The sequence below is a fragment of the Vipera ursinii genome (assembly GCF_947247035.1).
Source record: "Vipera ursinii genome assembly, chromosome: Z".
Lineage (NCBI taxonomy): Eukaryota > Metazoa > Chordata > Lepidosauria > Squamata > Viperidae > Vipera > Vipera ursinii.
The window spans coordinates 15,698,961-15,843,139 of NC_139517.1; the positions used below are offsets into that span (position 1 = coordinate 15,698,961).

General features: G+C 43.3%; 5 protein-coding genes across 10 annotated transcripts; 1 reads left to right on the forward strand and 4 right to left on the reverse strand.

The window, feature by feature from the left end:
* Nucleotides 1-8,951: 8,951 nt before the first annotated feature.
* Nucleotides 8,952-28,749, reverse strand: TMC4 (transmembrane channel like 4; the record flags this gene model as incomplete). Its single annotated transcript, XM_083379185.1, has 14 exons — nt 28,581-28,749; nt 25,502-25,721; nt 24,455-24,603; nt 24,201-24,362; nt 20,584-20,669; nt 20,344-20,489; nt 18,349-18,496; nt 16,597-16,770; nt 14,815-14,978; nt 13,320-13,446; nt 12,587-12,684; nt 11,622-11,808; nt 10,108-10,238; nt 8,952-9,111 (listed from the first exon to the last, which is right to left on the reverse strand). Exons 1-14 carry the CDS (start codon nt 28,630-28,632, stop codon nt 8,952-8,954), a joined length of 2,004 nt encoding a protein of 667 aa, XP_083235311.1. The 5' UTR covers nt 28,633-28,749.
* Nucleotides 28,683-56,259, reverse strand: LOC310650300 (lysophospholipid acyltransferase 7-like; the record flags this gene model as incomplete). Of its 5 annotated transcripts, none has more annotated exons than XM_083379168.1 (9): nt 28,683-28,790; nt 36,081-36,276; nt 39,708-39,890; nt 42,081-42,441; nt 44,333-44,489; nt 44,587-44,713; nt 46,937-47,066; nt 48,038-48,118; nt 56,037-56,259. In XM_083379168.1, the coding sequence occupies 9 exons, from the start codon at nt 56,257-56,259 to the stop codon at nt 28,782-28,784; spliced, it is 1,467 nt and encodes a 488-aa protein (XP_083235294.1). In that variant the 3' UTR covers nt 28,683-28,781. The 5 variants fall into 5 exon arrangements, with proteins under 5 accessions (XP_083235294.1, XP_083235291.1, XP_083235290.1 ...); XM_083379165.1 differs by lacking the exon at nt 28,683-28,790 and adding an exon at nt 34,377-34,819; XM_083379164.1 differs by lacking the exon at nt 28,683-28,790 and adding an exon at nt 34,377-34,819 and having other exon boundaries at nt 36,075-36,276.
* A 6,670-nt stretch (nt 56,260-62,929) lies between these two features.
* On the reverse strand, nt 62,930-81,049 carry LOC310650304 (lysophospholipid acyltransferase 7-like). 2 transcript variants are annotated; one of them, XR_014494347.1, is made up of 9 exons: nt 80,669-81,049; nt 76,700-76,780; nt 75,617-75,746; nt 72,555-72,681; nt 72,307-72,463; nt 70,672-71,032; nt 67,051-67,233; nt 65,450-65,916; nt 62,930-63,204 (listed from the first exon to the last, which is right to left on the reverse strand). XR_014494347.1 is itself a non-coding variant. In XM_083379177.1 (8 exons), the coding sequence occupies exons 2-8, from the start codon at nt 76,773-76,775 to the stop codon at nt 65,532-65,534; spliced, it is 1,419 nt and encodes a 472-aa protein (XP_083235303.1). In that variant the 5' UTR covers nt 76,776-76,780; nt 80,669-81,049; the 3' UTR covers nt 63,232-65,531. The 2 variants fall into 2 exon arrangements, 1 of the variants encoding a protein (XP_083235303.1); XM_083379177.1 differs by lacking the exon at nt 62,930-63,204 and having other exon boundaries at nt 63,232-65,916.
* A 2,894-nt stretch (nt 81,050-83,943) lies between these two features.
* Nucleotides 83,944-89,146, forward strand: TSEN34 (tRNA splicing endonuclease subunit 34; the record flags this gene model as incomplete). Its single annotated transcript, XM_083376787.1, has 4 exons — nt 83,944-84,195; nt 85,625-85,796; nt 87,743-87,997; nt 88,959-89,146. The coding sequence occupies exons 1-4, from the start codon at nt 83,947-83,949 to the stop codon at nt 89,144-89,146; spliced, it is 864 nt and encodes a 287-aa protein (XP_083232913.1). The 5' UTR covers nt 83,944-83,946.
* A 1,515-nt stretch (nt 89,147-90,661) lies between these two features.
* On the reverse strand, nt 90,662-96,526 carry GRWD1 (glutamate rich WD repeat containing 1; the record flags this gene model as incomplete). Its single annotated transcript, XM_083376786.1, has 7 exons — nt 90,662-90,977; nt 92,439-92,636; nt 93,263-93,405; nt 93,500-93,713; nt 93,815-93,977; nt 94,646-94,763; nt 96,301-96,526. The coding sequence occupies 7 exons, from the start codon at nt 96,524-96,526 to the stop codon at nt 90,666-90,668; spliced, it is 1,374 nt and encodes a 457-aa protein (XP_083232912.1). The 3' UTR covers nt 90,662-90,665.
* Nucleotides 96,527-144,179: the final 47,653 nt, after the last annotated feature.

The following is a 144,179-nucleotide window of genomic DNA, read 5'->3' on the forward strand; positions in this document are numbered from 1 at the left end:
CTGCTCGAATAGATATGTTTTTAAGTCGCGCCGGAAGGAGCGAAGGTCGGGGGCCATCCGGAGCTCAACCGGCAAGCGGTTCCATAGGACTGGCGCGCCCACAGAGAACGCCCTCCCCCTGGGGGCCACCAATCGGCATTCTTTGATCGGAGGCACCCTGAGGAGGCCCTCTCTGTGGGAGCGTACTGGGCGGAGGGAAGTTGACGCCGGTCTCAGGTGTTGCCGTAGGTAATCCGGACCCATGCCATGTAGGGCTTTGTAAGTCATTACTAACACCTTGAATCTCACCCGGAGGGCAACCGGCAGCCAATGCAGCTCGCGGAGCAAAGGTGGAGTATCGGGGAAACTCCCAGCACAACCCGCGCGGCTGCATTTTGCACCAGTTGGAGCCTCCGAGTGGACTTCAAGGGCAGCCCCATGTAGAGAGCATTACAGTAGTCTAGACGAGAAGTCACGAGCGCATGAGTGACTGTACGCAAGGCATCCCGGTCTAGATAGGGTCGCAACTGGCGCACCAGGCGAACCTGGGCAAAGGCCCCCCTAGTCACAGCTCCGATATGCTCTTCTAAAGAGAGCTGTGAATCTAGAAGGACCCCCAAGTTGCGCGCCCTATCTACGGGGGGTAATAGCTCACCCCCCCATGGCCAAAGATGGAATAATCGGAATTTCCCGGGATGCCGGCACGAACAGCCACTCAGTTAGATTAGTGTCACTTGCAAGCACTGTGCAGAAGGGAAGACTGACTGGACATCAGTAACTCTTCAGTGCACAGTTGGACTACTGCAATGCATTCTACAGGGGCTGACTTAGCCTACAGCAGTCCTTTTAAATGAAGTGTTTCCCAACCGTAGCCATTTTAAGATGTGTGAATTTCAGCTCCCAGAATACCCTAGCCATTTTAAGATGAATGGGCTTCCATTCTCAGAATTCCCCAGTCAGCATTACTGGCTGGGATATTCTGGGAATTGAAGTCCACGTTGCTTTAAATGGCTAGGGTTGGGAAACATCACTTTAATGGTGATAGAAGTAAAGGAAATGTCTTCAAAATTTAATATTGAAAGAGAAATTTAAAATTGAATTTGCTGCAGTGGACAAACAAGCTTACAATGGCTGGGAAACAGGAAAAGATAGCATAAAGGCAGGATGTAAGATAAATATGTAGGCAAAAATTAGCTGGGTCTTATAGTGGGGGGAAAAAGGGGACGCGGTGGCTCAGTGGGTTAGGACGCTGAGCTCGATCAGATGGTCGGCAGTTTGGCGGGTCGAATCCCGAGTGCCACGTAACAGAGTGAGCGCCTGTTACTCGTCCCAGCTTCTGCCAACCTAGCAGTTCAAAAGCATGTAAAAATGCAAGTAGAAAAATAGGGACCACTACGGTGGGAAGGTAACAGCGTTCCGTGCGCCTTTGGCATCTAGTCATGCCGGCCACATGACCATGGAGACATCCTCAGACAAGCGCTGGCTCTTCGGCTTTGAAACGGAGATGAGCACCGGCCCCTAGAGTCAGAAACGACTAGCACGCATGTGCGGGGGAACTTTTACCTTTACCTTTTTAGAGTGGGAAAGAAAGAAGACAAGCTATAAAAACATCTATAAGAGGAAATGGCTAGCCAGGAAAACTTAACTAAACTGAAAAACAGGAAAGAACCTATTGTTCTAAGGGGCCCAAAACTCCAAACCAACAATTGAATATGTCTAATATTTTATATTATTAATGTACATGTGATGTATGATTTAGTATGTAGCAGGAAATAGGTAGGCGGTCGGAAAGAGTGTAACCTCATAGTACCTCATCCAATGGGGAAAGAGGAGGGATGTGGCAGCCTGGACAGGGTTGTATAAAAAAGGGAATATTTTGGGTTGAAACTTTGGAGAGAACCAAGCTTTGATAGCTTCTCTCCCCGCTTATTGCAATAAACGAAACAAAAGGCCTTCACTGCGTCTTGACTGGTTATTGGTCAGGCGAGCTTGCCTCTGGTCACGAAGGCAAGTGGCCAGGAGCACATAACAATGGCAAAAGCCCGTTTGGTGTAACGCTTAAAGGTGCTGGCCTAGAAATCAGGAGACAGTGAGTTCTAGTTCTGCCTTAGGCATGAAAAACCATCTGGGTGACTTTGGGCCAGGTACAACCTCAGCCCAACTCACTTCAGAGGGTTGTTCTGAGGAAAATAGGAACAGGAAGAAGTATTAGATGTGTTCATGGCCTTGAGTTACTTATAAAGAAACACAGGTGAAATTTTTTAAAAATCTTAAAAACTCAATAAGCTTTTGTCAACCATGGAACATCTGTGGCCCAGGTCCCTAATTGGTCACCAATACATTTCCAGAGGCAGTTTAGAGTTTTAATACTGCTTTCTCTAGTGGAATTGACCCATCTAGCGCATATTTCTGGGCAAAAAAATTGTTAGTGGTCCAGAGCATATAAATTTTACTTTTATGTTCTACCCCTGATTTTATAGAATAGCATTCCTCTCGAGACTAGGCTAGTACCTTTCCAGAAATTGAGGAAAACACCTCTTCCAAAGACCATCCGGAGAATGATGGGCCTGTATCAGCGAGGGTATCGTTTTGCTGAATTTATTTATTTATTTTATTATATTTATATACCGCCCTTTCCCGAAGGACTCAGGGCGGTTTACAGGGTGATTAAAAAACCAAAATACAAAAGTTAAAAACAAGTTTAAAAAAATTATATTTGTCCCTGCATAAATAAAACCCCAATTAAAATAAGATTAATCCTCAGCCTGGGCCAGAGAGCAAGAGCCAGGTCTTCAGGCCCCGGCGGAATGAACGGAGGTCGGGGGCAGTCCTCAGCTCCACTGGCAGCTGGTTCCAAAGGGCAGGCGCCCCCACTGAGAAGGCCCTATCCCTGGGTGTTACCCGCCGGCAATCTCTTACCGGTGGCACCCTGAGAAGACCCTCCCTGTGGGAGCGCACTGGACGAAGGGAACTTGATGCCGGCAGCAGGTGTTCCCTCAGATATCCCGGACCCAAGCCATTTGGGCTTTATAGGTCATCACCAGCACCTTGAATCTCACCCGGAGGGCAATCGGAAGCCAATGCAGCTTGTGGAGTAGAGGTGTTACATGGGAGTATCGGGAAACCCCCATCACAACTCGCGCGGTCGCATTCTGCACCAGCTGAAGCCTCCAAGTGGTCCTCAAGGGCAGCCCCATGTAGAGAGCGTTGCAATAGTCTAAACGGGAGGTCACGAGCGCATGAGTGACTGTGCGTAGGGCATCTTGGTCCAGATAGGGTCGCAACTGGCGCACCAGGTGAACCTGGGCAAAAGCCCCCCTGGTCACGACTCCTATATGGTCTTCAAAACTGAGTCGTGAATCCAGGAGGACACCCAAGTTGCGAGCCCTATGAACGGGGAGGTAACACCTCACCCCCCATCGTTAGAAATGGAATAGTCTGGTTGACCCGAGATGCCGATATGGGTTTTATGTTCCGTTTTTTACCATTTTCCCGGTGTTAACGAGCAGAAGGCCATGTTGATCACTGTTATACGCAAATACAATCCAGACAACTGCAAGACTGAGCAAAGATTTGGCTTTCTCTATTTGCTGTTGGCTAATAGTCCTCTGCAATTTTGTAGCTCAAAATTTAGGTATTTATGGCCGCTATATCAAAAGAGAATACTGTAGCTTGAAATGTATTACTGGATGCATAGTGTTTTGCAGCACTGTAGTAGAAATATGTTTATTTCAGCCAATCAGCCTCATGCTATAGAATAACATGACTTTAAAAATTTAAATAGTATTTAAATCATGTACTACAGTGCTTGGATCAACTTTAAATATTTGAAGTTTATGTTTAAGCATAAGAAAGAAACACAGCTAATTCAAATCAGTGGCCTTTTTAGCCAAGCATTCTTCCCTCCACATCTGACCAACACTGACTGCTTACAGGTGGGTGCTCAACTTACAACCATTTGTTTAGTGACCATTCAGAGTTATAACAGCACTGACAGAAATGACGTACAACCAATGCTTGCACTTACAATCAGCATTCACACGGTCACATGATTAAAATTGGTGCAGTTGACAATTCTCATGTATCTATGACACTTGCAGCTTCCTGGGGTCCGGTGATCACCATTTGCAACCTTCCCAGCCGGCTTCTAGCAAGCAAAGTAAATTGGGTTGCTTAACAAGCATCTAATTAACTTAACATCTGCAAGTGATTTGCTTAACAACCATGGCAAAAAACGTTGTAAAAATTGGGTGTGATTCACTTTAACAATTGCCTGGCTTCACAACAGACGTTCTGGGCTCAGCTGTAGTCATAAATTGAGGACTACCTGTTTTAGAGTCATTCTGGCATGATTTAGTAATCCTTAATCTATACAGTACTGCAAACAAGTCTATAATTGTCCATCCATTATTGTTGGGGGATACAAAAGTTAAAGATACTAATCTGTCCCAAGTCACATAGTGAAACCACGACAAACTGGAACAATCACCCTCCAGGAACAATTTAATTCAACGTAGATACTTGGATATAAATCCTTTGTTGGACTTTCTTTCATAACAATGCGTGGTCTACAAATAGCAGGAGCTTTCTAGTTTTATGGATTGGCAACAATTTAAAGAATAATTTATTCAGTACTCCGTTATTTTACCACCAGATTTTGATTTACAGTATATGGTAATGCATTTTTAAAAGACTCATGTATAAACCCATCCATGAATAAGCTAATTGTGAAAATTAAAACAAACAAAAATGTCAAAGGATTGGCTTATGTACAGGTGCCACATTTTTCGTAGTACCGTATTTTGTTTAAAAAATTGAGGATTGGTTATCCATAAATCGGCTTATATGTGAGTATACTGTATATGGCATCTTTTAATCGGTGACAGTTTTTCTTCCTCAGTCTAATTCCTGATGAAATTATTAATTTTACTTGAATCATACAAAGGATCATTTTAAGGGGTTCCAGTCTTGAGAATAGCAACCGCACTTAGACTTATATACCGCTTTACAGACCTCTCTAAGCAGCTTACAGAATAAGCATATTGCCCCAATAATTTGGATCCTCATTTTACTGATTTCGGAAGGATGGAAGGCTGAGTCTACCTGGAGCTGGTGAGAATCAAACTGCCAAACTGCAGGCAGCCAGCAGTCAGCAGAAGTAGCCTGCAGTACTGCATTCTAACCACTGTGCCACCATGGCTCAAGAGTGCTTGCTCTAGTGCAGGGCTTTTCAACCAGTGGTACGGGTACCACCTGTGGTACATTGGCATCTGGCAGGTGGTACGCAAACATCCTAGAAAAGTGGTAGCAGGGGAGGGGAACAAGCTGAACCAGTGGCAGCACCGCCCAAGCCTGAGTGAGAAACGGCAGGAGCTGCAGGGCTGTCAGGGCTCAGCGGAAGCACCAGGATCAGCGCCAGGCTCCAGCTGGAGCTCGGCGCTGATCCTGGTGTTTCTGCTGAGCCCAGAAGAAGCACTGATCATCTGGAATGTTGCAGCATCTCCAGGGTCTTGTGATTTACATTCAGATGCTTGGCAACTGATTCATATTTATGATGGTCACCGTGTCCCAGGGTCATGTGAAGTGACCAAAACCTGCTGCAACCACCCAGCAGACGGGGGAAATAAAAACCAAACACCCTCCCCACCCCACCCCCGTTGCCAATCCTCAACAGAAATGCTGCCAACAATGAAAGCCTCGGACAGGAGGAAGAGTGCCGCCGGGCGGGCAGGCAGGTGTCTTGCTCGGCTGTGGCTTGGGGGGCACTTTTTTCAGTGCCATTGTAACTTCGAACAGTCAGTAAGCGAACTGTTGTAAGTCGAGGATTACCTGTACTTCACTTTTTTTCTTTCTTTTTTTTTGGGGGGGGGGGTCATCTAGTTTTTGACACCTTGCTAGGCGACTGGTGGTACTCGGATGTTGCCATATCCTAAAAGTGGTACAGTGGGTGAAAAGGTTGAAAAGCCCTGCTGTAGTGGTCTTCTTTCTAATTATTCAGCTGATTTGATCCAACTCGCTCCTGAGTCCAGACAAAGTTAAGCAGCTGCTAATTCATTAGAGCTAAATGGACATATAATATAATTTCTCCGTATTTAATCGTTTTTCCCTTCTGTTTTGTTAAAAATTATAACTGAGCAACAATTTACAGAGGATCGTGGAGGCCACCGTAGTACATTGCTGCAGTGCAATTTAAAAGCTAGAACATCAAAGTTATTGATTGATTTATTTATTCAACTTATATGCTGCCCGTCTAGCATTATCTTGAAGTATTGCTGATTAAGATGACAAAGGTGTATTCTGGTAGACATTTCTTGTCTTTCACTGGCTCAGTTCTGAAATCCGTTTCACGAGGAAGAACTTGTCCTGACCCTCCTGAGAGAAAGGGAACATTGAAAGCAATGAAGTCTCTCTCACAATTCGAGAGTGGATGAAGCAGCTAAGAGTACATAGACAACCACAGAGATATGGATGAGCCTGAGGTGTGTGGGGGGGAAGGGGGCTTCCCCTTTCTGAGGTATACCCACCTGGGTTTGAGTGGGGCATCAGCCACAGCCTAGGGTAGAGGGGCAAGATGGCAATTGTCATCCATGAAACTCATAACACAGGGGTCTTCAAACTTGGCCCTTTTGTGACTTGTGGACTTCAACTCCCAGAATTCCTCAGCCAGCGTGCCTGGCTGAGGAATTCTGGGAGTTGAAGTCCACAAGTGATAAAAAGGGCCAAGTTTGAAGACCCCCCTGCTCTAACAGATGCAGATAATTGAATTTCGGAACCTAAGACTGAAGTTGTTCTACCAGCTTCTGCTATTTGCTGCTCCGCTCCTTGTGGAGCTGGTGTGGTGGGTAAAGCATCAGGCTACAAACTGTTAGGACTGCTAGAAACTAAAGACTATGAGTCCTCATCCCACTTTAGGGACAAAGTCAGCTGCGCAACCCTGACTCGGTCATTCTCTCTCAAACCTAGGAAGGAAACAATGGTAAACCACTTCTGAAATCTTGCCAAGAAAACTGCAGGGACTTATCAAAGGGTCAACACTTACCTACGGCAACACCTGCGGCCGGCGTCAACCTCCCTCCGTCCAGTGCGCTCCCACAGAGAGGGCCTCCTCAGGGTGCCTCCGATCAAGGAATGTCGATTGGTGGCCCCCAGGGGGAGGGCGTTCTCTGTGGGCGCGCCAGACCTTTGGAACCACTTGCCGGTTGAGCTCCGAACGGCCCCCGACCTTCGCTCCTTTCGGCGTGATCTCAAAACTTTTCTTTTTGAACAAGCTGGCCTGGTCTGATGGGTTGGGGTTGGGTTTTATAATCGTTTTTAACTTTTAATATGTATTAATTTATTACGGGCATTGTAGTTTAATTACTTTTTAATTTTTGTATCCTGGTTTTTATTATGTATTGCCCTGTTCACCGCCCTGAGTCCTTCGGGAGAAGGGCGGTATACAAATTAAATTATTAAATTAAATTAAATTAAACACTGACTCGAAGGCAGAAAAAAAAAGCATGAGCAAACCAAAGCTTTGTAGAATAGCATGCTGCACCAACCAGATTATTTTAACCAGGGCTTTTTTTATGTCATAGAACACCCAGAACGGAGTTCCGGCACCTATTTTGGATGGAACCTTGTAGGGTAGGCAAGGCGGGTTGTATGACATGTGTGAGCTCTGGCACCTTTTTCTTTTACAAAAAAAGCACTGATTTTAACTAATTCAGCAAACAATTTTAAAAAGTCCCAGTGTAGTGTCATGTATGAATTTAGCATTCTTTCCTCCATCCCACCATTTCATTGAAAAAAAAATAGTTTTTAAGTACAGGAAGCTTTGAAGAGAATAGAGCTGGAAGGGAGGTCTTCTAACCCAAACCCCTGTTCATGCAGGAGATCCTATACCATTTCAGACAAGTGGCTGTCTAGTCTCTTCTTAAAAATCTCCACTGACAAAGCACCCACAACCTCTGAAGGCAAGTTGTTGCATTGGTTAATTGTTCTCACTGTTAAGAAGTTTCTCCTTAATTCCAGGTTGCTTCTCTCCTTGATTAGTTTCCATCCATTTATTTCTTGTCCTGCCTTCTGGTGCTTTGGAAAATAAGTTGATCCCCCTCCTCTTTGTGGCAGCCCCTCAAATACTGGAATACTGTTCTCATGTCACCCCCTAGTCCTTCTTTACTCTAGACTGGCCATATCCAAATCCTAGAACCGTTCTTCATATGTTTTAGTCTCCAAGCCTTTAATCATCTTAGTTGCTCTTCTCTGCACCTTTTTCAAAGTCCCAACATCTTTTTTGGAATGCGGTGACCAAAACTGTATGCAGTATTCCAGGTGTGGTGTTGCTGAGGTTTTATAAAGTGGTACTAATATTTCATGTGACTTTGATTCTGGAAGCATGTCTTTAAGAAGATAGGTAATTTCCCTAGCTCGCTAATATGGTTTCCTCTAATTGGCTTCCGTAGTCTCACAAGATAGGAACTAAGCCTGCACAGAGTTAATATTAGAATTTTTTTTAAGGCAAAATGAGGCAAAATGACTACTAATCCCAGAAACTCTAAACACAAATTTCTGCTTGATAATATTTGAAGTCCTTTCCAACAATTGTTATAATATAAGAGAATCAACTTTGCATCCGCAGAACCATGATAAATATATCATTTGCCCTCTCCCCATCTTTTCTGCCTGCCCGTTGCCCATCTTGAGCTATCCAGTCCTGGAGTCAATTTTTCACCATCTCATACCCACTTTTGGATTGCTTTTAATTCGCTACTCACGAGACGGAGCTGTCCTTTGAGAGCTTTGATCCTGGAACTGTACGAGTTGGCCAGGGCCTTGAGGTAGAACATGAAGACGCTAGAAGAAAGGATGGGGAGAGAGAGAGAGAGAAAATAATAATTATGATATTATTCCAGATGGTACAATCCTTAGGATGTGAGACTACTTTTCTTCCCATGCCCCGTTCTCCAGACTCCTGTAGAAGCCACAATTACTCACCTCAGAAGCAGAAACAAGGGCGCAGAAAAGGCGAGTGAGCCCACAAATCGTAAGAAGTCTTGGGCACCAGCAGGTAACTCTGACACAGCCTTGCTGACCACATTCCACATGGTGGATTGGTTACGGAACGGGCCACATGCTTTTGAAGGTGGCAGTCTGTAGGGAAAATTGGGAGTGAGATGGTAGCTAGCAGGGAACGGAATTAAAAACATATTTTATTTACTTAAATATAATACTCTTGCTCACTTTGCTCACTCATCAAAGCATAACATAGTTGGCTTGTTTTTGAATCAAAAGTGATCTGTGAATAGCAATACCAATAGCTCTTAGACGTATATACTGCACCACAATGCTTTACAGCCCTCTTTAAGAGGTTTACAAATATTGCCCCACAACAATCTGGGTCCTCATTTTACCAATCTCGAAAGGATGCAAGGCTGAGTCAACCTTGAACCGGGGAGAATCAAATTGCTGGCAGTCGGCAGAATTAGCCTATAATACTGCATTCTAACCACTGCGCTGCCATGGCACATTGGTTATTGGAGTGTAAACCATAGCTTAAGGCTTAAGGTAAAGGTTCCCCCGCACATGTGTGCTAGTCGTTTCCAACTCTAGGGGCCGGTGCTCATCTCCATTTCAAAGCCAAAGAGCCAGCACTTGTCCGAGGACGTCTTTGTGGTCATGACTAGACACCAAAGGCGCACGGAACGCTGTTACCTTCCCACCGTAGTGGTCCCTATTTTTCTACTTGCATTTTTACGTGCTTTTGAACTGCTAGGTGGGCAGAAGCTGGGACGAGTAACAGGCGCTCACTCTGTTACGCGGCACTCGGGATTCGACCCGCCAAACTGCCGACCTTCTGATCGAGCTCAGCGTCCTAACCCACTGAGCCACCGCGTCCCTTGCTTAAGGCTTACTCTTGGCCTAAAGGTAGCCAAATCGGGTTTATTGTGTAAACTATAGTTGAGCAGCATTGGCTTAGCAACACTTTTAATATTCTACTTTTACAGATGTTGTCAACGTTGTTACACTGTGGAGTATATAGATTCCCTGTGATGTCCCAAGATGAAAATCAACAAAATCAACAAAATCAACAAAAATATTTATTGGAGTTTGCTCCCTGTTAAGATTATAGGGCACTCTTATACTTACACAAATATGCTATATAGGGCTGGGACACAGGATATCATGAGTCCCAGGAGCAGAATTAAAAGGAAAAAAGCGTTGGAACTTGAAGCACGAAATGTGCGTTCAGCTGGACGGCAGTTGGCATAAAGGGTGAGCTAGAAGAAGGGAGAAAAAAAAACCCCAATCAAAACTCTAGAGCAGCATTTCTCAAACTCAGCAACTTTACAATGTGTCGACTTCACCTTCCCAATTCTGGGGAATTCTGGGAGATGAAGTCCCTATATCTTAAAAGTTGCTGAGGTTGACAAACACTGCACTGGAGTCTAGAATCATGTCCAATTTTTGTTGTTGAAAATGTTCCCAATTTCTTCGAAACCATCTGCTGTCCTTTTATTCACTATTTCCATAAAACTGGGACTGGATCAAAATTATTTTTTTATTTATATTTTTAGAAATGTATGCTCAAAATGGTTTTTAAAATTGTTCTTGCTGTTTTCCTTTTAAGCCATTTTTCAAATGCCTGTGAGATTAGATCCTTGCAATGAAGGTGCTCCATCTTGGTATTCTGTTATTTCTGGCTATTTGTGGACAATGGTCTGTGGCAGTGTTTCTCAACCTTGCCAGCCTGAAGATGTGTGGTCCCTCAGCTCCCAGAACTGAGGATGGGAACATAGGATGAAGGCAGGGAAGGGAGAGGTATATTCAAGACTTGCTAAATGGATATCAGCCCTTCATGGTAGACCAGGCAAGAACACCAAAGTTATGAATGCTAATTCCACTTTTATTATAAGGTTACAGTAGAATCTTGCATGTCTGAATGTGGCTCTCCTCTTCCTGCCTTTACCCTAAGAACTAGGGAACGACAAGAGACATTTCAAATTACATTTCTGTCCCACGCTCTTGTTTCTCTTATCTGACTATGGTCTTGGCTGTGGCTCTTCCTCCTGTTATTATAATTTCTTCAAGCTTTCAATCCAGCAATCCCATCAACACTTGCCCCAAGTCCCTGTCAACAAACAAAGGTTTCCTTGAAGACAGAAAACAATTTGAAAGCCACTATTCTGGATTTTCCCATAGCAATCAACCAAGACCCCATCCATTGCCCCTTCTCTGCTCCACCTTGTAATTACACTTAGGAGTTGTTGTAGAACAGTGGTGGCGAACCTATGGCACGCGTGCCAGGGGCGGCACTCAGAGCCCTCTCTGTGAGCACGCGTGCCGTTGCCCCAGCAAGGTTCGCCAGCGCAGCGAGCATGTGGCGTTTGGATGCAACAGGGCAGGAAGTGAGCGAACAAGCGGCGTTGCTCCCTCCCGGGGATGCCCTAGAGATGGCGAGGGGCTGGCCCCGGCCATGGTCACCCAGTCTGCCATGACCACTGCAGCCATGCCCACCCAGTGAGTCACGGGCCCCCCCCCACTCCCCCTGAGGGCACCACAATGCTGATGCAGCCTGGCACTTTGCTATAAATAAGTGGGTTTGGGGTTGCAGTTTGGGCACTTGGTCTCTAAAAGGTTCGCCATCACTGTTGTAGAATCACCTTTTTCATGTAGAAGATAGCAGTATATTTGATGGTGTTGAGCACTGGCAGAAGAGGGCAGAAAAGGGCTCCAGTCCAGCATAAGGTTTGCCCATATACCAAGTCCAAAATGTTGTCAGGCACCATGAACTCCTGTTCTCCCCACCACTTGAGTAAGAGGCAGGAGGGCCAATATGTCACCAGCATCCTAGAAAAGGAAAGAAAGGGACAGAAGGTACGGATTTTGTGGCGACTCCTGACTTTCAGGTGAAGTCCCGACTTAGCCAGATGTTGTTCCAGCCATTCATTTTTTCCTTTATACCAGGTAGTCCCCGACTTACAACCTACCTGGACCAAGGGAGTTGTTCCGATGCTTGCGCCCCATCCAGCAGTCACATGACTACACGGTCAGCAATAGGGGCCCATGAAGAGTCCCACGCTTAAGGAAAGTAACCAAACTATGGGTGGTCCTCTAATTTTTGACCATAATGGAGCCTGCCTCTTACGGTCACAAGTTATGAAGGTCGTAAAGCAGTCACTTCAGATTAACCCAGTTTTTGTTGTCGTTAGCTGCGAAGTCGTGTCCGACCCATCGCAACCACGTGGACAACGTTCCTCCAGGCCCTTCCTGTCCTCTACCATCTTCATCCCAATTTTATTTCCTTTTATTGTAGAGATCATTAAATGAAGGTTGCAGTCACGGGCCGGTTTTGTTGAAAACCGAAAGCAAATGCAGATTTTTGGCAAGAAAATGTAGTCACGGGACGCTGCAAACAGCCGTAAATGCGGGCTGGTTGCCAAGCACCCAAAATGCAGTCATGTGGCCGCAGGGTTTCCGGTTGTTGTAATGTCAGAGCCAGGTCATAAATACCCCTGGAGTGGTCTTTGTAACTTCGAACAGCTGCTAAACGACTGGTGACAAGGTGAGGAACACCTGTAGTCATCCCCTCCACCATCAATAGACATGACACAACTTAATGACTTACTTTCTGGGGAACTCCACCAACAGTATCACAAGCAGTGTGATCACCAAGTCAAAGATCATCAGCTTGTACATTTCCTGCCCCACCGAAGTCTCCCAGCACTGGAGGGACAGATAAGTTTTTTTTAGTTTCTTCCTATACCGAATTGCCCATAAAAAGTTGCATTCCTCATTTGCCCATATTCTAGAGAGCTATAACTCTTTCAAATAGCCCAGGAATTAATTTCAAATTAAATTTTATTTCTTGTTAGGAGAATGAAGGAATCTGTGTTACATCTGTTCATTCATTTTGGGTTTAGGTGTAGGATTAGGATTAAATTATGGGGCAGGTTTAGATTTAGGGTTAAGATTAGATTTCTTTGGCCTAGATTTTGTATTATTGTAAAGTAACCTTGCTGCAGCTCAGAAGCCACTGAAATCGATGGGACTCAAATTAGTCATACCTAAACATATTTAAATGTGTAATTTAACTTCCATTAATTACAACAGCTATATTCCAAATATGCCCAGATCTGGCTTCAAGCAGGCAACTGCTGTGTTTCATTTTCTGAATTTTAGGAAATGAGACTCTAGATGACACCATCCTACTTTTTGTGATTCCTCCACAAAAAGATCTTTCCAATCTTTTTTCCCCACAGGAAATCATTTGAGAAAAAATATTAAATAACAGCACAGTTTGTTTTGACTGGGAATTCTAAACAGTTCTACCCCCCGCATAAAACCACTATTTCCCTTACCGGGTGAAGATGGTTATTATAACCACAGTAGCGGCACTTGGAATTCTGTGGGTCCCCATTACAGGTGATCTGCCCCCACAGTGTAACAAGGACCACAATTAGGCTAGCAAAACGCAGAACGACATTCCTGTCAAAAGAGAAGGGACCTGTCAGGTTGCCTAATAACCAAGACAGAAGGGGGAAGAAAATCACGTGGTCTGTTAAGAGCAGCTGGATCTGTAGAGATCCACAAAGGATGCGGTTGGAAATAGCTATGGAAATAGACATAGTTTAATATTTGCACCTCAGCCTGCATCAAAAGGTACAAATTAGAACAATCAATGGAAGATGCCAACCATATACATCGCATCCTTGGACCCAGTTCTCAGACTCTCCACAATGTGCAAAGTGGAAAATATTGATTAGATATGCTCTCTAACTTCTAAATTTCAGGGTCCTTCAAAACTGCAGGATGCACTGCTCTAAAAAAGCAACTGTTTACTTAACATCACACTTAATCTATAAATAATAAATAAATAGCAAATAATAACACCCACAGCTACTACAATAGACTTCTAGTGCCCACACAGTGCTAAGATTCCATACTTCCAAGCGGACTGCAGAGCAACCTCTGTGGCAACCACACAATAGTGTGTCTTCTCTGAAGCCTAAGGACTACCATACATTTAATCTAGTCTAGTCTATTTATAACCTACAACTAGAGAACCACCAGTGCCCCTTAAAATACTGCTTAATCACAAGTCCCAGATGTCCTCAACCCAACAATAGCATTGATCAGGGATGCTTAGATTTGTGCTCACAACTAGAAAACTATTAGTCCTTCACCCTGCTAAAGAAATGAGGGCAGGTTTCCAACTATTTCCAAAGGGGAATTGATAATGGCATTATGAAAAATAATTCCATTCTGGAACTTCTTAAAATATGATGGATCTGTCTGGTCCTGCCTATCGCTCAAAACAGAGTGCCACATCTACCTTGATGGGAAAGGAACTTGCTCCTTTGCATACACTGGCTAAACATGAAGTCAATTTAAAAAATCTCTTTCCAGATTTTAGTGTCTTCCTTCCTTTTAGCCCTTGACTGTTAGATTCCCCTGTTTCTTTATCCTTCTCATCTTTGCTATGAAAGCAAGCATCAATAGTTTTTCTTTCTCTAGGCAGGCCCTTGAACTCAAATGGGTTTACCTTGATAGATTTTTTGTATTGGCATTCATCTCCTTGAATCCTTCTTCTACTTGATATCTTCCCATCTGGTATGTCCACAGTGGACCAATTAAAAATGTAAAGAAAGCACCAGTCTTACTCCCCACCCCCTCGTAGCAGGGGTCACCAAACATGGCAACTTTAAGACTTGTGGACTTCAATTCCCAGAATTCCTCAGCCAATACGGTTCGCTGAGGAATTCTAGGATTTGAAGTCCACAAGTCTTAAAGCCGCCACATTTGGAGACCCCTGCTCTATAGTAAACATACTCAGATCTATTTAATTTTTTGTACCTCAGAAGTGTGATTTTTATTTGAAAGCTGAGTGGGTATTTCTCGAGAGGCACAAGGAACTGAAAGATCATTGGGACAAGGAGGTTGGCAGCCGTGATGACAGCAGAGGGGAGATAAGCCACCAGCAGTTGCAGGAAGTACTGACTTTTCTCAGGAGAGTCCGTCTGTACCAAAAAAACAGAGGAATTTATTTGGGCCTGAATGTTGTAGAAAGAAAAATAGTATTGAGTAGGAGCTTTCTTGGCAAATAAGGCCTATGAGATAGAGAACTGGCTTCTTACAGGTAGTCCTTGACTTACAATCATTTTTATGTGACCATTCGAAATTACAACAGCACTGAAAAAGGTGACTTATGACCAGTCCCTGCCATCACAGCACCTCCATGGTCACATTATCCAAATTCGGGCACTTTGCAATCGGCCTGTATTTACAATAATTGCGGCACCTAGGAGTCATGTGGTTGCCATTTGTGACCTTCCCAGAAGGCTTCCAAGAAGCAGTGTCTATGGGGGAAGCCAAATTTGCTTAACGATCCCATGATTCATGGGATATATGATTAAACACTTGTCGGAATATGGTTAAAAGAATAGATAAATCATGGCTATAAAGGGTCCCTACAGTAAGAAGGATAAGATGTATAAATAGTATAGTATTCTTTATAATATATGAAACATAAAAATATTGGGATGGTGTATATGAATGGAAGGTTTGGATATTTAAAGGTAATTGACATTGAGAAAACTGTGAGTGATAAGAATGGTTGGACTATAGAGGGGAGCCTAAGCTTAAATAAGAATCTTGAAAACAGGATATATAGTGACTAAATAAGATGACTTTTATGAATATAATTGAAATATAAGCAGATCAGAAAAGATGTTATATGCTGATGTTACTGTTATTTGTACAAACACAAGAAAAATACTTATATTCAACCTTGTATATATTGAAAGCATTAAGAGCAACATTTGCTTAATGTTGATAAAAGGAGAACACTATTGGAAGAAGAGAAGATCAAAGAAATATATCATTAATTAACAGATTGATTCTGGAACTATGGAAATTAATTATTACTGATTGTTTTTTTAAACATATGAACCCAAACAACACTGTTTACTAAGCACTAGAGGTTGTTATTGTTAAAAATCAATAAAATATTTTTAAAAAAGAAAATGACAATAAAGATTATCTTATCTTAACGTAAGTCCTTAGTCCATAAGGACTCTGCTTGGACTTTGAGCACCATAATTGCTGCTCATACCCAGCCGGAAGTGCTTTTGCGATAATCTAAATGCCTCCACCACAGTATGGGGGACTGGTCACAAAGGGATGGGGCCTTAAGTATTAGGGGAAGCACAACCTCTTAAGGCAGGGGTATCAAACTCAATTTCATTGAGGGCCGCATCAGCATTGTGGTTGCCCTCAAGGGGCCGGGTGGGTATGGCCAGGGTGGGCGTGGCCTACTGGGTGGGCGTGGCTAGAGTGCGTATGGCCTACTGGGTGGGCGTGGCTAGAGTGCATATGGCCTACTGGGTGGGCGTGGCCAGCTCTACATCATTCACATCAAGGGTGCCTATGGGGGCCTGGGCAGGAGTGGGACAGATCTGAGGGTCTCTGGCGGAAGGAGGGTCTCTGGGTCAGGGCCAAGGCAGTGGGGGCCATTCCCTCACTGTTTCCAGGATGGCTTTGCAGGCCACATGAAACCACTTCGCGGGCCAGATCCGGCCCCCGGGCCTTGTGTTTGACATGTCTGTCTTAAGGGGTAACTGAGGGCCACATACTTACTTTTCCCAGCATCTCCTGGGAATGGCTGACGGACAGGTAGATACAGTAAAAGGAGACTCCCAAAAGCACTAAAACCAAAATGTTGATCAGGCTTCGCAGGACATAGAGCCCAATTCGTTGGGATGTGGTCAACATTGCCTGGTGCTTGCGGAAACTGGCTTCTTCCAGGTCCATCTGGAAGTGGGGAGGAAGAGATAAGAAGCATCTGAAGCAGCTCAGAACAAAACACAATCAAAGCAGCTCTGAAAGACAATCTTGAAAGGCTAAACAGATACAGAACACATCTCATCCAGCAGTGTACACCCAGATAAGCAAGGATTGACTCCAAACAACCACCAAATGGAAAAAAAAATACCATATCAAGGAACTACCAAGGAGGAAAACCAGACCTCTACCAAAACTGGCAGGGCATGCTATTGTATACAAAAAAAGAAGCAAACCCCCACACACAGTCACACTGATAATGTTACCTACTGTAGTTGGGTAAGGAAATGTCTCCAAGCAAACAACCAAGCTCAGAGAGCAGCAAGGGCGCCACAAAATTAGCTTTGCCCAAACCCGCATTGGAGAGTTACGTTTGCACATTTCACAGAGCCATTTCTTTGAGCATAGTTTGTTGGTTTGTGACCTTGACCGGTTGTTTTTAAAGCCATGTAGGAACCCAGTCAACTGTAGCTTTCCCAGCAAACTAAAAACTGTCATTACTTTTTTTTTAAAAAAAAATACTATCTTAGTTACATTACCCTGTATTAACATAGCAACCATGTGAGAAATTAAAATCCAGTTAGCAATGCTCCTGCTTATCTCTTTACACCTTCCTGACAAATCAGAAATCCATCCCCTTTGGAAAACAACAAGATTAAAAAGGTTCCCTGTGAGATCCCACATATCATGCAAATGCGTGTATTTTGGGGTGGGGGTGGGGGAAGAACAGTTTCATTGATTGTTGAAAATAATCCGAAAGTTTTGTTTCCCCCTGTATCCAGATGCAGAACTGGGGGCAAAACTACACCCCAGTCCTGTAGTTTCTTAGAGCCGTGGAACAGAAGGTGTGTTTGTGTGTGTGAGAGAAATTTGGTTACAGGTAGTCCTCAACTTAAGACCACAATTGAGCCCAAAATTTCTGTTAACAGTTGTTAAGTGTTGTGCCCTGTTTTACAACCTTTTCTGCCACAACTGTTAAGTGAATCACAGCAGTGGTTAAATAAATCTGGCTTCTCCCGTTGTCTTTGCTTGTCATAAGCCAGTTGGGAGGATTCCAAATGGCAAACACATGATCCAAGGAAGTGCAACTGTCATAAGTACACGCCAGTTGCAAGCATCCAAACTTTGATCGGGTGACCAGGGGGATGCTGCGATAGTGTGAAAAACATCAGGAGTCACTTTTTTTTTGGTGCCGTTGTAACTTTGAACAGTCACTAAACAAATGGTTGTAAGCTGAGGACTACCTGAGTCTTATTACCTTTTTCCTGGCTAGCTTCTAGCAACAGAGAGGGCTGAAAGGTTGCAGAGGTTAAGAAGACAGCCGTTCTTAGGCTATGAATAAATGTTTGGAAAAATAATTCCCATTAGAACTTGGGTCTCAGGAAAAAATAATTCTATCGGACGTCACATTAACTCAGGATAAATGGCAGCACCTCTTTTTTTCCCTTTCTGGCAGGGAAATGGTTGGTCCAACCCATCTGGAGCAAGGCACATTAAAAAAGCCGCTTCACCTGCCACCAGACATCTGGTCTTAGCATCTGTCCTTACCCGTAGCTCATAGCGGATGCTTTTGTGTTTTAACATAACCATGTTATCTTGCATCAGGCTGAAATCCCAGCCAGCAAAGATTTTGTTGCTGTACAATGCAAGGGATGTGTCTTCACTAACCAGGCTTTGTTTCAGACAGACGACTGACCTGAAGATGAACAGAAGACAAGAAATATTTCAACAGGAGTTTCTTAGCAAGTGGATCCATCTGGACTAGAGGCCCCCAACCTTTTAGGCACCGGGGACAAGTTCTGTGGAGAAAGATTTTTCCGCGCCCAGAAAGGGTGTGGTTTTGTGTGCTGCTTGCATCCAGCGGATGGGGCTTCACTTGTTTGTGCGGCCCAGATGCTGGTATGCCGGTCCACAGACCAGGGCTTGGGGACCCCTGATCAAGATGGCTGCTTATTGTGGGGAAAAACAATTCTTAAACGAACAGAATCAACTAAATTGAGATGATATATAGAGATATAAGCCCGCAGGCTGTTAATCTTACTAGAACAATTCCAATAGATTAGGTTTGCTCCATATCTCACTATGCCACTGGAAGAAGTTTTCCTTTCGGGTATCTGGCATTCCCAAAACTGCCCTGTTGTGTAGTGCGTTTCTTGGAAGCAGGAGGCGAGACGAGAGGGTTCAAGCAGGAACATTGCTTTATTGTAGTAACAGGAACAGAACTTGTAACCGAGGCTTCTACGCAGCTACTTATATGGCTGGCCACTAGGCGGCGGCCAATAGGTTTGAAGGAACCTATTCCTGCCCCAGAGCCAACCAATGATCGTCCTGGAGACTGCATGTCTGTGCAGCCAGCGACCGTTACACAGACCACCTGATTAAGCAATCTCAAGCAGCATTCAAAGACAGTGAAAACAGTTTAAGTAATTAGACCCAATACATTACATGCCCCTTCCTCTTGATTTAAGGAAGATTCTTTGCTCCATTTTATTATTTAATTCCTGCCTTTCAGTTTCTGAAGGAAAACAGGCACAGGAAGTTATCTGCAGTCCATCAGCTATATAGGTAGTCCTTGATTTACAATCGTTCATTTAGTGACCGTTCGAAGCACTGAATAAATGACTTATGACCATTTTTCAAATGACTGTTGCAGCATCCTCATGGTTACAAGACCAAAATTTGGATGCTTGGCAACTGATTCATGTTTATGACAGTTGCAATGTCCCAGAGTCATGTGATCACTTTTGCAACTTTCTGAAAACCAAAGTCAATGGGGAAGCCATTCATTGATTGTTGAAAATAATCCGAAAGTTTTGTTTCCCCCTGTATCCAGATGCAGAACTGGGGGCAAAACTACACCCCAGTCCTGTAGTTTCTTAGAGCCGTGGAACAGAAGGTGTGTTTGTGTGTGTGAGAGAAATTTGGTTACAGGTAGTCCTCAACTTAAGACCTAACATAACAGCTATAGAGATTCATTTAACAAGTGTGGCAATACGCACTTAACAACTGTCTCACTTAGCAGCACAAATTTTGGGCTCAGGTGTGGTAGAGGATGACCTGCAGTAACTTGAAATCCCTTAGCTAAAAAGTATGTCTGCTTACATCATCTGTGGCTTATGCATTAGTCTCTCTCACCTTTCTGAGATGTGTAAATACGAGTGCATCCTTTTTAATATTTTTAAATTTATTTTTATCCTGCCTTTATTATTTACACAAATAACTGAAGATGGCGAGCTTATCCAACATACCTTCCTCCTCCTATTTTCCCCATCACAACAACAACATCCCTGTGAGGTGGGGTGGGCTGAGAGGGCGTGATTGGTGCAAAGTCACCCAGCTGACTTTTATGGCTGAGGTGGGACTTGAACTCATGGTCTCCCATTTTCTAGCCTGGAGCCTTAAACGCTAGACCAAACTGGCTCTCATTCTTGAGAGGGAGTCCCTCCAGTGTGTGTTGCTTAATAAATACTGTACTGAACCTTGATTATTTAATTTGGATCCTGCATTTTGATTCCACCTTATAGAGACCGCAACAGTGCTCACCTCTGAACAATCCAGGCCAGGCAGAAGAGCAGGTAGAAAAGTGTCGTGAGGAGATAAGCAAGAGGGATGTCGTAGGCAAAGTTGACAAAGCTGGCAGCCATATTTGGATAATAGCCATAGAACAGGTAGGTTTGTTCTATGAATCCCTGGAGGGAAATAAACATCCACATCATACGTGCTGGTCACTGTAGCTACTTCCCAAGGTACTGGGAATATATCCTTGGGGATATAATTTCTTACCTTGCCTGACAGAAGATCCATAATATAGGAAAAATAGCTGACCAAGCCTTGAGGTACGGGATTGTATTTTTGACATACAGCATTCACTGGAAGGAATTAGAGAGCAAGAATTAGCTTTCCTTCCAACATGCAGGCCTTTGATTTTTGCAAGGGTGGGTCACAGCTCATAACCTAGTCCTGCTCAGGAAATAAAAAATAAAATAAAAATATGGACAAAATACCAGCCGCTCTTAGCACCATTCCTGGAAAAAATGGGTCCACCTTGCTACTTTCAATCGGAAATGCAGGATCTTGGTTGCTGAAATTGCTTTTTCCAACAACTCATCTAAATTCTCCTTCACAGTACATTTGCAGCCTATTCTTCCAACAAGCCTTTTAGTGATGTCATTTAGGTAATGTTAGTCTTTGACCTTAACGGTTTTAGGGTAATTACTCCTTTAGATGGCAATGCACTTCATTTCCTATCTCAAATTGTCTTATAAACCCATCCGAGCTCTTTGAAAAGCAGGGGGTAATTATCTAATTCGCTTCAAAATGTAGTAACTAATGCTTTATTGATTGACTGATCGAAGGAGGGATGTTTTAAACATTTGTGTGCTGTTCCTCAAGATTGAGTTTATTTACTTTCAGATGTGGTAAATGTACATTTCTTATTACTTATACAAGAGCACCCAGTGTAACTGCTCTATGGGTCTTCCCTGGAAGCATCACAAATATATTTTATCGATGAGAGCTCAAATGGCAAGCAGAAATTCAATCAGATTCTCTCTCCTTGAAATGCACTGTGATTAAAGCTATGTCTTATACTGATTAGCCTTTCACAGCCAGTAAATGTTGGGCAGGGTTGGTCTTCAGGGTTTAGTGACCTTGATGTAGACAACAGATTTCTGACATTTTGCCAGCAACTGTGGCTGGCATTTTCAAAAGCAAGGTGGTCTGCTACGCCTGTTGAATTTCCGCCTCCGCCGCAAGGCATAACAGAACCATGGGGTTGGATAAATACCTTGAAGTCCAACCCAAAGCAGGAATCCTCAGATCATCCCAGACAAATGGGCGTTTAATCCTTGTTTGAAAACCTCCAGTGATGGACTCCAAGAGGTAGGCTATTACACGGCTTAATAACTCTCACAGTTAGGAAATTCCTGCCTATTTCAAGTTTGCCTTACTCTCTGTAAAGCTTCCACCCATTAGTTCTTGTTCTAGTTTTAGGTATTACATAGAATAAATCTATATCTTTTTCCCTATGATAGCACTTCAAGTACTGGAAGATTTTACGTGTCTTTTCTTAAGCTTCTTTCTTTAGAGTTCCAACCTCAATTCTTGTAGTTCATCTTAAAATTCAATCTCCAAGACCCTCACTATTTTTGAGAGTGTTCCGTACTTCTTTTTCAGCACTGTGGGCTGCATCAAGAAAGGAATAAGGTGGAGATCATAGGAAGTGATTTAAACATTCAATGCTGCGCTGGTTGTACCATATCTGGAATACTGACCAGTGCAGCATAAAGTGGAACCATCACATCCCATAATTTTTGGCAGCTGCAGCCCACTGCTGGCTCATCTTTAATCCGTGGTCTAGGATGCCCAGATCCAAATAACTTATCCCATACCTGTACATCTGATTTTTCCTACCTAAATGCAGGACCTACAATTTTTGCCACCAAACTGAATTTTGTTACAAAAAGGCTGGATTTTCAAGACTACCAAGACCCTTTCGAAACTTGAGTCCATCCTCTTAGGTGTGTCCAATCCTACCTCAGCTTTGTGCTGAACATCTTTCTGCCCTTTGACTAGGTCCGTGGTGGTGAACCTATGTCACGCGTGCCACAGGTGGCACCCAGAGCCCTCTCCATGGGCACACACACCATCATTCCCAATCCTAGGCCTTCAGTTGGGTTTTATAAAACCTTTTTGCTTTAGGCCTCCGCCGCCGTGTGCAAAAAAAAAAGGGTTCAATCAATCAATTTCAACTTCTCACGGGGGAAAAAAAGTTCTCGCAAAGTTGGAACTGATTGGTTGAACTTTTTAGTCCCACCCAGTCTGCCGTTACCACCGCAGCCACGCCTACCCACTTCAGCCACACCCACCCAATGGGCCACGCCCACCTGGCACCTGACAATACATAAGTGGGTTTTGGGTTGCAATTTGGGCACTCAGTCACTAAAAGGTTCGCCATCACTGGACTAGGTGATTTTTAAAAAATGTCGAAAAGCAGTGGACCTTGTAGGGGGGCATGTTTGATATTATATTTTTTCAGGGTGAGCCATCGAAAGGCCATTCTCGATTGCACTGGCATACTAATAAATCAAATACATTCTACATTGAGGGCTCAAAACCCATGATCTGGTGCCGTGGGTCACTCACTCACCCAAACTACTGTTTGCTTGACTTGTCCAGTTGAGTTGTAGAGCTTCAAAGGCAGCATTTGGAGCAATCACGAATCCCACCACCAGCAAGGAAGCAGCAAAATTCAACAGGACTAAGAAACGCAAGAAGTTGAAATAGGATTGGATCCCTGTTCCAAAATGGCCTTTGGAGACAGAATACAAATAGTCACAAGGCAAGCTCAAACTCCTAAGACATTGTTCTCTCCAAAATAGTCCTTCAGTGCCTTGCCCGTACCTTCAATGTGGTGCAGAGTGCCTCGCCACAACCCAGCAGAGGAGACGGCTATGCTTGCCTGACTCTGGAGACGGCGCAGGGTTTTTGACTTCTCCCTGCGCCAAAGTTGCCAACCACTGAGCTGCTTGACCGCCTCCTTCTGCAGCATCCTTGAAGCAAAGGACGGTTAAATGAGAAGCTAAGATAACTGCAATTAGATACATTACTTACAGTGTGTAGCATTGCTTCCCTTTCCTCCCTCCCCCCCCCATTGTGTCCAACCCCACAGGTTTTATGAAACCTTCCATCAACATGGAAAAATCTAATCCACGGTTAGGGCTCCTAATTGCTTTGAACAAGATATTATTCAATAGGGCTGCATTTCACTTAGAAACAACTGTCCTTTCCTACATCATTTTTCCCCCCCACACCCCAGCTAGGACTACATCCGTGGTGACGAACCTATGGCACACGTGCCACAGGTGGCACGCAGAGTCCTCTCTGTGGGCACGCACGCCGTCACCCCAGTCCTAGGCCTTCAGCTGTTTTTTATAAAACCTTTTTGCTTTAGGCCTCCGCCGCCGTGTGCAAAAAAAAAAGGGTTCAATCAATCAATTTCAACTTCTCACGGGGGAAAAAAAGTTCTCGCAAAGTTGGAACTGATTGGTTGAACTTTTTAGTCCCACCCAGTCTGCCGTTACCACCGCAGCCACGCCTACCCACTTCAGCCACACCCACCCAATGGGCCACGCCCACCTGGCACCTGACAATACATAAGTGGGTTTTGGGTTGCAATTTGGGCACTCAGTCACTAAAAGGTTCGCCATCACTGGACTAGGTGATTTTTAAAAAATGTCGAAAAGCAGTGGACCTTGTAGGGGGGCATGTTTGATATTATATTTTTTCAGGGTGAGCCATCGAAAGGCCATTCTCGATTGCACTGGCATACTAATAAATCAAATACATTCTACATTGAGGGCTCAAAACCCATGATCTGGTGCCGTGGGTCACTCACTCACCCAAACTACTGTTTGCTTGACTTGTCCAGTTGAGTTGTAGAGCTTCAAAGGCAGCATTTGGAGCAATCACGAATCCCACCACCAGCAAGGAAGCAGCAAAATTCAACAGGACTAAGAAACGCAAGAAGTTGAAATAGGATTGGATCCCTGTTCCAAAATGGCCTTTGGAGACAGAATACAAATAGTCACAAGGCAAGCTCAAACTCCTAAGACATTGTTCTCTCCAAAATAGTCCTTCAGTGCCTTGCCCGTACCTTCAATGTGGTGCAGAGTGCCTCGCCACAACCCAGCAGAGGAGACGGCTATGCTTGCCTGACTCTGGAGACGGCGCAGGGTTTTTGACTTCTCCCTGCGCCAAAGTTGCCAACCACTGAGCTGCTTGACCGCCTCCTTCTGCAGCATCCTTGAAGCAAAGGACGGTTAAATGAGAAGCTAAGATAACTGCAATTAGATACATTACTTACAGTGTGTAGCATTGCTTCCCTTTCCTCCCTCCCCCCCCCATTGTGTCCAACCCCACAGGTTTTATGAAACCTTCCATCAACATGGAAAAATCTAATCCACGGTTAGGGCTCCTAATTGCTTTGAACAAGATATTATTCAATAGGGCTGCATTTCACTTAGAAACAACTGTCCTTTCCTACATCATTTTTCCCCCCCACACCCCAGCTAGGACTACATCCGTGGTGACGAACCTATGGCACACGTGCCACAGGTGGCACGCAGAGTCCTCTCTGTGGGCACGCACGCCGTCACCCCAGTCCTAGGCCTTCAGCTGTTTTTTATAAAACCTTTTTGCTTTAGGCCTCTGCTGCCATGTGCAAAAAAAAGGTTAAATCAATCAATCAATTTCAACTTCTCACAGGAAAATAAAAGATCTCGCAAAGTTGGAATTGATTGATTGAACTTTTTAGTCCCACCCAGTTTGCCGTTACCACCGCAGCCACGCCCACCCAAAGGGCCACACCCTCCCAGCAGCCGACAATACATAAGTTGGTTTTAGGTTGCAGTTTGGGCACTCGGTTTCTAAAAGGCTCGCCATCCCTGGACTACATCATTGGATCTCTTCCCAAATGTTCTGGATTCCCAACTGCCTTTGTTCTATTCCACAAGAGTATCCAGAAAAGATGGAGCCCAATTAAGGATGCTTCTCTTGGGAGGGTGCCCTTCAGTCGCAAAGCCCATAATTAGCACTCATTGTGTTCTCTGAGGACATGGAGCTGGGAATGTCATTTTAATTGCACACTTTTCAATGTTCTCCTCCTCAAGAGTCTCTGGGCAAGAATCAAGAGCTTTGCTACCTGAGCTTGCGTTTCTCCTCCAGGCAGAGTGGCATCTCCTTAAGAAGCCTGCTGTCTTCCCCTTCTTCTTCCAGCAATCCATGGGGGTCCTCTGTGGGCACCGATACCCCTTCCCAAGCTGCTTCCCAAGCTGCTGCCTTTTTGCCACGAAAACGTAGTGTCTGATTGCTTGGTAGCTGGAGAAAGAGAGATGGGGAGACCTGGTGGCCCCCATCAGACCCTGCCAACAGGATCCGGAATAAGACATTAGTCCAGAGCAAGTCATCCTGAGCAGTTTATATGCACTCAGAAAGCTGAATATAAACTACAATTGTTTGTTGAAATTGAGATTGATTAAGTGTGCACCTATAGGCTGTTCCACCAAGTTTACATGGCAAGCAGAACCAACATTTATCCTTATGGTTATTACAGGGCATTCACCGTGCTACGTGAGGCACCTTTTAATTGTTGTATCCTTCTATGCTGGCTGGGAGGGACTGGAAGTTGAAGTTTACACCTCTTAAAGTTGCCAAGGTTGAGAAAACCTGTTTGTGTTTCATATGTTTCAAATAACTAACTGGCATATAACTTTAATGCTGTCATGACAAAGAATCCCACACATTGGATCCAATACCAAAGATACTTGTTCTCATCATAGTCTAGATCAGGGATAGGCAACCTTGGCTCTTTTATGACTCCTGGACTTCAACTCCCAGAATTTCTGAGCCAGCATGGCTCAGCTTGGAAACCTCTCCCTTTCCCCTCAGCATGGCTGGCTCAGGAATTCTGGGAGTTGAAGTCCATGAGTCATAAAAGAGCCAAGGTTGTCTACTCCTGGTCTAGATAATAGGAATTCAGGACTTTGAGGCTATTTTCCTGCATAGATGAATATTAAGAACTATGAAAAAGGCCATGAGGTAGATTCACTATTTGGCCTGGCAATATACACTGAACATTATATCAGGAAAATACAAGTATATTGCCTATTGATCTGTGCCCTTTGACATTTTTGTCCATGAAAATTTACTGAAAGTTCTATAAAGTCATAGTGAGCTGCATTTGTTGAGTGCTTTGTTTGCAGCCTATCCTACCATGGAGGAAATCTTGAGACTGTGATAAATTTCCTGTCATTCTCAAAAATGTACAAAACAATCTGATCTTTTAAAGTTCCTGGGTTGATTCAACATAGCCAATATCTCAGGGGCTGCCACAAAGAAGAAGGAGTCAAGCTATTCTCCAAAGTGCCTGAAGGCAGGACAAGAAGCAACGGATGGAAACTAATCAAGGAGAGAAGCAACCTAGAACTAAGGAGAAATTTCCTGACTGTTAGAACAATTAATCAGTGGAGCAACCTGCCTTCAGAAGTGGTGAATGCTCCAACACTGCAAGTTTTTAAGAAGAGACTGGACAGCCATTAGTCTGAAATGGTATACGGTTTCCTGCCTGAGCAGGGGGTTGGACTAGATGACCTCCAAGGTCCCTTCCAACTTTATTATTATTATTATTATTATTATTATTATTATTATTATTATTATTATTATTATTATTTCATCATCATTATCATCATCTACGAATGAGAGCAAATTGAAATATAACTTATTGCTGATTGTCACATTTTCAGAAGTTTAAGGGCTCCAGAACTGTTGGTTAGCTAGATTAATCACTGGTCATTTTTTAAATAAATATGTACAATTACCATAGGAGGCAACATGGTGCCTATGAATAATAAATTGGTATTTCTAAAATGTTATTTTACTTTCAAAACATTAAGTAGAAAGGTGTCCTAGAGTAAAACAAGTTGCCACTCCCTATCTTTATTCACAAAAACATCCTTGAAGTCTAGGTGGGTATCCCAAACATTCTTAAAAAACCAAATAGTTACAGGTGACTGGTTTTTGTCTTGTACATACATAATATCCCTTCCCCATGTTCTGAAGATTGGGGTTGCTTTATTTGTAAGAACACCCACAAAATTCTCTGTTAAATTCAAATACATTCATTGATCAAAAGAGTTAGGCAAACCCAATTCACAGAGAAGCACTTCATTTCCATTTTAAAACGCATTTCACTTGGGAGATCAATTTAAGCAAATCAGATAGAGCCTAAAGCTTATTAAGGCCTTCTTCATAATTATACAGTCACAGAATGACCCAACCAAAGGAATTCATCTCAGGGTAGGCTAGATTGAATGGAGGGAAGTAATCCATCTGATTTAAAAGAAAATTAATATGTCATTTAAATTTCAAATAAATAAATAATAAAATATTCTTCTTCTTTCTCTAGGTGCCACTTTGAATCTCGTGAAGAAACTTGTAAGGCCGCCATTTTTTTTCTTCTCTAAATGCTCCCATTGTTGTTGCTTTTTTTCACTGCCATTTGGATTCCTCTAAGCAGGACTGGAAACTTACAGCCTTAATTCAATAATATTATTGAATAATACGGAATATTTTTTTTCTGTAATTTCCACAGCCTCTTCTAACCGTGGTGTCAAATTATAATACTGTACAGCAAGTGCCAGGCGTAGGCAACCTTGTTTCATTTCTTAATAATGAAATAATGAAAAAAGAAACAAACCTGTAACGTACACCCCAAAGAGAGTGCAAAAAAACAAAAAAACAAAATACCAACTCATCAAAAGATTATTCTGAAACCCTGAAAGGTTTTGTGTCTTGACTTTGTCATCATGCTTTACCATCCTATCCTTGCCCCCTTCTGTTGCAAGTTAAGTGTGGCTGCTGATTACTCAGAGTGTTAAATTTGCCCTTCAGTTATTATAATGTGCTTGGGTATAGCTACACATCCTAGAAAATGTCCAGATAAGAGGGATCAGACATCCGATAGTCAAACTTTCCCAAGCAAGTTTCCCCAGCTTAATAAAAAGTCGCTCCGAAACAATATTTGCATCAGAACTCTTCACATTTTTATCAAAATCAGAGAACAATCACTTCTTAGTATTCTGTCTGCAGACAGCGTAATAATTCAAGATCAGAGGAGGTAGCGTTGCAAATGAAGGAATTTTGCTAAGGAAAAAGAAAATGCTGGAGATTTTTGGTTAACGGCTATCCCCAGATCAAAACGGCAAAAGAACGTGGCCAATTACCTCTTTCGTCTTCTCGGCTCCTTAAACTGCTTTCCATGAAATTTTCTTCCATGTCTGCAAATTATCCAGCCATATCATTCAATGCATTTCTTGTTGTGAACAGACTGAACAAGGAACAAGGAAGTAGAATAGAAGGCTGGGCATGGATTAATGCTTCTTCCAGGCAATATGCCCCAACGTCGTAACCAGGCAACCAATATCTTAAGAGTCCTGCAAACATGCATAGTTATAAAGCTTTCACTTTAATGCATTTCTTTTGAAAAGTATAGCTGCAGCTTCAGAAATGAAAGTATGAACAAGCGTTTGAAGTAGGGATTTTTGGAAATTCAGTTGTCACACGTGGTGTGCAGTTTCAATCTAGCCATCCCTCTTATGAATATATTTTCTTTCTCTTTTTCATGCTGCTCACAATCTTGAGTCCAGAGAGAAACGTTGGGCTGTGGGGATTGTGTGTTAATCAGCCCAGAGGCTTTGATAAGAAAAACATTAAATATCCTTCAAAATATTGCACATATCCTGATATCACCCTATCACCCTATGACCAGCCAGATGGAGAATCAGATAAATTCAGCTTCCTAAAGAAGTGGTTCTGCCAGCTTTCAGGAGAAGAAAGGTTGACGTGAAAAAAGCCAATGCAGTCCTAGGCTACATGAACAGAGGGTTACTACCACTTTATACTACCTTGGTAAGACCACACCTGGAATACTGCATCCAGTTTTGGTCACCGTGATGCCAAAAAGATGTTGATACTCCAGAACAGGGGTAGGCAACCTTGGCTCTTTTATGATTCGTGGACTTCAACTCCCAGAATTCCTGAGCCAGCATAGCATAGCATAGCATAGCATAGCATAGCATAGCATAGCATAGCATAGCATAGCATAGCATAGCACAGCACAGCACAGCACAGCACAGCATAGCTGGCTCAGAAATTCTGGGAGTTGAAGTCCATGAGTCATAAAAGAGCCAAGGTTGCCTACCCCTGCTCTAGAATAAGTGCAGAGAAGAGCAACAAGGATGATTAGGGGAGTGGAGCCTGAAACATAATCATGAACAGTTGCAGGAACTAGGCATGTCTAGCTTAATGAAGAGAAAGGCTTGAGAGTAGTCTTCCAATATTTGAGGGGCTGTCACGGAGAAGAAGTAATAGGAGGAAACTTGTTAAAGAGAGAGACCCATCCTAGAAGGAGAAATTTCCTGTCAGTGAGAACAATTAATCAGTGGAACAGCTTGCCTCCACAAGTTGTAGGTGCTCCATCACTGGGGGTTTTCAAGAAGAAACCAGACAACCATTTATCCGGAATGGTCTCCTGCTTCAGAAGGGGGTCAAACTAGAAAACCCGTAACTGTTAGGATGAAAGATCTGAGAAAGTTGGGCTTGGTCTGCGCAAGACCAAAAATGCAATGAATATTGGCATTGATTTACTGAATGAAGCAGGGAATTGAGACAGCTGCAGGAAATGATTGGTTTGTAAGTGTAAGATTGTTTTACATTACAGATGGTGGTTAGCTCTTCGGGAAGAAGTCACCTGAAATTCAGCTCCTTGCAGAGAGGAACAAGAGACTGCTCTTCTCAATGTGGTGACCTGCTTAATGAACTGAATGATTTACAACTATAATTCCATATTTGATTACAGTCATACATTGAGGACTATGTGTATTGTCTTTTGTTTCGTTTCACCTTTTTTCCTTTTCCCTGCATCTTCTGCATTTTTCTTTCCTTTTTCCTCGTTTAGTTTGTATTATTTTTACTATGTTTACTAAAATCTTCAGAAAATAATTTTTATGAAAAAGAACATCAAAAATCACTATGCTGAAGAAAAGTTGTAGACAGGCTGTCCCCTCAGACCAGGTTGTTAGTAGAACTCCGCTTGTTGTTGTTAGTTGCGAAGTCGTGTCCGACCCATCGCGACCCTATGGACAATGTTCCTCCAGGCCTTCCTGTCCTCTACCATCTTCTGGAGTCCATTTAAGCTCACGCCTACTCCGCTTATATGGGGTTTAATTGAAAGATAATCTTTTAGGGGTCTTGGCTACATTGTGTTGCCATTTAATAATGGTCTGTATTTTTATGGGGGGGTTTTTTGGTAGCCACCAAGAATCACAAGGCTAAGATGGGCAACTATATAAAATCTATAATTAAGGATGTTACCTGAATACTTTTTTTTGGTTTGAAAATTAAAACCCACCTTTCTCAATTTCCAATCAATGTATGCATGTGTGTATTCAGGCTATAAATCTGAATATACATAAATATGTAGTATTTCCACCTTACCACCTCATTAGCAAACAAGTAATTTTGTGGTATCATCTTTTTGCTGTAGCAGTTTCTATCCCTTCCCAGAATGCTCTTTGACCAAAAATGATTTAGAGGTTTTTGAGATCATAACAGCTTTTGAACATATATATCATCATTGATCAAGTGTGAATCGATATCACACAAAACAAGAACATACATAATGTTCTTTTCTGCTACTATTTCTCATAATAGGGCATACAGTAGGTGGTTTATTATCATTTCAATCATTAGAATATTTTATAAAATCATACCACAGAAAAAAATCTTATTTTCTTTTACTGGTTTCAATATGTTTATGTTTGTTTATGTTTGTTTTATTTAATTTATATACCGCCCTTCTCCCTGGGGACTCAGGGCGGTTCACAGGGCATATAAATAAAAATACAATACTATACAAAAGTGCCTAATTTTAAATTATATTATGAAGCTGCTGCATTAGTAGGAATAAGTGATTGGATCAATTTGACGCAATCGAGGTTATTAAATCTTGAGGGCCATGATTTGTTGTTTGGCTGGCATGCATATTTGTTGTATGATAAGAAGGTAGGTACTGTGTTTAGGACGCATATTTTAAGACAGGCATTGCTGAGAGTTTGGAAGAAGTATAGACATAAGCTAAGTTGTAAGATACCATTGTGGGCAATTCCAAAACACGCAATAGAAAATATACATGCTGGTTTCAAACACGATGAGACTACCTACAAGGAAATTTTAAGTTTGGAAAGGAATGTTTGGTGCTTGAAATCATATAGCTTCTTGCGAGAAGAGAAGGTTGTTCAAACATGGTTTCAATATACTCAGTTACGGGCCAGGTGGAAAGAAGACCAGAAAATTGGATTTGCAACGATTGATGAAAATCTGATAAAGCAAATTAGAAATCAGGGACCTGCACACATTAAACGGATATATCTTGCATTGATAGAGATTGATTCAGAAACAGAGCTTGTTAAGGACTGTATGATAAAATGGGCCCAAAATATTCAGGAAGTTATTACAATGGACATGTGGGAGAAGATCTGGGTGAGGAATGTGAAATTTACTCAAGCTCAAAATTTAAGAGAGAATTTTTATAAGATGTTTTATAGATGGCATTTAGATCCTAAAAAGCTTGCAAGTATGTACCCGAATTATCAGCCTAAGTGTTGGAGGTGCGGGGTTGAAGATGCAACATATTTTCACATATGGTGGACATGTAAAAAGGTTAAGGCCTTTTGGATTAAAATCTGGTGGAATATACAGAAGATCTTTAAAAGGAGGATAAAGTTTTGTCCGCAATTTTTTTTGTTGGGAATAATTGTTGATGCTACAGTGGTGGACTCTAAGTTGATGCTGAATTTAGTCACGGCAGCAAGACTTTTGATAGGACAATATTGGAAGAAAGAGGAGCTGCCGACCATAGAAGAATGGACTTTAAAGGTTTCCGACCTGGCAGAGATGGCGAAGATATCGGCTTATTTGAAAGATCACTCGCAAGAACGTTATATTATGGAATGGAGAAAGTGGATTGAGTTTATCCAGAATAAGTATAGGGTTAAGAAGTTTTATCTAGCATTCGAATAAGTCTTCCTTCGTGTTTTTTCTTTTCTTTTCCTATTTTTTTTATATATATTTAATAATGTTAAGTTTTGTTTGTTCTTATATAAGTTAGAGAGTGATGGATTTTAGAATTTATGGTTGTTAGTATATGGTTGCTTATGATTGCTTTTATATATATATACCTTGTATTTAGCTCTGGGAAGTCCGGGGGGGGGAGGGGGGTGGGGGGGAGGTAGGGGAGGGAAGAGGGAGGGGGGAAGGGGGGAGGTAAGGGGGGAGGGAAGAGGTAGGGGGGAGGTAGGGAGGGGAGGGTGGAGGGGGATGGGGGTTTTTAATGGAAAATTGTATTGTAAAACTTTTCAATAAAAAAAAAAAATACTATACAAAAGTTAAAACAAAGATTAAATCAATGCCCAATTAAAAAACAATAATACAATCTAAAATGACAATTTAAAACCCAACTCCCCCATCAGGCCAGACCGGCCAATTCAAACAAATGGGTCTTCAGACCACGACGGAAAGTTCGGAGGTCCGATGCCGTCCGGAGCTCCACCGGCAGTTGGTTCCACAAAGCCGGGGCACCCACAGAGAAGGCTCTCCCCCTGGGGGCCGCCAGTCGGCATTCCCTGACCGGAGGCACCCTGAGGAGGCCCTCTCTGTGGGAACGCACAGGGCGGAGGGGAGTTGAAGCCGGCAGCAGGTGGTCCCCGAGGTACCCCGGACCCATGCCATGTAGGGACTTAAAGATCATAACTAAGACCTTGAACCTCACCCGGAAGACAACTGGTAACCAATGCAGCTCGCGGAGCAAAGGTGTAACATGGGAGTACCGGGAAACTCCCAAGACAACTCTCGCGGCCGCATTCTGTACCAGTTGGAGCCTCCGAGTGGTCTTCAAGGGAAGCCCCATGTAGAGAGCATTACAGTAGTCAAGGCGAGAGGTCACGAGTGCATGAGTGACCGTGCACAGGGCATCCCGGTCCAGATAGGGCCGCAACTGGCGCACCAGGCGAACCTGGGCAAAAGCCCCCCTAGTCACGGCCACTACATGATCTTCTAGGGTAAGCCGTGAATCTAGGAGGACTCCCAAGTTGCGAGCCCTATCCACGGGGGGTAAGAGCTCACCCCCCATAGAAAGAGATGGAACATTTTGAATGTCCCGGGATGCCGGAATGCACAGCCACTCAGTCTTGTCAGGGTTGAGCTGAAGTCTGTTCCTCCCCATCCAGACCCGAACCGCCTCCAGGCAACGGGACATCACAGCGAGGGCATCACTGGGGTGGTTTGGGGTCGAAAAGAAAAGTTGGGTATCATCGGCATATTGATGATACCCAACTCCAAAACCACGAATGATCTCACCCAGCGGTTTCATGTAGATGTTGAACAGGAGAGGCGAGAGAACCGACCCCTGAGGAACTCCACAAACGAGAGACCTCGGGGTCGATCTCTGCCCCCCTGCCAACACCGACTGCGAACGTCCCAGGAGATAGGAGGAGAACCATGCTAATTTTTGGTTAAGAGACAAGAAGAGTATACTATTGTACCATTTTTTTTTCTTAAGTGCTCCTATTAGACCCATGGCTATTTTTTATTACAAATCCAGTAATTATTAATAAAATACTGTGGTTTTTTACGTATTTGTATTCGTATCAGAAAATAATGACAAAAATCTCTGATGTTTTCAGTAGTACGAGTAAGTATGAGTATATCCCAATATGGGCATGCCATCTGTGATTGCATATGCTGCATTAGTTACAAATGGCTTCTGGCTACAACTCTGCCATCCTAAAGATCCAACAAGATTGGCATGCTCTGGGCCCCATAAGTGTCATCTTATGGAAACTAGGAATTGTGCTGTTTCTGCTCTACAAAACACTTTCTCCCCAAGATCTGGCTGGCCCTGACCCTGCTGGCTTTTAAGAACACTCTGAAAACCTGATTCTTCCTTCAGGCAGTGGAATTATGTGAGATCTGCAGTCTTCTTTTCAAACTTTTAAATAGCTACCCAAAGTTGCTTGGCAAATGGATAGCCCTAACAAAGTGAGTGAGTGAACATAGAAAATACAGTATTACGTTAGCCCTCAACTTAGTCATTCATTTAATGACCATTTGAAGTTATGTCAGTGAACGAGTGAACAAATACTTCTCCGCCCTGCATTTTTTAAATAAATACAAAATGAGACTGTGTTGGCGGGAAAGAAAAAGGACCAGCTGATATAAAAAGTTTTTTATGTAAATTCTGTTTCGTTTGAATAAAGTTGAAATTGAAGAACAGGAGTAAGAATTGACTTTCAGTGTTATATTGCGATGATGATAACAGCGGCAAAATGCAGTTGTTAATTCTGTTTTTATTGCATCCATAGATGCAGCCATCCGGTGGCTCTGTGTAAGGTCCTTTTGGATGAACCTATAGATGGAAAGGCTTTATTTAGCTTCTGGTCACCTCCCTGTATGTTGCAACAATCCAAACAAGAGTTATCCAAGGCACGAGTCCCCAGTGCCTGATCTGTGGATCAGTATCGGTCCATGGCATGCCAGCAACTGGGCCGCACAAACAAGCAAAGCACCATCTGCTAGATGCAGGCAGCACACAAAACCACATCCCTTCCAGGTCGCAGAAAAAACCTTTCTCCACAGAACCGGTCCCTGGTGCCCAAAAGGTTGGGGACCTCTGATCCAAGGTATCAGTAATGATGAGTAGCACCCCGACCCCCTAATCCAGAAACAACTGCAATTGGTACACAGGATGAAGGATCTTCCAAAAAAGAGCCAGCCCATGTTCTTCAAGAAGGAGTCGAAAGTCTTAGTAGGACCCCCAAATGGTGCAAAGAGCCTAGGAGAATATTTGGCCTTCCAAGAACCATATATAATTTTCATGTATTAAAGCTATATTGAATAAATCTATATACTGTATAAACCCTATATAGAAAATCCGTTACCAATTGGGAGCAACTTTGCTAAAAACACTATTTTACATAAAGGTTTACCACTACAGGCAGTCCTTGACTTACAAATAAGCCAGATGCTCATTAGGTGAGCCTGATTTTATGATCTCTTTTGCCGTGGTCGTTAAGTGAACCATGCAGTCATGAAGCGAATCCCACTTCCCTCAAAATTTGATCACTCGACTGGGGGAACGCTGCGTAAATGCAAAAACAGATTATAAATCACTTTTTTCAGTGCTGACATAATTTCAAACAGTCATTAAATGAATGGCTGTAAGTCAAGGACTACCTACATCTTAATACTGTATTTTTTTATTGCAGCCACCATCTATTTTGACCTTCTGTTATTAAAGGCACCATGAGTTTAAGCTGAACCGCTTTAAGGTACAATCTGAAATTTGGAACACCCCATCCTCCTTTGTAATGATACATAGCAAACTCCTCTTTGAGGCCATTTTGAACCTATACACAATGACCCCCTTTAGTTATTGCCAATCCAAGCAACAGATTAGCTTTCCCACTGATTATTTAAGACAAAGGAATACAGTCTTCTCATTCCCGCTTCTGGTCATCTTTGCCCTTTGGGGAATCCCGATTCCTCAGGGCCCCCATTGCTTTCCCAGCCACAAAGAAACTCAAAGCCCCCACATGAACACAATAATACACTGAGTTCCAATAGCGAATGGTACCCTCAAAGCTACGCAAGAGGAAACCCACACACACATAGTCATATGCCCTCATCTTCAGGAACCAGTGTGTACTGTTAACACAAGCACGGCTAGAGGGAGAGAGATGCCTCAACAACCCATCCTCCATGGCCCCCTCAGCTGCTAGGCACAGTGGGATGGTATAGAAACTGAGGTGATAGCCGGGGCGGAGTCCATGCCAGTAGGCTGAGATAGCCATAGTCCAGGCAGACCTAGGAAGAAAAAGGTCTTGTCAATCCTACAATCTTTTTCTCATGCCAATTCAAGCATCCATTTATCTCAGAATCCTTCCAATGTCCCACGATCATTTCTAACACTGTCATGGCTGTTGTTAAATCTAGCTCAGCCTTTCCCAACTTACAAAGCTATTGGACTTCATCACCTAGAAGCCTCCAGCCAATGCTCTAAAACTCTTCAGGTTGACTTTAATGATATAGGGATTGAAAATGAACCTAAGGTTATGTTAAAGGGGAGTTAAAGCACATTATGAATTTGGTTAATTGTATATTATGCATAATTTTTATTTAGAATATGATTATTATAACTATAATCCTGTATTTAGCTCTGGGAAGTGGGGGGGAAGTGGGTGGGTTTGGGGTGGGGGGGATTTGGGGATATATTGTAAAATTTTGTTTTTGTAAAACTCTTTAATAAAAAAAAAGAAAATGAACCTAAGGTAGGAGAAGGAGTGGCAGAGCCTGTGGGAGGAGTCAAAAGAGGAATTAGCCTAAACCAGGGGTAGGCAACCTTGGCTCTTTTATGACTCGTGGACTTCAACTCCCAGAATTCCTGAGCCACTCATGTTGGCTCAGGAATTCTGGGAGTTGAAGTCCACGAGTCATAAAAGAGCCAAGGTTGCCTACCCCTGGCCTAGACTCTCTACGTTCCCATAAGCGGACTAAGCCCAACCCAGCTTAAATTCTGTTAACCCTTATGTTATGTACTGGGCTCTTGTGATACACCACATGAGTTGCTGGAGCAGCTAACAGCTCTCCAGCAATCCAGACTAACTGTCTCCTGTCCTGCAATTGGCTAGCCCCAGGCGGCAGTGGTTGGTTCAAACCTATTGGCTGCCGCCTAGGGGCTAGACTATATTTATTTATTTATTTATTAAATTTGTATACCGCCCTTCTCCCGAAGGACTCAGGGCGGTGAGTTATATATATTGCGACTGGTTGCAGCACTTGCTTCAGTACAGTTCCAGCAAGAAATAAAAGTATGAGTTATCCTGTATTCAGCCTTGTGTCGTCATTCCTGCACCAAGAACCCACTATTTAACAGTGGCGACGAAGGTGGGATCCTGCTTCGCTGATTAAGAGCTGAAGTCCACGTTGTCCCAACGTTGTCCCAATCAGGGTTAAACCTTGCAGGGTCCCCTTTGTTTTAAAACATAAAATTGATTCCGAAATTGATAAGCTTGTAGAACAGGGCGTGTTACAGCCTATTGATGGGGGGGAGTGGGAAACTCCTATTGTCACTCCACATAAAGCCAACGGGGAAATTCACATTTGTGCTGACTATAAATGCACATTAAATAAGGCCCTAAAGGAGGCACTCAAGCACATTGTCACAGGTGACTGGCATCACAGATTGGCAGATTTCTTACTCTGCCAGCATTCTACGCCCTGCACGGCCACAGGTAAAAGTCCTGCAGAACTACGTTGGGGAAGGCGTTTGATTACTAAACTGGACAGGTTGCATCCAGACAGAGTGGCAGCAGAAGCCTCTCGACCAAAACCCCCGAGGGGGCTGCACATGGGCGACTGGGTTTGGGCCAGGAACTATGGTCCGTGGGAATCTGTGGGTTCCTGGTCAAATCACCAAGGCATCCGGACCCCTATCTTATGAAGTGGGGTTGGAGGGAGGGCAAGTTGTCAGAAGACACATTGATCAGCTCAGGAAAAGGTTTCCAGAATGGCCACTAAGTGAAGACTGTGTCATAAGTCCCTCCCAAGGTCCTCAAACTTGCGGCCAAGCCAGCCCTCATAGGGACTACCAGGATTTTTCCTTCTCAGTGGAGATGGAACCAGAGGGAGAACCGGGGAGCTCTGGAGTGCAACATGGACCCCCTAACGAAGTGAGCCAACCAAACTTCAGCAACCGCTGTGCCTACTCTGCCGAACAGACTGACTTTGGGGTGGGCCAACCTGGTGAGGCCAGCCAGAGTGTTTTGAATCCCCTTGACTCACAAAGGGACACAAATCTACCCAGCCCACTGGGTAAGCTGGTAGACCACAAAGTGATTGGAACTCCGAGACGTTCCTCTAGGGCACACAAGCCTCCTTTGTACCTTACAGATTACATTGTAAAATAAAGAGATATACATTGTTGTAAAACCTGTTGCCACTAAACTACAGAAACTGCCTATTACTGCAAATGGAAGCCTGATCATTTAGACATTGTTTAATCTCATTGTATTCCACAGTGATTTTTATTATTTTTATTATTATCACTTTATTGTTTGTGTGTTGATTAATAAGTCTTGACAACTGTCAAGACTAAATGTTGTTGTCATAGTCTGATCTAAGAGGGGAGGGGTGTTATGTACTGGGCTCTTGTGATACACCACGTGGGTTGCTGGAGCAGCTAACGGCTCTCCAGCAACCCAGACTGTCTCCTGTCCTGCAATTGGCTAGCCCCAGGCGGCAATGGTTGGTTCAAACCTATTGGCTGCCGCCTAGGGGCTTGACTATATATTGCGGCTGGTTGCAACCCTTGCTTCAGTACAGTTCCAGCAAGAAATAAAAGTATGAGTTATCCTGTACTCAGCCTCGCATCGTCATTCCTGCACCAAGAACCCACTATTTAACACCATATCTAGCATCAAAATAGTGCTAATTGTTAGTGGATTAGATTGCTGTGCAAGCATGAGCACAGCATGAGTTAGCTTAATTGAAATTTAACATGTAGCCCTGTCTTTTGTCTCTGACACTTGTCTAGAAAACACAAGGTTGGGAGATGATTATTTATGCAACTTTCATTCAAGCTCAAAGTGCCTTGTGGGTTCTCTTAGGCCCAATTTGGCTTTCTGATTTCCTCTTTTTTCAAGTTACAGGTTGCTACTTATGTCCCATCCCAAATTTATTTAATTCCCCACATTTTCCATGCATGTCCATACCGTATTAACCAGTGCCCTCTACTTTATAATCATCTCTGCCAACTACCTCCTTTTCCATCCCCTTAATTTATAACTGGTTTCAAGTCTGAAACCAATCATGTTTTTGTGCTACATTTTTATTGCTGCTTCCTGCAATTCTCATTTGCATATTAATATCAGACCCAATTAGTCCCACAATCCTGCATCCCTTTTCCCCTTTCAGATCTGCATCATTGAACAGCCTTCCTTGCTTGCCTTCAAAACAACCAATCACTGACTCTAGAACATTGTTTCTCAAATTTGGCAACTTTTAAGATACGTGGACCTCAACTCCCACAATGGGAGTTGCTGGCTGGGGAATGCTGGGAGTTGAAGTCCACACGTGTTAAAAAAAGCGTCAAATCTGAGAAATACTTGTCTAGAGTTATCCTTTCTATCTTCTCCATAAAACAGTCTCATATCAACCCAGTTTAACATCATACCTCCCTTCCAGATATCACTTGGCCTAAGTGTTCTTTTATTTTAATCCAATTTCACAGGACTCACCTTATGGCATAGGGGAGGGAAGGCGTATTTTTGTAGGTGTATTGGTATAACCACCATTGGACAGTCATGTTCCAACAGCGAATGCCATCCTTCACCTTGATACAAAATTCTGTACCGTATGGATCAATGTTTCTGATTGTCTCATAATCATAGGCAACACTGGATGCTTTCCCATCAGCTGATCTGCTTGTAAAAAAAAAGAGAGAGAAAGAAAATACTTTGCATATGTTTCAGCTCTGGAACTGACTGGAGGTGGCACGCCTTCCACACTGGATTGACCAGAGTCTCTCTGAAATGTTCAGTTAGCAAACAAACAAATAAAAATTGTCACTTGATTTGAATTGCTCACCTTCTGGAGGGGAAAAGGGTGCAGACCTCTATATAAATACCTGCAGGCTTGCAGTCATCTGAACCAAGAAGAGATCGATCAACATTCTTATAACAGGAATGTGTTCACTTGTGACCTGCCTTTATTGTTTTTATAAATAACTCAAGGTGGCAAAGATATCTGATATTCCTTCCTCCTCCTATTTTTCCCTGCACAACAATCCTGTGAGGTGGGTTAGTCTGAGAGTCACCTAGCTGGCTTTCCTGCCTAAATGGGACTAGAACTCACAGTCTCCTGGTGATTGGCCCAAAGTCCCCCAGCCGGCTTTCACGCCTAAGGCGAGACTAGAACTCAACAGTCTCCTGGCTTGTAGCCTGGTACCTTAACCATTAATATAAATAAGGTTTTTCTAAATTTAGGGTTCATTCGCACATTCCCCCTCCCCCAACTGCCCTGTGAAAATGTCTTAGGCATCTAAAGCACAGTGACATGTCCTCATGATTCAGTCTTGGTGATAAAATCCCCTATCCAGAGCTCAGGTTGCATTTATCTGAGCCTCTTATTCAGGCAGCATCTTCTGTCTTCTTTCAACCATGGCCCCAAGGCAGATGGAGTTCTGACTAGTGATGGAACCCCTGGAATGTAAACCATCTGTCAAAAGTCATATCCAGCCCCAGCCCAAATTAAGAAGAGTGACGGGTGGATCTTTTTCCTGCCTGCACAAAAATCCACCAGGACTGGTTAAGGAAAATACAGCAGGGCCCCGCCATTCACTGGTTTTAGTATCAGACAGAAGAGAAATCAGCGGATGGGAGAGTGCAAATAATGCTCATTCTTTTGTGCCACAGCTGTCAGAATATATCCTTAGTCTACTCTGGGGGTCCTCAAACCTGGCCACTTTAAGACTTGTGGACTTCAACTCCCAGAATTCCCCAGAAAGCTGGGAACTGAAGTCCACAAGTCTTAAAGTGGCCAGGTTTGAGGACCCCTGGTCTACTCAATTCAGGTGGTCCCTCAGCTTACGACTACAATAGGCAGAATTTCTGTGGCTAAGCCAAGCAGTTGTTGTTTCAATGAGTCACACCTGATTTTGCCACAGTCGTTAAGCGAATCACTGCAGCTGTTAAGTGAATTACACCCGTTGTTAAGAAATCAACTTTCCCCACTGACTTCGCTTGTCAAAAGAAACCAGCTGAGGTCACCAATGGTGATCACAAGACCCTGAAACACTGCAATCACCAGCTGGTTGTTAAGCTCCCAAATCTGGATCGCGTGACTGTGGGGCTGCTGCAATGATCGTTAAATGCAAGGGCCATGTGCAAGTCCTCGTTTTTAGTGCTCTTGCAACTTTAAATAGTTGCTAACAAATGATGGCAAGTCAAGGAGTGCCTGCACAGTTAGCCCTCAACTTATGACCGCAATTGAGTCCCAAATCTCCATTACTAAACAAGGCACTCGTTAAGTGAGTTTTGCCCCATTTTACCGCCACGTCTCCACAGTTGTTAAGTGAATCACTGCAGTTGTTACATGTGGTTGTTAAGTGAATCTGGCTTCTCCCATTAACTTTGCTTGTTGGATGGTGGTTGGGAAGGTGGCAAATGGTGATCACAAGACTTTGGGATAGTGTAGTGCAGGGGTAGGCCACCTTGGCTCTTTTACGACTCATGGACTTCAACTCCCAGAATTCCTCAGCCAGCCATGCTGAGGAGAAATGGAGAGGTTTCCATGCTGAGCCATGCTGGCTCAGGAATTCTGGGAGTTGAAGTCCACGAGTCATAAAAGAGCCAAGGTTGCCTATCCCTGGTATAGTATGATGGTCATAAATATATGCCAATTGCCAAGTGCCCGAATTTTGATCACGTGACCGTGTGTGTGTGTGTATTTGTGTGCTCAATGGTCCTATGTGTGAAGGATGATCATGAGTCACTTTGCTGTGGTAACTTCAAACGGTCACTAATTGAATGGTTGAAAGTGGAGGACCACCTGTAGTGGGAAAGATTTTTTTTTTTTTTAGCCAAGGAAGAGAGACTGTTTCCTAAACTCACTGGCTCAGAGATTCATATTCCACCGTCGGTCCTTTGCCCGGTCGTGAATTGGCACAAGTTGGATACGCTCCAAGGCCAGCAGTGATGCAGGCACTTTCCGCGCCATACCAGGTCACATAGTTACGCATGCGGAAGACAAAGGATACTGGCACCATGTAGAAAAGGCGGAAACGGAGCCCTTTTTCGTAGAAGGCAGCATTTTCGACATATTCAGGGGGGAAGATGTGGGAGACGGCCAAAAATGAAGTCGCAAAGAGAGGCATCATCATCAATCTGTAAAGCAGTGGCTTCCATGTAGGAATTTCAGAAGGATTGGGCTGATTCAACCAATCATGATATGTACGATAGCGATAAAATAAGCCTGGGTTTTAAAAACACAGAAAGGAAAGCAATGAAACAAACCAAGATCAATGAGCGATATCTGCCTAAGACAGGGGTGGGCAATAAATAACTAATGATATGGCCAGCTCGGGAATTCTGGGAGTTGAAATCCACAGGTCATCAAATTGTCATAATTGCTCACCCCTGGTCTAGGAGAAGATGCACATTTTAATAATCCAGAATACTGTTGCTCTTTCCACAACATCAATTCCCTTAATTCAGAGCCAGTATCTTGGCTGGATATTATGGGAAACAGCATCCAACATATCTGGAGAGCTTCTATTTTGGAAAGACTCCGCTAAGGTTGTGTGTGACTTGGGAAGAATGCCAGGATTTCCTAACTGCACAACTCTTGTTTTTCTGAAGGATTTGACAACAGAAACATCATATCTGCTAGTTTATCTTTTTTTCTATGCAATTCTCACCAAGCGAAAAAGAAGCTACAAAAGTGGAAAATTGATGAAAGATATACAGACTAGTAGGAAGTATAGTTATTTTTTTTTCTTGATAAGCAAAGTAGTGTCAAACACACTTCTGTCAAAATACAGGTAGTCCTTGATTTACGACCAGTTGCTTAACTACCATTTGAAGTTAGAACAGACCTCCCCAAAGCTACTTATAACCCATTTTCAAAGTTATGACCACACGTGCACACCCAGTCACGTGACTCTATTTGGGCAATGGGCAACTAGCTGACCTTTTCTGCTGTTTGCAATGTCCAGCTGAACAGGTAAGCTAGTTGCCCAGTGAATCATGTAACTGGGTTTGTGCATCCATTGCTTAATGATGTGGCATTCACATCGCAACTGCCACAAAGAAAATGTCAACAATTTGGATTTGGTCAAGTGATGCCTCAACATACGACTGCAGTGATGATCATAATGGCTTAAATTATGGTCACAAGTTGAGGAGGATCTGTAAGAGAGCCCACACTTACACAAAACGACTAGGCATCACAGCAAGATCAACAGATGGCCAACATAAAAAAGCAGACCAGAGGGCAAAGCTGGAGTGGGCTTTATTATTCTTTTTTTACCTTGCTCTGATCGCTACCTTTTCCTTTAAAGAGAAAGTCTTGTTACGAAGCATAGCTCTTCAGCCCAGGATCTTCTCTTATTGATTACAGAATAATTGAATAATAGAGTTGGAAGGGACCTTGGAAATCAATCTAGTCCAGGGGTAGGCAACCTCAGCTCTTTGATGACTCATGGACTTCAACTCCCAGAATTCCTGAGTCAGCTATGCTATGCTGACTCAGGAATTCTGGGAGTTGAAGTCCATGAGTCATCAAAGAGCCGAGGTTGCCTACCCCTGATCTAGTCCAATCCCCTGATCAAGCAGGAGACCTTATATCATTCTGGACAAATGCCTGTCCAATCTCTTCCTAATAACCTCCAGTGATGGCACACTCACAACATCTGAAGGCAAGTCGTTCCACTGAATAACTGTTCTAACTGTCAGGAAGGTTCTTCTTCGTCCTAGGTTGAATCTCTCTTTGATAAGTTTCCCTCCATTACTTCTTATCTTGCCCTCAGATGCTTTTGAGAATAGGCTGTTCCTCTCTTCTTTTTGATAGCCCCTCATGCTTATATTATGTAGCAAAAAAAGTGCCCACATTTTAAAGTATCCATAAACCCATCACCGGTGGTGGGATTCAGCCAGTTCGCACCACTTCAGCAGAACCGGTAGCTAATTTTTTGTTGCCCAAGCCCAGAATCGACTTCCTGAAGCGGCATCCACATAGAGAACCGGTTGTTCACCTATTTGAATCCCACCTCTGCCCATCACTCATGAGGCTGTCAAAAGGAAAATGCATGACTGGGTTTTGTACTTGTAGATATATTTCACTTTCTATTATATAGTTCACCTACCTGTCATAAGTCCCACATAGCAGTAACTGTAGCACAGTATCTCTGCCAATCCAGGTATTTCAGGAATCACACCAACTGCAGGGGACTTGGTCCCTGATATCACTTCCTGTTCCTTCAGCTGAATGAATTCTTGCACCTCACTGGCTACGCTCACCATCTGGAGACATCAATTAAAGTATGGGAGGAAGGACTTACTTCCCCTTAACCCAAGAACTCTCCCTACCCTTAACCAGCCACAATTTAGCACTACCTACCTTGAGAGTGAGCAAAAGTTGCACAGACTTGGTCAGATGTGTTGTCTGAGGAAACCTGAAGAAGGTAAATTTGTGGAAATAGAGCAGGTACAAAAAAGTCCATCCTAATGTGAGAGAGTGGGAATGCCTATTTTAAAAAAAGAGAACATGTAATGGTTAAGAAATTATCTACATCATAATATTAAGACCTGAGCGCCAAAGAATTGAAGCCTTTGAACTATGGTGCTGGAGAAGACTCCTGCGAGTCCCTTGGACTGCAAGGCGATCAAACCGGTCAGTCCTAGAGGAGATCAACCCTGACTGCTCTTTAGAAGGCCAGATCCTGAAGCTGAAACTCAAATACTTTGGCCACCTGATGAGAAGGAAGGACTCACTGGAGAAGAGCCTAATGCTGGGAAAGATCGAGGGCAATAGAAGAAGGGGACGACAGAGAATGAGGTGGCTGGATGGAGTCACTGAAGCAGTAGGCGTGAGCCTAAATGGACTCCAGAAGATGGTAGAGGACAGGAAGGCCTGGAGGAACGTTGTCCATGGGGTCGCGATGGGTCGGACATGACTTTGCAACTAACAACAACAACGTTAAGATGATGATGATGACGATGATGACGACGTCGACAACAACAACAACAATAATAATAATAACAATAATGTTGGAAGGGACCTTGGAGGTCATCTAGTCCAACCCCATGCTCAGGCAGGAAACCCTATACCATTTCAGACAAATGGCTGTCCAGTCTCTTCTTAAAAACTTCCAGTTTATAGTATATACCTCTGTTCTTATATTCACTTATATTCTAACCAAACATGCATTTTCATATTGTTGAGGTGGGGTTCACACTTGGACTATAATGCCATAATCTGCATTGTTTTGTTTTGACTTAGCATGGTTTGTGAAAACAGCTTGGTGGATTAAGTAAACCCAAGAAACAATGGCTTATTCAATAAGTCTCAAACCATTGATTAGTGTCATGTATGAACCAGGTGGCCAGAGAGAATAAGAAGAGGGGAAAATAACCCTTTTCTGAGCTTCTGGCAGGCCAGTCTCTTTGTTAAGCTGCCCTTGCTGACATCTGGGTCCCTTCTCCAAAAATTGCAGTTCTTGCCACCAACCCCTTTGGTCAGCAGATCTCTATTTTGGGGTATGCGTGATCCTGCTGGATTTCCAACTTTCCTCCCTCCTTCTTGATATATACAGTACACCAGTCCAACACCATACCAAAACAACTTTAGGAATACCCAACATCACCTCCTCCACCACTACTTATAGATGTATAGATGTGAGCAAGGTGTTTTTATTAGACACTAAGCTTGTTACTGTCCATATAACACTCAGCCTGATTTTGCCCCTCTCCTCCAGCCAAGACCCTTTAACATTGAGCTCACTGCATCATCCAAATTCATCACAGCAACTGTCAGCCCTCCCAGGTACACCAGACAGGAAACACAACTAGATAAACTAATTCTACTTTATTGCAAGGCTACATTAACAGAATCTTGCAAGTGTGAAAGTATAACTTCTCACCACCACTTTTAACTGCTTGGTCCATTAAGAAGAGATTGTCCTAAGGCAGGGGTGTCAAACTCAATTTCATTGAGGGCCACATCAGCATTGTGGTTGCCCTCAGGGGGACGGGTGGGTGTGACCTGGGTGGGCGTGGCCTACTGGGTGGGCGTGGCTAGAGTGCGTATGGCCTACTGGGTGGGCATGGCCAGCTCTACACTGTTCGCATCAAGGGTGCCTATGGGGGCCTGGGCAGGAGTGGGACAGATCTGGGGGTCTCTGGCAGAAGGAGGGTCTCTGGGCCAGGGCCAAGGCAGTGGGGGCCGTTCCCTCACTGTTTCCAGGATGGCTTCGCGGGCCACATGAAACCACTTCGTGGGCCGGATCCAGCCCCCGAGCCTTGTGTTTGACATGTCTGTCCTAAGGTGTTTTTTTTTCTCTGACCACTAAGCTACTGGAGCCTCATGCCTCTCTTCTCTGATTGTTTCCTAGGCATCATTTCTTCTCTTCAACCCCCAAGGTCATCCACACATTCCATTACATCCACACATCCTGCCACATAGGCCCACACCTAAAGAGCTAAAGTTTCCTTCTCCAAAATCCCTGCCTATACGTTTCCCAGGCTCCCTGATAATTGAATTTAGGATTTAGAACTAGGAACATTGGGAAGTCAAATCTCATTTTGCTTTCAAGTTTCATTTCATTTTCCTATAGCTGCCCTGCAGACTACTCTTCTCTTCAGACTTCCCAAACCTTCAAAACCTCCCAGCCTTTCAGACACAATCACCAAAAACATGCGGCTCCCTGTAATATTCTGTTAACCAGATGCGGGTTTTTTGGTCCATTTACTTTGGTGAGATTTTGATGATAATCCATGTCCCCATGATGGTGGCAAAGGAATGAATGGTGTGGATGCCACAAGCAGCCAGTGTAAGCCCAAGACCCACGGCAGCTGCCCCATATTTCTTGAACTTCAACCCTACAGAAAAAGAAAGGGAAAGAAATGTCCATCACCAAATATCCAGACGCCAGTCTGAGAATTTAAGACTGTGGGTGTGAAAATTAGAAACTTGGTAACAGCCAGATTTGTGCAACAAGTTTACTTTAATGGCTTTTGATTTCTCTGAAAGGCTTAGTTTGCTGGGAAATTCAAAGAGTTTGATTGCTTTATGGTTCAGTAATTTATTTTCAGGGAAAATGTGTTAAATTCATAGCCGAGTACCGATAGAAGAGAAGATTTGTAGCTCAGGATTGAACTGTGGAATCCTTGGCGCTCTCCGAGATTGGTGGTTTTCTTGCAGCTGTTTCATTACCAAATTAGCTAACATCATCAGCGCTGGTAATGAAATGTCTGCAAGAGAGCCACCAAGCTCAGAGCACCAAGGACTCCACACTAGCCAGGTTGAAGTCATAATCTTTAAAATCTAGAGACAGCAGAAACTCATAGAGATTGTGGCCATCCTCACTCTTCAGAATTTCCTTTTAAAGCAAACCAGTTATCTGGGATGGAAAAAAATATCACTCAGTTCTGACTATCCACCACTAAGCTTAAGATTAGGGCCCAGAGGGTGGTCTCACATGTTATACCAAATGGTATGATTTTGGCTAGAATGTGCTCTGTGTGATATGAAATGCAGACATTATGGCCTGTGAATCACATTTTATGATTTAGCTTTATGTCGCTTATTCAAAAGCTCTGACATCAGAAAGCTTTGCATAATGTGTGAACATCCCCATTGTGGCTTAATTAGCAAGCCATGATTAAAACAAGTCTTTGCTGAGTATGAATAAATCTGGCCACACTACAGTCTTTATCTGGAATTCTTTTTATTTCTCGGACTTATTTCAGTCTTTATCTGGAATTTTTAAGTCAGCAAGCTAATGGAAAGTACTGCTGGCCTAAAAACCCAGGACAGTTTCCAACGAAGGCATAGCAATCTTAACACTTACCCCTTTTCTTGAAGAAGAAGCCAACGGGAATTGGGACAAACAGGAATGCTGTGTAAGCAATCCCAACAGATGAAATTGTATCTGCCAAAAGATTCAGAGTGAAGCTAGTTACAGTCACAAATGCTGAAAGTGCTGCCATAAACAGAGTACCATAAGCCACAGCGTTGGCCTTAAAGATGATTTTGGTGAAGTGGAAAATAGGAAATGATCCAGCGGTTTTGGACCACAGACAAGCATGATACACATGGGTGAAGCAGAAAGGTCAGGACTAATCTTCAATGCAACAATTCAGAACCTGATAGCAAGGATAAGGGGCTATTATTTTAATGCAGTTATGCACAATAGAATCAAACAACCATGCTGCGCCCCCTCCCCACCCACCCACACCACCCACCCACCCCCCAAAAAATTGAAACCCAGTGTTGCGGCCACAAGATGTAATGATGAGCTACAGGCTTTGATAGTGTTTAAGTTAACAAGTTAACAAGTTGAGGAAAGCTTTTGCCCAGGTTCGCCTGGTGCGCCAGTTGCGGCCCTATCTGGACCGAGATGCCCTATGCACAGTCACTCATGCGCTCGTGACCTCTCGGTTAGACTACTGCAACGCTCTCTACATGGGGCTGCCCTTGAGGACCACTCGGAGGCTTCAGTTGGTGCAGAATGCAGCCGCGAGAGTTGTGATGGGAGTCTCCCAATACTCTCGTGTAACGCCTCTTCTCCGCAAGCTGCATTGGCTTCCAGTTGCCCTCCGGGTGAGATTCAAGGTGCTGGTGATGACCTATAAAGCCCTACATGGCATGGGTCCAGATTATCTTAGGGAGCACCTGCTGCCAGCATCAACTTCTCATCGTCCTGTGCGCTCCCATAGAGAGGCCCTCCTTAGTGTGCCGCCGGTTAGGGAGTGCCGGCGGGTGATCCCCAGAGGGAGGGCATTCTCTGTGGGTGCACCTGCCCTTTGGAATGATTTACCTGTGGAACTCCGGACCGCCCCCGATCTGCGTTCATTTCGCTAGGACCTGAAAACCTGGCTTTTCAATTTATCAGGCCTGGACTGAAGGGATTTTAGCTTTTTAAATATTGTTTTAATTGTTGGGCTTAATTAATTTAATTTATTTTAATTTTATATTATCTTTTATATTGTATTTTATGCTGCCCTGTAAACCGCCCTGAGTCCTTCGGGAATAGGGCGGTATAGAAATCTAAATAAATAAATAAATAAATTAAGTCTCCGTCACCCTGAATTTGGTTCCAGGTGGGTTACACTCTTCCACCCATATGTTTTTCTTGACAATTCTAAGAATGGAGTTCTGAGATGATCTTCAGCTTCCCAATCTAGCAGAGAACCTTACAGAGCAAGCAGTGTGTTCCAGCCTTGGCAACTTTAAGATACGTGGACCTCAACTCCCAGGATTATTCTTTTAAAAATGTTACAAGGTCAGGAAGAGAAGGGAACAGCTAAAATGGAAAGGAAGCAGCTAATTCAAGGCTAACTGCCAAAAAAGCTGAGTTTGTAGACATTACCAGGCTTACAAATTAAACAGATTTCAAGACAGCGGACAAGATTGAGGAGAGCTACAGGCAGCCAAAAATCTCTTCCTGCAGCTTATGGAAATATGCTGTCCCTCTCTGGCTACACTCCCAAGTTTGTCTGTGAAGAAATATTTTCCTCAGGGCCTCTCTGCCTTTTGCAGCTGAAATGATAGAGAGTATTTTGAAGGGGTGGGTGGTGTTGCCAGGAAGGATCACCATTTTTCTTTTGGGAAGTGACTGCAGGGTGTTGCAAATGGCTGTAAACGTGGGCTGGCTGCCAAAATGTGATCATGTGACCAAGGGAAACATCCTGGCCATCTGAACTTCAGAACTGGATCATAAGTACCTTTTGGGGGGGGGGTTGTCCAAGGCAACTTGGAATGGTTGCTAAGTGACTGATCATAAGTCGAGGACTCCCTATAATTACTATGATTTATTTACTTGTCCAGTGTTTGCAGCTAACGAGTAGGCTGGCTTGGTCGCTCAACAGCGAGACACTGGTGAAGCGGGCATAGCAGCACCTGCATTTTTTGCGTCGCATGAGAAAAAAACAACTTCTTTCCCCTGTCCTGACCACTTTCTACAGAGGGACGATGAAGAGCATCCTGTTATAGTGCATTACTGTCCAGTTTGGAAGCATCACTGCTTCAGACAGGAACACGGTGCAGAGAGTGTTGAGGACAGCAGAAAAGATTATTGGTAGTTCACTCCCTTCTATCCAGAATGTGGTATATAAGCACTGCTTGAGCAAGGTCCACAGGATTGTCCGGGACACTACACATCCTCTTCACAACCTTTTTTCCTTGTTACCTTCTAGGACAGGGGTGTCAAACTCAATTTCATTGAGGGCCGCATCAGCATTGCAGTTGCCCTCAGGGGGTCGGGTGGGTATGGCCTGGGTGGGCGTGGCCTACTGGGTGGGCGTGGCTAGAGTGCGTATGGCCTACTGGGCGGGCGTGGCCAGCTCTACATTGTTGTCATCAAGGGTGCCTATGGCGGCCTGGGCAGGAGTGGGACAGATCTGAGGGTCTCTGGCAGAAGGAGGGTCTCTGGGCCAGGGCCAAGGCAGTGGGGGCCATTCCCTCACTGTTTCCAGGTTGGCTTCGCGGGCCGCATGAAACCACTTCGCGGGCCGGATCTGGGCCCCGGGCCTTGTGTTTGACATGTCTGTTCTAGGAGGAGACTTGTGGATTCAGTCACAATTTTGTTCCATATAGCTTCAACCTTGTGAACTCTCAACTTTCCTCTTTCCGCTATGTATTCAAAATGGACAGTAATTAATATGTATGTATATATATATATATATATATATATATATATATATATGTTTTCTGAGGTTAATTAATTAATTAATTAATATGTATGTATATATACACATACATATTAATTACTGTCCATATATATATATATATATATATATATATATATATATATATATATATATATATGGATCCTTGGTTTTTCGGGTTTTTCCCCGCGTAGAACTAAAGGTGTAGGCGCAACGTTTCGACGGAATCCCATCCGTCATCATCAGGCTTTAGCTTCCTTCTTCTGGGAGAAGCATGTGGCTGTTTGTTCCTCTTTTTCCAACTGCCAGAGGGGGTGTGTTCTGTGGAGGTGTGCTCTGATTGGGTAGGGGGCCAAGTGTGTTCTGATTGGGTGGGAGTGTGTTTTGAATGGTGGGTGTGTTCTGATTCTGTGGGGGGGTGTTCTGAGTGGATGGGCTGGTCTCAGCTGCCAGCTCCAGACCTGAGCTGGTGAGTTGTGCTGCTTTTGTTCGGCTTCGTGTTTGTGGTGGTGCCATGTTTTTATAGTGGGTGTCAATTTGCTTATTGTGTGGTTTGGAGGGGTTTAAAGTGGCTGATGTTGCAGCTGTAGTTAGGTTTCTGTTTTGTGGTTGTGTGTCTTTATCGTTGTGGGTTCGGATTTGCTTTTTGAATGGTTGTGTGGTGGTGATGTCATGTGATGTTATCATGAGTTTGGGTCTGGTATCATTCTTGGTGGTTGGGCCTCGTCTGTCAATCAAGGCGGGTTTCCAAATGGCTGGTAGACGAGAGGTATCATCTCGTTTATTCATGCTGTGGGGGCGTTTTTCTATCTCAATGGCTTCTCTGATTATTCTGTTGTTAAAATGTTCAATTTTGGCGATAGTTTTGGTTTTTTTAAAATCAATTTCATGTCCCGTGGCTTCAAAGTATATATATATATATACATGTTTTCTGAGGTTTTCGCGGGTGCCTGTATGTGGATCCTTGGTTTTTCGGGTTTTTCCCCGCGTAGAACTAAAGGTGTAGGCGCAACGTTTCGACGGAGTCCCATCCGTCATCATCAGGCTTTAGCTTCCTTCTTCTGGGAGAAGCATGTGGCTGTTAGTTCCTCTATATGTATGTATGTATGTATGTATGTATGTATGTACTGTATGTATGTATGTATGGGGTATGTGTATGTATACGTGTGTACAGCATGTGTATAAGTGTGTTGTGTATGGGTAGATATATACTTTCTTCTGAGAGCAGACAACCGAATTTCATTTTTAATGTGGGCCAATGTGCTTATAGTAAAAAAAATGACAATAAACAATCGTCTCCCCCTCAGCAACTTTAAAACGTGTGGATGTGAACTGCTACAATGCTGGCTGGGGAATTCACCTTAAAGTCCATACATTGCTAAGGTTGAGAAACATTGCACTGACCAGATTGTTTGCCTATCCAAAAAGGAGGTAATGCACAGCCAGGGAAAAGGAACCCATTTTAAAATGCCTCCCACTTCACAGACCAATTTATGTAGATTAGAAAGACTCTCAAGTGATACTCAAACTATCCCAAGTGATTTTTTTCATGAACAGCTGGAGAACTACAGGACAACTTGTGACCACAACTGAGCTCAAAACTTCGGTTGCTAAGCAAGACAGTTCTTAAGTGAGCTTTGCTGCATTTAACGACTTTTCTTGCCACTGTTGTTAAGTGAATCACTGCAGTTATTAAATTAGTAACACAATTGTTCAGTAAATCTGGCTTTCCCACTGACTTTCCTTTTCAGAAGGTTGCAAAAGGAGATTATATGACCCCAGGACACTATAACTGTCATGAACATGAATCAGTCGCCTAGCGTCTGAATTTTAATCACATGACCATGGGGAATGCTGAAATGGCTATGCAAAAAATAGTCATAAGTCAGTTTTTTCACTGCCGTGGTAACTTCAAAAAGTCATTAAATGAACTGTTGTAAGTTGAGGACTACCTGTACAGAGTGATCTGACCAAGGGAAATAATCTCAGACTAACCCAGATTGAACAGAGACAATATCTGATCTGGAAGAAAACAAATATTTCGTGTACTTTCATAAACACCTGGCATCTAAATGCTTCTACTGTATCCCCACAGCTATTTTTATTTCCAAATGTTCCTGCGGAGTCACTTTCACTTTCTAATTTCTGTAAGCCAGGCTAAAGAACCCGAAGCCCAAAATCAGCACATAACCCTCATATATAATTTAATTTAATTTAATTTATTAATATTTCTATACCGCCCTTCTCCCGAAGGACTCAGGGCGGTGTACAATGTATATAGACACATTGTGGTATTTTAAGAGGTGATAAGTTGCTAAAATTGTTTACATTTTTTGGAAAGAAGATGAGAAGTCAGTTACATCTTTATTTCTTTCACTTTCTTTACTATAGTCTTCCTTTTCAATTCCTCTGTTTTCTGTACCTTCTACTCTTTTTTATTGTTCTTTTAGTTTGCATTAGTTTTTACTGTTGCAATTATAATCTTCAGTAAAATTACTATAAAAACAGTGTAGTTGGGGCTTCTCAAACTTTGTGAGCTCTGATCCCTTAGAACAGGGGTGTCAAACTGCTGGCCCGCGGGTCGGTTTCCTCATACCGAAGCTAAGCCCACCCCATTGCCGGCAATGCAAAAAGAGTTGCGATACGTCGCGACACGTCACTTGAGGTGCCGGGTTTGACACCCGTGCCTTAGAATAATACAGGTAGTTCTCAACTTACAACCACAATTGGGATTGGAATTTCTGCAAGGCAGGTGTTAAGTGAGTCACATCCAAATTTATGACCCTTATGCCACGGTTGTTAAATGAATCACAACAGTAGTAGTGAATCATGCAGTTCTTAAGTGAACCCAGCTTACCCCATAGACTTTGATTGTCGGAAGCCAGCTGGGAAGATCACAGATGGCAATCACATGATGTTGGAATGCTGCAACTTGTCACAAATACATGCCAGTTGCCAAGCACTAGAATTATGATCACATGACTGTGGGAATGCTACTGTAAGATCAAGGATGGTTGTAAGTCGCTCTTTTCAGAGGCATTGTAACTTTGAACAGTCGCTAAATGGTTATAATTTGAGGACTATCTGTAAGTGAATTTGCATGACAAACCTCATTACCCCCATGAATAAAATGAAAGCAATACAGATAGTCCTCAAATTACAACAATTCATTCAGTGACCGTTCAAAGTTATAACAGCACTGAAAAAGTGACTTATCATTTTTCACACTTATGACCATTGCAGCATCCCCAGGGTCACATGATCAAAATTCAGACACTTGGCAACTGGATCACATTTATGACAATTGCAGTGTCCCGAGGTCATGTGATCCCCTTTTGCAAACTTCTGACAAGGAAAGTCAATGGGGAAGCCAGATCCACTTAATAACCATGTTAGTAACTTAACAACTGCAATGATTCATTTAACAATTGGGCAAAACTGGTAAAATGGGGCAAAACTCACTTAACCAACGTCTCATTGTTAAACAACTAGGATTGCCAGCTTCAGCTGAAGCCAGTTCTGGATATTTGCCCCAGCTCTGTCAGGCCTCAAATAACTCAAAACACCAAAATAGAAAGCAGGAATGGATCAGGAAGCATGGGCAAAAGTGAAACTGATAATGCCCAATGGAAAGGCACACAAACAACAAGAATGTAAGTACTAATAAAATAGTATGAGAATGAAAGTAACTAATGTTATTTGGGGGAGATGATGGTGACAAAACAAAGTGCAGATTAATCTACTCATTTTTTCAAGGTTGCCTAAATAGTCTTCAGGCAAACTTCAGCTGGAGACATTTTCCTTCACCCAACACCCCTTTTCAGCCTCAGCCCCATGCAGAGCCCAGTTAAAGGCAGTAAGGGTGGAAGCCCTAAAATGTTTTTTATTCCAGCTCTTAAGCCGTTGCTGCCTTGTTAGCATTCTGTGAGAGATAGGGAGGGTAACAGTAGGAATGTTAGATATGAACAACCAAAAGACAGAAGGAAAGTGGGTTAGCAGTTTTATCACAGACAGGGGAACTAAGGGGGGCCTTCGCCCAGGTCCGCCTGGTGCGCCAGTTGCGGCCCTATCTAGACCGGGATGCCTTACGTACGGTCACTCATGCGCTCGTGACCTCTCGTCTGGACTACTGCAACGCTCTCTACATGGGGCTACCCTTGAAGACCACTCGGAGGCTCCAGCTGGTACAGAATGCAGCCGCGAGAGTTGTGTTGGGAGTTTCCCAACACTCCCATGTTACACCTCTGCTCCATGAGCTGCATTGGCTTCCAGTTGTCTTCCGGGTGAGATTCAAGGTGCTGGTAATGACCTACAAAGCCCTACATGGCATGGGTCCGGAATACCTTGGGGAGCACCTGCGGCCGGCGTCAACTTCCCTCCGCCCAGTACGCTCCCACAGAGAGGGCCTCCTCAGGGTACCACCAGTCAAAGAATGCCGACTGGTGGCCCCCAGGGGGAGGGCGTTCTCTGTGGGCGCGCCGGATTTATGGAACCATCTTCCGGCCGAGCTCCGGATGGCGCCTGACCTCCGCTCCTTCCGGCGCGATCTCAAAACCTACCTTTTTGAACAAGCTGGCCTGGCCTGATGGGATGGGGTTGGGTTTTATAAATCGGTTTTAACTGTTTAATGTGTACTAATTTATTCATGGGCACTGTTGTTTAATCGCTTTTCATTTTTGTATCTTGTTTTTTTAATATGTATTGCCCTGTTCACCGCCCTGAGTCCTTCGGGAGAAGGGCGGTATACAAATTAAATTAATAATAATAATAATAATAATAATAATAATAATAATAATAATAATAATAATAATAATAATAATAATAATAATAATAAATTCAGGTAGCAAAAAGCTCAAGAAGAAACAATTCAATAAACCATATTCCAAAAGATTCCGCCCTAATAGACTCAGTAATAAAGGAGATCGGGAAGCTCCAAGCTCTACTTTCTAAGCTTCTGTATCCAGTCTCAAAGCAGCATTAGACTCAACATTCATAATCCAAATGACTCCAGCTGTTGCTTGCCCCGTTGTGACAGTAACGTTACAGCCGCTACAATTACTGTAGCAACTTCTGCCTGCACGGCAACCGGTTGGAATGAGCAGCAATCAGGGTCACCCCAAAAAGCCAGCTAAGCCCAGCACCTCGGTTTTAACACACAAACCCTTCCCCCAGCTTGCTCACCTTCTGTCAAACGGCGCCACAAGCGTGACCAGGCGATGCCCATTTTTTTGCAGGGTGGATTATGAGTGGACGGCCGGCTCGCGAACGGGAACACAGCCACCCCTTGCCAAACTTTGCTCAGAAGGCGACTTTTATTTAGCACCGGCCGTGGGGGAGAGAAGGGAGGGACTGCAGCCGCGGGGCGTGTCATCCAACGTCTCCGAACACAGTCCGGAAAAGCCATGAGAGCAGGCTAAACATCATCTCGCAAGCTTAGTGACACGCGTGGGCACGTATAAAAACAGAGATCCGTGTAAGTGTCCTCAGGAAGGCCGTTGAATGTCTTTTTTTTTTAAAAAAAAATCTTAAGGGCACAAATTACTTTTGTCATCTCGGGAGGCTGCTGCTGCTGCTGTAATACTAACGTCTGGAACTTTTAGGAATTATCCCGGTGTTACGGCTCTTCCGCACCAGTGAACTCCCAAGCCAAGCCCGACGAAGCGAGACAAGCGCGTACGGAGCTGTCCGTCGAAGGCCACCGTACCGGCGGCTTGTGGTTTTTTTTTTTGGTTGTTTTTTACGCTGCCAATAGGATTCTGGGCAATGTAGTAATTTGGTGCATAAACCAGATAATCCCATCAGTAAGAAATAATTAACGACTTGCTACAGTACCAGGCAGAATCTGATACCTGTGCTGTCTGCTTCTTTGGGGGGAGTGGCTTCTACTTTTTATTTATTTTATTATATTTATTTTATTATATTTTTATACCGCCCTTCTCCCGAAGGACTCAGGGCGGTGCACAGGGCAATAAATACAAAAACAGGATACAAAAGTTAAAAGCGATTAAATAAATGCCCAAGGTTAAAACAATAATTAAGACGTATTAAAACCCCAACCCAATTTTAATCTAATCTGACCCCAAAAACATGTTTAGTTTTTAAAATGTATTTGTTAATTTGTGCCAAAGTGCCAGTTTGTATCGACTATCTATGTCTTTCTAAATATGGACTTTCTATCTGTGTTAGGAAGTCCACATTTTGGATAGAGAGGACCATAAATTTGAAAGAGGGATAAAAGAATCCATCTGTGTTAGAATTGAACACCGCTCCCTCAACAGGGCACCGATAAACCCCAAGTGGCCTCAAAGGCCAGAGTGCTAAGGACGAGATGACTGCAAATCCTTACACACACACACACACACACACACACACACACACACACACACACACACACACACACGCTCGCTCACTTTCAAAACCTATCTTTACATTCCCTCACCATCCAGTCTCAACTGTCAGTACCTATCCTTCCATCTCCCCACCATCAGAATTGATAAAAGCTTCTTGGATGAGAAGCGAAATGTTTTCTTCTTCTTCCTCAAGAAAAAAACAGTGCCTTTTTTAAAAAAAAAAAGCATCTTTGAGACATACTGACATTGAATACACATGCAGTATTCCAAATAAAATGTTTACACTGATTAAAAACAACAGCGTTATGTTGTGTATCCCTGACTTTCTTGTAAGCACAGTTTTAGTACTCTGTCCTCCCTTCTTCAAATTTGCTGATTTATTCTACAGCATTTTAAAAATATTTTTTGTATTTAAGCCATTGTGCAAATGCACATTCATATTGAAACAGTATGTCTGTGTAAAGAGGAAACAAATAGATTAAAATCCCTGGGGTGAATTATTCAGGCTTCAACTCACTGTAGTTAAATAATGCCTGTCATGTACAGGTAATCCTTCTTTATTGACCACAGTTGGGACTGGCAACAATCATTAAGCAAAGTGGTCACTAAATGAATCTACTACTGTGCGTAAGATCTTACTTTAGTTTCTTTTCCTTTACAGACCTTTAAAGGCCTTTACAGTCACAAAGTTACTTTGTTATCACTAATGTCATCATTGATGTAACTGTGAATGGTCTTTGAAACAAGAACTTCCTGAATTGCTACGGTGAAAATGAATATATTACCAAAAATATTATTTTTATTTCAAACGATACCTATAAAATTGAAGAAAAAATTCTTTGAAGATTTAAACTCTCTAATTCAAAAATTTATCTGGCAAGGGGAGAAAGCTGGAATTAAATTGAAAATGTTACAAGAAGCCAAGGGAAATGGAGGCTTTGGTTTGCCAGATTGGGTTTTATATTATCAAGCATCAGTGTTAACATGGATAAAAGAATGGATAACTCTTAAAACAAAAAGATTGCTGTATCTGGAGGAGCATGACCTACAATTTGGTTGGCATGCTTTTCTATGGTACGGAAAAAATAAAATACATAAATACTTCTAAAACCACTACATTAGAAATGCATTATTATTAACTTGGGGAAAAAATAAAATGTAAAATTTATTTGAAAGTTCCAGGATGGCTTTCAACAATGGAAGCATTCGTGCATCCAAATCTAGTCAGTCTCAATAAAATATGGGCATACAAAGATATTCTAAATTCTGAAGGGAACTTAAAATGCAGGCAAGAGATGGAAAGTCAGGCATCGATTTAACATGGTGGTCACATTTACAAATGCAAGTCATATATGATAAAGATATTAAACAGTATGGATTTTACCAAGAACAGACTATGTTTGATCAGACATTATTAACTTCTGATGAAAAGTTAACTTAAAAATGTACAATTTCTTATTAAATTTCAAAGTGGAAGATGAACAAGTAAAAGACGCAATGATAGTATGGGCAAAGAATTTTGGATATAATAGACTTAGAAGGGTGGCAAAGTTTGTGGGAAAGAAACTATAAATTGACAATGTCAGCTTCATGCAAAGAAAACATATAAAATGTTTTATAGATGGCATGTGCCACCAACAAGATTAGCAAAAATGTTTAAAAACATGTCAGAGAAATGTTGGAAATGTAAACACAAACCAGGTACTTATTATCATATGTGGTGGACATGTATTAAAGCAAGGAGATATTGGATAATAATCCACACTTGGTTAGAAAAAATGTTAGAGAAACACGTAAGACTATAAACCTGATTTTTTTTTACTAGGTATAATGCCAGAAAAACTTGATAAGCAAAGTACATATTTGATTCTACATGTGATAACAGCGGCAAGAATTATATTTGCACAATATTGGAAGAACGAAGAAATACCACCAGAAGAAGAAATAATCAAAAAAATATTAGAATGTGCAGAAATGGACAGACTTACTTTAAGGTTGAAAGAAAAAGAAGAAACAGAATATTTTCAAACTTGGGACCTATTTTATCAATGGTTAGAGAAAAGATTTAGGGATTAGGAATTTAATTTGTATTAGTGAATAAGATACTCAGGCAACACGTTTTTGTTGAATAATTATTATTGAACTCTGTTAAAAAATAATAATAAAACTTTAAAAAAAGAAACAGAGGTGTCAAACTCGTGACGTGACGTGTCGTGACTTTTTTCCCCTTGCTGGAGCTGGGGTGGGCGCGGCTTCCGCGTGACGCATCCGGCCCATAGGCTGGCAGTTTGACACCCGAGTTAGAATGTGCAGGCTGTAAATCTAGATGGAAATATAAATTATGCCAAAATATAAATAAATCAGTTGCTATATTTAACTTTCAGCAGAAGAGCAATGCTTAGATAGCATTTGGAGTTGCCAATAGAGGCATTCCATACTTTCACAGACCCAGCCTGACCAACTAACGTCTATACAGTAACTTTTGACAGGAATCAGTTTTAATGCCATTTAGTTTTACTACATGGCACAAAGAGCCATGGAAAGATACATGCTCGGCATTACAAGACAAGATAGAAAGACCTACACATGGGTTAGAGAACAAACAACAGTATACGATATCATCAAGAGAGTAAAAGAATTGAAATGGAAATGGGCCGATCACATAGCAAGAAGAACTGATGGCAGGTGGAGCATGAAAGAGACCTAAAACAAGACGGATCAGCAACATCAGCAAGCATGGCGGGCCCAATTGGCAAAAGAAAGCTCAGGACCATATTTGTTGTGATTGATTGTCAGCCTGTGCTCCCAGCAGCTGAGTCCGATGAATCTGAGGAGGAGGAGGAGGGGTTTGGAGAGCCTTTGGTGTCAGAGGGAGGCTCTGATGAACTGCAGGACTCTCAGCCTGGCCCCTCCAGTCATGTTCTTCATGAGGCTCAGCTGTGTGAGTACGAGGTGTCGGACTCAGAAGAGTCACAGCTGAATCTGTTCAGAGACGCTGGAAGCAGAAGGCAATCCAGCAGAGCAGAGCAGAGCAAATCAATGAGGCAACTCAGTGAGAGGAGAAGGCAGTGAGAAGCCACACCTTGGGACTGATAATAAAAGGGGAAGGTGTGAGCGAGGCTGGTTGCTGAAGGCAACCGTTTGGAGACATTCTAAGAGAATTCCTGTTCTGTTCTTGCTACTTCTGTTTAACCCCGACCTTCGCTCATTTCGCAGGGATTTGAAAACTTGGCTTTTTCAGCTGTCTGGCCCAGACTGAGGGGTTTTAATTATTTATTAATGGGGTTTTAGTTTAAATTCAGGGACTTAATTTAATTTTAGTTTTAATCAATTTTAACTTTGTATGTATGTATTTTTAATTTTTCCCTGTAAACCGCCCTGAGTCCTACGGGAATAGGGCGGTATACAAGTTTAAATAATAAAATAAATAAAATAAATAAAAACTCTTGTTTGTTGACTCTTGTTTGATAATTTTGATTCATTTATTGAAGGAAATATTCTGTTGCTTTTTTGTTTGAACTGTAAAGAAATTTGGGTTGGGTTTTTCCAGTCTATTGACTGTAAAAAGGAAAAAGGGGTTGTCCCTGACACACAAACAGGGCTGGTCGTAGGCTGGAACAGAACAGTGTTGGCTGGAAACACGAGGAAGAGGTTTTCATCCTGCAGTGGATAGACAATGGCTAAAATGATGATGATGAATTTTACTACAGAGATGAGAACATGCACATAAAAGTCAGTCCGTAAAAAACATAGTATCAAAATACAAAAGCTGCTTACCAATATCAAAAACAATATACACTGTAGCAAGCAGTTGATTCTTGAGAGAATAAATATCAAGTTAGCAAACAAGAGAACAAGAGGTATCCAAACACTAACATCAAACACATATACAAGAGCAACTACGTGGAACATCTAACTCTCTTTTATGTGGAATAATTACAGCCACACCCTTAGGCCGTTTAACTCCTTAAAGGTGCTTTTACTCCATTATATAATATTGTCACCCAAATCAAGTTTAATCTCTAACACTCTTCATGAGCAGAACGCTCTTTTCTCAAAAGCTCAAGGCCACCCAAGTATTTTATAGTCCAGGAAAGGACAAAGCGCTCCCTTGCTCCCAATTCCTTGAATCAAAACAAACAGCAAACAATTAAGCCCTAGAGAAATATGAAGACTAATTCTTTTGACAAGAGGATACCTAGATAGCTCCGAGGGAGGGGCCAACGTGCTGGATGGTGGTGCTCGGCCTGTATTCGTGCTCCAGGCAACACAAATGCTTTGTCTCCTCTATATTTTGTCAGGGAACATGTGGCCATACAAAAGCCAGTGCAGGTGCTCTTGGTGTCATGTGGTTGTGAGCAGTCATGAAGAATTATCATCAGAATCAGTATTATCCAGTGCAGAGTAGAAAACACTCTGGCTTGGCCTCATTTCACAAATATGGATGGGGAGGGTAGCAAGAGCTGAAGAAGGAAGCAGCAACTTTGAGGCCCAGTTCAGACACCTTTGATACCCTGCCCCATATGTGTGCATGACATCTGGTCAGACAATCCTGGGAATGGTGTAACCGTCATATAGGCATTTTTTAAGATCCTGAAATATCCTGGTCTCAGCCATGTTTGTGTCTTGACCTCACCCATGGTGCTTCACCATCCAGCCCACCCAGTCCCCATCACCTCCCCATCTGAGCTGTGATCCCTGTCATCTAAAGCCATTCTCAACCTTTTATTCACCATGGACCCCCTTTAAATATCTTTTGTGGCCACGACCATGGCCACAGACCAGCAAGATTTAACTCATAACATTTTTTCAAGCTTTGGCGGACCCTCTGTGACAACATTGTGTGATGGAGAACAGGCCAGCTGCCCCTTGGACCCTTTGGTCATATTCTAGGACAGTGGTGGGGAATCTATGGCACGGGTGCCAGAGGCGGCACTCAGAGCTCTCTGTGGGCACCCGTGCCATGCCCCGGAGGTGGCAACTGTCCCTCTTCAACCAGCCGCCTGCTTATTCACTGAGGTCCCACGTGGCTGAATGCATCCCGGCATGGCTGGTTTCCCTCCCCCCATCCCGTCCCTCCTGGCCTTGCATGCTCTCCTTTTCCCAGGCACGACCCACTGCATCACCTCTTCAGCTGTTGGCCGACCATCCATCTTGGAGGCGGCTTCTTTGAACTGCTGGCGACAGGCTGAGGAGCCCCAGAGTGTGCCTGTTGAGGGGCCGGCAGCTTGTGGCTACTGATGGACACCGTTGGCCCCCATGCGGTCGCTGGCCTGTGTGCAGGGGCCGATGGTGTCAGGCAGCAGCTGCTCCAGCCCTTGTCTTGCCCCATGGCAATGGCACCCCCACCCTGCCTCGCCTCACCCCACAGGATGAGTCTACCACCCCACCTGCCAGAGACCTCCTGGAGGTCCCCCAACCCTGCCCACCCACCACAGGTGTCCCTCCCCACGAGCAACATTGAGGTGACCACACCCACCCTGGCCACACCCACCCAATCTTCCATGACCACCACACCCACACCCACCCAGTGGGCCACGCCCACCTGGCACCCAGCGATAAGTGGGTTTTGGGTTGCAGTTTGGGCACTTGGTTTCTAAAAAGTTTGCCACCACTGTTCTAGGACATTCCCATGTAAAAGGATTCAGATATGTACAGTAAATGGAATGATTTCCCAAACATGTTTCCTCAGGGTATTAAAAAGTTGTTCTGCAACTGTGTATGCAGAAAAGCATTTCACATTTAATCAAAATCATAGAACTATCAGTTCCTAGTATTGTCTGCAGAGAGCATAATAATTCAAGATCAGAGAAGACAGCATTGGCGGTGGAGGAATCTTGCTGAAAAAAAGAAAATGCTGGAGATTCTTTGTCATGAGCCACTCCCAAATGAAAGCAGCACAAAAAATGGTGCCCAGGTACCTGCTTCAGCTCCTCAAATCTTCTTCCATGGCTGCAGATTATCCAGCTGTATCATTCCCTTGATTTCATACACTCCAACTGTGAGCAGTAGGAACAAGGAGATAGGTAGGACAATTCTTTTAGGAACAATACATTAGCTATTCTGGATCAAAGCCGTTGTACTATAATTAATCCCTTGTTAAGACTTCTATGGTCTATATAAGCAGATGCCATTACCATTAACAACTCTCTCCAGATAGCTGAACTTGTGGAAACACCCTTTATCATCTAAAAATACCTTTATTGCAAGTGTGTATAATTGTAAAATTACACAAATATAAAAATTTCACCTTAATACATTTCTTTTGAAAAGTATAAGCAGCTCCAGGAATGAAAGTGTGAACAAGTGTTTGAAGTGGGTCTTTTTGGAAATTGTTATTGTATGTGGTATATAGTATCAATCTAGCCGTTCCCCCTTACAAATATGTGAGGTTTCTTTCTGTTTTCTGTGCCACTCACACCCTTGAGCGCAAATTTATATATTATTGGGGTGCGGGGATTACATGTTAAGCAGCCCAGGAGCTTTAATAAGTAAAGCATTAAACGTCCTTCAAAATATCCTGATGGGGTCACCCTATGACTAACCAGATGGAGATGAATTCAGCTTGGTGAAGAAGTAATTCTGCTGGCTTTCACGAGAAGGAGGGCTGAGCTGAGCAGGATGCAAGATCTGAGTGGGGTGGATTTGGTTTGAGCAAAACAAAAACTGCAATGCATATTTTTGATTTACTGAATGAGGCAGGGAAGTGTGATAGTTGAAAGAAAATAGAACTGCTCTAGATGTTTGAGATTGTTTCACATTACAGAGGATGGTTAGCTCTTTGGAAAGAAGAAGACACCTGAAATCCAACTCCTTGTAGTAAGGGACAGGAAACTTCTCAAACTCAATGTGTATCTTCTGCTGCTTTGTTGAGAACTAGTAAGATGTAAATGGTGCAAAAGAATAATGTTTTTGTGTGGGTTTTTTTTAAAAAAAAACTTTTATTTTCCAAGTACCTTCCAATAAAATACTTGCTTGGACCAAAAATAATGCAAACACAAATAGGTTCACGTAGAGTTTTCTTAAGACATAAACATATTACCTGAGCAATCATTTTTTCTGGTAGTTAATATATTTGTTTATGTTTTCCAAACTGAAATCCACCCTTTCATACTCAGTGCATACATTTTAGGTCCCATAAGACACAGCCCTATATGCCCTAAAGTTTTTTTTTTCAGCCCAAACATCATGGCTAAAAAAAATCAAACATGCATTTGTTCCTTAAATATGATATTATTTGTGTGCAACATCTCATTTCTTCATTAGTTCACCAGCCCACCTGTACCTATGCATTAGCAAACTAATCTTCGTGTTTCCGTCACTTTTATGTAACAGGTTCCAGCCCTGTAAAAATCTTGTTACATTCCAGAATCTCACCTCTTTGAGCAAAAGGGTCACCGATTTAAGATTCTTCCCCCTTTCAAGAAATCTCACTAAATGTCCAGATATTTATAACATTTAAAGAAAATAAAAATGACAGTGAGAAACAAGGACCACTTAAGCTACAGAATGCGTATTAAAAATTTCTACCAGTTAAAGGACAGAGAATGTGTGATCCACCAGATGTTGTGCGGGTATAAATTCCACTGCCTATATTGTTAAATTTGGCTGGAGTTCTTGGGAGTTATAGTTCCATAATAGCCAGTTGGGTATAATTCCTTTACTTTATGCTATAAAATGGCTGAGGTTTGGACTTCAAACGAAACCCACCACCACCACCAAGACTAGAGAGGAGTCAGAAGTAAAATTTCCAAACTTTATGGAAATAGAGTGAAAGCCAGAAAGGAACCTAACAAAAGAGCGGGTCAGAGCAGTATTTCTCAGCCTCCACAACTTTTAAGATGGATGGACTTCAACTCCCAGAATTCAACAGCCAGCATGTGAGTTAAAAGTCCATCCATCTTAAAATTACTGAGGCTGAGAAACACCGGGTTAGAAGTTAAGATTTGGAGAAGTTTTCTCTTCTCAGAATCCCCTGGTGTTAAGTAGAATAGCCTAGGTCAGGGTTAGGCAACCTTGGTTCTTTTATGACTCATGGACTTCAACTCCCAGAATTCCCAGAGTTGAAGTCCATGAGTCATAAAAGAGCCAAGGTTGCTTACCCCTGGCCTAGGTGGCAATATTTTCAGGATGTCCAAATCGCCTTGTCACAAAGCAGACCAAAAGTAGGGATTTCCCAGTTCAATCTCAGATTACATCCTTCAATCCCCACCTAGTCATGACACACATCAAAATTAAACTTACAGAGTCTTATTTGTTCCCTCAGCCTCCAGGGCCTATGACAGTGTTCCTTGTTGTGGGCACATGGCAACATCACTTTGCCCTCTCATTCCTGCTGCTGGGGGTTCTCTGAAGAAGCACCCTGTTTGCCTTTTGGGGAGCCCTGTTTCCTCTTGGCCCCCAACACTGTTCCCAGCACGAAGAAAACCACAGCTCCCACATGGATGCAGTAATAGACCGAGCTCCAATAGCGAATGGTATCCTCAAAGGTAAGCAACACAAAACCCATACACATGTAGTCATAAGCCCTCATCTTCAGGAACCACTGTATCCAGTCACCCCAAAGTCGCCCAGACGGGGAGAGGTGCCTCAAGAATCCACTCTCCATGGCCGCCTCAGCTGCTAAGCAGAGTGGGATGGTAAGGAAGCTGAGGTAGTACCCAGGATGGATCCCATGCCAGTAGGCCGAGATAAGCATTGTCCAGGCACTCCTGGAAAGAAAAAGAGTCTGGTCAGACCTCTATTCATCCCTGCAAAGAAATCCAAGCACCCACCTATCCCCAAATCCTTCACATGCCTGCTGATCATTTGCAACTCTGCTATGGCTCTTGTTAAATTTAGCTCAGTGTTTCCCAACCTACAGAAGTCTTGGATTTCAAGATCCCGGTCAATCTATGTTGGCTTGAGAACAACGGGAGCTGAAATCGTTATAGAGTCACCAAAGATGGGAAAGGTGTCAACGCTGCTAACATCAGATGTTCTTGCTTTGACAAAAGAGGAAGAAGCAGCTATTTTGTATTTCTCCTTCTGTATCACTTTCAGAGTTAAAGTTAGATAAAGAAGGGAGGGGGAAGGAAAAATATGCATGGGGGATTAGTTAGACATAATAACATAGCAGCAGAGCATTTTCAAGGTTGAATGTAAAAAAGAGGCAGGTAAGAAAGAACTGGGGGTTAAGCTAAGGAGGGAGAACTTACCCTTCAAACTAATTGGAGAATGTGATTTACGACAGCAACAAAAGGAGGGAACTATATTTTAATATTATTGTGCTTAGGGGAGGGGAATCCAGAGTCTGGCTTTAACCAAGCATTGCTGATGTTACAAAAGGGTGATGATGCAACTGTTTAATTTATGAAGTGTCTATACTGCTCATTTCCCCTAGGTCAGCGTTTCCCAACCTTAGGAACTTGAAGATGCGTGGACTTCAACTCCCAGAATTCCCCAGCCAGCTGGCTGGGGAATTCTGGGAGTTGAAGTCCACGCATCTTCAAGTTCCTAAGGTTGGGAAACGCTGCCCTAGGTGACTCACTCAGTCCCATAGTCTTGTAGCATTTATCAAGGAAGAGTCTCACTTAGATTTTCTGACTTATTCCCTCTCTGATGGCAGGTCGCTACTCTCTCTCGTCCCAGATCTGCCCAGTGTTCACCCTGAGCCTTCAAAACAAGCGGCTCCCGTCCCAGAATCCTTGTTTCCACAAGATGATTTCTACAGCCTACTCTCATGCCGATCCAACTGACCACGCGCCTCCAAGTTCACCTTCAAGCCCAGCCTATTACTTCCCCTTGAAAGATTTATTTCTTGCCCTCAACGACACTTTATTTGAATCCGATGTCACTTGACGCACCTCATGACGTAGGAGGGGAAAGGTGCACTTTTGTAGATGTATTGTGCCAACCACCACTGGACAGTCATGTTCCAATAGCGCATGCCATCCTTTACTTTGACACAAAAATCTGTCCCGTGCGGATCAATGTTTTTGATAGTCTCATAATCATAGGCAACACTGGATGCGTCCCCGTCAGCGGATCTGCTTGCAAGAGAAGAGAAAAGCAATTCTTTCATGCATTCTTCATGTCCAGAACTGCTCTAAAAATGTTCTCTGTGTGGGGCTGACCTTAAAAATGTCAATTAGTTTGTTAGCAGAAGGAATCTGCTAGTACCTTTTTAAATGAACCAATTCTGATTGGGATTGTCATAGCAGCTTTCCTCCTCCCGTGTTCATTAATGGGGTAAACCTGCCATCTGTTTTGAACACCTTGTCTTTTGGAAGGCAAAACGGTACTGACACAGACAAAACAAACATCTGCAAATTTATATCCAGCTATTTAGAATCACAGAGTTGAAGGGACCTTGGAGGTCTTCAGGCAGGAGTCTCCATTTTTCATGGGGCGTTTAGCAACCGGTCGTAAGTGCAAACAGGTTGCCATGTGCCTGAAATGTGGTAATGTGACTGTGAGGGGTGGGCGAGTGGGTGCTGTGAAACATTTTACAACAGCCAGAAGTGTTTTACAGCACCATTCTGAGACTGCCATAACTTCAAATGGTTGTTAAACGACTGGTCATAAGTCAGGGACTACCTCTAGTGTCATGGAAAGGTTAGCTCTGTTAAACTAAGTTGTACTCTGTATAAGGGACGCGGTGGCTCAGTGGGTTAGGACGCTGAGCTTGTCGATCGGAAGGTCGGCAGTTTGGCGGGTCGAATCCCGAGTGCCGCGTAACAGAGTGAGCGCCTGTTACTCGTCCCAGCTTCTGCCAACCTAGCAGTTCGAAAGCACGTAAAAATGCAAGTAGAAAAATAGGGACCACTACGGTGGGAAGGTAACAGCGTTCCGTGCGCCTTTGGCATCTAGTCATGCCAGCCACATGACCACGGAGACGTCCTCGGACAAGCGCTGGCTCTTCGGCTTTGAAACGGCGATGAGCACCGCCCCCTAGAGTCGGACCGACTAGCATGCATGTGCGTGCGGGGGAACCTTTACCTTTTACCTTTACTCTGTATTACTAATGAGTCTTTTGTTTGTGATCTTCAGACTTTTTAAAAATAGTAAATGAAGATAGTTGTCTATACAGGTAGCCCTTGAGTTATGACCACAATTGAGCCCAACATTTCTGTGGTTAAGACATTTGTGAAGTGGGTTTTGCCTCATTTTACGACCTTGCTTGCCACAGTTATTAAGTGAATCACTGCAGCTGATAAGTTAGCAACCCAGTTGTTAAGTGAATCTGGCTTTCCCCCTTGACTTTGCTGGTCAGAATGTTGCAAAAGGTGATCACGTGACCTTGAGACACGGCAATGCTCATAAGTATGAACCAGTTGCCAAACATCTGAATTTTGATCACATGATCCTGGGGGTGCTACAAAGGTTGTAACTGTGGAAAACGGTGATAAGTCACTTTCTTCAGTGCCGTTGTAACTTTGAACGGTCCCTAAATGAACTGTTGTAAGTCGAGGACTACCTGCACATATTTGGCAGTAGAACTTAGTTTTTACTTTTGGTATGGTCCCAAAGTAAATTTGCTAACCTAAAACAAAAGGTGCTAGTCCTGCGCAACACTGGATATAGCTTCTGTAAATATGTAGCAGTTTTCAGCAGAACTAACATGCAAACAACCAGTGCTATTTCATTTCTTTCTCACAAGGACTTCAGATAGTGGTTGTACAGGTAATCCCTGAGTTGTGAACGTTCGAAGTTACGCAATAAGTGCTCCTGGCCTAGTGCTTACCAGCAAGTCCCAGCATTAGGAATGTTGCCACACCACGGCAGTCGTTCACCCTTATTAACGACAGAAGTGGCACTGCAACATTCAGCCTGTTTATTTCCTCCCTTCCCTGGGTCTCCCTAGCCCAGGGGTAGGCAACCTTGGCTCTTTTATGACTCGTGGACTTCAACTCCCAGAATTCCTGAGCCAGCCATGCTGAGGGGAAAGGGAGAGGTTTCCAAGCTGAACCATGCTGGCTCAGGAATTCTGGGAGTTGAAGTCCACCAGTCATAAAAGAGCCAAGGTTGCCTACCCCTGCCCTAGGCACTAGGCCTTCAATACTCACCCTGCAAAGAACGAGATCTTTCGTTTTCTTGGCTGCTCCAGGCCTTCAGTGAGTTCGCAGAGAACTGAGGCCTAAAGTAACGCAAGATCACACAAGATCAGTGGCACCAGATCTCATGCTACTGGTCTTGTGTGATCTCATGGTACTTTAGGCCTCTGCTCTCTGCAACAGAGAACGGAACCGAAGCCACGGGACACTTTCGTGTGCCTCAGGAGGCCCGATCCGGGCGTCGGAGGCCTTTTCCAGGCTGCTGCCACCTGGATCTGAGGCTGGGGAACACTTCCACAGCCCTCCAGAAGCCCGATTTGGGCATTGGAGGCCTTTTTCCAAGTTGGTGCCATCTGGACGTGAGGCTGGGGGATGCTTCCACGTGCCTCCAGAAGTCCGATCCAGGCGTTGGAAGCCTTTTCCAAGTTGCCGCTGCTCTGAAATGGGCCTCTGGAGGCACAGGGAAGCATCCCCTGGCCTCAGATCTGGGTAGCAGTGGCCTGGAAAAGGCCTCCAACACCTGGATTGGACCTCCGGAGGTACACAGAAGCATCCCCCAGCCTCAGATCCGGGTGGCAGCAGGAATCGCAGCAGAGAGATCTTTTCAAGGCGAGTTGGGCGGGGCAGGAAGAGAGTGGGAAACATGAGGTATCTTAGTGGGGCACGGAGGCCTTGGGGGGCTGTCCATCACTAGGCCCTCCATGGCCTTCCCCAGCCTGAGATACCGCATGCGCAGTTAGCGAGCTGCGCATTCACCCATGCATTCAATTAATGAATGCGTGGGCGAAAGCAGGGAGTAAATTGCATTCAAGGTACGAGAATCCTTAAGAATGGAATGAGCAGGCTCCATTACATTCATAACTTGAGGACTACCTGTACCTTAGTTTTGGAAGACACAGTATTTTCAGGCAAGCTAAGGGCCAGGAATTAGTCCAATGTTGTGCTACAGGGACCTCAGGTAAGTTTCATGCAAGAATCAGGCCTGAGTTTTAAGTCAGTTACAATCATACGAACCAGAAAGAGATCAGCATCCTGAGAGAAGAAATATATACTCCATTTCCATGCTATAATTAGTACACTTCTTATTTGAGAAGAAACCTCTCTTGACTCCAAAATTGGACTGTAGAACTCAAAACACACGAAAGCCCAATTTGTACATGTTCAATGAAAAATAAAGAAAAGGTGGACATAAAGCCTCTGCAAAGATCAACGTGTCTGTTTCCTTTAAACTGTCCCTACCCCACAAATAAGGGGGAATATTTTAGCGCTGCTATATCTAACGAATTGGTGGTGATTCTTTTGGCGAGAAGTGGCCCCAGGAAAAGCACTTCTTATGAAGCTTGTGGTAACAATTCACTGTTATTAGTGTTGTGTGAAAACCAGAAGTATTTTAGAGAAGGCAGAGCCAAAGGGAAGAGGTTCTTGACTTACCGACTTAAAGGCTCACATTCCACTGTAGGTCCTCCACCTGACCGAGATTTGGCAGTGACTGGATAGGCACCAAAAGCGGCAGCGATGCAGGCGCACTCGGCGCAAAGCCATGCAACATAGAAGCGCATCCGGAAGACGAAGAAGATGGGCACCATATAGAAGAGGCGAAAAGGGAGTCCTCTCTCGTAGAAGGCGTTGGTTCGGACGTAATCAAGGGGGAAGAAGTGGGAGACAACCAGGAAAAATATTCCAAAGATCGGGATCATTCTGGATCTGGAAAGCATTGGCCGCCAGCTAGGGATAACAGAAGGCTCCATCTGGTTCAACCAGTCATGATATGTACGATAGCGATAAAATGGGCCTGGGTACCAAAACAGAAAACAATGAAATGTTAAGATCAAAGAGCAGAGAGAGAGGTATGCCTGAGGAAAAATAAAACAAGGCCAGAGAGAGCATCACACATACACAGCTGAATTAATTAAGTCACTGTTTCCATACCCTGATTTCCTCTAATTGTGTTCACACTATTTCTCTTAATCCAAAGCCAGTATAGGTAGTCCTCAACTTATGATCATAACTGGGGCCAGGATTTCTGTTGCTAAGCAAGGCAGTTCTTAAGTGAGTTACGTCCAATTTTATGTCGTTTTGCTGCGAATCACTGAATGTATTATGTGAAACACAAGCTCATTAAGTAAATCTAGCTTACCCCATTGACTTTGCTTATGGAATTGAAGCCAGCTGAGGCTGGAAATGGCAATCACATGACCCTGGGATGCTGCAACTACTATACACACATAACCCTTTGCCAAGCACCTGAATTTTGATCAAGTGACCATGGGAACACTGCAATGATCATAAGTGCAAAGACCGATCATAACTTTTTTCAGTGCCATTTTGAATCATCGCTGAATGAACAATTGTAACTCGAGAACTACCTGTAATTTAGTGAAAGTTTGTGAGAGATAGCATCCAACATGTTTTGGGGGCTTCTGTTTTGAATAGGCTTGACAGGTTAAGGCTGTGTGTGATTTGGGAAGTACACAGGGATGTGCTAGTTGCACAATTTGATGATTTCCTGCAGATTCTGGCAACAAAAAACATAATGCCTGGTATCTTACTTTTTGCTGTAATTTCCTGCCTTCCTGTTTGCAGCAGCAATATATGGTCATTTCTCATGCAATTCTCACAAAACAAAAAAGGAGAAGCTGTAAAAGTGAAGTGTGTAGGCTAGTAGGAAGAATAGCTATTTTTGTCAGATCAGCAAGGTAGTTTTAAACACACTTCTGCAAAAAATACAAGAGGCCACATGTACACACACTGATCAGGCACAATACCAAGAGCAATAGGTGGCTGACGTGAGAAGCAGATGAGAAGGTAAAAGTGGAATGGGCTTTATCGTTTTCAACTTGCTCTGATCTCTTAACTATCTTTTCCTTTAAAAAGAAATTGTAACAATAAAGAGTAGCTTTTTAGCCCAAGATTTTCTCTTACTGATATTTATACATGTGGTGAGAAGATGCCAACATTTTAAAATGTCCATAAACCCACTGCTCATAAGACTGTCAAAGGGAAGATGCATCACAGGTGTTTATACCTGTAGACATATTTCACTTTCTATTAGCCAGCTCACCTTACCTGTCATAAGCCCCACGTAGCAGTAACAGTAGCACAGTATCTCCACCAACCCCGGTTTTTGGAGGACTGTACCAATCATCGGAGTTTTGGTGAAGGTTGTCACTTCCTGTTTCTTCGCCTGAATGAGTTCTTGTACCTCAATGGCTAAGCTCAGCAGCTGGGAGACAAAAATTCCAGAAAAAAAGAACCTTAATTCCCCTTCAAGCTAAACACCCTTCCTTCCCATTATCCCAAGAATAGCCTGATACCTTAAGAGTGAGCAAAAGTTGCACAGCATTGGTGAATGGTGTTGGCTCTGGATAGTTGAAGTAAGTAACTATGCGGAAAAAAAGTAAGTAGGAAAATGTCCATCCCAGTGTCAGGTGGTGACAAATCCTATTTTTTAAAAAAAGGAAAAAAAAGCAGAGGTTATAATTATTAATCCTTTTTTCTACACCAGTTTCAAAAGCACACATGGGTATCCTTGCATTGACTGTCCCACATAAACTAACCACTCTTCTAACCCACTGTTCTCAACCTTAGCAACTTTTAAGGTGCATGGATTGAAATTCTCAGAATTTCCCAGTCAACCTACAGAGATCATGTGGCGAGTGGAAACCACGTGATCTGTTCCAGCCGAGGCTATTTGAACAGGCTGAATACAAGATTCTGCCCACTTGAGGGTATAGAGAACTTTTAGAAACCAGAAATCCTAACATTAAGATCAGTTTCAAACATTAGAGGTGTCATAATGTGCTGCGTTCGGTTTGGGTTTAGCATGGTCTGCGAAAATAGGGATCGTGGCTTACAGTTTTATGTAAACCAAAAAAGTGTAGCTTGCCACAGTTAAGCAAATCATTGCTTAGCAGAATGTGTGAATTAGTCAAAACCTTAAGGAGCTGCATTTATGCAAGTTAAAAAGATCCAAGCAACATTTATTGCTCATAAAGGCATCATTAAAAACAAGGGAGAGAACTGTCGACCAACAAGGAATCAAGAATATACAGAATAGCTGCATGCAGGTAGCAAAGGAGCCCAGTCTCAGGATGACAAGGAGACAGAACCGATCGTCCTTGAGGAAGAGATTATTTGGGCGATGATCCAACTGCCAATGGCTGTGAAAGTTGGACCATAAGAAAGGCCGAGCGCCTGGTGCTGGAGAAGACTCCTGCGAGTCCCTTGGACTGCAAGGTGATCAAACCGGTCAGTCCTAGAGGAGATCAACCCTGACTGCTCTTTAGAAGGCCAGATCCTGAAGATGAAACTCAAATACTTTGGCCACCTAATGAGAAGGAAGGACTCACTGGAGAAGAGCCTAATGCTGGGAAAGGTTGAGGGCAGGAGAAGAAGGGGACGACAGAAAATGAGGTGGCTGGATGGAGTCACTGAAGCAGTAGGCGTGAGCCTAAATGGACTCCAGGAGATGGTAGAGGACAGGAAGGCCTGGAGGAACGTTGTCCATGGGGTTGCGATGGGTCGGACACGACTTTGCAGCTAACAACAACAACCAGCTGCCAAACAATAAGACTCCAGATTTTGACACTATCCCTGTGGAATTACTGAGATCTGCATCACCCACCATCATCAAATTCGGGAAACTGACACGTAGCCACAGGATCGGAAACAGTCACGTGTTCATTCCACTGCCAAAAAGGGTGACTCTGAAGATTGCTCCAATTATGACACAACTGGTGTCATTGCTTGCATCAGCAAAATTTTGCTTACAGTTATACAACAATGTCCAGCACCAACCATTAGAAGGTAGTCACCAGATGTCCAAGCCGGCTTTCAAAGTAGTTATGACACCCGTAACCATATTGCAAACTTGTATTGGATCGTGGAAAAATCTTGTGAATATCAAAAGACCATTTACATGTGCTTCATCGACCACAAGAAAGCCTTTGATTGTGTTGATCATAAGAAGCTATGGAGAGACCTACAAGATCTGGTCAAGTTGGTGCAATCACTGTAACACAAATCAGGAAGCCACTGTGTGCATACCATATGGAGACACCAACTGTTTTAAGATAGAGAAAGGGGTGCAACAAGACTGCATTTCCTTCCCCTTCTTATTCAACCTGTTTGCCAAAATTATGAGAAAGGTAGACCTTGAAGAATCAAAAATTGGGGTAAAGATTTGTGGAAGCAACATCAACAGTCTTCAATATGCTGACAATACAACTTTCCTCTCAGAAACCGAAGAAGGCCTGGAACACCTGATCAAGAAAATCAAAGTGAGAATTTTGGTCTCTTTCTGAACATCAAAAAGCCCAAGCTCATGACCACTGCAAGGAAGGGAAACATCCAAATAGAAATTGATGATGAAGGTAGAAACTGTGGGAAAAATTCACTTTCCTTGGACCGTAGATAGCTCAAAGTGATGAATGCAGTGGCTGACTATGGAAAAACAAGGACACCAGCCTGGAAACCAAATGTAGATTAGTTCACTCTATTATGTTCCCCGTAGCTACCTATGGTTGTGAAAGTTGGACTTTAAAATAGCAAGACAGGAAGAAAATTGATTCGTTCGTGCTCTGGCTCCTGTGTATTCCTTGGAAAGCAAAGGTGACTAACAAGCAAATACTGGAGCGCATAACACCAGACATATCACTAGAAGTCTCACTTACTTTGACCATGTCATGTGGAGGAATTTACTGGAGAAAGTAATTACCGTATTTTTCCATCTACAAGACGCACCCTTGTATAAGATGCTCTCTGCACCGATCAGCTGTTTGGCAAAGTGCCAAACAGCTGAGCCAGCAAATCTGCAAGTTCAGCTGGCAGAAGATCTTGCCCACTCCTCCCTCCCATTAGTGGCAAGCCCACAGCTGCACCAGGTGGCATAGCAACCCAAACAGGCATGCCCTGGGCTGCAGAGGTTAGCATTATTTTTCAGTGTATAAGACGCACCTGATTTTTGAAGAGGGTGTTTGCAGGAAAAAATAGCATCTTATACACGGAAAAATATGGTATGTTTGAAAGAGTTAGTGGTAAAAGAAAACCAGGCCACCAAAGAACATGATGGCTGGACACCATCAAAGCTGACGCCAGCTGGAGCATAGAAAAACTCAAAGTACTGCAAGATCAGAAGATGTGGAGAGAGTTGGACTCAACTGGAGAACATCATCACCAGCTAAGGAGCTGAGGGTCTTTCTCCAAAATCTGGAACCTGCCTATCTACCTACACACACACAGAAAGAGAGAGAGGGGGAGAGTTGGATTTTAGGAAAATTAGGAAAGTTATAATCCCATCTTTGCTTTTTAAATTCAGCGCATATCTCTGCATCTGTCAGACCATCTTACAGCCACCATATTTGTTAGGTCTCTTTACCTTGGTGAGATATTGATAATAAGCCACGTCCCCAGGATGGTGATAAGGGAGTGAAGGATGTGGATCTGGCAAGTCACCAGAATAAGGACAAGTCCTACAACAGCTGCCCCATATTTTTTGGTCTTTGAACCTATTAAAAAAAAAAGGAACACATTTTTCCTTCGTCTAAAGATGTACACCCTGAACTGTGACTTTGAGGCATATTTTCTTTGCTTGCCTGAATGTACAACCTACCTGGCTCCACAGTTTCTAAGAACCTACATCCAAATAAAACTTATAAAATTGCCTATGGAGATTCGTAATCAGCCAGGTCATGGTTGTCCCAAAGGTGCTTTTTCAAAAAGACAGCGGGACTTTCTTCATTTTTTCCTTTAAAAACGTTTCGCTTCTCATCCAAGAAGCTTCTTGGATCACGGCAAATAGCCAGGAATGTACAACCGTAATGGAATCTGCCCGTTACGGTTGCAAGTCATGATGGTTGTAAAGCAGACCACCTATATGACAGACCTGATTTTACAACCGCTTTTGCAGCACTTGTTAAGTCAATGCAATGGTTGTGTAAAGCAAACCCATTGCTCACTGTGGTTCGTTTTTGCCAAAATCTGGAAATTTCAGTTTTCAGCAACACCGTCATAAAATTAAGTCCCATGTGGCCATGGAATGCTGCAAAAGGCTTTAAATGTGAGTCAGCTGCTGAGTGCCCAACATGCAGTCATTTGACCATGAGAAGGGGCCCTGCGGCTGTTAAAAGTTTGGAACCAGGTCATAACTACTCCTGGGGAAGTCCATCATAACTTGGAACGGCTGCTAAGGCACCGGTCATAAATCAAGGACTACCTGTAATATGCAGATCTCGTGTATTGTTATTTCTCACCATCCCCATTTAAAAGGACTGACAACAGCTCCATTTCACATCCCATCTTCTCAGAGTTCCTTTGGATATGCGCTTCTTACAACCTGCTTGCTCAAACCAGGAAGCCCTTCAAGGTGTTGAGTTCAAGGCAAGGCCTTCTGACATGAACCCTGGGACAGTTTCTTATGAGGTTACCTAGCAGCATTTCCTTCTTCAGGTTTCACACTTACCCACTTTCTTGAAGAGGAAGCCAACAGGTATAGAGACGAGAAGGACTGCCAAGTAGACAATTTCATCAGGTGACATTGTAGCTGGCAAGAAATACAGAATTAGGTCAATCTGCATGGATCAAAGGGAGAAATATTGGAAATATGGAGCACAGGGCAGTGACACCATCTCTGCACTTGATTTTTGAGAAAGAAGGGATATAAAAGGGAAAATAGGAAGCGATCTTGTGGTTTTTGATTGCATATACACATGCTACAGAAAAGTAAAGCAGGTAGACCACCTGAGGTTGAGAACTTGATGACAGGGAAAAGGCATTATTATTTTGATACAAGAGATTAATAACAGATTTAAAAAGGACTGCCCCCAACCTCCATTCATTCCGCCGGGACCTGAAGACCTGGCTCTTCGAGCTCCCTGGCCCAGGCTGAGAATTTTTTAATCTTAATTTTAACTGGGTTTTAATTTTCTCAGGGTTCTATTTAATCTTTTTTAATTTGTTTTAACGTTTGTATTGACTTTCTTTTAAATGCCCTGTAAACCGCCCTGAGTCCTTCGGGAAAGGGCGGTATATAAATCTAAATAAATAAAATAAAATAAATAAATAAAAAAGCAATACTGGCCCAACAAGTATTTTCAGCAAATGTGTGGTTTAACTTAGAGAACCAGTTTTGTCTGATTAAAGCACCAGGCGACTGCGAGTTCTAGTTCTGTCTTAGCCAAGAAAGCCAGCTGCGTGTCTTTGGGCCAGTCGTCTTTCTCTCAGTCCACAACATCAGGCTTGGGCAACAAGCCGATTGGTCAATTCCTTTCACAACCAAGTTGATCAACACTTGGTTGATCCCAGATAAGCAGACGTGGCACTTGTGAGGAAACACTACGAAGTAAAAATAAAAATGTGTGGTCAATTTAATTTGCACTGTGAGATATGGTGTTTATTGACCTACGTCAGGGGTAGGCAACTTTGGCTCTTTTATGACTCGTGGACTTCAACTCCCAGAATTCCTGAGCCAGCCATGCTGAGGAGAAATGGAGAGGTTTCCATGCTGAGCCATGCTGGCTTAGGAATTCTGGGAGTTGAAGTCCACAAGTCATAAAAGAGCCAAGGTTGCCTACCCCTGGCCTACGTAGGCAACAACTAAAGGCCAACTAAGTAACTTGAGCAAGGCTACTAAAGCTTCATTCAAACTGAGGCCTCTTCTGAGACAATCCTCCACTTCTCACCGTAGCCGACAGCTCTCAGGCTGTCTAAATGTTAATCGGGACTCATCATCTTTTTGTAATCATTTATAGTAAACCAGCTGTTGCCAACTTGCTCTGCGAGAGAGGCAAGACTATCAATCTGAATCAATAGCAAATATCACTGTCCCAACTGAGAAAGACTAAGACAAATCAATCAAGACTCAAATGCTGACTGGTTGTCTTCCCCACCCCCACTCCATCTCTGATGCCTCAGATCAGCAATGAAATCTGGCAGTGTTTCTTTTTATCACTTCATCTCCAGGCCTGCAAAAATACAACATCTCCTCTTACATACTTCTGTCTGCTTGGAAACCACTTGGGGTGGTTTTCAGCAATGAATCAGCAGGGTAATAAATTCTGTAATAATAAGGGAAGGGAAAAAGGCATGCTACCAAGAGACATATGTGCTTTTTGAATTATTAGCCTGAAGCATGCTTTTGCCAAGACTGATCATGTTGTATTAAATAGAAAAAGACAATTTAAGGGCTTTAAGAAGAAACATTTCTATTAGTCTTGGACATCTTACTTCTCAGGACTGTTGAAAACATATTTCAGGCATAAACTGCAGACAAGTGGAAAAGGAGAGTGCAGCTAAAAAAAGAAACACATCACAAGTAGTTTAAGACCACACTGTCAGATGTAGCGGTGGTAGCAGCAGCAGAGGATACTAAATGTTAAAGAGTCAGGAAGAATTCAAGAATTCTCTTGAATTCAAGAGAGCAAGAATGAGCATCATTTCCCCCCTTTTTTTGAAATCCTTAAAAATTTGGATTTCCTGCATAACTTCATTCCGAGCTTGTCTACAAAAATCTTTGTTTCTCAGTAGTGGAAAGTGATCACACCCTTTTGGGGGGGGGGAGGGGGAGGTTTCAATATATTTTATTAAAAGTTTTACAAAGAACATAAAACCCAAAACTAATAAAGAATAAAAGTAATAAAGGAAGAAAAAAAAGCAAAAGGAAAAAGGGAATAAAAAGAAATAGAAAGCTTCTGATTTCTTTCGCAGCAAAGTACAATTACAAAATAACCCTTTACTCTGTGATTACAAAAAAAACAAAACAAGCTCTTTCCTACTATTAGAATTACACCCTTTTGCATCCTCTTGCACAAGCCACTCCACCTCTACGTCCAACCTGCTTTTTCCCAGCTGTACCTTACAAACATCTGTCTTCCCAAACTTTTGCTTCTCTCCCCACAGGTCAGACTCCTTGATTTGTGTTAAAAGTAAGGGTGTCACTAAATGTACCCAAGTGGCCAGATCAGAGTTCCAGAGAAACCAAGTTACCTTCCACTCATTTCTACCCTTCTCCAACTAGATAACAATTTGGATGAAGGACAGTTCAGAGGATTCCACACCCTCGTGAGTCAGGCAAACAGATTTTATACACACCCCTTTCTCCAGCTGGTTCTGAAGAACTCAATGTTAAAAAAAAAAGCAAGGAAGAAGTGCCCTGTACAGGCAGAGAACTGTACATAGATAGAGACTTTGTAATAATGCAAGAAAAATGCAAGTTATGGGCCCAGAGGTTAAAGGAAAGCACTGAGTTTGCGTTGCCAAAGGTATGTGTCCAAAGGGGATATTGAAAACAAAATGAGAATTTCCTCTTCAGGTTAAATAGCCACAGAATTTGGAAGAATAGTAGAAGCGTATTTAATAACAGGACAAGCAAAACACTTCAGGGAAATTGTGTGCAATCGTATACATTTCCAAAAGAAATAGAGGTATAGTTTTTATGTCAAAGGGCAATGCATTAAAAATAAGTACAGTATAATTTAAGCCCTGTCAAATTCTTCCTTGCCTGTTTCCAATCCACTCAGAAGGTGCTTCATGTCTCAGATTTATGCCTCTGAGGAGGGAGATGTAGAACACATTTTTTCTACAATACAACAACTCAGTAACATTGGAGGAAAGGGCAAATCTTAGAAAATAATTTCTGAAACAAAATCTTTGATAGCCTGATGTTACTCATGAGGGGTTAAGAGGTTCTGTTTACTTATTTATATCCTGCCTTTATTATTTTTATAAATAATTCAAGGGGTATAAACATGCCCAATACTCCTTATTTATATCCTGCCTTTATTATTATTTTTTATAAACAGCTCAAAGGGGGTAAACATGCCCAATAATCCTTCTACCTCCTATTTTCCCCACAACAAGGTGGGGTTGGGCTTGGGCTTTGCTGAGAGAGAGTGCCCCAAAGTCACTCAGTCACCTTTTGTGCCTACAGTGGGGACTAGAAATGTAGAATCTCCTGGTTTCTAAAAATCTAAAATCGAGATTTAGATAACCTAGAAATCTCGTTTGGTCCTGCCGTTCCTTAAGTAACCAAATTTATATCTCGGATGACATAAAAAACGCTAAAGGCAGTTGTCTGAGCTCTATAAAAATACGATCGCCTGGCTCTTCAAGAGTTGTGCTACACGTTTCAAGGCAAGCACTTCTAGACTAGCTTCCCGCCTCTATCCGGCACCCTCGCCTGTTGCGCTGGATTGCAACACTGGCTGGGGACGAAGGGCATTGTAATCCATCTCATTTGGAGGATGCCGGCAACTTGGAAAGAGCCTGCTTAAATTAATCCGGGGTTGCAACCCTCGCCTAGAAGTTAGGGACCCCCCACACCATTCCCAACCCCAGCGTTAATCCTCCGGGGTTGCTTTCCACTCCACCCCGATCCTCTCTCCCCCCCCCCGCCCCCTTCCTTAAATCTCCCCGTGCCGCGCGGGCAACTCACCCTTGGCAAGGGATCCCTCTCCGCCACGCGCGAGCTGTCCCAAAGGGAAGGTGGCGCGGGGGCACTTTGCAGGGCGGGCAAAAGAGGTCGGAGGGTCTCAACTTCGCACGACATATGCAGGGCGAGGACGAGCAGAGCGAGACCCGCCTCCCCGGCTGGGATCCACACGCTTTGATTGGGGATCTCCCGCTCGCCTGCGCGCCTCCCGGCTTCCTGTCTCTCGCGCAATTGCTTCCTTTGCAAAAGCGAGCGTCTCTCTCTCTCTCTCTCTCTCTCGGGTATCTGAAAGCGAGCGGCTCTCGTGTTTTTTCCCCCTTTCTAAAAACCTCTCTCTCTCTCTCTCTCTCTCTCTCTCTCTCTCTCTCTCTCTCTCTCTCTCTCTCCCCCAGTTCTCCTTTTCGTCCGCTCCCTTCTTCGCCTCGCGGAAACCAGCCGGTGGCCTTTGCTTGCCTTTGCGTATTGGTTCGGCGAGCCGTCCTTCCCACCCGCTCGGCCGTGGCTTAAAAGGTGATTGGTGGATTTCTGTAGCGGGGCGGAAGGGGCTTGAAGTAACGGGAAGGGAAAGGAGTGCCTGGCTATACGGTGAGCATCTTTTCTTGGGGGAAGAAAGAAGGAAAAAAAAAAGGCGCAAATCCGAAAGAGGCTCATAAAGGGGTGGGGGTGGGGGAAACTTACGTTTATAACTTCGCTTTACAGAGGAGAATTCAAGAGCAAGACCAACAAGAAAACTTTACAAAACGCATATTCTAATAAAAAAATAACTGAACTGGGAGCCAACTTGGCTTAGAGCAGGGGTAGGCAACCTTGGCTCTTTTATGACTCGTGGACTTCAACTCCCAGAATTCCTGAGCCAGCCATGCTGGCTCAGGAATTCTGGGAGTTGAAGTCCACGAGTCATAAAAGAGCCAAGGTTGCCTACCCCGGGCTTAGTACATTTCTCCCTCCTGGTCCCATTCTTATGATCTCTCGCAGAGCAAGTTGGCAACAGCTGGTTTACCATAAATGATTACAAAAAGATGATGAGTCCCGATTAACATTTAGACAGCCTGAGAGCTGTCGGCTATGGTGAGAAGTGGAGGATTGTCTCAGAAGAGGCCTCAGTTTGAATGAAGCTTTAGTAGCCTTGCTCAAGTTACTTAGTTGGCCTTTAGTTGTTGCCTACGTAGGCCAGGGGTAGGCGACCTTGGCTCTTTTATGACTTGTGGACTTCAACTCCCAGAATTCTTAAGCCAGCATGGCTCAGCTTGGAAACCTCTCCATTTCTCCTCAGCATGGCTGGCTCAGGAGTTCTGGGAGTTGAAGTCCACGAGTCATAAAAGAGCCAAGGTTGGCTACCCCTGCGATGGCTAGAAACTAGGCAGACTCTGACCCAAAGGCGCTTTTTTCAAGAGGCAACTGGATTTTTTTCAGAAGCTGAAGAAGCTTGTGGGATGAGAAGTGAAACATCTTCAAAGAAAAACAAAGTCTGGTTGCCTCTTGAAAAAGCATTTTTGGGACAACCATGACCTGGATGACTGAGAATCTCCATAGACATCCGGGGACTATGAATTCTTACCGTATGTTTTGCCTTAGGCACGAAAGCAGGTTGGGTGACTTTAGGCCAGTCTTTCTCTCTCTCTCTCTCTCTCTCTCTCTCTCTCTCTCTCTCTCTCCTCCCCCCCCCCCCAGGGTTGTTGTGGGGAAAGTAGGAGGAGAAAAGAATATTGGGTATGTTCACTGCTTTGAGTTATTTATAAAGGTGGGATACAAAGCATAAGAAGCTATACAATTATTAGAAGCAAATATCGGACAGGATTGCTTCTGTCAAACTGTGCATTTGTATAGTAAGAGTGAAAGGTCTAAAATAAAGGACCAATGTGAGTTTTCTGAAATAAAGGACTATCTTTTATAGGTAAGTCCTTGACTTACAAGCATTTGTTTAGTGACTGTTCTAAGTTACAATAGCATTGAAAAAAGTGACATTGACGGTTTTTCACGCAACTGTTGCCACATCCCTATGGTCACATGATGGTCACAAATTCAGATGCTTGGCAACTGACTCATGAAGGTTGCAGTGTCCTGGGGTCATATGATCACCTTTTGTGACCTTCTGACAAGCTAAATCTATGGGGAAGTGAGATTCACTTAACAATCATGTTACTAACTTAACAACTGCAATTATTCACTTAACAACTATGGCAAGAAAGGTAAAACGGGGCAAAACTCACTACTGCTATCTTGCTTAGCAATAGAAATCTGAGTTTAGGATTGGAGCTGGGACTGGAGGAACTAAGGCTCTGAGGTTCCCTTATAGGAAACGGGGAGGTAACTTTTAACCCAAACTGATGCATTTTGTGTGGGTTAGATTTTTGAAGGGCGACAGGATGGTTAAAGCTCTTCCTGTGATAGAAAACAACAGGATGCTATGTATGTTTAGTAGGGTCTGCTAAAGTCCCGGCTAAGATGGATTTGATGCAGGGATTAATTGAATGATTTTGTAAAATGACTTATCAAGCAATATAGGCACAATGTTAACAAACAGGTAATCAGAAGCCAGGCCCCGACATTTGGTGGCTCCTACTTTCAGGTAAATATGCAAATTGGAACAATTTAGCTGCAGACACTTCTCCTTTTCTTCCTCCTCCTCCTCCTCCTCCTCCTCCTCCTCCTCCTCCTCCTCCTCCTCCATCTGTTAAGAGGTTAGCATGCAACCAAGCCATCTGGTGCAGCCCCCATCCATAAGACTGTTACCTGTGCTTTACTCTTAGCTCTTAGTGGAACGTGTGGACTCCTTTTGAAATATCTATTGCCTATTTCTCAGAAAAGAACTTTTGACAAGGCAGCTCTGAGAACAACTGACTCCAGCCTATTCAGCTAAGCCTAACCCAGATTGAAGGGCTCCTTAATAAAAGTCTCAGGATCTGCAGTGGCCACTGGTAGCCTCATTAGTGAGCTTTTTAGTGCAGGGGTAGGCAACCTTGGCTCTTTTGTGACTCCTGGACTTCAACTCCCAGAATTCCTGAGCCAGCCATGCTGAGGGGAAAGGGAGAGGTTTCCAAGCTGAGCCATGCTGGCTTAGGAATTCTGGGAGTTGAAGTCCACAAGTCATAAAAGAGCCAAGGTTGCCTACCCCTGTTCTAGTGGAAAGGAAAATGAGAGCCTTGTTTGTGTTAAAAACTGCCCTTTGGTTGTAAGCTTACTAGGAAATCCCCAGGAATAGCTGAGCCTTCCACCTTCCATATCAAAAATACCTGAATAGCTTGTTACTTCAATCCTCTTCTGATGTTGCAGGCTCAGCCATGATCCGGATCTACCTCTTAGAGGGAAAGGCATTTGTGTGGAGCTATGCAGACGCACGGCGAATCCGAGAGGAACATCGCATTGTCGGCGTGCTGGTGGGGGCATTGCCTCGGAAGCCACGGCAGAACGTGAGGCTTGGCCTGCCCTTGGAATTGCTTCCCGAAGAGGCTCGGCTGTTATTGGAAAAGGGGTTGGCAACCCTGGTTAGGAGCCCGACCTCTCAGTCCCTTGGCGATGGGAAGAACCAGGTAATGGTTTAACCCACCTTTGACTTTTGACTTAGAAATGAAGGATAAACTCCCCAGTTCCCAAACTTTGCAAAGTGCATCTACACCAGGGGTGCTCAAACTTGGCCACTTTTAAGACTTGTGGACTTCAACTGGCTGGGGAATTCTGGGAGTAGAAGTCCACAAGTCTTAAAGTGGCCAGGTTTGAGGACCCCTGATCTACATGTTTTTGAGACATTCCTCTATTAGTAGGCTTTGACTTACAACCACAATTGAGCCCAAAATATCCATTGCTAAGCAAGGTGGTGGTTTAAGTGAGCTGCACCCGACGGTATGATCTTTTTTTTGCTAGAGTTGTTAAATGAATCACAGCAGTTATTAAGTGAATCACCACAGTCCTTAAGTAAATCTGGCAGTCTCACATTGACTTTGCTTGTTGGAAGGTGACTGGGAAGGTCACAAATGGCGATCACGTGACCCCAGGATGCTACAACTGTCATAAATGCATGCCAGTTGCCAAGCACCCAGATTTGATCACATGACCGTGGGACTCTGTGACAGTCACAAGTTCGAGGACCAGTTGCAAGTCAATTTTTTTCAGTGCTGCTCTAACTTCGAATGGTCCACTAAACAAACGGTTGTAACTCGAAGACTGTTTGTAATTTCTTCCAGCAATGAAATTATGACGTAGTATCAGCTTTTTTTCAACAGGAAGTTATCCCTTTTTTCTTCCCCTTCCTCCCCAGCTGTGCAATAAAGCAAAATAAGCTCAGGCATTAGTCTAACATCACAGCTGGCATATGTAAGAAGTTAGCACCAGTTTTATGTTTTATAGTTTCTCTTCCTGACCTATTTGTGCAGGAGAATTAAGTACTAATGGGTAAGTACCATTTCAAACTGCCAATAGGAGCTATCCAAAAGTTTCTGTTTGGAAGGGGGTGGGGGGGGAAGAAGCTAGTAAAAATTCCAAAGCAATTTCAATAGATCCTTTTGTTTTATGTTACTTTTCAGCTGGCAGTGAATGTTTCCATGTATGATCCAGAGCAGAGGTCCCCAATCTTTTGGGCACCAGGGACCGGTTCCGTGGAGGGAGGTTTTTCCGCAGACCGGAGGATGCGTGGTTTTGTGTGCTGCCTACATCTCATGGATGGGGCTTTGCTTGTTTGTGCGGCCCAGTTGCTGGCATGCCGTGGCCCGGTACTGGTCCATGGACCAGGGGTTGGGGACCTCTGATCCAGAGGCCGTATGTGTGTATAAAGAGGTAACTCATTTTGCTGCAAATAAGACAAAGGTTTATCTTAGAGCTCGGACTTGGATTATTCTGGAGCTCAGAGAAAGGAATAATGTTTGTCAATCATGTCCCCTTCCAGTAACACTAGCCAGCATGGCCAACCTGACTGCAAGGTTGCTTATGTTGAGCACACTGAGCTTGCTGCTTTTGTGTCTTCAGGACACCTTATTCCCAGCAAAAGCGGTTGCCTATGAGAAAGAGCTAGAGGAGAACTACCAGGAGCAGCTGAGGCTCTCTGCCGAACAGAAGAAAACCATACTGGAGTCTCTTGCAGATCATATAACCCAGGGCCGAGCAAAGAAATGGCAACGAAAAGGAGGAGGAGGAGGAGGTGAGCTAATGTGTTTATTTGGTTATTGTGTAACGTTTCATCTGGGGTTTGGGAACCCTGAAAGCCCATTAAACCATTGGACAGGTTGGACAATTTTTCCATTGTTAAATGAAGTTGGTGCTTAAGCAGAGCAGGATGTCACTAATGAAGACGAATATAGGATAATGTTGCAGGATCCAATCTGGATCGGTCACTGAGACCTGAGGGTTTTGCCTTCTGAGCTTTCAGACTCGTGCTGGAGCCCATCCTTGGGGAACCTCTCTCTAGCGGAGTGTCTGTTCTCTCGCAAACTTTGCTAGAGAGAAGATCCCCGAGGATGGGCTCCAACAGGAGTCTGAAAGGTCAGAAGACAAAGCCTCTGGTCTCGGTGACCGATCCAGATTGTATCCTGCAGACTAGAGTGTCCCAAGAATTCTGCCTACATATTGTTAGAGCGAGCACAGTCTTATTGTGTGAGATAACCCAGGAGTAAACAATGGTCTACATTAAATGGTGGTTTATTTTACGCTATCTACAATATCATACACCAGGAACAATATACATGTGCTAATACAGCAGGATCCAACAAACCACAGTTACAGCAGGAAACGGAAGAGAGAGAACACATCAGCGGAGCCTTCCCTTTATACAAAGGCTCTTAAAGAGACACAGACCCTGCTGAGTCATTCCCATCATTCCATCTTAAATCTTACATTACACAAGCTGGCTAGCTGTTAAATCAATACCTTGACACACATTTCTTCTCCCAAACTATCCTCCTGACAGCTCTTACCATTATGAGCTGTTTGATATAATATTCACACCCAGGAGTATCTTTTGACCCATCACAGCAGTAGCTCCAAGATTAGATTTAGCTATTGATATTTACTACTACTAATACCATAGAACCTCCTGCTGTACAGTTCTGCCCATGCTTTCTCCTATTTGATGTCATCCTTGCTAGCCTTGAATTTACAGTGACGGAGAGCTGGGCATACGAAGTGGAATTTTATTTATGACAAAAGTGACAAAATTCTTAATTTTTCAATATTTGATTGAAAAAAAATTACACGGTCCACTCGTTACAACCATAATGGAGACTGCTCGTCACAGTCATAGCGTGGTTGTTTGTGATGGTCATTAAGTGAACACCAGTGGTAACGGGGGAGGGGAATGAGCTGAACAGGTGGCAGCAACGCACAAGCCTGAGCGAGAGTTGGCTGGAGCTGCAGGGCTTTCAGGGCTCAGCGGAAGCGCCAGGATCAGTGCCGCTTTCCTGCTGATCGGCGCTTCTTCGGGGCTGTCAGGGCTCAGTGGAAGCACCAGGATCAACACCAGGTTCCAGCTGGAGCTCGGCGCTGATCTTGGTGCTTCTGCTGCACCCAGAAGAAGCACTGATCAGCTGGAATATTGCAGCATCTCCAGAGTCTTGTGGTTTACATTCAGATGCTTGGCAACTGATTCATATTTATGACGGTCACAGTGTCCCAGGGTCATGTGAAGTGACCAAAACCTGCTGCAACCACCCAGCAGACGGGAGGAATAAAAACCAAACACCCCACCTCCCACCCCCACTGCCAATCCTCAACAGAAATGCTCACAACAATGAAAACCTCGGACAGGAGGAAGAGCACCACCGGGCGGGCAGGCAGGTGTCTTGCTCGGCTGTGGCTTGGGGGGGGGGGCACTTTTTCAGTGCCATTGCAACTTTGAACAGTCACTAAGCGAACTGTTGTAAGTCGAGGACTACCTGTGCTTCATCACTTTTTTCCTTTTATTTTTTGGGTCATCACGTTTTTGACACCTTGCTAGGCAACTGGTGGTTCTTGGATGTTGCCATATCCTAAAAGTGGTACAATGGGTGAAAAGGTTGCAAAGCCCTGGCCTATTGTGTCTGTGAGGGAATCTGTTCATTTACTACAGACATTCAACTGAAAAATTAGATCACCTCTTCCTTCCTTCCTTAGATCCCCTTGAACAGCCTGCAGAGTCTGGTTCCTGCTTTGTGCTTCCCCGAGAATCAATGATGATCCAGCTCCCCACTGAGCGGACTCAGGCAACTCAAGAAGAAAAAGTAGACTGGCACGTAGCATCTCAGCTCTGGCCTTATGCTGGCCAAGAGCTTCATGAGATGCGCTACCGCATTTTCCAGGACCTCTGGGAACGAGGTTATTATCTCACAGCTGGGAGCAAATTTGGAGGCGACTTCCTCGTTTATCCAGGTGAAGGCAGATTTCTCAGAGATTTTACAAGACTGTTTGCATTTGTGGAAACAGTATTGAAGAGTATTCACTCTTCAAGTGAAGAATGATGGCTTAAACTTTTTATCTGTGAGGAAAGGAAGTCAGATATAGCTAAACCGGTGTCCCTTCATTGTTGTCTCTGGCCCAAGTGTGAAGCCACAATACCCTTGGCTCGCCAACCTTTTAAGCTATAAATAAATCATGGTTCGTAGTACATAGGGATTATAAAGCAGAACATGCTACGCCAGAACTACGTTATGGCTTATTACAATTTTACTGTCAGTCTGTATATGAGTTGTACAGATAGGAAAAGTAAAAAAGATATTGGAGTGGGAATGGTGGGCTTCACAAACATGGAATGAAATAGGCCTCCTCAAAGACTGTTACAATCCCATCTTCCTGAATTTGGTATTCTCCAGATGTCTAAGACTTTATAATCTAGCAGACAAGACTGTCAAATAAAGGCACTCATAATAGGTGATTCCTCAAAGCTCATGTTGAAGCAGTAGGCGTGAGCTTAAATGGACTCCAGAAGATGGTAGAGGACAGGAAGGCCTGGAGGAATGTTGTCCATAGGGTCGCGATGGGTCGGACACGACTTCGCAGCTAACAACAACAACAACAAAGCTCATGTATTAAGGAATATCTGCCTCCTTTTTTCATTAACTAACTCTGGATATTAAAAGTTGCCTATTTAACTGCCCATATCCCAGGACATTTTCAAAGTGTGCTTGCACATCCAGATTATGAAGAGTTCCTCAGCAAACTGCTTCAGCAATTTTCTGGCAGGGCAAATAGCAATTAAGGAAATGGTTTGTTTTTCTATTGATGAGACGTATATAACGCAGGTTTTATCCCATATTAATGAGCCTATGTTGAGGAGACCATGTTGAGGCCAGCCTTCTTGTTTTGCTAACTCTTCCCGCTCCTCTTTTGATAGGTGATCCCATGAGGTTCCATGCCCATTACATTGCGCTCTGTTTTTCCAAAGATGTACCCATCTCTCTGTGTGACATCATCAGTGCTGGACGCCTTGGCACCAACGTCAAGAAGACTATCTTGCTCTGTTCAGTGGACCAGGAGGGGACGATAGCATATACATCCCTACAGTGGAGTGGGATGCAGTGAGAGAAAAAAGGCTTGGATCGTAAGCTTGCCATTTCCAACAGTGGTGAGGTCTGGAATTGTTAAAGATATACTTTGACAACTGTTGTCACCTATTCTTTGTCTTCCAGAGCTAAGTGCCCTCCTAATATTGCTGCAATCTCTTGACCCACGTCACTTGGCGCTGAAGCCCACAAAAGCTGCGTATCTGTACATCTGTATTCAGGGGCAGTTGGTCCAAGTTGATGGCTGTAGTTTTATCTGACCCCATCTTTCATGACTCCTGCTGGTTGGGAATGAGGAGAACTACTGCTCAACACATTCCCCAGGGCAGTAGCTAGAAAGGCTGATCTTAGGTTAGATAGCACTGCTGCAGCAACATAAAAGACATTTGTATCTTTGTATTTCAGATAGAGAAAGAGGAGAAAAGGATTGTGCTACAAGAAGCACAAGCTTGGAATCTAATGACTAAGTGCAGGATGGAAAATAACACAAAAGCCAGCATTTACCCGCTATACCAAGGGTAGGCAACCTTGGCTCTTTTATGACTTGTGGACTTCAACTCCCAGAATTCCTGAACCAGCCATGATGAGGGGAAAGGGAGAGGTTTCCATGCTGGCTCAGAATTCTGAGAGTTGAAGTCCACAAGTCACAAAAAGAGCCAAGGTTGAGAAATGTTGCTCTACTATGCAATTAGTCCCTGATTGGAAACCATTCATCTAATGATTGTTTGAACTTAACAGTGACACTGAAAAAAGTGTCTTGGGACTAGTCCTCGCACTTAACGAACCATCACAGCATCTCCATGGTCACATAACCAAAATGTGGGCGCTTGGCAACCGGCATCTATTTACAACAGTTGCAGCGTTCCAGGATCATGTGATCATCATTTGTGACCTTCCCAGCTGGTTTCTGACAAAGTCAATGGAGGAAGCTGGAGTTCCTTAAGGACTGCAGTGATTCACTCAAACCATGGGGGGGGGAGGTTGTAAAATCAGGTATGATTTACTTAACCAACAGCCTTAGCAATCGAAATTCTGCTCCCAAATGTTGTCGTAAGTCAAAGAATTAAATGTACCAAATAAAAGTATTTTAACAGGAAGCCTTTTTCCCTTTTCTGAAGATGTATTTCTCTTTCAAATCAGGTACACAACCTTAGCATTTCTGAACATCTGACAAAGCATGGGGGTTTTAATGCACCCATCCCGGCTCTTTCTCAAAACCCAGTCTCAGGAAGCTTGATCAAAGTTTTACTTCCAACATAATTTATATTTAAACACATTCTGTTTTGCAACCAGTTTAAAATAGCTTCCTCCCCAGCGTATATTATGGATATAATAGATATACAGAAGTTGACATATTCACTGGGGCAGTTCTACAGAGACATAAAAAAGCCTGTTTTGAATTTTCTTTTCTATAGCAGAATCATGGCTTTTTTAAGGCATGTATTGCACGTGTAAAAGGGTGGCACCCATCTTGACTCCTTTGACCACCCCTGCAAGTGCCACCTGAATTTAGGAGACGGCCATTTTGAAAGCCTCCCTCAGACACTGATGGTTCGAAAGATGTTGAATCCAGACAGGGCGGTGGTGATGAGGGTGCCAGGGCATTGTGGGTGCCAGTGCAGTTCCTTGATATCATTTTCTCCCTGGTGAACAAAGAGCAGCTGGGGTGGGATGGCAGCCAAAGCTGGGTCCTCAGCTTCTCCTTCTTCATCACGTTCCACTGCTAAATCCCACTGGGTCACTTGGTCATCGGCCCCAGAGGCAGCAAAAACGCCACTATCGGTGGGGTGCCATTCCACTGATGTGATGGGCGCAGTGTGTTGCTTGAAGGTGGCAACCGCTGAACCTTTCTGATGGAAGAAAAAAAATCAAGATCATAAGAATGGGAGCAGGAGGGAGCAATGTACTAAGCCCAGGGTAGGCAACCTTGGCTCTTTTATGACTCGTGGACTTCAACTCCCAGAATTCCTGAGCCAGCATGGCTGGCTCAGGAATTCTGGGAGTTGAAGTCCACGAGTCATAAAAGAGCCAAGGTTGCCTACTCCTGTACTAAGCCATGTTAGCTGAAGTAGAGTTCATTAAATATCTGGAGATTCTCAGTCATCCAAGCCACGGTTGTCACAGAGATGCTTTTTCATGAGGCAACTGGACTTCCTTGGTTTTGTTTTTTTTTTGAAGACATTTCGCTTCTCATCCAAGAAGCTTCTTCACCTCTGACTGGATGGTAGGGAATGGAAGAATTTATATTCCTTGCTGACAGCTGGTCATTTGCATTCTTTTAGAGTCACTGAGGCCACTTGGAGGTTTATCTGGGTCCTTAAAGTCATCTGAGTGGTGCAAATGGGTGTGTAGCCTTTTTGGAACTGCTGAAGAGACTGTTGTAGACTGAAGATAGATGATGTCATATACCCCTCCCCCTCTGATGACAGAAGTCTGTTCAGTTTTGACATAGATGGCCTCTTTGACCCCTCTTTCAGACCAGCTGTCTGCAAGGAGTAATAAATCCTTCCATTTCCCCACCATCCCTGAAGAAACTTCTTGGATGAGAAGCGAATGGTCTTCAAAGAAAAACAATGTCCAGTGAAAAAACATCTTTGCGATAGAGATCATTAAATAACCCAATTACTATGGGATTGCGCAATACACTTAAGCCAAAAGTTATTTGTTGAATTTATTTGCTGCTTATCTTGCTGTGGGGCTACTCTAAGTGGCTTACAACAGATCAAAAGGGGAAAAAAATGAAAAGTGTAAACGAAACAGAAGAAAACTAATAGAATAATAATAAAAGGGAAAAGGAAACAATACATCATTATGATAGTAAAAGCCAGATGGGGTGGAAAGCAGAGAGTAAAGAAATGGGGCTTGTTGGCCACACCAGGTTTTGTTGGGTATGTTGAGAGCCAAGCTCCCAAAGAGGGTGGGATGAAGCCCACTTGGGAAGTTTTAAGGCACAAAATAAAGTACACTGGCAAGTCATAAACCCCCAAATTCAGAAGAGGTCAGATTTTGGACTTGGTATATGTGTAGAAGGTGGGGTTGGGTCACAAAATGAATGGGTGGCTCTTGATTCATGTCCTAAACCAGTGTTTTTTAACTTTGGTGGTTTAAAGTCGTGTGGACTTCAACTCCCAGAATTCTCCAGCTAGAGAATTCTGGGAGTTGAAGTCCACACATCTTTAAACCACCAAGGTTGAGAAACTGCGTCATTTCTATAGTAGTTGTGTTCCCATAAGACCCAAACCACCCAGACGGCACAAGGTAAGTTGTGATTGTCCCATATTTCATCTGACAGCAGGAATCCATCGGCTCACCTGGAACTGCCTCAGATCCCAAATCTTTAGGATCCCATCATCGCCACCACTGACAATGAAAGGCTCATTTCGGTTCCAACTGATCACATTGACATCTGCAGCATGCGCCTTGCTGGTGCTCAGCATGCAGGCTTTTCCTGGTGTGGCCCTTATGTCCCAGATGCGGATGGAGGCATCAGCTGAACACGAAGCAAAAACCTAACCCAGGGATAGTAAAAAGCATTTCCTTTTCAAAAAGGGGAGTTAAGCCCTCTTACACCACAATGGACTTTCTCTGCTGCATATTCATAAAAGCAGATGAGGTCTATTTTACTTTTGCATGTGAATGTCTTTAATAAATAAACTGATCTCCATACAGACACAATGGGCTATTTTTAAAATCAAAACTATAGCTGAATTGAAGTTCCCTAGAATCTCCACAATTTCAAAGGGTTAGTGTATTAGTTTTTTTTACAAATATAAAATACACTAATTTTTGGTCTGTATCTACTGCATCTTCTTGCCACGTGCTATTCAGAAAGGAGAAGAGGGAAATAAAAATACAATTCATTGCAGCACAATTGGGCATTCTTTCTCAGAAATGTGTCCTACTGTGTTCAGTATTCCCAAATTAAAAAAAAACTATAGGTCCAAAAGTTTGGACGACGTTAGCTAGGGAATTCTGGGACTTGGGGTCCACAGACCTGAATTTCCAGAGTGGAGAAACGACGACTTAACCAATCAGCTAAAGGTTTTTGTTTTTTTTTTAAATTAAGGTAACTCTTAAAAGTCTTTCTCTCTCTATAAGATTACTTGCAAACCTGCACACATCATCAATAACTTACTGTAGCTTCATTTGGGGACCACTGTATGTCTTCCACTGATGCTGTGTGGGCTGTGAACGGCCGCTGATCTACAAACCACGAACCATCCTCCTTGGGTGTCCACAGATGGATATTTTTGTTGCAATCCCCTGTCAAAAGAGTGCCTACAACAAGCAAGATCCAAAATATCATGAACTAGACTTCATCCATTCTCATCTCCTACATCCATCTTTCCCTTCCCTTCCCTTCTCCCATCACCTGGCTTCTTGGGTGACCAGTCCATGGCAAAGCCCTCTGACATATGTCCAGTAAATGAAAAGATGGGTTTGATCTTGGCCTGCTCTTCTCGCAAGAAGACAGTCATCGCTTGGGGGTCAGAAACAGCCACTAAGAGACGCTGAAGATCATATATATCCACCTGCCCTTTCTCGGACCAAGCCGCAGCTATCTGAGTCTCGCCCAGCTCTGTCACCTATGGGGGGGAAAAAAGAGAAATAACAGGGTAGCATTAAAGGGAAATCTCAAAGGGAGCAAAAAAAAAAATTAGAAAGAGCAGCTGGAAATCTTCCATACTCGCACTCTGTTAATCCCTCCGTAGTGGGGAACCATGGCTAGTTCTAACTGGGGTTTCTTGTCTTCATCGTCATCTTCATTCTCACTGCTACTGTCTGACCCAGAAGAATTTTTGCAATCTGATTTGGTCCCGTGGAGATTGTGCATTTTCATCACTAACAACCTGTGGGTTTATTAGGATTAATTATTTGTCGGGGGGGAGGGGGAAGGGAAGGGAAAAAATGTTAATAAATGCATTTATAAGATTAGATCACATTTCTTTCCCAAACTTTAACTTCCCAATTGTGCTGGATTTCAGACTCCATCCTATAGTGGTGGGCCATGCCAGTTTGAGCAAGATGGGAGTTGAAATCAAATTCTTCTAGTAGGTATCAAGCTATGGAAGATTCTCTTCTTTACTCATTCAGCTTAGCCTACCATACAGGTGGTCCTCAACTTAGGACCATTATTGGGACCTGGATTTCTGTGGCTAAGCAAGGCAGTTGGTAAATATCCAAATTTTACCATCTTTTGCCGTGGTTGTTAAGCAAATTGCTGCAGTTGTTAAGTGAATCATACAGTTGTTTAGTGAATTCAACTTCCCCACTGACTTTGCTTGCTTGAAGTCAGCTGGGATGGTAATCCCATGACCAAAGGACACTGCAGCCGCCATAAATACCAGCTGCCAGTTGCCAAGTGCCCAAATTTTTATCAAGTGGCTCTGGATAAGCTGTTAACAGTCGTAACTGTGAGAATTGGTCGTGAGTTACGTTCCATTGTCACTTTGAGCAGTTGCTAAACTAATGGTTGTAAATAGAGGATTACTTGTACTGACCCATCCCAAGCACTCACCTGTTTGCCTGGGCAGTTTCAGCCTGTGTTCCCGCACAAAGGAAAAGGCCCAGCGGGTAGCTAGTTCGGTTGTCTCCAAGGGCATCGTGCAAAATGTCAAAGCTCAAGCAAGGAGCCCCTGAATTAATAGCAACAGAAGGACCTCATTTATCTGAGCCATTTATCTAGTTTTTCATGTTTCATTTTTGCTGTCCTGTTCACAGCTTAACCTCATCTTCCTTCCTGATATGCAAACATTTGGTTGCATTTTATCAAAAACACAGTGAGAATACAGTCTTACAAAATAGCTCTCAGATTCTATTTGCAATGCAGATTCTACATATTCCAAAGCATTTCGAAGGCACTTTACCCGGCCCTCTGCCCAATACTTCAGGATTAAAAAGAATTTCTATTACAGGTAGTCCTTGACTTACAACCACATTTGAACCCAAAGTTTCTGTTGGTAAATGAAATATTTAAGTGAATTTTGCCCCACTTTACGACCTTTCTTGCTATGCTTGTTAAGTGAATCACTGCAGTTGATCAGTTACATCAGGGGTGTCAAACTCAATTTCATTGAGGGCCGCATCAGCATTGCAGTTGCCCTCAGGGGGCCGGGTGGGTATGGCCAGGGTGGGCGTGGCCTACTGGGTGGGCATGGCTAGAGTGCATATGGCCTACTGGGTGGGCGTGGCCAGCTCTACATCATTCACATCAAGGGTGCCTATGGGGGCCTGGGCAGGAGTGGGACAGATCTGAGGGTCTCTGGTAGAAGGAGGGTCTCTGAGCCAGGGCCAAGGCAGTGGGGGCCGTTCCCTCACTGTTTCCAGGATGGCTTCGTGGGCCACATGAAACCACTTCACGGGCCAGATCCGGCCCCCGGGCCTTGTGTTTGACATGTCTGAGTTACATGGTTAAGTGAATCTTGACTTCCCATTGTGCTTGTCAGAAGGTTGCAAACTGATCACATGATCTTGGGAAATAACAATCATAAATATGAACCAATTGCCAAGCATCTGAATTTTGATCACATGATCATGGGGATGCTGCAAAGGGCGTAACTGTGAAAAATGGTCGTAAGTCACATTTTTCAGTGCCTTTGTAACCTAGAACAGTCACTAAATGAGCTGTCGTAAGTACTGCTTTTTCTGTACTGCCTTTTCCTATTTGATCCTTCCTTGATGTTAAAACAGGGGTCCTCAACCTTGGCAACTTTAAGACTTGTGGACTTCAACTCCCAGAATTCCCCAGCCAGCAAAGCTGGCTGAGGAATTCTAGAAGTTGAAGTCCACAAGTCTTAAAAGTTGCCAAGGTTGGGGACCTCTGTTCTAAAGTTCAATTCTTGCGGGATAATCCAAAACTTATTCTTGGAATTATGGGAACTGAAGTCCAACAGACGTACAAGCCATAGCAACGGAGAAACTATCATCAGTTTTGGACCCCCGCACCTAAGTGATATTGTAAACTTCACAGTTTTCTCAGTAGGATCATAGATATATTTATCACCAATCCTTTTGTGGCAGGAATAAATTAAATTCCTCCATTTAGATTGCTAGCAAATTCCCAACCCGAGAACTCAGTTTGCATTACTAGCGAGTCACACGCCCTGCTTTCCCCTCTTGCCCGCGATCACGTCCGTCTCCAATCTAACGTGAGAATTGCCTGATTCTTCCTACCCGTGCCTGCCCGATGGTAGAGTCGATATGCGCCTTCGTCCATAACCAGCTCTTCTCCAGGGGCTAGTGGGGGACCTTTTCCCGGCACATAAGCTCCTGCTTGAGACTTTTCTTGCTTTTTCTCCTCTTTTTCCTCCATCTCCACATCCTCCACTTCATCGCTGCTGCCGCTGCTGCCGCTGCTAGAAGCAGGGTTCTCCTCTTCCCACGTGCAGGATTCCTCCATCTTGAAAAAGGGCACAAGCTCCGCCCATCACGTCGCACTTTGACTTCAGCTTCGTGGAGATACGACACCCGTAAGACATTTAGCAAAGACAAATGGAATACGGACCACGGAGATGCAAAGGTTTAAAGACTGCAGTACTTTAAAGAAATTACTGGCTTCCTAATACTGGCATATTTCAAAGATAGAGATGCAGAGGTTTGATGAGCTCTTTAGCTCACGGAAAACAGGAGTAACGCAGAGAGTGCAAAGAAAGGAGGTTGAGGTGCATCTGTTATTTTTAAGTCCTCGAGTTCTGGAAAGTCCCTTAAAGTGACAGTGTTGTTGCCAGTGAAATACGCCTGTGTATGTATGTGTGTGATTTTAATTGTAAGCCGCTCAGAGTCGCTTTTCAGAGATGGGTGACATAGTAGAAATTGAATAAATAAATAAAACTGTGTTCATTATACATACATACATATGTAAATAGGAGGAGGTTTTGAAGTATTTATAGTAGAACTACTAGATTCTGTAACAGCTCTGTTCCTTATGCCATCTGTCTTGTAGATGGATTCCTTTTTTCGCCATGTATTCGCCATATACATTTCAAATAGACTGTGATGTTTCTCTGTGTCATGTACTTGTGTGGGGGGATATATGCATAATGGGGTTTTTTTTGAGAGCTGAATGCAATAAAATTCATTTTAAATGTATGTTGATTAATGTACATTTAAAGTGACAAAGTTTATTCTACTCTACTCTACTCTACTCTACTCTACTCTACTCTACTCTACTCTACTCTACTCTACTCTATTCTATCCTTCTATAGCAGGGGTGTCAAACTCAATTTCATTGAGGGCCGAATCAGCATTGCGGTTGCCCTCAGGGGGCTGGGTGGGTATGGCCAGGATGGGCGTGGCCTACTGGGTGGGTGTGGCTAGAGTGCGTAAGGCCTACTGGGTGGGCATGGCCAGCTCTACAACGTTCGCATCAAGGGTGCCTATGGGGGCCTGGGCAGGAGTGGGACAGATCTGAGGGTCTCTGGCAGAAGGAGGGTCTCTGGGCCAGGGTCAAGGCAGCGGGGGCCGTTCCCTCACTGTTTCCAGGATGGCTTTGCAGGCCACATGAAACCACTTCGTGAGCCGGATCCGCCCCCCCCCCCGGGCCTTGTGTTTGACATGTTTGTTCTATAGTTATCACATGAAATTATTTGTAATGGATGTTAGGCGGGTTTTTTTAAAAAAATCATTTGACTAGGTCTGAGTGTGGCTGTAATTCCCACTCCTTGGCTTGCATCCTTTGAAGATACTGAAGGCTGGTTCTTGGGTCAAAGTTTGAACAAGGAAGTCAGGCATCGCTTGCAATCCGTTGCCAGGCAGGCGTCCCTCTGGCGATCCAGCCTCGCCTCCAGCCCCTCTCCCCTTAGGAGCAAGGCCCAGAGCCCTGTTCTTTTCCCTGACGTCATATAGCCAACATAAATTGAGACGGGCTGTACTTCAATTTGCAGCAGACAAATGTTGAAATGCTTTTCAGCTACATAGCTGAATCATGGGACCATGAACTCTCACGTTTAGTTTTAGAGTTTAGTTTAGTTCTCTGATCTGTTTCCTGCAGGTAGCTCCCTGTGGGTTTCATTCTCTCTCTCTCTCTCTCCATCTATCCCCCATCTATCTATCTATCTATCTATCTATCTATCTATCTATCTATCTATCTATCTATCTATCTATCTATCTATCTATCTATCCCTCTGTCTGTCTGTCTGTCTCCATTCATCCATCCATCTATCGTCTATCACAGTGTGTAAGCATAACTTAGTCTCTCTCCCTCTTGAGATTCCAAATAAGACTTTGAAGGAAGCATCTTCACATCGCTTAAAGGAAAAGAGACAGCACCCTACTTGTTAGGGCAAACTCTTTGCAGGGTAAGTATATTTGCTCAAGGGAATCACAGGACAAACCTCAAAAAGTCATCATTCTTTCAGGAATGAATACTTCCCTTTCATTTTCGAAAACCTTAAAACTGCACCATTTTGACTGTGGGCAGGTGGTGCCTGCCTTGTTTTGGAAGGCCGCGGTTTTAGAAAAGGGCAGTGGGCAGCCATCTTTGGAAAAAAAGGGGTTTTGTAATACTTTTACAAGGGACACGGTGGGTTAGGACGCTGAGCTTTTCGATCAGAAGGTCGGCAGTTTGGCAGGTTGAATCCCGAGTGCCGCGAAACAGTGAGCGCCTGTTACTCGTCCCAGCTTCTGCCAACCTAGCAGTTCGAAAGCACGTAAAAATGCAAGTAGAAAAATAGGGACTACTCCGGTGGGAAGGTAACAGCGTTCCGTGCGCCTTTGGCGTCTAGTCATGCCGGCCACATGACCACAGAGACGTCCTCGGACAAGCGCTGGCTCTTCGGCTTTGAAAAGGAGATGAGCACCGATCCTTAGAGTTGGAAACGACTAGCACACATGTGCGGGGGAACCTTAATACTTTTACAGTTACAGATATTCACGGAGGCCATTTTTAACGTGGGCAGAGACAAGAAACGGCATTTTGGGAAAGGGCAGATGATTCCACCGCAACTTAGATACCCAGAGAAGTCCAGTTGGTTTAATCTCCATGGTAACGGAGAGTTCAGCTCAGCCATATCAATTAGGTTTAAAAGGGCTGCTGAATGGCTTGCGGTATCTCCCACTTGAGATGTTTCTTCTCAGGCTCAGCTGTTAAATGTTTTCCAGCTAAACATTTTGCATTAATAATAGCAGTAATTATCTGTTTGCTTTAGCATCATCTTGCAGCGGTTTCCTCTCGTCTCAGCTTGAACAGAAATGGTATATATGTATAATACATACAATACAGCACAATACATAAAATGCAATATATAAAGCAAAATGCAATTCTGAGCCAAGGCAGTCAATTATATCATAAAACTAGGGGGGGGGGTTGATCATTGTTTGGTGGACAAAACCCAGATCAAAGGATTGGACGTTGCCAAGATTACTTATAAGTGTACAAACCATTTGGACAGAAATACAAAATTAATGAACTGCATCAATATAAGTGACAAAAAGCTTCAAAGCTCATAATGCACACCAGCAGCGACAGAGGAATAAGTGTCTCTGAATATGTACAGCACCAAGTGCCCTTACGCAACCCCAATTTTCAGATATTTTGGAGAGAAAAAACTATTTCTTCATTGAAGGTTGTGTTTTCTGTGTAAATCTGAACCCACTCCATTGCTTTCTGAGAAATGAAGCTGCTATTGCAAGAATGCGTACTTAATAAAGGGGAAAAAAATTCTCATTCTTCTCTACTTCCAGCAAAATCTCAAGCAGCATTTCTCAACCTTACCAACTTTAAAATGTGGGGACTTAAACTCCAGCATGTTTGCTGGGGATTCTGGGAGTTGAGGTCCACCATTTTCTTGTTGCAGTTGAGAAACATTTAAAGAATAGCTATCCTCTTCACCATAAAGCCTACCTTAGGCTCCAGTCTTTGCAGTGTTATCCAGACTGAGCTGTCCTGATTCGTGGGATTTAGTTTTTATAAATGTAAATGCTTTCTTAGCCTCTCACAAGTGTTCCCCTCTTTCTTGCCTAAAGATCCATCTTCTGAATTCAAGCATGACATATAAATTGAGGTGGTTTGTTTCCTGTTGAATTATGCTATATTAGGTAACTAGGGAGTTGCCAGTGATTAGGGCTGTTTATAAGTAATACGGTTTAAAAGTTATTTGTACAATGTTGTCAGTCATATTTCTGGATGATCACCTAAACGTGGTTGAATTAGAAACATAGAATGAATTAGAGCATTATTTCTCATGCTGGCTGGGAAATTCTGGGAATGGAAATGCACCTATCTTAAAGTTGCCAAGATTGAAAAACGTTGAATTAGAGCTTCTATCTCTTGAAATTAAACACTCTTGGTGCTGAACTTGAAGCCTGTGAAGTACCATGAACCATTACGAACAATCTCCTGTGGTTTAGAGACACTTTGGAGGATTGAAACAACCTTCAGACTTACAGCTTTTTTTAAAAAGGGAAGGAGACTTGGGGAAAAACAGTTACATGGCAAGTTGGAATGACCAAGGAGCAGGAAAAATTGGAATAAAGGTTTTATCTCTCCTTATATGGACATCAAGGATTCTTCTCCATGGCAGCCTTAAGCAACTGTTTTTGCTGTTCACATCAACTGGAACAGAAGATATCTTAAGGAACTATGGTCAAGATCATCTTTTTTTTTCTTCCTTCCATCTTCCATCACTGACAGTTTTTAAGAAGAGATTGGACAGCCATTTTTCCAGAATGATCTAGGTCTCCTGCTTGAACAGGGGGGTGGACTAGAAGACCTCCAAGGTCCCTTTGCTTCAGTTTTGTTCTGTTCTGGCAACAATGCTGACCACTACCTGTGCTGGGAAAGCAATTATTTTCATGGACTTTTCTTTGAGAACCCATGGATTCAATTGTTGGAGCCATCTTGAGTTGTTTCCCCTCCTACTGGATGTTTCTCCATCCAGCAAGTTAAGTGAGAAAAGCATACACATACACCATAATTATGTCTTTTTTTCTGACACTTGCCTAGAAGGGGAAACTAACAGAACTTGTGGAGGAGGAGGAGGGGGGGGAGGAAGAAGAAAAGGAGGAAGAGGAAGATTGGTTTTACTGGTCCACCAGTCCACCACTGGTCCTGATCAGCTATTGCTTGCTCTAGCTCATAAAACAAAGCAAGGCTTTATTTATTTGTTTGTTTATAAAATTTGTTTGCCGGCCATCTCGTATCCAATGATTCTGAGTGGCTCACAACATAGAAAGATTCAAAAACATTAAAACCATACTTCATAACCCCCCCCCCATGAACAGATAAAATCATGGACACAAGATGACAAAGAGGGGTGCTGGACACATGGGGGGGAGGTGGGGTTCAATTTAATTAATTAACCTCCTCCAATATGAAGTTCCCCCATCAAGCAGAGCCAGGTCTTCATGCACCTTCCTTGGACACAAACATCCAAAAATAACTAGTGGGAAGAAGAACAGCTCTATATAGTGACCAATAGGGCAGATTTCCATAAATCAAATTAAAGAAAGAGAGAGAAGTTGCTTAGTTCAGCTCCTGCTGGCACAAGTAGCTTTTGAAGCAGAGCAGGAAGACTATCTCCATGTCAAGACAGATGTGACCAGAGGTTGATGTCATCCATTCAAGCCTTCTCAATGAGTCTGCTGAACTGTTCCTTGCCTAGTGTTAACATGTATGTCTTTAACAGTTGTATGACGGGAAGACATTAATTGGAGACAACGTTTATTTACAATTCAGTGGTGGGGAAAGCTGGCCCTGTTGAATGTCTCCCTGTCATGTAATCCTTAAAGTCACAAAGAACACAAGTAGACTTACAACCATTCGTTTAATGACCATTCAAAGTTGCAACAGGACTGGAAAAGTGACTTATGACTAGTTCTCGTACTTATGACCACTGCAGCATCCCCACAATCACGTGATCAAACTTCAGGTGCCTGGCTACCGGCATGTCTCTATGATGGTTGCAGTGTCCCAAGGTCCTGGATTGTCATTTGCAACCTTGCTAGGGAGTTTCTTATAAGCAAAGTCAATGGGGAAAGCCAGATTTGCTTAACAACTGCATAGTTCACTTACAGTAACTAATGATTTGCTTAACAACCATGGCAAAAAGGCCATAAAATGGGGAATGACTCAACAACTGGCTTGCCTAGGGATGGAAATTTTGGACTCAGCTGTCGTTGTAAGTCGAGAACTACCTGTATTTGCCAATAAAAAGAAAGATGGCAACATAAAATGACCAAGAATATACTCAGCTACTCTCAGTAACACATCTTCAAACATTTTGGACTGCAACTTCCTAGATTTTCACCTGATTTACTCAAAGCCACCTAGGAGGAGCTGCTAGTTGCAGAAGGCAGCAAAGTTCCTCCCTTCCTGTTTGTTGGAGGTAGATGGCAAACTGCGTATCCTACAATATTCCACACATGAAAATAGGGACAAACTTGCAGTTCTGCTTGTCTCTGAACCTGTTTGCTTCCCCTGTTTTTAACACATTACTTGTCAACAACACTAAATCTAAGTGTATTCCAATCTTCATTTTGTTTTTATTTTTTTTTCTAGAATTTGTAAAGTTAAATTTCAAAGCTAAAAGGTTAAAATATAAAATTACAACCACAAAAGGGGGGGGGAAAGGGAGGGGGACCAAAGTGACACACCCAAAAAACCCCCAAAAGCAACATAAAAAAGTTATTTCCAACCCTCTTGAATAAGGATACAATTATAGAATAAAAGAATCTCTTGTCTTAGTTTAAGAAAAAAGGATACAAAGCTAAAATATATATGATATACCTATCTAATAATAAAATAACACTAATATATTATACCATAACTTTAATATATAAGTCAAAAATACATCATAATAACAATTCTACTAAAGGACATAATATATACATAAGTCTATAGTCAAATATCTGTAATATCCACTTTAAATTTAAACTAATACATAAACATAAAATATATATCTGTTAAACTCCAACAATACAGAATATTTCTATAATCATAACAAATCTAATCATCAAATCCCAGAATCGGCATATTCCAATCATCTGAAATAATTCATAAGAAAATTATATACCGTAATGAATTCTATCCATAAGTAATAAAATATCTTTGCCAATAAGTCCACAAGAATTCATAACCTACTTCAATATTATGCCTTTCTTCAAACCATTAAGATAACCTTATTATATCTGGGTTGCAAAGATTAGAACATCCATTAAATAGCAAAGCAGTTTTTCTGTATCTTTCTGCTAATGATTATCCTGATTTTTGTAGCCCAGGTGTAGTGTACCCATTCAGAGTTAGGAGGAAAATTCAGATTAACTATTGTCTACTAGCTTGCAAAAATTCTGGGTGTTTTGCTTTTCTAAAAGTGATCCTGACTTACCATCGGTGCTTCATCAAGACTATACAGACCATAGATGTCAGGGATTATTCCAGATTTAATCATATTGACACTCTTTCCTTTAATATACCTGCTTTAAACATAACTATATTTGGATCCACTTTGAGATCCTTAGTTGTGTAGCTTATCAAACTGTACTAAGAACAGACATTCCCTGGAATTCTTATCCCGCCTTTCCTGGATCCTTCCTAGAGCCACATCTTTCCATTTAGCTTCCTTGATTATAATAATAAAACAGGGAGCTTAGAGAATAATGGCATAGATGTACTAACAAGAATTCATGTTTGGTAGTACATCCTTCAACCAAGTGAAGATATGTGTATATCACACACCCAGGTGGATGAATTCCCAGTCCCAACGGCTTCTTGTTTTGAACCCAATTTCCATCTTGACTAAATATTTCCTGCCCAGAACCATCTGCTCCCTGTGCTTCCCGAAGACAATTCATTCCCTCCTGCTTTTGTTCTGGAGATCACAGCCCTGCCTGTTCCTCGTGAAGTCTAGCCCCACAGGCTGCCATCTATCCACAGCAGGATCATAAATTGCTAACAAGCATGTCCCGAAGCCTGCCGGCTGCTGCAGTTCAGCCAGAGACTTGCTATGTGCAGTCGAGCGGGTGGGTCTCATCCCATCATGTGAAAAAGCAGGCAGCACGCAGGCAGATTCGGATGGCAGGCAGCAGAAGCTGGCTGCCGTTGGCGGCAATGATTGGATGGTGCCAGAGCCAGCCAGCAATGGAGGAGGGTGGGAGGATTTGGGAAAGAAAGAGGAAGAGCAACAGCCAGAGATGCAGGAGGTTGGGGAGGGGGGGCTTTGGTACAGGCTGCTGCAGGGAGAGTAGCACAGAGGTAACGCTACTTTACACACAGGTAGCAAAAAACTTCCTTGCCTTGAAGGGAGGTTGTGATTTGTCAGAGCGCAGATCGCTGGCACTAACATTCAAAGAAGGTGAGGTGGTGGCAGATTGTAAGTCCCCTTCAAAGGACCCAGATTGTTGGGGGCAATTAAGCTGACTTTGTAATAATGCCGCTTGGGATGTGTGTGAAAGCCCTAATAAGCAGGCAGATACATAGAATGAAGGCTACTGCTAAGCTTGTAAGCCGCCCTGAGTCTTCGGAGAAGGGCGGGATATAAATGGAATTTTTTAAAAAAATTAAAACCGTGTCGTTGTATATGTTTATCTCCCAGGTTGACCCCTTTTGGTGGTTTTATTTTGATCTCTCTCAGAGAGCAAAGGAAAGGCTGAAGGTTCACCAGGTGCTGAACGTTACAGTAGTAACCAAAAATAAAAAATCTTGGAAGGGTTTCAGCCGTTTGGATGCTGTGATTTCTTTCAGCACAGCTCAAATGCCACAGACAACACAAAGACAAGAGCGTCCTTAGTTTGATTACAGCAAGGGGGAATAGTTGAATTTCTGCCTAGGATGCAGCTGTGGAAATCATAACAGCCCCTATAATACCAAGACAATTCTGGTGCTCTCCAGATATGTTGGATGACAGTCTCCATTATCCACAGTTGCTGCCCATGCTCCTTGTGAGGGACAGGCATTTTAAAAGTCCAAAAGATCTAAAAGGCACCGGTAGAATAAATAACAGGAAATCTTTGCTCTCTTTCGTATTGGTACTAAACCAGGTTTTGAAGCAGGTTGCCCTGAGAAGGTGGTGCGCCTCCTACTTCTTAGTAAAAAAAAAAAAACCTGTCTGGTTAAAGACACAAACATATTCTCTCTCTCTCCCTCTCTCTTGAATTTCATCTCAGATTCTTTCTCCACTGGGGAGCTCTCCCTTTGCTCTCTGACCCATAGAAATGCTCAGCATAGGATGGCATTTGCAATCATTCTGTTATAACCACTCTCTGAAGCCAATTGGTTAGGCTGAGAAGCAGTGTGTTTTCCCAAGGTCATCCTGTGTGCAACATGGCTAAGCAGGAAGGTGAAAAGCAGAGCATATTCTGGGGTTGTGTGCACTGACTATGATTTCTGAGAAGCTCTGCACATGGATAGGAAAGGTAGATTCCCTGTGAAAGTGACTTTGACACTATCCTGATGCCCATCCAGTGATGCATAAACCAGGCCATCCTTGACTGGGCATTTTCCATTGCAAAACCAGTGCAGGCTGAATCTTGCTTGGGCACTGGATCAGAGATTCCAAGAGATTCCGGGCTGTTTGCTGTCTTCTCTGGAGATTTCTTCCTCTGTTGGAAGCGAACAGCAGCAATACCTCCCCTTAAACGCAAAACTCTTTGAAGCATGTGAATAAATTCCTTATTTAAACTTAAATAAATTCCTTATTTAAGGAAAAAAGGGCTTCCAAAGAGTTGGTCCCCCTAAAGCCAACAGCTTATTCTCTTGAGCACACAACACCTTGTGTCCAATTAGAGTAAACCAAGAAGTTTCTTTAGGTTAACAGGCCACCGGGCACTGGAAAAGGAATACAAATGAAGGAAAAAAGTGATTTCAGTTTTAAGCCCACCTCACTGCTCTATGAATTAACTTATTTTTTTAAAACAACAACAACAGTGAAATCATGGTTTGAATCTTACCCATCTTCCTTTATCTGCACAGTCTGGGATATCGCCTGTAACCCGTCTGTGGCGCATTTTCTATCTACGGTAACAGTGGTTCTTCCTATTCACATAGCGATGATTGGCATAACAATGCAGCAGGAAACAGGGACTGACAATTAGGATTACTGACTGGGTTCATACATAGCACTAAACCCTCCTTTGTTTAATCATGGCTTGTCAAATAAACCACAGTTGAGTTCAAACAATACCTTAAGCTACAATATTTGGTTTACAAATAAAAATAGCTGGTTCATACAATACACTGAGAAACAGCCAGACTAGCTAGATATTGGTTTGGCTTAATATGTGAACCTATCCATTGGAGGATATCTTAGTTGGAGGACCCACTTAGAAGTTCCCAGTCTTAATCCTTGCAAATAGCTGTACTGAGAAAAACCCACTCTTCGGGATATAAAGTGCTATTGGTACTCAGAGTAGGCACCAGAAAGTACAAAACAATGACTTCCCATGCAGACTTCCTATGCAGATTCTGCTGCTGTCCAAACAAATCAGGGTCAATTGGGAGAATTGGGAAGTGCTTAATACTAAAACTACCACATCTGAGGAGCAAAAATCCAAAGGATCGTTACATGGCAACAAAAAATTAGAATTTATTTCCCCTCTGCATCTTTTTGCTTCCATCAACTGGTCAGTTTTTGCAGCCCACATTTGATAGCCCTATGTTACGCCAAGTTACAACATTGGTCTGGAATTCATTGCTAGTTCAGAAATACTTCTGTTGCCTGTCAGACAAGGTTCTTTAAAAGCATGAATTCTACCACTGGATTATGAGACTGCCCAGAAGTTCTGTTTCTTTTAGTGTTTGACAGGATGCTTTTGTCCTTTGCTTGGAACGGCCCTTTGTTCAATCCAGCACCCCTTCCTTTGCCAGCCGGCAAATTCATTCCCGGGGTGTAGGCCAGACAGTGACTTCACCCCTGCTGTTCAAATGCAGGCGGCTTGCCCACCTGGATTGGCAGGGAAGCTAATGAATTAAGGAGAAAGGCTGGATTAGTTCAGCTACCGTGGCCAATTAACTGAGGTGACGGGGACATGTTCAGAGGACTGGATGGGTGTCATACCAAACAAGCTCAGTGTAGAATTAATTATGGTTTGTAATATGCATATACACTTAACAAATTGAATCTGCGCCAGCTAGAAAGTCTGAGTTCTACTGCATCTCTCTCTCGTCTGAGAGGTGAGAATTCTTTCTGAAAATATCAGCTGAGGAGAAAATTTAAACCAGCATTGCAGGCAGAGGTCCACTAGGTGGCAATCTTATTTCACAACCACACGGCAAGTAAAAATATCTGCACTCACCATCCTGTTGCCTGCTGCATCAAAGCAGCTGGCTAGTTGGAATCTCTGCAGAGCCTGTATGTTTGGGACAAAAAGTCCCATCAGTCTCCAATCTGGGCTGGCTGTATCCATAGCTACCCCCTTTCCCATACCTAGAACATAATAACCTGAAGCCTGATTTATTCTCTCACCATCACAGCTTTCATTCAGTTCTCACAAGCCTCTTTCCCCTTATCTCAGCCCAGGGTGCCTTACAGATGCAGAGCTGTAGCATATTGGGTTAATTTAATGGATTCCTCTTGGGACTGCAGGACTATTTATGATGTAGCTTTTCTGCTGATTTCCCAATTTGATATGAAAGCTAAATTAAGCAGTGGCAGGGTTGCAGGTCTCGCCCACTGCATACCAGGGAAGCGTTGGCACCTCACGGATTTGCAGCAAGCTTCCCCTGGGACCTGCCACCTGTTAGGGCTGCAGCCAGCATGAAAATTAACAGTAGTCGCTAAAAAGAAGAAGAAGAAGTGGGAGGAAAGGACTCCATCCTGGAAGCAGGCAGATGGAGAAAGGAAAAAAGAAGGGAGAGTGCGAAGACTGCGAACTTGAGGGCACTCGGATGTTTTAAAAGATGTGGAAGACAAAAAAAAAGGGTGGGTGGGGGAGGTTCGTGGATCGGCTGAATGAGCTACTAAAAGGATACATAAAACATATAAAAAAACAAGAAAAAAGTTAAGGAAATGATTGGTCCATTAGTGGGGGAAAGTGGCAAGAAGGTGACAAGCAATAGGGAGAAAGCAGAACTATTTAACTCGGTTTTTGCATCTGTCTTTACACAAAGGGAAAAAACAGTCCAACCTACCAAAACCAGTGTCATAAAAAACAGAATAGAAACGCAAGTTAAGATAGGCAAGAAAATGGTAAGTGAACACCTGTCCAGCCTAGACGAGTTCAAATCACCAGGATCAGATGGATTACACCCCAAAGTTCTCAAGGAACTGGCAGACGTGATCTCAAAACCACTGAACTATATTTTTCAAAGATCCTGGAGCACTGGGGAACTACCAGAGGACTGGAAGAGAGCTGATGTAGTTCCCATCTTCAAAAAAGGGAAAAAAATAGATCCAGGAAACTACAGACCTATCAGCCTGACCTCAATACCTGGGAAGATTCTGGAAAAGATAATCAAACAACAAATCAGTGAACACCTTGATGCAAACAAAGTCATCACTAAAAGTCAACATGGGTTTGTCAAAAACAGATCATGCCAGACAAATCTTATTACATTCTTTGACCAAGTGACAAAATTAGTGGACCAGAGGAATGCTGTAGATATAATTTACTTGGACTTCAGTAAGGCATTTGATAAAGTAGATCACAACCTACTACTTGATAAGATAGAAAAATGTGGGTTAGATAGCATCACCACCAGATGGATTCGTAGCTGGCTGACCGGCCGTACTCAGCGTGTGGTCCTCAATGGAACTGCATCTACATGGAAGGAAGTGTGTAGTGGGGTGGCCCAGGGCTCTTCAACATCTTCATCAACGACTTGGATGAGGGGATAGATGGGGAACTCATCAAGTTTGCAGACAACACCAAGCTGGCAGGAATAGCCAATACTCCAGAAGATAGGCTTAAAATACAGGAGGATCTGGACAGACTCAAACACTGGGCGCTATCTAACAAAATGAAATTCAATGGTGAAAAAAGTAAGGTTCTACATTTAGGCAGGAAAAATCAAATGCACAGGTATAGTATAGGTGGTACCTTGCTCAATAGTAGTAACTGTGAGAGGGATCTCGGAGTCCTAGTAGACAATCACTTCAATATGAGCCAGAAGTGTGCTGCAGCTGCCAAAAAAGCCAACACAGTGCTAGGCTGCATTAACAGAGGGATAGAATCAAGATCAAGTGAAGTACTAATACCACTTTACAATGCTTTGGTAAGGCCACACCTGGAATACTGCAGCCAGTTTTGGTCACCACGATGTAAAAAAGATGTCGAGACTCTAGAAAGAGTACAGAGAAGAGCAACAAAGATGATTGGGGGACTGGAGGCTAAAACATATAGGGAACGGTTGCTGGAATTGGGTATGTGTAGTTTAACGAAGAGAAGAGTGAGGGGTGACATGATAGCAGTGTTCCAATATCTCAGGGGCTGCCACAAAGAAGAGGGAGTCAAGCTATTCTCCAAAGCACCTGAAAGCAGGACAAGAAGCAATGGATGGAAACTAGTCAAGGAGAGAAGTAACCTAGAACTAAGGAGAAACTTCCTGATGGTTAGAACAATTAACCAGTGGAACGACCTGCCTCCAGAAGTGGTGAATGCTCCAACACTGGAAGTTTTTAAGAAGAGACTGGACAGCCATTTGCCTGAAATGGTATAGGGTTTCCTGCCTGAGCAGGGGGTTCGACTAGATGACCTCCAAGGTCCCTTCCAACTTCTTCTTCTTCTTCTTCTTCTTCTTCTTCTTCTTCTTCTTCTTCTTCTTCTTCTTCTTCTTCTTCTTCTTCTTCTTCTTCTTCTTCTTCTTCTTCTTCTTCTTCTTCTTCGTATTAGTATTAGTATTATTAGCTCATAGGTTCCTGTGGACAACTTCCTGTTTCAAGGAAAAAAATCATAACATATAACCAATAGAGCCAGGTTGGTGGCATTTCTGCTAATGTTACTGCTAATGTGCCAAAGGTTCTTTGTGACTGTTGCATGAGGTCAAAACTCAGATTTGGCATACCTGCAACAGATCCCAAAGGTTATCGAAATTTGCAAAGCTAGGTATGTTAGTGGATGGATATGTGTCTGGCTTAAAATGAGTTTAGCTTGCAATCTGCTTTTTAAAAATTCTGAACGGAAAGATGCCAATACTTGCATAGCTTTGAAGTAACATTTCCTGATGACAGTCGGTTTTCATTAACGCGCTTCCTAGATACTTTTTCCCCTTGTAAAGAGTGTGCAATGTCCAGATTCTGTGCATATGTGTGTGCATGCACATTTTGTATTTCTTTGCAGGGTGCTAGCAGCATGACTGGATGATGGGCTTGTTCTCATTTCTGTCTTTAAATCCACATTATTGTGTTTGAGTCCGTATTAGTGGTAGTTATTTGATAGCTACAAAGCCATTGTGAATTTTATAATGATATTTGTGATATTCCATTGTCTTTAAAATGTTGCACTAAGAGTGGGTTTGACAGATATGTTCTAAGTCAAGATCCTTTGGCGTCATTCTAACACCAGTTTTAATGGAGGGATGGTTTAACACAATTCACATTGTATTTGTGCATTTCCTGTAAAAATGAGCATGGATATCTCTTTTCAGAAATGTGAATTCTTTCACAGATATCCAATGGGGAACGGATTGAATGGAACACTGGTCTGTGATGGGGATAGATATCTTTATGTATTGCAACACTTACATTGATATAGCTGGAGCCACATCTTGAGGGAGAGTTCCCAAAGGTGGGTTTTTTTGTCTGTTTGTCTGTTATGAGAAGGATTGGACAAAGGTGCCACCATCCTCAGTTTTTTTTTTTATGTCGGTGGTACTGGAGTTGTGTGTGTCTCTCAACATCTCATTTGCACCTTGAAGTTTCCAAGGAGTCAAGATGCAGCTGACCTGGGGAGTGTTGCATGGGAATCCTCTACAAAATAGCAGCAACGTTCATCTGCATCAGCAGGGAAGGAGTGACTGAGGGAATCATTTTCTGTCTCTGAGCTGTTAATAACTTGGCGCCTTCGAGCCAAGCCAAGACGTGTGGAGATGTTGAAGATTAAACCAGAAAAGTTGCAGGGGAGGGGGAGAAGAGAGAGAATGAATGAGAAAGGAGAACTGAGGGAAGAGGAATGAATCTGTTGTCGACGAGTTGCAAACTTTTTAACGCGAGGGATTCCTGATTGGCTATGAGCATTTTAGACTAAGCCAACAGAAGGAAGATGAGACTTGTGGAAAAGAGAGAGGCGACTGGAGCAAAAGTAAAAGAAAGGAAAAAAAAAGCAGAAAATTGAGATTCTGGCTGGCAGGTTCAGGAAGAGAGCCTTCTCCGCCATTGCTTCTACCTTTGGGAACTTCTCCCCTCGGAGGTAAGGTGGACCTCTACTCTCCTGGCATTTTGGAAATGTGTAAAGTTTTGCTTTCAAAATGGCTTGCTTTCAGAAGTTGTAGGAGGCTTTCAAAATGGCTTGCTTTCAGAAGTTGTAGTAGGCTTTTAAGAAAGGACTGGACACCTACTTGTCTGGAAATGGTATAGGATCTCCTGCCTGTAGGAGTCAGGACTAGAAGACCTCCAAGATCTCTGTTATTCTGTTATTCTCTCTTCCTTGGGACTTACAGAGGAACCATAGAGTCATGAGGTCCTTGATGCTTTCTGAGATTGGAGGTTTTCAAGCGGACATTTCCTTACCAAACTAGGTAACTTCATCACTGCTACCTCATAGAATCATAGAATCTTAGGGCTGGAAGGGACCTTGGGGGTCTTCTAGTCCAACCTCCTACCTCTGGCATGAGACCTTATATCATTGCAGACAAATGGGTGTCCAATCTTTTCTTGAAAAACCTCCACCCACAACTCTGAGAAACAAGTTGTTTCATTGGCTAATTGTTTTCACTGTCAGGAAGTAAGGAAGAAAAAGGAGGAAGAGTAGGCAGCTGTGGGGCTAGTTAGCACTCTGAAGGCCCTCCGTCTGCCTTTTAATGAACTTTTAATGTTGAATTTGACATTTCCTTGCCTCTGTTATAAAAAATTATATTCAGTTTTTATGTTTTTAACATTTTATTTATACACCACTCAGAGTTCCTCTGTGAGGAAGGTGGGTGGTTTCTAAATTTGATATACCGTAATACATATATACATACAAACATACATACATACAAAAAAATGTGGAAGTAGCTTCGTAATGCTTAGTCTGCAGTGTATTTGGGATATCCTGTACAATATCTGACTGGCATGTAACTTCAGTATGTTCTGTGGACATGGTGCTTTGCAAAATTTCAAAATTTACAAATATTAATTGGTATCCCAAGAGTTTTATCATTGAAAATTTGCTTTTCCAAAAGGCTGCTATCAGTTCAGTACTGGGATATGAACTGGCTATTTCTTATGGTACAGAATAGTGGTCCTTCTGTACTATATGAAGCCGAGGCAGGCAGACTTCAGGCTTATGGCATCTATTTATTTTTAACTAGAGTTCAAGATTTACCAGCTGGAGGCTGGTAAAAGGTTTTCTATGCAGTGATTTTTATTGCATAGTAAATTTGCCCTTCTAATTCATTTGTTGCACAGCAGCACACCTCTTCTCTTCCACTTTGCACTTCTGTTATATTTTCAGACTGAAGTGTAAGCATTTTTCCCTCAGCAAAATAAATTGCTTTCTCCAAGAACTAAGGTATTCACTACTTAATACACTATAGAAAATACGCATGCATTTCGTCAATACTTCTGGGTTCCATTTTGTCATATAATAATTCAAAAATGACGTGCAATGCTCCCACCCTACTTCTATTACTAAGCCTGTCAAATTTTAAAGTCATTAATTTCTGTATGTTAATTTAAAAATTGTTAGTCACCAACGAACCTCTCTATCCATAGCCACAGCAGTGCTTTGTCATTTTGTGGATTTCTTTTCAAGCTTTATTTTATATTTGTTTTTATTTTAATTTCAATGGGTTACTTTAATGGATTTTTTAAAAATATGTCCTTGATTATTACTATGTATGGTGCTCTACAAATGCAATTGATTAATTAAATAACATGTGCTAGTTCAGTTTGCCTCTCTTTACAAAAAAAGATGTTTAGATCCTAGAAAGAGTACAGAGAAGAACAACAAAGATGATAAGGAATCTGGAGGCTAACCATATGATGGATGATTGAGGGGCACAGCAATCATCCAACTTTATGTCTTCTTGAATTGGATCTAGGATGAGACCTGGTCTGGCTGTCACAGTTTGCCTGAAGAAAAAAAAATCTCTATTAAGTGAGAGATTGGATCAGTAGTTTCCTGAGAGCCCAGGAGAATGTTTACGGTAGATTCAGAACAAAAGTCAAAATTCAGTGATTCTTTGCTGCAATACCAAAAAAAAAGTGGGGGGTGAGATACAAGGAAGATCTTGGCAATGCCTCCAAGGGGAAAGGGAAAAATCTCTACTTGCTGATAATGTATGTATGCTAATCGTTATGTATATATGTATACAGGACATGTTCACAGAGATAGCCACTGACACCACCAGGTGGCAGGGTGCCCTGTCAGGACTGGCAGGGCAGTCTTTGGCGGGAAATCCAGACAATGGGATTGGTTCCAAGTATACCTGGCTAGGTATATAAGAGGGGCAGTTGCCCCTTTGTTTGCCAAGTCTGTGCTACATCAATAAAGAATGTTATGCTGAACCCTGTTGTCCTGCGTCGTCCATCTTGGCCATGCGGTCCAGAGCCCATGATCTAACAGTGGCAACGAAGGTGGGATGCTGTTTCAATCAGAGCTGAAGTCACTCTGAAGTGGGAAAGGCAGGAAAAAATTTCTGAGACCTTCCTAACGAAGCAGCATTCTAGGACCGGTGCAACATGGCTAAATTTGGAGCAACCAGTGAATTTCGTTTCAACATTGACGAGCCAAAGCGATGGGGAGCGCATCTAGGACAAGTCGAAGGGTTCCTGATGATCAACAAGATCACAGAAGATAAAATGAAAGCAGCGGCGCTTTTGTGCCTAAGCGGTCAGGACGTGTATGATGTGGCCGTTGGTCTGTGCTCACCGATGCCAGTTGAAAACGTCTCTTATGCTGATTTAAAAAAGAAGTTGGAGTAGCATTTCATGCCAGTGAGAGCTCCAATCTATTGGCGGCATCAATTCATCCAGCGCAGCCAGCATCTGGGTGAGCCAACCTCGCAATTCATCTCAGCGCTGAGACAGGCTGCTCGCCAGTATAAATTTCCTGATCTTGAAGACAGGATCAGGGATCGAGTGGTGTTTGGACTGAGAGACCAGCAATGCCGACAAAGGATCCTCGCAAAGCCACCAATGAATCTGCGGGAGGTTTTAGACGAGGTGATGGCTTACGAGGCAGCCAATGACTCTGGTAAACACACACACCGCAATAGCAGCAGCTCAGGAGCGACCATACATCACGATTGTGCTTCGAGCGGCAGAAGCGGCGACCTGGACGGAGAGGCAGTGGTAGATGCGGTACAGCATAGACCCGGAAAGCATCCACCGCGGCGGGACAACGACGGGGCCTAGTGGAGACAATCATCAGCCAACAAGAGCACAGCATGCAGCTGCGGCTGCAAGGAACTGAGGGGAGCCAACTCATCCAACCAGAAATGTGCCAGCTGTGGGGGAAACCATCTGCGAGCAACCTGCCGGTTCAGATCCGTAAAGTGTCATTCCTGCAGCAAGACGGGGCACATTTCAGCCGTCTGCCAGAATCAGAGCAGAGACAGCCTGAACGAATTACAAGCTATGGCATCAGAGCTTGAAGGTACTGTTCTCCCTCGGCACAAACCCCGGCACAATCCCTCAGTCTCTGGAAAGAGCAGATGGACCGTGTCTCACATGGAAGTCCATCAGCTGCTCAAACCAAAAATAACAATACAGGTCCATCTGCAAGGGGTACCTTGCACAATGGAGCTGGACTCCGGCTCTGCAGTCTCAATAATCTCCTATGAGACATTTAAAAGAATTTGCGATCGGAGTAGGCAGAGGGTTCCTTTAAAGCCCACCAGTTTACAGCTGTCAGATTTTCAGCACACCCCTATTAAAATCAGGGGAAAGGCCACCGTGTCTGTGGGGTTTAAGGACTTTCAGGGTCCCTTAGATATTTTGGTGACCGATGGGCGGAGAACTAGTTTAGTAGGGCTGGATTGGTGTGATGCCCTGGGCATTTGGTTGGGGGGAGTGAATAGCATCCAGCACAAATGTCTTGAATCCATTTGTAATGAATTTGCAGATGTTTTTGATGACAGGCTGGGGAAGTACATGGGCCCTCCCATTAAATTTAAACTAAACCTGAATGTTCCACCGGTTCGTATCAAGCCCCGAAGAGTCCCATTCGCTCTCAAACATAAGATTGAGAGTGAACTGGACAAATTGGTGGAACAGGGAGTGTTAGAACCGGTGGACGGGGGAGACTGGGAAACTCCAATTGTGACTTCGTTAAAGGCAAATGGAGAAATTAGAATATGTGCTGATTATAAGGCCTTAAATCCACACGCTTACCCGGTTCCGTCGGTCCGGCAAGTCCTCGCCGCTGTCCAAGGTGGCACGCTCTTTGCAAAACTTGATTTGGCGCAAGTGTATCAGCAGCTGTCAGTTAATAAGGAAGTGGCTGACGCTCAAACAATAGTGACACATAGAGGAGCTTTCCGAGTTAACCGGTTACAGTTGGTATCTCAGTAGCTCCTGGGATTTTCCAGGAAGTGATGGAGAGGACTCTGAAGGGCATTCCAGGTGTATGTCCCTATTTTGACGATGTCCTCATTGCTGGGGAATCTGAGGAGATCTTGGCTGACAGGCTGCAAGCTGTTTTAAGCAGATTTCGCTCTGCTGGGCTTAAACTTAAAAAAAGTAAGTGCAGCATTGGTGTGGCATCCACTGAGTTCTTAGGGTTCAGGATTGATGCCAAGGGTATTCACCCCACTGACTCTAAGGTGAAAGCAATTAAGTTGGCTCCAACCCCAACAAATAAGGCTGAATTGCAAGCTTTTCTGGGGTTACTTAACTTCTATCACACGTTTTTACCCCACAAAGCAGCAATTGCAGAACCTTTACACAGGCTGTTAGATAAGAAGACTCCATGGATCTGGACCAAGGTCCACGAACAGAGTTTTACAAATCTTAAACAACTGTTATCTAGTGATTCAACCATCACACATTTTATAGAAAATAAACCTATCTGCATCGCGTGTGATGCATCCCCTTATGGGGTGGGCGCTGTATTAAGTCATATACAGGAAAATGGGGGCAAAGGCCTATTGCATATTACTCCCGAACTCTGTTCAAAGCAGAAAGGAATTATGCACAAATTGACAAGTAAGCACTGGCAATTGTGTCAGGAGTAAAAAAAATCCATGATTACCTGTATGGCAGGGAGTTCACCATTTTTACTGATCACAAACCATTGTTGGGGTTGTTCACAACTGACAAACAAGCACCACAAATTCTTTCCCCAAGAATGCTGAGGTGGTCCATTTTTCTATCCGCTTATACTTGCAAACTAGTCCATAAGGCTAGCTCCGGATGGCCCCGGATCTCCGGTCCTTTCGCCGCGGCCTCAAAACACTTCTTTTCCATCAGGCTGACCTGGACTGACAGGGATTTTAAAATGTTTTTTAATTTCTAACTTTAATTTTAACTTATTCTATTGGGGCTATTAATTTAATTTCTTTTTTAACTTTTGTATTATTGTATTTTATTGTTGTTAGCTGCCCTGAGTCCTTTGGGAGATAGGGCGGCATATAAGTCACAATAATAAATAAATAAATAATAAATAAATAAACCAGGAAAGGACATGGGCCATGCAGATGCATTAAGCAGATTGCCAATGATGAGCAATGACCCTGATCCAGCACCGGCGGAGCAGATCCTACTCATCCAAGATCTTCCAGATTGTCCTCTACAGGTGAAGGATATTGCTGCTGGCACCACAGCAGACAAGGTACTGAGCAGGCTCAGCTCATGGGTAGCATCTGGGTGGCAGGACAAGAGCCTGGGGCCGGAATTCCAGGCATATTTTATGAGGAGGCATGAGTTGTCTTCTCATAAAGGATGTTTGCTGTGGGGTAGTAGAGTTATTATTCCAGAGAAATTGAGGGAAAGGGTGTTATAATCACTAGACGAGGGGCATCCTGGCATAGTAAGGACAAAGGCACTAGCTAGGAGCTACTTATGGTGTCCTGGTCTTGACAAAGCTATAGAGGAGCAGGTAGCGGGGTGCTACACCTGTCAGAGGTCAAGGCCAGAACAGCCACAGGCTCCCATTCACAAATGGGAAGCAACTCACACCCCATGGTCTAGGTTACACATCGATTACGCTGGGCCTTTTCAGGGACAATCGTTCTTGGTAGTGGTTGACAGTCACTCTAAATGGCTAGAAGTAGTCCCAGTCTCTAGCATGACCACTGCAAAGACAATTCAAGTGCTTCAGGAACTATTTGCCACTCATGGGTTGCCTGATGTCTTGGTCTCTGATAATGGCCCACAATTCACATCTGCTGATTTCCAGGCATTTACCAGAGCCAACTCAATTAGACACGTCACATCAGCGCCTTTCCACCCGTCGACTAACGGTTTGGCAGAATGAATGGTGAGGACAACCAAGGACACATTGAGGCGCATCATCAGTGGAGATTGGCATCACCGGTTAGCTCAGTTTCTTTTGGCACAACATACCACTCCATGTACAGCCATGGGCAAGAGCCCTGCTGAGTTGCGTTGGGGACGGCGACTCATTACTAAGTTGGACAGACTACACCCAGACAGAGTGGCAGCTCAACAGGAGCAACCAGACACCACCAGAGAATTGCACATTGGTGAAAAGGTTTGGGCCTACCTGGATTCAGGGGGTGGTAGTGGGCAAAACAGGGCCTGTATCTTACATTGTAGAGGTGGAGGAGGGTCGCGAGGTGAGAAGACACATTGACCAGTTGAGGAAGAGACAATCTGAAAAGCCACAAAATGTGTTTCCAGAGCAACATCTGGCTGGTAATCAGGACCCTGATGGCATCCCAAGGGATGACTACATTGCAGACCCAGTTGCCCTTGCTGATCCGGGTGACCAGAATGCGGGGAAATCAGTGAAACGGTCAGCAAGGAACCATAGGCCACCGGCGTATCTCAAGGACTATGTAAGGTCTTGAGGCTAGGGTATTATAAAAAATCAAGCTCCACACTGCAGGGTTGTTATTCCATTAGTTGTTTATTGTTTCCATTATTATTTGTTTTTTTGTATGGGGGAAGGGGTGTTATGTATAGGTATATAAGAGGGGCAGTTGCCCCTTTGTTTGCCAAGTCTGTGCTACATCAATAAAGAATGTTATGCTGAACCCTGTTGTCCTGCGTCGTCCATCTTGGCCATGCGGTCCAGAGCCCACGATCTAACACTCATTAAATCAACTGAATAATCCGGTTGTTCTGAATCTGGCTCTGGACCAACCTGTGAGGATTGGCTTTCTGCACCTTTGGGCATCCCTTCCAAACAACAACACAACTCTTGGCCTTTGCATGTCCTCCTCCTCCTCCTCCTCCTCCTCCTTATTTCACATTTACATTGAACTCAACCAGTAAAAATAATACGGTATTGTTGCAGTAGAGCCAAAATAAGGATGGAGATGGGTACTAATGGCCAGAATAAGGATAAGGGCATGTCTTAAAAAGTTTGTTCCTTGGCAAACATTAACACAGGTAGTTCTTACTTATGACCACAATTGAGCCCAACATTTATGTTGCTGAATGAGAACTTGTTAAGTGAGTTTTGCCCCATTTCTTAACACATTTGTTAAGTGAATCACTGCAATTGTTGAGTTAGTACCACAGTTGTTAAGTGATTCCGGCTTCCCCAGTGACTTTGCTTGTCAGAAGGTCGCAAAAGTGGATCACATGACCCCAGGACACTGCAACCATCATAAATATGAGTCAACTGCCAAGCATCCAAATTCTGATCATGTGTCTGTAGGTATGGTGCAACAGTCTTAAGTGTGAAAAATGGTCATAAGTCACTTTTTTCACTGCTGTTGTAACTTCTAACAGTCCCTAAAGGAACTGTTGTAAGTTGAGGACTACCTATACAGTGATGGGAAACTGGGTACAGTTATTTTGGCTGTATTAGATGTCTGGAATTCAGATGGCCTCCACAATTTGAGAAAACCGAGGATGATTGTTAAGGCATATCTGAACTGGCAATCTGCAAAGCCCTTTTGGGCCAGAAGAAAAGTTATATCTTGTCCAACATTTCACTTCCTACAGTGACCAACCAGATGTTTCCAGAAACCCCCAAGAAGGTAATAGGCAGCAGCTGCTGGCCTGTATTAATTAATGCTCAGCAGTGTGTTACAGCCACTGCTGGAGGACAACGTCTGTTGTTCCCACCCAGCTTCGGTTCCATAATACCTCTCCTAACCAGAAGCCAGAGCCTTTGCTCTCTTCGAAACAACAACAACAACAACAACAATAATAAAGTTGGAAGGGACCTTGGAGGTCCTCTAGTCCAGGGCTTTTCAACCTTTTCACCCATTGTACCACTTTTAGGATATGGCAACATTTGAATACCACCAGTCCACCAGAGGACTACTATTGCCTGAAGCGGGAGTATAAAGGGCTAATTGTTAAGAAAAAGAGGGCTAAAGAGAGAGAGAAGTGGGATCTTCTACTCTTCTCCATCCAGCAGAAGAACACCGGACTATTTTGGCAAATTGTTGCCAGTTCTTTGCCTGGTCACCAAGAACTCCCTCTCTGCTGTATCTCCAAAAGAGATTGGGAAAATCATTCCTTCTCAATCTTCCAGGCTCCAACAATTTCGACCGAGCTCGGACCACAACTGCCTCCTGCAATTCCTAACTGGCAACCCGTGACTCATGCTGAGATTACTGAGCTTATCTCTGAACTCAAGTCAGGCAAAGCCCCTGGCCCTGATGCCATACCCCCCGATTTGCTAAAATCTAATCCCGAGTGGTGGATTCCTCTCCTAGCAACACTTTTCACCCATATTAATTCTTCTGGCAGGATCCCTACCTCCTGGAGCCTAGCAATTATTGTTCCAGTTTTTAAACGAGGAAATAGGAACAACCCAGCCGAGTATTGCCCTATAAGCCTGCTTTCCATCATTGGAAAATTGTATGCTAAATATCTCCAATGCAGACTCCTCATTTGGGTCGAGGAGTCCAACACTATTGGTGTAGAACAGATTGGTTTTAAAGCGGGCTGTGCCACATTGGACCACTGCTTTGTCCTAGCACACCTGGTTGACAAATAAACTATCACACCACGTGGCAAACTCTTTACTGCTTTCATTGATTTAAAGGCAGCGTTTGACTCAGTCCCTAGGGAACTGTTGTGGTCAAAACTGCTCAAAAGTTCCATCGACTGACATCTCTTGTTCCTAATTAGATCCTTGTATAATCAGACCTCCAGCCAGGTCAGGTGCGGCTTGTAGGGAGAACTTTCAAATCCCATCCCGATTAAAAGCGGAGTTAGGCAGGGTTGTGTCCTGGCCCCTCTTTTGTTTAATTTATTCTTATCTGACTTGGCCTCTTACATTGGACGTATTGAGTCTCATGCCCCAAAGCTCTCAAATACAAAGATTCCGCTTCTCCTTTATGCTGACGATGCGGTCCTTCTATCACTATCAAGGCTTGGTCTGAAAAGATTACTTTCTGCATTTGGGTCCTGCTGTGCCGAGAACCATTTGTCCATTAATTACGGCAAATCCAAAGTATTGGTGTTCTCTAGAGCCCGGAAATTATACAACTGGGCTATCAATGGTAATGCTGTTAGGCAGGTCTTCCACTTTAAGTATTTAGGTATTCAATTTCAGAACACTGGCGCTTGGACTAGACATCGAACCCAGGTGCTGAATTCGGCCTCCTGTAGCCATCAGCAGATCCTAAGATTTTTCTTTACCCAAGGAGGCCAGTTTATCCCTTCTGCCCTGCGTATATACAAAGCCAAAACCTTGGCCCAAACTCTTTACGGAATTCCCATATGGATACGGGGCTTCAAGGATTGTATTGAAAGAACCCAGGCTGTTTTTCTTAGGAAACTTCTGGGTCTCCCTCCCTGTGTTGGCTTTGCTCCGATGTACCTGGAACTGGGCATTCGATCAGTCGAATGCATGGCGTGGATCAACACCTTTAAATGGTGGTTTTGGGTGCTCTTTTTGGCAGTCCCTGGTAGCTACCCCTCCCTGGTGTTTGGTGACCCTCATACCTCTCGTTGGGAGAGGGAGCTGACGAAGAAACTCCACTTGATAGGTTTTATGGGGGATGTCTTGGGAGATTATGGCCTCAAGGACACCCAGTCTAGGGTAGTCCAATGGCTTGTGGACATAGATTACTTTACTTTACTTTTACTTTTATTAAATTTGTATACCGCCCTTCTCCTGAAGGACTCAGGGCTGTGAACAGGGCATATATAAATAGCAAATACAAAAATTAAAAGGGATTTAAACAAGTGCCCAGATAAAAAACAATCACAATATAAGAAACCCATTAAAAAACCCTAACGTCCCCCATCAGGCCAGACCAGCTTGTTCAAATAAATGGGTCTTCAGACCGCGCCGGAAGGAGCGAAGGTCCGATGCCATCCGGAGCTCAACTGGCAGTTGGTTCCATAGAGCCAGAGCGCCTACAGAGAAGGCCCTCCCCCTGGGGGCCACCAGTCGACATTCTCTGACCGGAGGCACCCTGAGGAGGCCCTCTCTGTGGGAACGGACAGGGCGGAGGGAAGTTGACGCTGGCAGCAGGTGGTCCCCGAGGTACCCCGGGCCCATGCCATGTAAGGACTTGAAGATCATAACCAAAACCTTGAATCTCACCCAGAAGACAACTGGTAACCAATGTAGCTCGCGGAGCAAAGGTGTAACATGGGAGTACCGGGAAACTCCCAAGACAACTCTCGCGGCCGCATTCTGTACCAGTTGGAGCCTCCGAGTGGTCTTCAAGGGAAGCCCCATGTAAAGAGCATTGCAGTAGTCCAGGCAAGAGGTCACGAGTGCATGAGTGACCGTACACAGGGCATCCCAGTCCAGATAGGGCCGCAACTGGCGCACCAGGCGAACCTGGGCGAGATTTGCAATATTTAAGAGCCAGAGCTAACAAAACCTGCTCCCCTCTGATCTTCAGCCAATCTAATAATTATGGACTGAGGATGGCTTCATACATCTACACTCTAACCATCCCCAAATATAGAAGAGTCTTCTCCCTAGCCTATTTCAATGTCTTGCCCTCAGCACTACTCGACGGGTGATTTAAGTGGCTCCCGATTAGTGAGCGTCTATGCCCCTGTGATAGGGCTGAGGTTGAAACTGTGGAGCATGTCTTTTTATACTGCCCTATGTATAACGCAGGCAGAACTAAATTACTGTCTTCCCTTGAAATAGACCCTTCTGGTCCCAATGCTAGTAATTTGGTCTTATATTGTCTAGGGGATGGCTCCTTATACATCACTTCTCAGGTTTCTAAATTTCTTTCAAGAGCTGTAACTATTAGAGGAGAACGTTGCAATTCCCTTCAACCAAGGCTTCTGGTGTCCAATTGTCTATGATTTTACTTTCCCCATGTTTTTTCTTTTATTGCACTTGTACTTTGTTCTGTGACCTCAAATAAATAAATAAATAAATAAATAAATAAATAAATAAATAAATAAATAAATAAATAAATAAATAAATAAATAAATAAATAAATATGAATACCACCAGTCGCCTAGCAAGGTGTCAAAAACTTGATGACCAAAAAAAAGAGGAAAAAGTGATGAAGTACAGGTAGTCCTCAACTTACAACAGTTTGCTTAGTGACTGTTCAAAGTTACAATGGCACTGAAAAAAGTGACCCCCCAAGCCACAGCTGAGCAAGACACCTGCCTGCCTGCCCGTCGGTGCTCTTCCTCCTGTCCGAGGTTTTTATTGTGAGCATTTCTGTTGAGGATTGGCAGCGGGGGTGGGGTGGGGGGTGTTTGATTTTTATTCCCCTCATCTGCTAGGTGGTTGCAGCAGGTTTTGGTCACTTCACATGACCCTGGGACATTGTGACCATCATAAATATGAATCAGTTGCCAAGCATCTGAATGTAAATCACAAGACCCTGGAGATGCTGCAACATTCCAGCTGATCGGCGATTCTTCTGGGCTCAACAGAACTGCCAGGATCAGCACCGAGCTCCAGATGGAGCCTGACGCTGATCCTGGCACTTCCACTGAGCCCTGACAGCCCTGAAGAAGCGCTGATCCTGGCACTTTCGCTGAGCCCTGACAGCCCTGCAGCTCCAGCCATCTCTCACTCAGGCTTGTGCGGTGCTGCCACCGGTTCAGCTCATTCCCCCTCCCCTGCTACCACTTTTCTAGAATGTTCGCGTACCACCTGCCAGGTGCCAATGTACCACAGGTGGTACCTGTACCACTGGTTGAAAAGCCCTGATCTAGTCCAACCCCCTGCTCAGGCAGGAAACCCTATACCATTTCAGGCAAATGGCTGTCCAGTCTCTTCTTAAAAACTTCCAGTGTTGGAGCATTCACCACTTCTGGAGGCAGGTCGTTCCACTGGTGAATTGTTCTAACCATCAGGAAGTTTCTCCTTAGTTCTAGGTTGCTTCTCTCCTTGACTAGTTTCCATCCATTGCTTCTTGTCCTGCCTTCAGGAGCTTTGGAGAATAGCTTGACTCCCGCTTCTTTGGGGCAGCCCCTGAGATATTGGAACACTGCTATCATGTCACCCCTCACCCTTCTCTTCATTAAACTACACATACCCAATTCCAGTAACCGTTCCCTATATGTTTTAGCTTCCAGCCCTCTAATCATCTTTGTTGCTCTTTTCTGTACTCTTTCTAGAGTCTTGCTCATGGCTATCCCTATTCTTGCTCATGGCTATCACTCTGTCCTCATCTTGTCCTTCAGTAGCAAATTCCATGAATTAATTATGCGCTGTAGAAAAGAAAGGACTTTCTCCTGTCTTTCCCGAATCCACGACCCATCAATTTCATTGATGGCTTCAACTGTTCACACGATAACAGAGAGAGAGAATTTTTTTTCCTATCTACATTTTTCATTTTTCATATTTAATTTGATAAACTTTGCTATAGTTGGCCTTCTTATCTCACTCCTGTATTTCTTTCTAAACTGAACTCACCTAATGCTTTAGCTTACCCTCACTGGGAATCGGCTTCAGCTTCTGAATAATTTGGTTGCTGCTGCCTACATTTCAGTGACTGGATATTTCATGAAAATAAGAGCTGACCAGGTAAGACGAAACTCTTAAATAACTGCTGTGTTCTCTCATCTGGTAAAGATGGAGGAGGCAGAGAGGCTGTTGGTTTGATTCCTACCTTGTTATCCTTCTTTTTTAGCAACAAAGATTCTCAGGGTGGTTTAAGATAACTAAACACAAGATTGTGCCAGCTCATCAGACTACAATTTAAAAATCATGCTGAAAAAGAAAAGGTAGCCGTCCATTATGATCAGTTGGAAACAGTTTGGGGAGATGGGCTGGTCTCTTATAGATCTGCCAGCCTCTCCTTTTCTGTTCTGCTCCCAAATAAAATGAAAGCTGCTCACGTTCTGTGTCATTCAAGGATTTAGATTAGAATGGCTCCCGGAATATGCATGGACTTTCATTTTAGTAAAACAATCTCATGGTATCTGGGAGGGTGAATATCTGTGGGGCAAAAATTGGAACAGTGGAGAGATGCGTGGAAGCAGCTGAACAAAGGAGAGGGGAGTATTGGAGGAGAAACAAGGTAAGTGGGTCACAGACTAAAGCCAATTTGGCCTATCTAGGTGTCTTCCCCATTTTCCAAGCTCAGTTCTTCATTTGTAAAACTGGATCACAAGGTGGAACGATGGTGTTTCTTAAGAACGGGAAATGTGCTTTGTATTTCTTTATAATGAGCTTCTCACAATTCTCCAGGCTTTTTGCAACCAATAACTTAACACAATCTCCTTCCCCACGTTCCATCTGTACCGTGATTTTCTTCAACCCCTCGTTTCCCCTACCCACCGGGGAGGCCGGTAGTTCAGCCTATCAGTATCCTTAGGGAGCAAGGCATCAACCTAGCTTTAAAAACAAAGCTCCTGACAGGTTGAAAAGCAAAATGAGGTGTCTGACTGAGCCCAGCGGGGGCAGTGAAAGAGGGTAGTGACCCCTCCCAATATGAGGCCTAATATTTAAGCCATCTCTTGCTGCTAGCTTAATATTATGGGCTTCTGGGAAAAGAGTTAAACAACTGGTTCAGAACTCAGAAGGATTAGAAAGTAGGGATTCTGGGTTCTGTATGGAACACTCGTGATGGAAACTTGTATTCTTCAGAAATGAGAATCCGGGTTTCATGGAGGACCGATGAGTCAAAACAGAATCCCCATAATGATACAAAACCCTCTAAGACAGCTTTACAACCATTCATGTTGTCCTCATCTCAGAGTGTTTCCAAGAGAGATTGTTTTGCTTATTTCTGGAAGTGACCAAATTTTGAAATGAAGCGGAGATGAAAATAAATGCAACTTGGCCAATAAATGATGACTCCTTACTCACACTACAGTGTTTTGTGTCCTCTCCCTTTGCAGGTACTCCAAGGTGCCTCTTGGTCAACTAGAATTGCTTAAAAGGATGTTTCCAGCATTGGTGTCTTCTTTGCATCATCATAGCATTTTTGTGAAATGTTTCCTGTTTTGGCCATTTACCCAAAACAGAAGAATCCAGCACTAAAGGTTCATGTTCTCCACGTTTTGTTGACAAGGTGTAGTGGACTTTGCACTGTGACTCAGCAAGCCTTGTTCTCCTAGAAAATTAGTTTGGCTGCTGTCCTGTGTCGTTTTACATTCCTCAAGCACTCTGATAGGTTATTCCATGCCAGGCTAACTGGTGGAAAGACCTAATTATGGTTGCCAAAGATGATAAAAGTAGCTGAAGAACTTCAGGATGAGGAACAGAACACTGTTTGATATTCTTACTGTAATGTATTGGGCCTTTTACTTGAACTGTTTTCAAGTGTCTTTTGAATGCTGCTTAAGATTGCTTAATTAGGGTGTCTGCTTAACGGTTGCTGGCTGCCCAGACATGCAGTCTCCAGGACGATCATTGGTTGGCTCTGGGGTGGGAATAGGTTCCTTTAAACCCATTGGCCGCCACCTAGTGGCCAACCATATAAGTAGCTGCGCAGAAGCCTCTGATTCAGTTCTGTTCCTGTTACTACAATAAAGCAATGTTCCTGTTTGAACCCTCTCGTCTCGCCTCCTGCTTCCCAAGAATCCACTACACAACGCTTACCTTTTCTGTTATGTTACCTTTCCAGTAACAAACAATAGTGATATGCTAGCAGGTCTCTGTTACTCATACTGTGGCTATCCACCATTATGTCCTGCCAGGAAGTAGGTTTGTCTGCTTAGTTTATTTATTTAGATTGGGATGGGGAAATGGACTGTAGCACTACAGTTCCCAAAAGAGTATTTTGCAAACAGCACATCTTGCTGGAGAAACTAATGTATTTAGGTGAGTACCAGCAGCTGAGTTTCCACATGCCAAGGAAAGATTTTACATTTGTTATGGTAGATATTAGATTGCTGGAGTGGTGAGTATGCACACTTCAATTGAATGTTTTCTTCTTGGGAGCCAAAACCAAAAGGCACACTGTCATACCATGTCATGACAGAGCTATAAATCAAAGGTGCTTCCCCCCCCCACTTTCTCTATGATTTTTAATGCACCCGAGCTATTTGTGGGAGCACCCCTCTCTAACTGTTTATACCGCTCTCACTGGGTCCAGCAGAATGGGATGCTCCAAATCCTGTCTATTGGGGGAGTTAGGAAGTGGCTCTTTTCTATTGTGCTGTTCTGTTCCAGCCTACTACCAGCCCTGCAGAAATGTCAGGGACAACCCCTTTTCAAAAGTCAATAGGCTGAAAGTAAGCCAACCAAATTTATTTACACAAATGAAACGAAACAGATCCCAAACAGAGCAAAACAAATACTAACCACGACTAAATCAGAAGCTGTTCAAACAGTTGCCTTCAGCAACCAGCACCTCCCACACATTCCCCTTTTAAACACAGTTTCAAGGTGTGGCTTCTCTTTGCCTCCTCTCGAGGTGCCTCATTGCCTTCCTTTGTTTACTCCTGCTTGTCTGCCTCCTGCATCCTTGAACAAAGCCAGCTGTGAATTGTCTTCGTTCAAGCTGTCAGGCTCACACAGCTGGGTCTGAGGAGGAACAAGACGGGAGGGGCCTGGCTGAGAGCTCTGCGATGCCTCAGAACTTTCCTCTGCAGGCTCTCCAATCCCCTCCTCCTCCTCCTCCTCAGAATTGTCCGATTCAGCTGCCGAACCCACAGGCTGACACTGAATCACAACATGTGCCTGCTTCCTGGAAAAATATACACTCCCCACCCCCACCCCTGAGACTTGGTTTGTCCTGACCCTGCTAGCATTTCATAACATCTTTAAAACATGGTCATTTTGCCAGGCATAAAAATTGGGAGGTTCATGGATAAATGTTTATCGTGGTGTTATTGTCTTAATAAGTTTAATCCTAGGTTAGCCAGCTAGAATTACTTATGATGGGAGACCAAATTATTCAATTGAAATAATGCAAATATTATTGGAATTGATTGAAATAATAGTGTCATTATTTAGCGACATGTCCCAGTACAGCTAGTTCCCAAATATACCCGATCCATTTTTGTGAATGTGCTGTAACTGTCTATAAGAGCGGTCCCCAACGTTTGCGGCTTGGCGACCCAGCTGTGGAGGGGAGAGGGGAACCGGCCCTCACGAGCGGCGTATGCACACATGCAGCTCAACTTTTGCGCCGCCCGGGTCTGGATAGGCCACAGCCCGGGAATGGGCCACAGCCTGGGAATTGAGGGCCCCTGGTCTCTAACATTCCTCCCAGTGAGTGATGTGCTGGATCGTTTTACAGAAATGGTAGTTCTGCTTTCTGCTGTTCCACAGGTCCAGATTCTGTGCTGATGTTCTGTTGAAGCAGACCATGACAGATGCTCTCAAACAATCTGCACTTCTTGTTAGGCTTTTATTTAATAAGTAATTACACTGCATATGTACACAGGCAGGACAGGATTTTGTGGAGGAGCCTTCTTTAGTTGTAGCATACAGGTAATCCTCAGCTTACAGCCATTCGTTTAAAGACTGTCCGAAGTTACAACAGTGATGGGAAAAAAGTGGCCTACGACCATTCCTTGCACTTACAACCGTCACAGCATCCCCACGATCATGTGATCAAAATTTGGGCGCTTGGCAACTGGCATATATTTACAATGCTTGCAGCATCCCCCGGGTCATGTGATGGCCATTTGCGATCTTTCCAGCCAGTTTCTGAGAAACAAAGTCAATGGGGGAAGTCGGATTTGCTTAACAACTGCATGATTCACTTAACTGCAATGATTGCCTTAACAACCATGGCAAAAAGGTTGTGAAATTGGGCATGACTCACTTGCAGGATCCAATCTGGGTCAGTCACCAGGACCAGAGGTGGGTTGTTGTTGTTTTTTGCTCTCGAACTTGTGCTGTAGCCGATCCTCAGAGAACTTCTCTCTGGCTAGATTGGATCCTGCAACATTATCCTGAGACACGTATATTCGCCTTCATTCATGACTCACTTAACCACCGCCTTGCTTAGGAACCAAAATTCTGGTCTCAGTTGTAGCTGTACATTTAGAGTAGAATAGAATAGAATAGAATAGAATAGAATAGAATAGAATAGAATAGAATAGAATAGAATAGAATAGAATAGAGTAGAGTAGAGTAGAGTAGAGTAGAGTAGAGTAGAGTAGAGTAGAGTAGAGTAGAATAGAATAGAATAGAATAGAATAGAATAGAATAGAATAGAATAGAATAGAATAGAATAGAATAAAGTTGGGAGGGACCTTGGAGGTCATTTAGTCCAACCCCCTGCTCAGGCAGGAAACCTTATACCATTTCAGACAAACGGCTGTCCAGTCTCTTCTTAAAAACGTCCAATGTTGGAGCATTCACAGCTTCTGGAGGCAGGTTGTTCCACTGATTAATTGTTCTAACTGTCGGGAAATTTCTCCTCAGTTCTAGGTTGCTTCTCTCCTTGATTAGTTTCCACCCGTTGCTTCTTGTCCTGCCCTCAGGTGCTTTGGAGAATAGCTTGACTCCCTCTTCTTTGTGGCAACCCCACAAAGGACTACATGTACAGAGTGAAAACAACCCACCCCCACCACCCTTTGCATGATGTGACAGAAGTATCTTCATCCCAGTCTCCTATTTATCTCCACATTCTTTTTGGAATAGACTACCTTTTGTATCTTTTACCACTTGTCCTTCCAAGCTATTCATCTCATGGTTTAATTTGTACAATGAGAGATTCTGGGGCCGGAGCCAGAGTCTGAGGCCCTCCCTCTGTCCTAGGAGACCTAATCCCTGATGCAGAGTGGACTGGTTGGTAGTTAGTGCTCTGAAGAAAACACATTTGGTACGTGACTGCGTGCCCTCTTATTTTCCTGACAGCTTCGCTTCTAGGATGGAGCACCAAAAGCAGATTTCTAGATTAAACTCTGGGAAACAATCCCACAATGGCTGTTTTCTGTCTCATCGCGTAACAATGGAAGACATGTGGTGAGCCATTTATATGAAGTTGGGGGCTTGAAATGAGTGTTTCTCTGAGTAAGATGCTACCCTTTCAACTGGCCTTTGGAGACTGATCCTTCCTCCCACCTTCACACCCGAAATTTGGATTAGCCTAACGCTGACCTACCTTAAAAAAATAATAATAATAAAAAAAAAAATAAGATAGAGCAGAGGGTTATGTTAATGCATGCAAAGCACTTTGGACATTTGAAATGTGCTCTATCACATTGTATTACAATCAGGAATATGACCAAGTCCGTCCTTCTCTATACACTTGCCTTCCACCCACTTTGGATGCGTTCCACTTTGGGGCTGTCTCATAAATGCAGACAGATGTCTCTATCCAAGGTGATTGCCTCACACAGCTTTTAATGAATAATAAATTGCCAGAATTCAAGGACTTGGGTGTCACGTCAGAGCAGCTACCAATTTATCTTGCTCTGACCTGACCCAGGTGACCGATGATGAGGCTGGGAGACAAAGCCAGTGAATCTCAGATTAGGACCCATGCTCCCCATGCGAGAGTAGATTTCCCCCTCCCTTCCGTGATACTGTCTTCCGTTGAGTCTTGTTTCTCTCTTCTCTGGTCTCCAATTAGCTTTTTCATTAACTCTGAGAAGTTGCTCTGACTGGGTTTGGGCAACAAATTCATCTTTAACTAGGCTGTTAATCCCAAAGCTTTGTGAAGGCTAGGCTTGGTATTTGTCATCAGGTATAACCCCAGCCCTGTCTGGTCAATGGGGGAAGCCAATGGGGGAAGGCTTCTGGAATGGAGAGGGCCAGTGATGGTGGTAAAGGAGGAGAGAGGTCTGCAGGAGTGGTAAGTACAAGGCCTCTGAAGAAAGAAAGGGAAAAGTATAATTCAACAATCCTAGACAACTTTTATCTATTTCCTTGTTAGGGAAAGTAATAGAAAAGATGGCTGAATTGTGGCTTCAGAGAGGAAAAGGATTATCTAGGGCAACTTCAGGTAGGTTTTACATCAGATATAGTGATAAAAGAGCATTGCTCATGCTTGCTGATGACCTCTGAAAGAGCTGGGATGGAGTTGGGGTACCATCTTGGTTCTCGTTGACCTTTCAGCAGCTTTCAATGCATTGATCATACTGGCCTTCTGGACCTCACAGAGGGACTTTAGGATCCTCCTCCTTTTTTTGGTGGGAAGGTTCAGCCCATCTTGCATGGGGATAAGGCCAAAGCCCCTAATTTGTGGAATGTCCCTTCCTTTCAACATCTACAGAAGGCTGTTAGGTGAGGTCATTTGTCAACAGGGGGTAAGATATAGTATGCCAATGATACTCAGTTGTACTGTATATCTCGGTCCTGGGATGCTCAAGTGACTTGGTCAAAGGTGTGTTCCAGTGTCTGGAGCCTGTCAGGGCCCAAGGGGTGGGAGGGAGGAACAAATTCAGATTTGCCTCTAGCAAGACTGTGTGGCTGAGCATATATGGACCAAAGATTTTCCACGTTTATTTCTGGAAGAGGGACTGGACTTCCCAATTTTGAGGAAAGCTAAAGGTTTTCCTGGACTTGCAATTCCTGCTCCAAGAGCGGTTGGAGCTGTGTTACAACGACACTGAAAAAAGTGACTTATGATCAGTTTTCACACGACCTTTGCAACGTCCCCATAGTGACGTGATCAGAATTTGGGTGCTTGGCAACTGTCATGTATTTATGAAAGCTGCACTGTCCCGGCGGTCATGTGATCACCTTTCGTGATCTTCTGACAAGTAAAATCAATGGGGGAAGCCAGATTTGTTTAATAACTACGTGATTCACTTAACAATTGCAGTGGTTCACTTAACAAGTACAGGTAGTCGACTTGCAACAGTTCATTTAGTAACCGTTCAAATTTACAACGGCACTGAAAGAAGTAACTTATGACCGTTTTTCACATGACCATTGCAGCATCCCCGTGGTCATGTGATCAACATTCAGACGCTTGGCAACTGATCCATATTTATGACGGTTACAGTGTCCCGGGGTCATGTGATCACCTTTTGCGACCTTCTGACAAGCAAAGTCAATGGGGAAGCCAGATTCACCTAACAACCGTGTTAGAAACTTAACAGCTGCAGTGATTAACTTAACAACTGTAGCAAGAAAGGCTGTAAAATGGGGCACTTAACACCTGTTTCACTTAGGAACAGAAATTTTGGGCTCAATCGTGGTCATACATTGAGAACTACCTGTATGGCAAAAAAAATCACAAATGGGGCAAAACTCACTTAACAACTGCCTTGCTTAGCAACAGAATTTTTAGGGTCAGTTGTTGTAGGGCAAGAGGCCCCCCAACTTTTTTGGGCACCAGGGAACGGTTCAGTGGCGAGAGGTTTTTCAGGGGACCGGAGGATGTGTGCTGCCTGCATCTCGCAGATGGCGCTTTGCTTGTTTGTGTGGACCGGTTGCTGGCATGCCGCAACCCGGTATTGGTCCACAGAACGGGGGTTGGGGACCCATGTTGTAGAGGACTACCTTTAACCCAATAAAACCATGAAGGAGTGAAATGGTGAAAGCACAAATACAGATTGGGCGAGACCCGGTTTAAAAACAGTAACTGTGAGAGGGACTTTGGAGTCCTAGACTTTGGATGATCACTTGACTATGAGCCAGCAGTGTGCAGCAGCAACCAAAAAAGCGAATACAATCCTGGGTTGCATAAACAGAGGCATAGAATCAAGATCACGCAAAGTAATAGTACCGCTTTACAAAGACCTAGTAAGACCACACCTGGAATACTGCAGCCATTTCTGGTCACCATACCACAAAAAAGATGTTGAGAGTTTGGAAAAAATTCAGAGAAGAGCAACTAGGATGATCAAAGGCCTGGAGGCTAAAACATATGAAGAATGGCTGCAGGACTTGGGTTTGGCTAGTCCAGGGGTAGGCAACCTCGGCTCTTTTATGACTCATGGACTTCAACTCCCAGAATTCCTGAGCCAGCCATGCTGAGGGGAAAGGGAGAGGTTTCAAAGCTGAGCCATGCTGGCTCTGGAATTCTGGGAGTTGAAGTCCACGAGTCATAAAAGAGCCGAGGTTGCCTACCCCTGGGCTAGTCTAAAGAAGAGAAGAAATAGGGGAGACATGATAGCAGTGTTCCAGTATCTGAGGGGCTGCCACAAGGCAGAAGGGGTCAGGTTGTTCACCAGAGCACCAGAGGGAAGGACAAGAAACAATGGTTGGAAACTGATCAAGGACAGAAGCAACTTGGATCTAAGGAGAAACTTCCTGACAGTGAGGACAATCAACCAGTGGAACAGCATACCCCCAGAAATCATGGGCGCCCCATCACTGGATATCTTTATGAAAAGACTAGACAGTGACCTGTCTGAGATGGTGTAGGTTCTCCTGCTTAAGCGGGGGGCTGGACTAGAAGACCTCCAAGGTCCCTTCCAGCTCTATTCTATTCTGACCCCTTATTTTAGCTGGGACGGAAATGATCATTAACCAATCTTTCTGATCATTTGCCCTTTTTAGGAAAGAGATCGGCCCGGCTGGAGTTCAAGACCTCAGGATGTTCTGGATGGAACCCAGAGAAGGTACGGCTGCTTCTCGTAAAGTCCTAGGATGGAATCAGAGCGAGGATGATCAGGGCTGCTTCCAGACAGATGACACTTAAGCATTTCTAATCAAAAGGAATTGGGCAGCTGCTCCATCTTTCTCTCCTTAATGGATTTTTTATTGTAAGGTGGGGGGGAAGATAAAATAAATGATGAAGAAACACGGGATGGTTACAAATGACACACGACAGCATCTCTACACCTCTTGTAAAATTTCATGTTTGATTTGAAACGGTCCTGTCCGGCTTACTTTATCCTATTTAGTATAGGAACTGAGATGAATTGTTCTGTAAGAAAACTGCAGCTCCCCATATGCCTGATGCATAAATTACTGGATTCCTTCTATTATTTCTTTCTCTCTTGCTGTATAGTAGTACGTTATACTGTATTTAGCTAAAAGGAGGAGGGTCCTTTCCCCCACCCCATAATTTCCTTTGAAAGGTGGGAGCGTTCTTATTTTTGCTGGGAAGACTAGAAAATGTTAATGGGGGGAGGAATGGGTAGTAGGAGGTGCAAATGGCTGCAAACCTGTTGTATAGCTTGAGTTGCTTTGAAGATCGGCCATCACAGAGAGTGGCTACATGCCTGCTGAAATACAGCACAATTGTAATATGTTTCAAAAGAGGTTTTTTTTTTCCTCTCTCTTTTTCCCTTCTCTTTTCTTCCTATCCAGGATAAGTGCCCCTTTCTTTTAAACTATTTTGTTCTTATTTTTCCCCCCTGTCTTTGCCAGAAATAAAAGTATAAGGATTTTCTCTCTCTCCCTCTCTTTCCCATTCTATGCATATAGGGTGGTGTGTGTTTTTCCCCCCAGTGAATGCAGAAAAGGGAAAATGTTTGGTATATGCAGAAGATATATCTGTATCTGCCTTTTATAAATGGAGCCATTTACAGGTGACTTATTTCAATCAGAAATAATTCCGTGGCTATTTTTTTTCTTCCTTTGTTTGGAATCTGGCTTCTGATTACAGGAGTATATAGGTAGTCCTTGACTTACGACTACCTCGGAGTCCAAAACTCCTGTTGCTAAGTGAGACATTTGTTAAGTGAGTTTTGCCCCGTTTTATGACTTTTTTGCCACAGTTGTTAAGCAGTTGCTAAGTTGGTAACCCAGTTGTTTAATGAATCTGGCTCCCCCATTGACTTTGCTTGTCAGAAGGTCGCAAAAAAGGGGATGACTGCAACCGTCATAAATATGAGTCACTAGCCAAATGTCTAAATTTTGATCACATGATCACGGGGATGTCGTAAGTATGAAAAACGGTCATATGTCATTTTTTTCAGTGCTGTTGTAACTTTAAATGGTCGCTAAATGAAATGTTGTAAGTCGAGACTACCTGTACATACTGTATATGTTTTGCACAGATATATACAGATGTGTCACCCACTCACATTTATGAGAAGGGAGCTATCTCTAAGACTGGTTTCAGCTGGAGTTGGCAACCTCTAAATCAGAGGTCCCCAACCTTTTGGGCACCAGGAACCGGTTACGTGGAGAAAGGTTTTTCCACGGACCGGAGAGTGTGTGGTTTTACGTGCTGCCTGCATCCCACGGATAGGACTTTGCTTGTTTGTGGGGTTGCTGGCTTGCTGTGGCTCGGTACTGGTCCACAGACGGGGGGTGTCTGGGGACCCCTGCTCTAAATGGACACGGCAATGAAAGTAGGCACTACACAGAATATTTATCTGTACTTATAGTTTCTTTCTGTCTCTCCTTTCATTTGGAGAATCATCTGACAAAGTCAATAGTAATAATTGTTAATATTAATAATAATAAATGCACAATTTTTAATATCCTGTTCGAAGAGAAAAATTAAAGGAAAATCCATTTCTAATCTCCCAGGCTGCATTATCCACAGGTAGAAAACTTTTAATTAATATTGCTGGATATTTTTTTTTAACCTATTGGGATGTAATAAGCAACTTATTTGCAGGGTATGGTCATAAAAATCAAAATGAATGCAGTGATAAAATTGAAGTTCCATCTGTTTTATTTATTTATTTTTAGGTAAAGGCAACACCTTGGCACTTTTGACCACGCACTGTAGAAGGTGTGTGATTAATCACACTGTGACTAAACATTACTGTACATAAAAATCCTGAGTTAGAAAAGGTTTTCTGGAAGAAGGAAGACATTACATAGCATTCTTTGTTAATCCCGCTGTATAAGAGCAAATGCTTACCAGAACTAATAGGATCTAAACTAAGGTGGGAGGCAGAACAGAAGACTAATGAGCAAAAAATAGAATAATTTACAGGAACCAAGATATCAAGATTGTAAAGGAAATACAGAATGCAGTGCTTTTTTTGTAAAAGAAAAAGGTGCCGGAACTCACACATTTCATACAACCCGCCTTGCCTACCCTATACAAGGTTCCATCCAAAAAAGGTGCCGGAACTCCGTTCTGAGCGTTCTATGACAAAAAAAGCCCTGACAGAATGGACCAGAGGCAGAACAGCACATGTTATTCCCTTGTTAGAAGAAAATCTTGGTCCATTCTGAGCTTAACAACCATTCAAAGTTACAACAGACCCTCCCAACCAGTACTGATAACGCTTTTTGAAGTTTCAAAGTTCTGACAGATCCCTCTCCCCACAGTTATGTTATCGTATTTTGAGCACTAAGCAACCAGCCTGCATTTACGGATGTTTGCAGTGATCACATGACTGCAATTTACAACATTTTTTTGCTGGAAATTGGCATTTACTTCCAGTTTGAAGTTAATGGGTTTGCTGAACAACTATGGCCTTCACTTAATGAACAACCACCGCATTCACTTAATGACTGCCACAAAAAGAGTCATAAAATCAGGTCTGTTATGCGAGGGCCAACTTAACAACCAGCACATGTTACAATTCTGGGCTCAATTACAGTCTTAAGTCAAGGAGTACCTGCATATACGTACTTCTGTTTAATGGAAAGTGGGTTAAAATGAATAGAAATATTTGCTAAGGTTTGGGCGGGCAGGAGATGGATTAGAATGGATGAGTAGTTTAAAACCATAGAGTTGGAAAGCGGCACTTTCTGGAGAGCCGCTTTCCAACTCTATGTCCTGGAGTTCAACGGGAATCCATATCAAAGCATCCCTGGCAGATGGTTGTACAGGTACTCCTTGACTTATGAACACAACTGAGCCCAAAATTTCTGTTGTTAAGTGAGACATTTGTTAAGTGAGTTTTGCCCCACTTTATGACCTTTCTTGCCACAGTTGTTAAGTGAATCACAGCAGTTGATAAGTTAGTAATCTGATTGTTAACTGAATCTGGCTTCCCTATTGACTTTGCTTGTGAAAAGGTCGCAAAAGGTGATCACATGACCCTGGGGCACAGCAACGGTCATAAGTGGCCAAGCATCTGAACTTTGATTTCATGATCATGGGGATGCTGCAAAGGTTGTGACTGAAAAACAGTCATAAGCCACTTTTTTCCAGTGCTGTTGTAATTTTGAACAGTCACTAAACAAGCTGTTGTAAGTCGAGGACTTCCTGTATAGCGTCTGCTCATATAGTAAATTGTGGGGTGGAGAGATACACAAACCACCTCCTCTTTATGTAGCTGGCTGTAGTGTCCACCTGACTTTATTATGAGGAAGATTTTTCTGACCTTGAGTTGGAATCTATCTTTCTGCAATCTTAACTCATTATTCCGTATTTTACTTTGAAAGAATAGAGAGCAGGTCTTGAACTTCTGTGTGACCTCCTTTCAGATTTTTGAAAAGTGCTATCATATCCCTCTTTGTCTTCTCCACCTAAAGCTAAACTTACTGTACCTATTTTCTTCAGTCTCTCTCAAAAGGAGCTTCTAATCAACTTAATCCTGATCGTTGTCCTTCTCTAGTTTGTCTCCATCCTTCTTAAAGTGTCATGTTCAACAGTGCGCCATCCCTGAGATTATATCTTATTTGGATGGCATCCAGATAAAATGGAAGTATTACTGCCCTTGATTTAGAAACTAGACTTTTGTGGATGAAGACTAAAAATTGCACATGTCTTTTTCTGCAGCTGTGTAATAACTGCTGACTCATATTCAGTTTCATATTTTTTTTTCTATTTTCCCCCTCACAAGTTGTATTACTAAGTCAGATATCCCACATCCAGTATCTGGGCATTTTATTTTTGTTTCCTAAATGAAGAGTTTGCATCTGTGTCTATTAAATTTTACTTCGTTATGGTCAGCGTTCTCCAAACGATCAAACTGATTTTCAATTTTGTTTCTGTTTCACAGTGAATTAGCTCTCCCACTCAATTTTCTATGCACAATAATTTTCTCCATTTCTTTATCCAAACCGTTAATAAAACTATTGAAAGTTCAGGGTGGAGAGCCAACCTGGTGACACTCCATTCAGTACCTCTATACCGTTTGATGAGAAACCATTTCTGTGTATTTTTGAACCAACTATCTTTCTCCTTAATTATCTTACTATTCAGCCTATGCTTACCATTACTAAAATCAAGATATACAGGCTGTCCTCAGCTTACAACAGTTCACTTAGTGACTGTTCAAAGTTACAATGGCACTGGAAAAAGGGACTTGCCGTATTTTTCCGTGTATAAGACGCTATTTTTTCCTGCAAACACCCTATTCAAAAATCAGGTGCGTCTTATACAAGTGCAGCGTCTTATACACAGAAAAATAATAGTAACCTCCGGAGCCCAGGGCATGCCTGTGTGGGTTGCCATGCTGCCTGGTTGCAGGTGTCAAGCCCCTGTGGGCTTGCCACTAATGGGATGGGGGAGGGGGGCAAGATCGTCAGCCGGCCGAACTTCCTGATTTGCCGGCTCAAACAGCTGATCTGCGCAGAGACACTCACCTGCCAGAGCGTCTTATACAAGGGTGCGTCTTATAGACGGAAAAATACGGTATGACTGTTTTTCAATTTATGACCATTGCAGCATCCCCATGGTCACGTGATCAAAATTCAGACGCTTGGCAACTGACTCATATTTCCGACGGTTGCAGGGTCCCAGGGTCATATGATCAGCTGTTGTGACCTTCTGACATCATTGTCAATGGGGGAACCAGATTCACTTAACCATGTTGCTAACTTAACAACTGCAGTGATTCGTTTAACAACTGGGGCTAGAAAGATCGTAAAACGGGGCAAGACCCACTTAACAAATGTCTCAGCAACAGAAATGTTGGGCTCACCTGTAGTCGTGAGTCGAGGACTACCTGTATTATGATGACACCGTCCCCACAATTTATTAAGAAAATTTGACCGGTTGGTTATGTGTCACATATTATAGACCTTCTCTGGGAATCGCACCTCACATGGCACATCTGCTGGAATTCTCTGTTTAAATGGGGCATAGTATGCTCCCCTCAGTGGGATGGCGGGGTCCCGCGTCAAACTGTAGATCACTTTATGACCATATGAGGGCATCTACCAGTTCAGTATTTGATTTTTTAAATATAAATGATGCTGTGCTTCAACGATTAGATGGGCTAGGCCAGCTGGTCCCAACCTTTTGGGCACCAAGGACCGGTTCCGTGGAGAGAGGTTTTTCCGTGGACTGAAGGGGGCCTGGTTTCATGTGCTGGCTGCATTCAATGGGGTTTCCCTTGTTTACACGGCCTAGTTTCTGGCATGCCGCAGCCCTGTGCTAGTCCATGGACCGGGGATTGGGGAGCCCTGGCCTAGACATTGGTATCTGAACACATATCTTTTTAACATTTATGTTTATTGTGTTTTACTAATCTAGGTGAAATGTTAAGATATGTTGCTAGTTCATGTATGATATGCCATATAATCGATCAATCAATCAATCAATAACCTTCTTTAGGATCATTTGATCCCAGATGGGTCATTCAAGTCCATCCCACCTTGCTGCTGTCATCCTCTTCTTCTTTTTCCTTCCACCCTTCCCAATATTATGGACTTCTCAAAGCAGCTAGGTTTTTATATATGGTGACCAAAATATGATAATATGAGTGTGGTCATTTTCATCTTGAGTGAATTGATTCATTTGTTTGTTTTCTTAGCTGTTGCTGGTATTCTCCAGAGTCTTCTCTAACACCAAAATTCAAAATCATCCATATTCTTTCTGCCCTCCTTCTTTTGTTAGTTAGTTAGTTTAGTAAGAAATGTTGATAAATCCATGCTTTCTTGAAATGGCCATATTTCTTTCAAAGTGCTTACAGATCAATCACTTTATGACCTGATGTATAATCTTCTCAGATACTGATGGTGGACTGATTGGTGTTTAATTTTGCAGATCTTCCTCCCCCCCCCTTTTTTTGAACCTATTTGCTTTTCTCCCATCATCTGACACTTCACCAATTTTCAATGATTTATCAGAGTTATTACCTAAACACTCTGGAGATTTCAGTTCATTCAAGGTAAAATAAATAATCCCTGATCCTGTTTCATTTTAAACTCCCGTACCTTCATGCTACTTATCATTATTTTCTGTTGGAGCATATACCTTTGAGTTGGAGGAGAACAAGCCAAAACAGCGGTAGAGTAGCTCTATTTTTTTCTTACCTAACAGCATTTCATCATTTCTTTACACGCTAATGATTTTCCTTTCTTTTTATTTTGGACATACTTAAAAACCTACATAGGTAAAGGTAATGCGTGCTAGTCATTTTCAACTCTAGGGGCCGGTGCTCATCTCCATTTCAAAGCCGAAGAGCCAGCACTTGTCCAAGGACGTCTCCGTGGTCATGTGGCCGGCATGACTAGACGTCAAAGGCGCACGGAACGCTGTTACCTTCCCACCTTAGTGGTCCCTATTTTTCTACTTACATTTTTACGTGCTTTCGAACTGCTAGGTTGGCAGAAGCTGGGATGAGTAACAGGTGCTCACTCTGCTACGCAGCACTCGGGATTCGACCCGCCAAACTGCCGACCTCCTAATCGACAAGCTCAGCGTCCTAACCCACTGAGCCACTGCGTCCCTTAAAAACCTACATATAGATCACCATATCATTTAGCTTTGAAAGAAATTAAGATAATGCAGATCATAGGGAAAAAAGATAGCCATCTTCATCTTATGTTATCAGTGCCAAACATTTACAATAAAACACAAAAGAAAATTAGTCACCACAGAAATGAGATGTTTGAGGAAAGCTGTTGGAGTGACCCAAAGGGATAAAATCAGAAATGAGATCATAAGAGAAAGACTTGGCATAGATAGAACCAATCCTAAACTACCTACAAAAAGAGCAAATTGTTGTGTTTTTGTGATTCAGGGTCAGCCTGTGGGTTCGGCAGTTGGGTCGGACGATTCAGAGGAGGAGGAGGGGGGTGTTGGAGAGGTTGCTGAGGGTGTTGGAGAGCTTGCTGATGAGAGCCCTCAGCCAGGCCCCTCCCACCTGGTTACGACGCAGACCCAGCTGTGTGAGCCTGACAGTGTGGATGAAGATGACCCACAGCTGGCCCTGTTCAAGGACGCCCAACGCAGCAGGCAGTCAATCAGGAGTAAACAGAGGAAGGCAATGGGGCACCTCGGAAGGAGGCAGAGAAGCCACGCCCTGAACTGTTTAAAAGGGGAATGCGTGGGAGGGCTGGTTTGCTGAAGGCAACCGTTTGAATAGCTCCTGTTTCATGGTTCGTGTCTTGTTTTTGCTCTGTTTGCTTTTGTGTCCATAAATTTGGCAGGCTTAGTTCCAGCCTCTTGCCTTCTTGTAAAGGGGTTGTCCCTGCCTTATCTGCAGGGCTGGTAGTAGGCTGGTACAGAACACAAATAAAGTGGTTTGCTCACCTGAAGAGGCTGTCTTAAGATTCCATACCGTACAAAAAAGGAGACGGTCAAAGAAGACAAGGCAGACCCAGAAGAAGACGGAGAGACAACATCAAAGGCACACTACAACAACATCAATTGACAATGGTTAAGGCTGCCAAAAGAACAAGAAGCAGAACTATTTATTTCCCTCCATGCCCAAAGTGGTTAAAGAGGAAGTAAAGAAGAAGATAGAAAACAAATAAAAAAATAATAAGCCAAAGAAATTAGCAACATGACATAAGAAAAAGGAGATATAACTAGTTTATGCCAACACAATCAATTAATTATACCTTTTTGTTCTTACAAAACATCTTTCCTCCTGCCATGTCCATACAGTGCTTTATAAATTGCCTTTTGTTATTTAAACTTCTCTCCTCTTTCCCCCCCCCCCAGGACCTTATTTACTCCTCTCAGCCATGACCTTCTCTTCTGCTTCCACTCAGCCTATTCATTTTCCTTTCATATACTGGTTTTACAGTTCAGTCCTCATTCATTGTTTCTGCATGAACAAGCCACTGTACTGTACTTCTTTCACTAGTTTTATATTCCATCCACATTCATTCAACAGCCATTTACTCTGGATCTTATCTCTTCTTGGGTTTACCATAAGTATGTCATTAAGTATCTTAGTTTTATGCTTCTCTTAAAAGACCTGGTTTGCTTCCACATAACAAAATGGGCAGAGACACCCTTCTATAGAGAGATGTTTTCCCTATTGGATGGAAATGGAATGGAATGGAATGGAATGGAATAGGATAGGATAGGATAGGATAGGATAGGATAGGATAGGATAGGATAGGATAGGATAGGATAGAATACTTCATTGTCACTTTAAATGTACACTAGAAAGCATACATTAAAATGAAATTTCATTGCATTCAGCTCTCAAAAAACCCCCATTTTGCATATACCCATACACACACACACATATATGACACAGAGAAACATCACAGTCTAGTTTGAATGTGTATGGTGAATACATGGGGGGGGAAGTATCCTGCGAATTTACAAGAAGGATGGCATAAGGGACAAAGCTATTACAGATTCTAATAGTTTTATTATAAAAACTTCGAAACCTCATCCCAGAGGGAAGCAACAGAAAAAGACCGTGAAGTGGGTGTGTGGGATTTAAATTATCACTTCCATACTCCTTATGGCATCCTATAATCTAACATTCATTCTTTTGATACCACAAGCCTTCCTTATACTTTTTATTCATGAATACATTAAACAATCAAGGGAACATCAGTCAATTTTATCTTACTCCCTGTTCTGTGCAGTGACCCATTTGTTACACATTCCATTTATTCTCACACATGCATTACTTCCAAAGTATGGACCCCATAACTGCATTCAGAAATTAACTTTCATCATATTCACATTAATCATTCCACAATTCATTCTCTATATCATATGCTCTCTCTGAATTAACAAGCATGCAATAAACTTTCTTTCTCACAGCCCTGCATTTCTCAACAACTTGCTAAAGAGCAAAAATCTGGTTTGCAAGCCCCACTCCACCGTGCAAAGCTTGTTCGCTGACACCCCTGGCACCATTTCAATCAGAATTCTGTCAAAGAGAGAATTAACCTTCCTAGACACACTGAATCCCTCTATAGTTTCTGTATTCACACTGGTTAGTTTTCTCTTTACATAAGGGAATAATAATGGCTTTCTTCCAATCATTAGGTACCCAATGTAATTTTCACACATACATTAAACATATCCTACAGTCACACCATAAGCAGACCACATTCATAGTTTACCGTTTCTCCAATTAACACCTCCCACACTTAGAGCCTTATCGTTTTTCAACATTCTTACACCATCTATGACTTCCTTTTCATCCTTTTTTTCTTCTTCTTGGACACAAAGACGTATAGCATTAATTTCAATTCTGCTCCTCATCATATCATTTTCATTCACATTTAAATTACCTGAAAGATTCCTTTCAGCATTTCCTCACTTCAATTTTATTCCCAATCATTCCATTACTTTTATTTTTAATTTCACTCTGCTGGCGGCTCCTTATTTAGGCTTCTTCATCTACCTCTGAAATGAATATTTTCATCAAAATTGCTCTGCTTTTTCCCTGCCTCTTTTAATTTCACCCATTTATCACTTTCCTTAAGTGTATTCTTGTGTGTTTATGTCTGCGTGCCTTCAAGTCAGTGTTGACTCCTGGCAATTGCATGGGCAAGTCCATGCAGTTTTTTTTGGCAGCATTTTTTCGAATCTTGATTATATTCTTTGGAACTATCTTTTTCTCTTTATGCAGAATCTTTCTCCTATCCACATGTTTGTAGCAATCCTTTTCCTATATGCCGGTGTTTCTCAACCTTGATGGCTTGAAGATGTGTGGACTTCAACTTCCAGAATTGCTTAGCCCCACCCAGCTAGGAGGTGAATTCTGGGATTTGAAGTCTACACATCTTCAAATTGCCAAGGTTGAAAAACACTGCTATATGCATTTTTTCCACAGTCATTTCTCTTTCATGTCACCGTTCCACCAAGCATCCTGTTTCATATCCCATTAGTTTAATACAGAGGTGGGAGAACGATGGCCCCTTCATGATTTGTGGACTTCTACTCTCAGAATTCTGGGAGTTGAAGTCCTCAAGTCCTAAAAGGGCCATTGTTCCCCACCCCTGGTTTAATGGCACCTACTGTTGCAGCACTCCGAAACCTATTTCTTTTTTACTCCTTCCCACATTTTCTTTCCCCTCATCCACTCCTCATTCATTCTGCTTGTATATTAATCTATAAAACTATTGTGTACGTGACTTGTACTTTGTTTTCCTGCATTCATTCTCATTTCATTCTTACGTTTTCTCACTTCTTTTTCTTTCATGTCTATTTTTTCCAAGATCCATTCTTCACGCCAGCAAAAAATGGATTGGTCTCACGCTTAGAGCCGCTTATAAATCTGTATTCTTCACCAATTCTCTGTCTTTCATCATAAACAATCAAAAGTCAGGCTTTTAGATGTATTCCTTTGTCACGTGTTCATATAAGCAGACTTTTGCTTAAAGCAATTATTTGAAATCTCTTTTTCTACACTAATACTCACCTTTCTCGTTCATTCCTTGATCTATGAATGGCTGAATAAATTTGCCAGACTATGCCACGGTGACTCACTTAATAACTGAAGGGGGCGTGACATTGTAAGTCCATCGTGGTCATGTAATGTTTTGCTTAACTATTACATCACTTAGTGACTAAGTCGCTGGTCCCAGTTGTGGTTTGCTAAGTAAGAACTACCTGTATCCCCAGCCAATGG

Excerpts from the sequence above, each read along its gene's own strand:
- LOC310650304 (XM_083379177.1), bottom strand. The coding sequence starts at position 76,775 with ATGTCACCTGATGAAATTGTCTACTTGGCAGTCCTTCTCGTCTCTATA. Across the intron at positions 75,747-76,699 it reads CTTCCTCTTCAAGAAAGTGG|GTTCAAAGACCAAAAAATAT; the intron begins GTAAGTGTGAAA and ends TTTTTTTAATAG. Across the intron at positions 65,917-67,050 it reads TTCCCCTCCTACGTCATGAG|GAGTGCCTGGACAATGCTTA; the intron begins GTGCGTCAAGTG and ends TTTTCTTTCCAG.